The sequence below is a fragment of the Phyllobates terribilis genome, unplaced genomic scaffold (assembly GCF_046119375.1).
Source record: "Phyllobates terribilis strain yellow unplaced genomic scaffold, ASM4611937v1 Scaffold_13__5_contigs__length_258822181, whole genome shotgun sequence".
Classification (NCBI taxonomy): Eukaryota; Metazoa; Chordata; class Amphibia; order Anura; family Dendrobatidae; genus Phyllobates; species Phyllobates terribilis.
The window spans coordinates 27084584-27227336 of record NW_027362773.1 but is presented as its reverse complement, the minus strand read 5'-3'; the positions used below and the strand labels follow the sequence as shown (position 1 = coordinate 27227336).

General features: G+C 45.0%; 2 protein-coding genes across 5 annotated transcripts; one reads left to right on the top strand and one right to left on the bottom strand.

Annotated features, from left to right (window-relative positions):
• Positions 1-21070: 21070 nt before the first annotated feature.
• DAGLA (diacylglycerol lipase alpha) lies at positions 21071-66646 on the bottom strand. Of its 4 annotated transcripts, none has more exons than XM_073657976.1 (20): positions 66419-66646; positions 47826-47963; positions 46102-46313; positions 45919-46020; positions 45214-45352; positions 45037-45124; positions 42608-42742; positions 41453-41530; positions 41244-41368; positions 40770-40929; positions 39438-39521; positions 39269-39346; positions 38747-38827; positions 38225-38367; positions 38082-38150; positions 37326-37398; positions 37037-37233; positions 36814-36943; positions 35941-36131; positions 21071-30298 (listed from the first exon to the last, which is right to left on the bottom strand). In XM_073657976.1, the coding sequence occupies exons 2-20, from the start codon at positions 47918-47920 to the stop codon at positions 29377-29379; spliced, it is 3102 nt and encodes a 1033-aa protein (XP_073514077.1). In that variant the 5' UTR covers positions 47921-47963; positions 66419-66646; the 3' UTR covers positions 21071-29376. The 4 variants fall into 4 exon arrangements, with proteins under 4 accessions (XP_073514077.1, XP_073514080.1, XP_073514078.1 ...); XM_073657979.1 differs by lacking the exon at positions 66419-66646 and adding an exon at positions 59390-59618; XM_073657977.1 differs by lacking the exon at positions 66419-66646 and adding an exon at positions 55426-55574.
• A 56576-nt stretch (positions 66647-123222) lies between these two features.
• On the top strand, positions 123223-131136 carry LOC141174491 (interferon-induced transmembrane protein 5-like). The gene is made up of 2 exons (XM_073659418.1): positions 123223-123647; positions 130015-131136. The coding sequence occupies exons 1-2, from the start codon at positions 123462-123464 to the stop codon at positions 130231-130233; spliced, it is 405 nt and encodes a 134-aa protein (XP_073515519.1). The 5' UTR covers positions 123223-123461; the 3' UTR covers positions 130234-131136.
• The last annotated feature ends 11617 nt before the right edge of the window (positions 131137-142753 follow it).

The window sequence follows — 142753 nt, the reverse complement described above, 5'->3', positions numbered from 1 at the left end:
GAGCGAGCCCTTAGAGTCAAGGAATATTTACATGCAGATTATGATATTACTCTCCAAGTGCATATTTTTTTAGGCGAGTTCATAGTAAATGCTTTGCCTTTTTGACATGTGATCAACTAAAGAACAAGAAAGATTTAGGACCTCCCCTATAGAGAAACGGAAAATAGTTTGGAGGACTTGCATGTCCTTTTTTATTTATTATGAGAAAATCATAAAAGATCCCGTATTTTAACCATGCTGTGACTTTCTGCTGAGGAAGAGAGAGAGAGCTGCCCTATTCAGAGTCTGTAATAAGACCTGCTGACAAAAGTGTTGAAGATACAGTCTAATGTGAATTAACAATGAAAAAAAGTTAATTTCACAAATGGCTTGTATTTTTTTTAATACAAACTTTTTTGTGTTTACAGCTCCTTTAAAGGGAATCTGTCATCAGGTTTTTTGCCACCTAATCTGAGAGCAGCATAATGTAGGGTTAGAGGCACTGATTCCAGTAATGTGTCACTTACTGGGCTGCTTAGTGTTGTTTTGATAAAGTCATTGATTTGTCAGAAGGTAATTATCACTAGATGACTAGTAAGTTCTGTAGGACCCCACCCCCATCACTGATCAGTAGATTTCTGTGTACACTGAGCATGGGCAGAAAGCTGCCAATCAGTGATGTGGGTGGGGCTATACAGAGCGCAGCATTCAGAGAGCTGCTAGATCTGCAGCAGATAAAACGGTGATTTTCTCAAAATGACAACAAGCAGCTGAAAAAGTGACACATCGCTGGAATCAGGGTATCTGCCCCTATATTGTGCTGCTCTCAGATGGGGCAGCACAATTAATATTGTGCCAAATTAATTTCCCGTGAGCTATCACATGATCTATCACAGAGGATCATGTGACATGTCACGTGATAAATCAGGTGTGTGTAGGGGGGCCCCGCACCTTCTAAACTGCCCGGGGCCCTTGCTACTCTTAATCCACCCCTGCACAGGATCATGGGGTCCCCGCACCAGAATCTTAAATATGATTATGTATTACTAATATTACCCTGCGTGGAGGTAATCAAGATTTACTACAAGACCAATATTTGTAATAATACCGCTATGCAAGATTGAATAATAATACCACAATAATATAGCAATATATCAGACAAATACCAACAAACCATAACCAAATATTACCAGCATATACAACATTGATAACACCATTTCACCCCACAGCCCCTATATAGTATTATGGTCCACCCCACAGCCCCTATATAGTATGATGGTCCACACCACAGCCCCTATGTAGTATGATGGTCCACACCACAGCCCCTATGTAGTATGATGGTCCCACACAGCCCCTAAAATAAAAATATAATTCCTTATACTTACCTAATCCAGACTCCTCGTCCTCCACAGCCTCCATCTCTTCTTCTATCTGGTCTCAAAGTGGATGCGGTGGCATAATGCAGTGACGTCATTACGCCGCCGATATCGCCTCCGGCAGACTACAGTCAGAAAGGAGGCCTGCGGTCTGCTGTGGGAGGTGATAGAACACGAGCAAGTGGCTCTGTGCTCCGTCTCAACTGTTAACAGTATTGGCGTCCTGAGGACACTGAAATGGTTAACAGCATAGCAGACAATGTGGCCCATGGCCAAACCAGACTATCTGGTATTTGCCAGAAATGTCAGATGGCCAGTCAAGCCCTGCTAGGGGACTACTACACCTGCTGCAATGTAGTCCTCATTATTCCTGAATCCTGAGCTGTGTAACCCCGCCCCCTCCACTGATTGGCCGCTCATCCTATGCACAGTGTACACATAAAGCTGCCAATCAGTGGTGTGGGCGGGGTTATACAGAGCTCAGCATTTAGAGAACTGCTAGATCTGCACCCAGAAAACTGTGATTTTATCTAAACTGCAGCAAGCAGCCCAGTAATTGATATATCATTGGAATCAGCGTCCCTCCACTTACATTATGCTGCTCTCAGAAGGGATAGCAAAAAAACTATTGACAGATTTCACTTAATGGGTGTTTTAGTTAAAAATAGATTAAAGAAACCCTCTAATGATTGGCTGGAAAAATGGTCCCAAAAGGGGATTACCAGTGCAGTCATTGTAACGATAATTTAATAACTACATTTTGAGGAAACAGATATTACAAATGGGTGTAGCTGTAAGTGATTTCATTAACTGCGGAACAAATTGTGCAGTATGTCGGATACTGATCTTGTGGGTATTCATATTGGCTAGACAATACGCCAGATAAGAGTAAGACATAGGGAACATGTTGGGTCAACGGAGACCGGTTCGTGCTCACGTACATTCATTTAGCATGTGAGAGCAGTGATCAGAATGATGCGAGTGTCTTGCACTTTGGAGGTCTTGAAAATGTAGCAAGCGTGTAGATTAGAAATAGTCACAAAACGCTTTTCAGGAAAGAAACTGAATGGATATTTTGGTCATTGGTTGAAATGACAGGATTGACTTAAAGGGGTTGACTGGTCACAACATATTGATGATGTAACCTTACGATAGTTCCTCAATATCAGATCAGAGGGGCTTTCAATGCTGGACACTGATTAACCTATGATAAAAAAGCTGTCTTATTTGTAGTTGTATAATTCATAAAGCAGCTGCCTTTGCAAAATGAATATATGATTGTAGCATTTTTTTTGCTTTTATTTAATGTGCGTTATTTAATTGCATGCTATGTCACTGTATTACCACTAGGAGGTGCCAGCTGCGCAAGCATAAAACAGTGTAATGACGTCCCCTAGTGTCAGAGGTCAGACGAAGCTTCAATTCACCCGAAATGGTTGTTACCTCCAAGACGAATCAATACAAACTATAATGGAAACATGTGTACCTATTTTGGACCCGTTCCTTATTTTAGATTACTGCTGCATAAGTGTGAACAATCCCAATATTGCTGAGAAAATACTACAAACTGAACCCCCTAAAAAAGTGCATTTCTGGGTATTTGGTTGTAGTCATGGAGTGAAGACTAAATATCCTAATCTGGAGCATTAAAATATTGTAAGCATGTGGATAAAAAATACCAAAATATGCCCATGTGAAAGTAATTTTAATAGAAGGCAGTCAACAATGTCACACGGCTCTGACCTGGGATTGGCAATAAAAGTTTCATAAGTTTTACCAATGTTCTGAAGCAAATCAGACCCCATCCTCATGTGCTTCCCAGCTTCTTGCTTGCCGGGATCTGAATTGAGCGTCCTCCAATGCTGCAAACAGAGGCAGCTTTACCTCTGCTGCATGGGAGCAGCGCAGAGCAGTAGCATAGTTAGGCTATGTTCACACATCATGTTTATTTCAGCGTTTTTTTTCTGCAGCAAAACCTAATCTCTTGCCAGGAGGTTGTTCAGGATTTTTGTTGCTGCTTTCTTGCATTTTTTTATTCATTTTTGGTGCGTTTTTTCAGCGTCCTTTTGTCTGTTATGCATGTACATAAAGTTCAGTGAACAAAAAAAATACCATTCTGAATAAGGCACAAAAAGTGCTGAAAACTTGACACCTGCGTTTTTTCAGCGTTTTTTTTCACCACCCATTACTTCCAATGGATGAAAAACGCTGAAAGATGTGACCATGCTCTATTTTGCAAAACACCATGCAAAGCACAAAATCCTGAACAAATAAAAACCAAGCTGTGTGCATGAGATTTCTGGAATCTCACAGACTTTGCTGGTACTATAAAACGCAGCAGAAAATTTGCATAAAAAAACACTGAAAAAAACATGATGTGTGAACATAGCATTAAAGGGTTGACAGGATGGGGGTTGGGGCGGTTGTCCTAGGCTCACTCACGCATTCAGACTCATTTGCAGCGATCGCTACCCTTAGGCCATATTCATACGTTCAGTATTTGGTGAGTTTTTTACATCAATATTTGTAGCCAAAACCAGGAGTGGGTGATAAATACAGAAGTGGTGATGTGTTTCTATTATACTTTTCCTCTGATTGTTCCACTCCTGGTTTTGGCTACAAATACTCATGTAAAATACTGACCAAACACTGATGTGTGAATGAGGCCTTAACTGGATGAGCGTGCACAGCATACCAATACAATTAAACTCTGCAGTAGAGCGGAGAGTCATGGTCTCCATTCCCTACACCATTCTCCATTATATAGGCTGTAGGTCTCTTTAGACTTTCAGCCTACAAATAGCAGGGGCACATCCAGGACATCAGAGTCCTGGTGCAGGTGGTACGATGAGGTCCTCACGTCTCTCCGCCGGCACTAGCACGCTGACTGTGCAAGCAACTCGCCAGGATCCAGAAGTCTGGGTATACAGTATATCTCCCAACTTTAAAAGAAGACAAAGAGACAGGCTGTGTGTTGATGTTGCAAAATTTTAGGCCAAAGCCTAAACCAAACAGTCCTAGTCACACCCATTTACCATTTTAGGTCACATCTCCTCAGCCCTCTTCTTTGCGCTCAGGCAGTCTCCTCCGCTCTCTTCCCTGCCCTCAGGCCGTCTCCTCCGCTCTCTTCCCTGCCCTCAGGCCGTCTCCTCAGCTCTCTTCCCTGCCCCCTCAGGCAGTCTCCTCAGCTCTCTTCCCTGCCCTCAGGCCGTCTCCTCAGCTCTCTTCCCTGCCCTCAGGTCAACTCCTCAGCTCTCTTCCCTGCCCTCAGGCCGTCTCCTCAGCTCTCTTCCCTGCCCTCAGGTCGACTCCTCAGCTCTCTTCCCTGCCCTCAGGCCGTCTCCTCAGCTCTCTTCTCTGCCCTCAGGTCGTCTCCTCAGCTCTCTTCCCTGCCCTCAGGCCGCCTCCTCAGCTCTCTTCCCTGCCCTCAGGCCGCCTCCTCAGCTCTCTTCCCTGCCCTCAGGCCGCCTCCTCAGCTCTCTTCCCTGCCCTCAGGCCGCCTCCTCAGCTCTCTTCCCTGCCCTCAGGCCGCCTCCTCAGCTCTCTTCCCTGCCCTCAGGCCGCCTCCTCAGCTCTCTTCCCTGCCCTCAGGCCGCCTCCTCAGCTCTCTTCCCTGCCCTCAGGCCGCCTCCTCAGCTCTCTTCCCTGCCCTCAGGCCGCCTCCTCAGCTCTCTTCCCTGCCCTCAGGCCGCCTCCTCAGCTCTCTTCCCTGCCCTCAGGCCGCCTCCTCAGCTCTCTTCCCTGCCCTCAGGCCGCCTCCTCAGCTCTCTTCCCTGCCCTCAGGCCGTCTCCTCAGCTCTCTTCCCTGCCCTCAGGCCGCCTCCTCAGCTCTCTTCCCTGCCCTCAGGCCGCCTCCTCAGCTCTCTTCCCTGCCCTCAGGCCGCCTCCTCAGCTCTCTTCCCTGCCCTCAGGCCGTCTCCTCAGCACTCTTCCCTGCCCTCAGGCCGTCTCCTCAGCACTCTTCCCTGCCCTCAGGCCGTCTCCTCAGCACTCTTCCCTGCCCTCAGGCCGTCTCCTCAGCGGTCTTTTCTGCCCTCAGACTGTCTCCTCAGCAGATGTTAAAAATAATATAACCAATCTCCAGTCTTTGTTTATAGGTTGTATAGGTGACATCATGTCTGTAGCGCATATGACTGCAGCAGTCAGTCACTAAACTCAATGGCTCATGCTGACTAAATGGTGATTGTTTGCAGGGGTCATATGCGCTAGCATTATGACTTTATAACTAGTATGCGAGTGTAGGGTGCTCTTGAGACACTGTTTCTATGGATATCTGTATAGATCCTATACTCACACCAAGAACTTTATCAGATAGCTTAACTCAACTGCAGAGGCATGTATATAGATTCCAGAAGAAGGTTATTCTTAGGCTGAATTCTTGTATTATGCACAATAACAGCTACAACAGCTACAGTAGGCCAAAATACAATTCTGAAGCAGGGATGTACAGATGACCTTGAATGATGGCTGACAAACTTACTGAAGAAGAAGGGAGGAGTTACTTACATCAGAGCTGGACTACAAGGAGGGAGATGGGACAAACTTGTAAAAGGGGCAAACCTGATATCATTGTATTGTTGTTGTTATACTGCTATGCAAACACAATAATGTATGATTCCCATGTCGTGGGACATGACAGCTAGAGACATGACATAACGAGGACTGCATTTACACCAAGGGCTAGTACAACAAATACATTTTAATAACCCCCTTTTCTGCCATTAAAAATAAAGAAATTAAAAAATAGACATCTTTGATATCTTCTTGTCCATAAGATTCCAATTTATCAAAATATAAAAGTAATTCTAATTAAGTATTTGTTGAACGCTGTAAAGAGAAATAGACTCAAACCAGAATTGTGGTTTTTCGATCACCACACCTCCTTAAAATATGCAATAAAAAGCGATTACAATGTAAGTATCCCAAATTGCTATCAATAAACCCATCGGCTCACCATACAAAAAAAAAGCCCTCGCATTGCTCTATTGATGAAAAAATAAAAATATTATGGGCTTCAGAAAATGGCAACACAGACCAAAAATGTTTTCTTCTACAAGCTTCAGATTTTTTTTCCCCCATCTCTTAAATAAAAAGTAATCTATGCAAGATTGGTATCAACTCAGTGGTACTGACCTGGAGAATCATGCTGCCAAGTTATTTTTTACCATTCAATGAATACCACGAAAACAAATCCCAAAAATCAATGCAGGACTTGCATTTTTTTTTCACAATTTCATCCTAATTTTATTTTTTTTCCTCATTTGTCAGTACATTGTAGGGACAAATGAAATTCAAAACTTCAACTCGTTCTCCAAAAATCAATCCCTTATACAGCTATGGGGATGGAAAAATGAAAAAGTAAAGGCTTTTGTAGAGTGCCTACAAGTAGTATTCAACCCCCTGCAGATTTAGCTGGTTTGATAAGATGCAAATAAGTTAGAGCCTTCAAACTGCAAACGAGAGTAGGATTTATGAACAGAAGCATAAATCTTACAAACCAAAAAGTTATGTTGCTCAGTTGAATATTATTTCATTTTAAACATAAAAGTGTGGGTCAATTATTATACAACCCCTATGTTTAATATTTTGTGGAATAACCCTTGTTTGCAATTACAGCTAATAATCGTCTTTTATAAGACCTGATCAGGCCGGCACAGGTCTGTGGAGTTATCTTGGCCCACTCCTCCATGCAGATCTTCTCCAAGTTATCTAGGTTCTTTGGGTGTCTCATGTGGACTTTATTCTTGAGCTCCTTCCACAAGTTTTCAATTGGGTTAAGGTCAGGAGACTGACTAGGCCACTCCAACACCTTGACTTTTTCCCTCTTGAACCAGGCCTTGGTTTTCTTGGCTGTGTGCTTTGGGTCGTTGTCTTGTTGGAAGATGAAATTACGACCCATCTTAAGATCCTTGATGGAGGAGCGGAGGTTCTTGGCCAAAATCTCCAGGTAGGCCGTGCTATCCATCTTCCCATGGATGCGGACCAGATGGCCAGGCCACTTGGCTGAGAAACAGCCCCACAGCATGATGCTGCCACCACCATGCTTGACTGTAGGGATGGTATTCTTGGGGTCGTATGCAGTGCCATCCAGTCTCCAAACGTCACGTGTGTGGTTGGCACAAAAGATCTCGATCTTGGTCTCATCAGACCATAGAACCTTGAACCAGTCTGTCTCAGAGTCCTCCAAGTGATCATGAGCAAACTGTAGACGAGCCTTGACATGACGCTTTGATAGTAAAGGTACCTTACGGGCTCGTCTGGAACGGAGACCATTGCGGTAGAGTACATTACTTATGGTATTGACTGAAACCAATGTCCCCACTGCCATGAGATCTTCCCGGAGCTCCTTCCTTGTTGTTCTTGGGTTAGCCTTGACTCTTCGGACAAGCCTGGCCTCGGCACGGGAGGACACTTTCAAAGGCTGTCCTGGCCGTGGAAGGCTAACAGTAGTTCCATAAGCCTTCCACTTACGGATGATGCTCCCAACAGTGGAGACAGGTAGGCCCAACTCCTTGGAAAGGGTTTTGTACCCCTTGCCAGCCTTGTGACCCTCCACGATATTGTCTCTGATGGCCTTGGAATGCTCCTTTGTCTTTCCCATGTTGACCATGTCTGAGTGCTGTTCACAAGTTTGGGGAGGGTCTTAAATAGTCAGAAAAGGCTGGCAAAAGAGATCTTTAATCCACACATGTGAAGCTCATTATTCTCGGTGCCTGAACTACTTCTTAATACTTTAGGGGGACCAAACAGAATTCTTGTGGTTTGAGGGGTTGAATAATAAATGACACTCTGAATTAACTTTTAACGTTTTAAAAAAAAAACAAAAACAAAATTTGCTGCAGTGCATTTCCCACTTCCAGGCTGATCTACAGTACAAATGTCACAATGCCAAGTTAATTCCGCATGTGTCAACCAGCTAAATCTGCAGGGGGTTGAATACTACTTGTAGGCACTGTATATATACACACATAGTGTATATGTATCAATCTAAAAAAAATGTCAAAGTTTGGAAAAAGCTGGTATATGGAGATGCATCTCTATGTACCAGTGCAATGTGCCTATAAAGAAGAACATCATGTAAGCAGAGAAAATTATGCTAAAGCTGCTGCCTGCCATGCAAGAAGTTTTAAGCTCAAATTCTAGGAAAGACCAGACTTCTGAAAAAAGCAAAGAATTATTGTATATATGTAATGTTGTACAGAGCACAGAGATGCTGACCCCCCCCCCCCCCAAAAAAAAAAGATGAGACAACCCCCTTAACTGAAACGTCATGAGTTTTTCATGAAATAATCTTTGAACAAATGTAAATATAGCCAATGGGTGACCGATGCATTAAAGTGGTTGCCCAGGCTTTATGTGACTGCAGACTTGTGAATTATCACAGCACATGCTGTATGGATTCTCCACTGGCGATTCATTTGCTTTATAGTCCATGGTTTTGAACATTAAATGGGGGGATCATTTCCAGCTTTTAGCTTTAGCATAAGCTAAAATGGAAATTTCTTGACTTTTTTTTGCCATTTTAAATGTTTTTAAGGCGTTTTTTTCCTTTTTTCAATTTTTTTTTTATTGTATATTGAAAGTTTAATTTTTGGATGTGCCAGGATTTTTGTGCGTATATATTCTTTGCCTTTTTCTGCCAAGTATATATTTATCCAGCCTTTCCTGTGCACTCGGTCTAGATGCGTTATTTTTCATGTTGCCCACCTAAGTCTTTGTTGGTTCTCTGGTGTTGGAGCCGAGAGAGTTGTATACTTCTGGCCACATTCCGACTAGACGTGTCTGGCCTCATTCAATTCACTTGTATTGAGCGACGCCACACAGGTTCGGGCTTCTCCAAGACTTTTCATAGCAAAATACTATACTGCACTGTAAAGTATTGTATCTGCAACAGTATTAAAATCAGTGGCGCTACAAAAAGTCTCCCTGTAGCCGGAGCTAAATTTATAATTGTAGTTCCTGTCCATATTAGTTCAGTATTTCGTAGATTCTGCATACCGGATTGCTAGTAATATTGCAGCATCATCCATCACAGTACCATTCCGCTCCAGACTTCAGGTTTTGCCCACAGGTCATTATTTGATAACTTATTAAGTGAATTTGGTTGAGAACAGGAAGTTCATGGACAGGAAACGAGCAATAAAAATTATAGGATTTTTTCCATTTCCACAATATGCTTTAGCTCTACATGTGATTGCACACAAGCTTCTACTGCCACCTACTGGCCATTGTTAGAACAGAAATACTGTCTAAAGACTCGTGTACATGGCAGAGCCGTGGAGAAATTAATACAAAAACTCCAATATGAAATATAATCTAAAAAACTCTGGGTGATGAGGTATGAAATCAGGGGTATACCGAGGTCCAGCGGAGGGCGCATACATCTCTAGAGCCGGCCTATTACAGCTCTGTACAAAATAAAGCCTTGATATATGGACTTCAGCGTGAGCCCTACGTAGTCATTGCAGAAACTCTTCTCTCAGTTCAAGATAGGTTTGTAGCCGAAAAGCAAATACTTGCATCTAAAATATATGTAAATAGACAATTCCCCTGCATGATATCGTGGCATGGTCCATATTTATGAAGTATTTTACCTTAAGAGCATCTTAATACATAAGGCACTCAAGGGAATCTGTAAGACAGTATATGGAGGACAATCTGCTCCATACTAGGGAGTCACACCGCCTCTGTACCGCTGTATAGGCTCCATAGACTCGGCTCCACCGCCTCTGTGCCGCTGTATAGGATCCATAGACTCGGCTCCACCGCCTCTGTGCCGCTGTATAGGCTCCATAGACTCGGCTCCACCGCCTCTGTGCCGCTGTATAGGCTCCATAGACTCGGCTCCACCGCCTCTGTGCCGCTGTATAGGATCCATAGACTCGGCTCCACCGCCTCTGTGCCGCTGTATAGGCTCCATAGACTCGGCTCCACCGCCTCTGTACCGCTGTATAGGAGCCATAGACTCGGCTCCACCGCCTCTGTACCGCTGTATAGGAGCCATAGACCTGGCTCCACCGCCTCTGTACCGCTGTATAGGCTCCATAGACCTGGCTCCACCGCCCCTGTACCGCTGTATAGGCTCAATAGACTTGGCTCCACCGCCCCTGTACCGCTGTATAGGATCCATAGACTTGGCTCCACCGTCCCTGTACCGCTGTATAGGCTCCATAGACTTGGCTCCACCGCCCCTGTACCGCTGTATAGGCTCCATAGACTTGGCTCCACCGCCTCTGTACCGCTGTATAGGCTCCATAGACTTGGCTCCACCGCCTCTGTACCGCTGTATAGGCTCCATAGACTTGGCTCCACCGCCTCTGTACCGCTGTATAGGCTCCATAGACTTGACTCCACCGCCTCTGTACCGCTGTATAGGCTCCATAGACTTGGCTCCACCGCCTCTGTACCGCTGTATAGGAGCCATAGACTTGGCTCCACCGCCTCTGTACCGCTGTATAGGAGCCATAGACTTGGCTCCACCGCCTCTGTACCGCTGTATAGGAGCCATAGACTTGGCTCCACCGCCTCTGTACCGCTGTATAGGAGCCATAGTCTTGGCTCCACCGCCTCTGTACCGCTGTATAGGAGCCATAGACTTGGCTCCACCGCCTCTGTACCGCTGTATAGGAGCCATAGACTTGGCTCCACCGCCTCTGTACCGCTGTATAGGCTCCATAGACTTGACTCCACCGCCTCTGTACCGCTGTATAGGCTCCATAGACTTGGCTCCACCGCCTCTGTACCGCTGTATAGGAGCCATAGACTTGGCTCCACCGCCTCTGTACCGCTGTATAGGAGCCATAGACTTGGCTCCACCGCCTCTGTACCGCTGTATAGGAGCCATAGACTTGGCTCCACTGCCTCTGTACCGCTGTATAGGAGCCATAGTCTTGGCTCCACCACCTCTGTACCGCTGTATAGGAGCCATAGACTTGGCTCCACCGCCTCTGTACCGCTGTATAGGAGCCATAGACTTGGCTCCACCGCCTCTGTACCGCTGTATAGGAGCCATAGACTCTGCTCCACCGCCTCTGTACCGCTGTATAGGAGCCATAGAATTGGCTCCACCGCCTCTGTACCGCTGTATAGGAGCCATAGACTTGCCTCCACCGCCTCTGTACCGCTGTATAGGCTCCATAGCCTTGCCTCCACTGCCTCTGTACCGCTGTATAGGCTCCATAGACTTGGCTCCACCGCCTCTGTACCGCTGTATAGGCTCCATAGACTTGGCTCCACCGCCTCTGTACCGCTGGATAGGATCCATAGACTTGGCTCCACCGCCTCTGTATAGGATCCATAGACTTGGCTCCACCGCCTCTGTACCGCTGTATAGGATCCATAGACTTGGCTCCACCGCCTCTGTACCGCTGTATAGGATCCATAGACTTGGCTCCACCGCCTCTGTACCACTGTATAGGCTCCATAGACTTGGCTCCACCGCCCCTGTACCGCTGTATAGGCTCAATAGACTTGGCTCCACCGCCTCTGTACAGGATCCATAGACTTGGCTCCACCGCCTCTGTACCGCTGTATAGGCTCCATAGACTTGGCTCCACCGCCTCTGTACTGCTGTATAGGCTCCATAGACTTGGCTCCACCGCCTCTGTACTGCTGTATAGGATCCATAGACTTGGCTCCACCACCTCTGTACTGCTGTATAGGCTCCATAGACTTGGCTCCACCGCCTCTGTACTGCTGTATAGGCTCCATAGACTTGGCTCCACCGCCTCTGTACTGCTGTATAGGCTCCATAGACTTGGCTCCACCGCCTCTGTACTGCTGTATAGGCTCCATAGACTTGGCTCCACCGCCTCTCCATACTAGGGACATGCAGCCTCTGTGCACTCCTTTACAGGCTCCATAGACCCTGCCTAAGAGCGCCCGCAGACAAGCGGATGAACATTTTCATCATATTTCCATCCATGTTCCATCTGTGTGTCCGTTTCTAACGTCTGTGTGAGATCCATGTGCTATCCGTATGTGATCCATTTTCATACAAGTACATTAAAAAATGTACAAGGTTCCAAGGTTTATAATAGAAAATGTATCCGTAAAGAATGGATGCCGCTCTGATGGCCCGTGTGGGATGCTATATTTTTTTTTTGCACCCATAGACGTGAATGTGTGAGTCTGATCCGAGACTATAAGTGAAAGCAGTACATGCTGTGAATTTCTCATGGACAGTCGGACCGAGAAAAAAAATTGTTCATCTGAACAGCAGTATTGAATAACATGGATCAGTGCGCTGTCCGATTAAACATCAGATAGCACACATCTGATTTATACGCTTGTCGGTAGGCACCCTCACAGCGACCCCACACTAAGCTGTCACACTGCCTCTGTGCACTGTCATACAGTCTCTGCAGAATTGGCTCAATATCTGCTCCATACTTGCTAGTCGCAAAGCCTCTGTGCATAGCCATGCAGGTTCTGTAGCCCCTGCTCTGCATATGCTCAATACTAGGGAGTCACACAGGCTCCATGGACATGGCTTTGCAGTATGAATGAGCCCTTAAGGAGTTGTCCAAGTAGTGGACAACTTCTTTATCATCCCCCACGCTTGGCCTTGATAAAATAAAGCCTATACTCCCCTCCCGTGCTGGCGCCGTTCCAGTGGTGTCAGCACTCATGGTCACGGGGATCTCGTGCTGTTGTTGTGACACGTGACCTCGGCACCCAATCAGGGCTGGTGTCACTGTCTCTGCCGCCTATCAAATTGATCAAGAAGAGGAAGTCATAGATCAGCTGCAGCCCGGACTTCCTCTCCATGCTCGATTTTTGCAAGGCGAGGACAGGGACACCAGCGCTGATAGGGCGTTGGAATCACACGTCACAACAACCGCACGAGAGTTCCGGGACCATGACTGCCAACACCGCAGGAATGGCGGCAGTACGGGAGGGGAGTATAAGCTTATTTATTTTATTGGGGCCAAACATTTAAATCAAGAAGGGGTTGTCATAGTAGTGGAAAACTGCCAGTTTTATACATCAGTGTTTCACAGTTTGAGTAGGGACCACTATGTATGAACTGGTCATGGGTTTCCTTTCCCAAACTCAACAGCTTCATCAGCGTATACGAGGCTTTTGAGTTTGGATCAAAAAACCCCATGACCACGCTTGTGAGTTCCGTGCTCCTGAGCCCGCATCACAGATGGGGACCCAACATTGGACGTGCCAGTACGTCCAATGACGGGAAGGGGTTAACAGCTAAATTATAATATTCAATTTATTCATTTCATCTAGTTCTACTGATTTTTGCTCAATAATTGTGTGTACATTTTGTGTTAAAGGTGTTATTTTTATAACAAGAACCAACAAGTTAGACATTTGGATGTGTGAAAAAAAAATATTCCTGTGCCAAAATATTCCTGTGCTTACTGCATACGTAGCAGGGTCACATTGTGTACTATGTACATAGCAAAAGACCCCGGCTCTTACAGCCCCCCATCTGTGATCACATTGTGGCTGATGGGCTTATGACTTGACGTGCCCTGATGCTGGCGAGCTGTTATTGCCATGGCATTTAACAGGTTAACAGTTGGAGGCAGAGCTCTGCTTCACCAGCAGCAGTTAAGAGGCAGAACCTGGCTGTGACACACAGCCATTATGTGCCAGACATGATGCGGGCTCAGCCTGTGAGCCCGCTCCATACACCTGCTCCCGACTTGCAGATTTCGGCAATGAGTTCATATTGCCATTGATGTGATGTTCTCTTTTTTTTTTTTGGATATCAGACTGAATAGTAAAAATTTATCAGGTGCTTCCAACTTTTTTTTTTTTTTTCTTTTTAAAAGGCGTATACCATATGGGTTAATAATTTATATATTTTAGTAGATTGAAACTTTATAGACTCAGAGATAGAAAATATATATGTTATTTCTTCCTTTTTTGAACTGGGAATTTGGCAGGGGTTGATTCGATTTTTTTAAAAAACTTTTTTAGTCTTTTTAAATGAACTTATGAATGATTGATTGCTTGTTCGCTGTACCACTGTATATGGTCAAAATGATATTCTAATTTAGAGCCTGCAAAGGGGAAAACTGGTGAAAATGCAGAATACAAGACAAATAATGGACAAAGTGTCATTCCTCATGTACACACACAGGACAGCTTATTCTGAAAAGTTACTTGAACGTACAGTCTCCCTTTTAACAGCAGCAATCGGACTAAACTCTGGTCCCTTCCGTTCCAGACAGATTCCGGCTGGGTAACGCAGCCGCATTTGCTAGGTATGGTGCGAATGCAACTCCTGAGCCTGCTCCATACACGGAGACCCGATTAAGAACATACTATTTCACGCTACACTGGGAAGAGGTTAAAGGCCATGAACACTTTTTGACATGGGAAAAAATATATATTTTTTTCAAATAGATTGTTAGTTAAAAGAATATACACTGCTCCCCTTTGCAGTTTATTTCATTATACACTTTCAGACCCCCTGAAAAGCAGTTTGCAATGGGCTTCTAGACTTTCGAGATTTCTCGTGTGATTTTCTTTCCCAGCAATACAGGTAGAAGTGAGGACCGTGAGCACAGGGTTCAGCGGTCTTCACTAGCTCTCGTGTATCAGGATAGCTTTCTTCTTGGGAATGATTCTCTCTTTATGTACTTTTCTTTTGATCCAACAGCCCTGTTTCTCCGCTTTGCCTGCATACATTGGCTGCTTTCCCCCCTGTCCACTCACTGATCTGTGTTCAAGCCCCTCAGTGTTATCACTAAGGCCTCAATCAGCCATTTTTTCCTGCCTGTAACATACATGTATACCCATTATAGTCTATGGGTCTGTGTTTTTTCGCTGACTGCATGTCTGAACAAAATCATGCAGATCTGTCAGATTTTGATCCGATACATGAATTAAAATGGCACATTCAAGTATATGGCTCCATGAAGATCACGAACCTAGCACAGATGTCATGCATGGGCTGTCCATCTATAACATTGGAATGGGCAGGAGAAGCTTTGCTATTTTTTTTTTTTCTTGCATACAAGTAAATTACTGAAGGAACAATGATGGTAAAAACTAACACACTGAACAAATACTGATGAAAATGGGTCTATATTTTTTACCATATGTGAAAATCCCCCAGATATCTGAATGAGGTATAACACACAGAAGAGGGCGCGAGCAGAGCGCTGATAGATGTGTGTCATATTTTACAGACAAGCCAGCTAGGTTAAATACTTACACGTATGCCGCAGCAGCAAAATGATAATCTTTATTTAAAAAAAATAATCTTATTTATAAAGGTGCTTAATTTCAAAAGTAGACAGTCTTTAAAGGGAATCTGTCAGCAGGATTTCATCCCCAAACTAACTATATGCGCATGTAGCTCTGTCAAAGACAAGTTCAGCACGATCTTTACATGGCCAGTCCTTTCCTCCATTATTAAGAAATGAGCTGTTGAATAATTCATTTGCATATCAATTCAAAGAACTATTTGTAGACCTGAAACCTCCATCACTCCAGCTCTATTCCCCACCCAGCACTGCCTCCTTCTGCTTGACTGATAACTCCTATACCTGAAGTCACACAGCATAGAGGCTATCAGTCAAGCAGGAGGAGGCGGTGCTGGGTGGGGAATAGAGCTGGAGTGACGGAGGCTTCAGATCTATAAATACAATTATTTAGTCTCATTTGCATATCAATTCCTTCAACAGCTGATTTCTCAGTAATGGAGGAATGGACTGACCATGTCAAGGTATTACTGGATTTTTCTTTGGAAGAGCTACATGCGCATATAAATAGTTTGGGGGTGAAATCCTGCTGATAGATTCCTTTTAAGGCTGACATTTTTCAACAATTTGAGTCAATACAGGAGATTTATCAAAACTGGTAGTTAAAGTTGAGGAGTTTTGGAGTAGCTTTGAAAGGTAGATAAATCAGGATTCGGTAATGTATCCATCTTTTCAAAGTAGAAAAATCCCTTTATTTTACTCATCCTGTAGGACAAATCCATCACACATTTTTATTGTCTTCATATTCATAACATTCCTTCAGCTGGGCATTTTTTTCCATTTATATACAATCATTCTGTGCCAGATTGTGTTATACTCATCCTATAGTAAAAAGGGATAGATTTGTTATTGTTATATCCATACTGCAGTATTTTGTACGGTTCCAACAAGACCGTCACATACACAAGTTAGTAAACATTTAACTATGAGGTATAGCATTATTGTAAGATATGATTTCCCTGAATGCCTACAAGGAAATGCATCTTATTTCTTTAGTATCTTTGTGTCTTTTTTAAGTTCATTTCACTTTGTCCATGATTAATATCGTAATTCAAATTGCAATACCCTGGTTTGACCAGTAGGTCTCCTCACCCAAACTAGCTGCCTCATTTATGCCTACGAGGCAGTTTGTTCAGATCAGGAGACCTTCCTGGCAGCCAGGTATTGTATTCCAAGCACGGACCATACATCATGGACGTATGATTCCAGTCTAAAGGCTGAATCTGCAGTGAGGATTTTGACTACAAGATTCAGCGTAGTAGATCAGCTGATATGTTAGGTCGGAGGCAACTAACACTGCTGTCCATTCTATCTGATCTAATACTGGAGATATCAGGGGTGCTGAGGTAAGAAGAGGCTGCTCACACTGCTGTTCACTATGTCTAACTATCACTGGAGATATCAGTGGTGCTGATTTAAAAAGACGCTGTTCACACTGCTGCCCACCCTATCTAATGTAATACTCGAGATACCAGGGGTACTGAGGTAAGAAGAGGCTGCTCACACTGCTGTCCACCCTATCTGATCTAATACTGTAGATACCAGGTGTGCTGAGGTAAGAGGCTGCTCACACTGCTGTCCACCCTATCTGATCTAATACTGTAGATACCAGGTGTGCTGAGGTAAGAGGCTGGTTACACTGCTGTACACCCTGTCTATCTAATGTAATACTGGAGATACCAGGGGTGCTGAGGTAAGAAGAGGCTGTTCACACTGCTGTCCACCATATCTGATCTAACACTGGAGATACCCGGAGTGCTGAGGTAAGAAAAGGCTGCTTAAACTGCTGTACACACTGTCTTTCTGAACGAGGAGTACACAGTATAGGCATCTCCATGTCACGGCACTAAGGAGTCCTACCGCTTATGCTAACTGGTACCTGTCTTATTAACTTTCTTGAACAAGTTGCTGTCAGTATTACAAGGTAGGAGCCATTTTAATTGTATAGTGATTACCTCCCTAGACAACTCAATTATGATTTGTTAATTAAAAGTACTTTAATAGCCTCTTCAAAGAAACAGAGGACTGAAACTCTAATGCCACAATTTGGATGTAACAATCCTATATGACTTAAGAGAAGAAGCCCAGCCCTCCTGCTTTTCACTACTGAGGAGAAAAGACCCCCCCCCCCCCCTCCCGAAACACGTCTGCAATGGAGAGTTTGGTTTGGCTTCTTATCTTATGTTGTGTGGAAAGGCCCTTTAAAGGGTCAATACTGAGTTTTAGGATTGCTAGCTCTAATAGGTGGCACTAGAGTCCTGTCCTGCTCCTCTGCGAAGAGGCTATTTGCATATTTAAATTTCCAAAGAAGCATTTAAGTCTCCTTACACCAACATGGCACTTTCCAGAAGGAAAAAACTTTACCACTTACACCTTAAAATTATTTAGGAATTTGTTTACAAATTACATTTTCTATAGGTATTTATATTTTTCTATTCTCAGAGAACACCTTTAAAAAAGAGGGAACAAAACGGGAAACCCTTTCATGAATGTTCATAAGCAGTCATTTAGTGTCACAAAGTTGGCCACTTTCTAGGTAAATTTCCTGACAGAAGTTGAGGCACACGAGTCTTTGCATGTTACTCCAGCTCTGTAATCCAAGATCGCCAATGGCACATGTATGGCAAACATTAGCGACAATGTTCTCCACCTCCAAGGTATGCAATCATGGGACTCCTACTTTGGCTGTATCTGGCACCAGCCATGAACGGTAAGTGAACATGCATGAAGCTGCCAGTCTGATGGCCACGTTTTCTATGTTGATATGAATGAAAATGTAAAGAGGTAGTAAAGGATTTGGTGAAAGAGTTAAATCATGACTACAATATTGGATAAATGTATTTTCTGCATGTAATAATGTTTTGCCAGGAAAAACAGCAAGAATTTGACTACATACACAGCATAATTTACAAGCCAAGGATTAGGTTGTATGGACAATTACAAGGGGCCCTCCATTCAAGATCCCCTTTATTACTCGAGGAGCTTTCAGTCTTCGCTTCTCACCCTGATGGACTCAGGATATTCATGTATTATTACCTGACAGCTATTAATGTGTATGGCCACATCACACAGTTATTACCAGATTTTACCAAATCTGCACAGGAAATGAACATCAGACTGTAAATCACAGAAAAATCGGCTGTTCGGGAACATTGTTATCAGACAACCTATATATATGGTCACTGTCATTTTAGCAAACTTTGTACGAATCAGTAGTACAAGTGAATATAAGAACCTTTGTAATAGATCTCAAAGAGATCTGCTCTTTCTCCACTTAAGAGCCACTTCCCCCCCTCCCCTCAACCTCCTGAACTCACCACCCACTCTGACTAAAACAGAATTGAGCTGTTTTTTTTTTTCAGAGAAAGACCAATTGCCAGCACAGTTAGGTTGCAGAGCATATTGAAATATATGGAAAAGGGAGGATGGAGGAGGAGCACTCTGCACAGTGAGAAACCAGGAAAATCAAGCTGCAGCTTCTATCGAATTTTACTCCAGTGCTGGATTCACAGCCACACAGATCAGTACTTCTATATAATGTAACAATTATTTTGGAAGAATATTAGACTTGGGAAAGTAATTGATTCCAATGAATAAAAATAATTACTAAACGGGCATGAGACCCTCTAGTGCAGGGGTCTCAAACTCAGCTGGGCATATGGGTCGCACACGGAAAAATATTTAATTTGGGGGGCCGCATTATTTGCATGACAAAGTGACATTTTTAGTGATACCATTTTATTTTCTATACACCTTTTGAACTGGTCCTCATCTTGCAGACATGGTCTCCCATCCAGGTCCCCTATATTGCAGACATGGTCTCCCATCCAGGTCCCCCATATTGCAGACATGGTCCCCCATATTTCAGACATGGTCCCCCATCCAGGTCCCCCATATTGCAGACATGGTCCCCCATATTGCAGACATGGTCTCCCATCCAGGTCCCCCATATTGCAGACATGGTCCCCCATATTTCAGACATGGTCCCCCATCCCAGTCCTTATTTTGCTGACATGTCCCCCCCCATACTGCGCACCGTGTCCCCGTCCCCCCATACTGCGCACAGGGTCCCCATCCCCCCATACTGCGCACAGGGTCCCCATCCCCCCATACTGCGCACAGGGTCCCCATCCCCCCATACTGCGCACAGGGTCCCCATCCCCCTATACTGCGCTCAGGGTCCCCATCCCCCTATACTGCGCTCAGGGTCCCCGTACCCCATACTGCGCTCAGGGTCCCTGTCCTCCCATACAGCGCACAGATCCCCTGCACCTGTGGCCCGCAGGCACATAGACCCCATAACTATCGCGGCTCTCTCCAGCAGCCGCCAGCAGCTCTATAGTGCAGTGTATTGCCGCGCAGAGACCGTCTCTCTGCACACAGCAATACCAGTGCCAGCCACCGGCCTATCAGAGGCCAGCAGCTGACATTTGCGCAGTGACGTCATACGCCGCTTCGCTGGGTCGCAGATGTCAGCTGCTGGCCTTTGATAGGCCGGCGGCTGGCCTTGGTATTGCTGTGTGCAGAGAGACGGTCTCTGCACGGCAATACACTGCATTACAGCGCTGATGTCGGCGGTTGTTGGAGAGAGCCGCGATCGTTAGGGGTCTATGTGCCTGTGGGCCGCAAGAAGCAGCCGGAGGGGCATGCGGCCCGCGTGTTTGAGACCCCTGCACATTGCGAGGTGGTTTAAATTGTGGGTCTTATACCCTTTTAGTATACAGTATTATGTTTTCCATGCTGCTGCTTCTATCTTTGTGCTACAGAGAATGAAGAATAGGAATTCCTCATGATTCTCTGTACTTCGTATGGAAGACAAGGCAGAGAGTCTCCATGCACCAGCTCAGAGACAACTGAATATTCGAGTATCAGGATTCCGCTTTCCTGATGATAATCCCTAGTGGCTTCAGTTATACATTTTGAGAAATTGTGACATTTTGCCTTTAAAGGGCTTGGCTTGTCCACTACTTGGCAACCCTTTCTCAATTCCCATGTTTCCCCCAATTATATTTATATTCTTCAACTACCTCCAGTGCCGGCGCCATTCCAGCGGCATCGGCACCATCTCTCCTGTGGCTCGCATGACATTGTTAAGTCTCGCAATCTCTAGTTTAGTATTGTGTCTAGCCTTCTAATTTCAGTCTCCAGTTCCTGCAAACTTCCCCAGACTGTTCTTGCTCCTTACGCTTACAGGATTTACTTCTACCGTTTGAGGCTCCTACTCCCAAGGACATTATCTACTACTTTGCCGTGTCCCTCTCGTGCTCTTCTAGCCATTGGATTTCAGCTGTGCTTCACCAGTATTATAACAAAGAGGTTGAAAGGTTTGAAAAATGTAGTATACAAGTTATAGGATAGCGTTATTCTTCATGTACACTCGACAGCGCATTCTGAAAAGTTATCTGAAACAGGAGCGCTTTAGGAATAATTTAAATCTATCACTGTTCCACAACAGAAATAAAAACTCAACAAGCCAAATAGTAAGTTTCATTTTTTTTAATTAATCTTCAGTGCCATTCCAAAATGCAACTTTTTTTTTTTTCTTTAGTGTTGACAGTGAGTCAGGAATTGGGGGGGAAGACCCCATCCTATAACTTGGCAGGCTCACCATAGAGGTTATAAAAACAATGGTCCATATTACAGGGATCACACGCAGGCATAGTGTTAAAAGTATCGCAACGATAAAATGGCCTTGAATTAATATGCAGGCAGGAGGTCTGGTAACAAACAGATGAGGGAGATGTGAGTAAATACTACCACAAAACCTTCAGAATCCATTGTGTGGGAAAATATAGCATTAGTTTCATTGACAGACTAATCTTTTTTTTTGCAGTTATTAAAACATAAAAAGAATGATTCTGTGCAAATTACCATTTAAAGAGCGGTGTAAAACACGACTGTTATTCAAACCAACCTATTAGACATCAAACTAATCAAAGCTAATCCATGTCACAGGCTATTACAAGTCAGACGGCAACTTAAAGCGACTGTCCAGTTGGGCACTTAATAGGGATAAGTCTGGAGAATTCACGATACTCACTGCATACATCAATAGATCAATCCCTTACATCTGATATACTTAGTTTGAATATCCATATCAGAAAAGCGATATATTCCTTTTGTAAAGTGACAGCTCCTCAAGGTCCCTCCTCCCTGCGGCTGCTGCTGAAGTCTCACACTGCTCAGTACAAACTGCAGCTGTCAGACTGGGTGGGCAGAGACTGAATACACTTGAACTCTTCCACTCTTTAGCTCACCTGATTATAAGATTTATGCAGCCATTCCGATTTCAAAATAAGTACACCAGCCTCATTAGGCTTACAATCTAGTTATCGTAATAATTTATGCAGTTTATATTTTCGAATATGATGAATGCTCCGTTTTAAACATAATGAGGCATATTTATAAATAGTGTCTCATTCTTAGGTTTAAAATGTGCAGGATTTATCAAAGTGGTTCATATTAAGACTGTCTAGACCAAGTTTACATCACCTATTAATTTTCTTACTTTGTGGCAGAAATTTATGGCAAATATTTGGCACATTTTTTCGCACATGGGGTGGCACGGTAGGCTATGCCTATTATTTCCAGAGAAACTACTTCGCTTTGTTGGACAAAGTGCAAAAAGTGCCTAAAACACACAATACACACTCATCTGTCAGGTCTGATAACGCTATTAACATGACAAAGCCAGAAGCTCGCTGGAAAAATAAAGCTAGTTTTCTTCCAGTTGCCGAACTTTCAGTAGAGCGACCGGGCACCTTCATAACGCTATTAACCCTATATCTGTAGATAAACACTTATCAGAACTGACAGGTCTCCCTCAACTGTAAAATCCAAAAAGATAATTTTTATAATTTGTATAAAACACGGTCAGGAGAAGATACAACAGCAAGTGGTCAGCAGGTTGCCTAGGACAGTTTCGCGCACACTGCGCTCTCTCAAGTGTGTAATTCCCTCTCTTGGGAAAGCGCAGTGTGCGCGAAACGGCCATATTGTCTCCTGACTGTCTTATATAGATTAAATAAATATCATCAAGGATTTTAAAGTAACAGCGCGAGTGCCAACAGTGGATTAGATTGTTGCTTTTGAATCCTGAGCTCCACCAGTGAGTTAAGCCACCAATTCCCGTGACTGGAGCTTCATGAATTTGTGCGGTAGTGCCGACCACGTTTCTTTCTGAACAATTTTTATGGAAATTACTCCAGAATATTAGTCCATTTAGCTTGATAAATATGCCTCACCATGTTAGTCAGTACCTATAAATGATGTTAAATTGCTTATTGATCTCCAAATCTTGCCACTTGGCAACTTTTTACCTTAGTTTCTTTAGGCAGAGCTGTGACTACCACAGACTTCCTATAGACACTGTAGTTAAACTGTAGTCGAAGACGCACCTTCCGTCATTAATGGGTCAGACAGCTCTCTTTCCCCCACCGGCAGCTCCGCCTACCTTGGAGAAGCCGCCATGTATAAGCCAATTTTACAAACTCACCGGGAAGTCAGGTGAGACTGGAGAGTCGCTTTAAGAACTGCTATTGTTCCGTTCTTTATAGTATAAGAGGACAGGCATGTTATATATTCATCATATTCATCTCGAAGGGCCATACCAATAACCATGCTGTAAGTAGTGCAGGAACTATCAAGAAGGTACTTTTATTACGCAGAGATGAAGGGTTGTCCTGTAAGGAATCCTATCCACGGTGGCAAGACACTTCATAGGGTTTCCAATGATTAAAATAAATTAACCCATTACCTATAAACAGTTATATGTGAGAGTTACTATCAACTATAGAAATCAAACTGCCTCATGCTTTGGCAATGACAATATTAGATTGTGGATAAGAAAACCCACAAAGTGCCAGGTACTATGCTACTGGCCCCAATGGCACGGCATAGGACATGGACCATCAAACCAAAACGGGACATGCTGCGGCAAGAAGGACAACACGACACAAGCGTTAAGTTGTTCATCACTTCAGTCCTCGATGATGACGACTCTACGCTACCACTAGTTGTGAATTCATGCAGCAATATCTCCTGGTGGGCTGGAGGTTGGAGAAGCACAGTAGTAGAAGACGAGCCTATCTACTGTATCTAGGTTAATAGGTCCATTAATGAAAATAGATGGCACAGATTATTGTTTGGCACAGTCTGACATTCAAATGAAACAAAAGGTATATTACCACCAAATGTTTCACTGCCCGGGAGGCTTTCAAATTAAACCTCCCATCTCTGTATCTTTATTTGTGGTTGAATGATGCAATGAAATATATACAGCCTGAAAGACGGAGGGGGATTGTACACCCACCCAGGGCATGGAGCAGCCCGTCCCTTTTTTACAGTCTGTATAGAATATACAAGAACATATGTATATATTTATATATTTATAGGATATGCTATATCTTTTATATGCTTTCTTTACAATATTAAGTTTTGTATTTTTTTACATAAACTACAAATGATGCTGGGCAATGGCACAAAACACAGCAGCGGGTGGTGGGGGGACTAGAACATGCACAATAGCTTGCCTCTTAGCAAGATGTCAGTCCCTCTGTGCCCTGCAAGATGGCATCAGCCTATAAACAGTGACAAGAAGGCAAGGGCTTAGAGGAAGGAGCTGGGCTTCGAGGTCCTTGGAAATTAAGGCATTCTTATTTGCACGGAAAGAAATCAGCCAACTCTCCTGAAATCAATAGCCCATAAGGCACTCAGGTAGAGGGTTCAAAGAAAACCCCTCATATTGTAAGAGATGCCCTGAGTGCCCGCTGCCCTGACGGTGACATAATGCTAGGGCACCAGCTTTCCTATTAATATTACATACACAAGATGGCACAGTGAGATGGAATGACATCCAAAGGTGCAAGTAGAGCACGTGGGCCAAAGAGCCCTCAAGGTTTGTCAAGTCAATATCTTATTGTGAGCTTGGCAAAAACTGAGGCTAAATTGCTCAGGTCCCAAGGAGGCACAAGCTAACCAGAATTTGTACCCCTTCCGAAACAAAACAACAAAAAAAATCAGCAGGGTCACGATTCGTGGTTGGTGGCAAAAACGTGCATTTGGAAACACTGGATACAGAGTAAAACTAACACTTTCAAGAAGTCGTCCCAACTGTGCAAAGGACGTAAACTAACTCCAGTGTTACGATGTCCCTGCCGGGCCAGAGAGCGAGGCATGGAGAAGATAACTCATTGGAAAACCACAACAACAAGGCCGACAAACAGAAAACATGTATGTAACAAGGGATAATAAATAGACAAATAAAAAGGCATTAATGTTCGGAAACACCACAGGAAAAAAAACTGTAAAACCAGGTAGGGGGTTGGGACTTCAGTGCAACTTGTAGGCCATTGTAGCCTTCCTAGGACGCCTCAGCCCCAACAATTCAGACACATGAAGGCATCTTCCAAAAAGGATCTGTTATGTGAACGACGTACCATGCTATGAACGGTGTGACGAGAGGGACAACATGGCTCTTCTCTGCAAGGAGAGCGAGGAATTGGGAGTCACATCCTTCCCATACAAAAAGATATCAAGAAGACTTTGGATTTATAACCCATTGCTGCTAGAAAAGTCTCAATTACATAAAAGTGCCTACCACAATGGCTGCCAGGCTTACTACTTGCCAACCCCACTGCCTCTAAGCAAAGGAAATGATGCCATTCCAGATGGCACGACACATCTTGGCACTTTATATCCCCCCATTTACATTGCAGTAGAAAAACTTTGCCTCCAACGTCCTTGTTAAAACTTATACAACAGGTTAATAATATCTGGCGCGTACAGCTCCGTCCCATACAGATACACCCGGCACGCATAGCTCGTACAGCTCCGTCCCATACAGATACACCCGGCACGCATAGCTCGTACAGCTCCGTCCCATACAGATACACCCGGCACGCATAGCTCGTACAGCTCCGTCCCATACAGATACACTCGGCACGCATAGCTCGTACAGCTCCGTCCCATACAGATACACCCGGCACGCATAACTCGTACAGCTCCGTCCCATACAGATACACTAGGCACGTATAGCTCGTACAGCTAAGTCCCATACAGATACACCAGGCACGTATAGCTCATACAGCTCCGTCCCATACAGATACACCTGGCACGTATAGCTTGTACAGCTCCGTCCCATACAGATACACCTGGCAAGTATAGCTCGTACAGCTCTGTCCCAGATACACCTGGCACGTATAGCTCGTACTGCTCCGTCCCATACAGATACAACCGGCACGTATAGCTCGTACAGCTCTGTCCCATACAGATACAACCGGCACGTATAGCTCGTACAGTTCCATCCCATACAGATACACCTGGCAAGTATAGCTCATACAGCTCTGTCCCATACAGATACACCTGGCACGTATAGCTTGTACAGCTCCGTCCCATACAGATACACCTGGCACGTATAGCTCGTACTGCTCCGTCCCATACAGATACAACCGGCACATATAGCTCCGTCCCATACAGATAAACCCGGCACGTATAGCTCGTACAGCTAAGTCCCATACAGATACACCAGGCACATATAGCTCATACAGCTCCGTCCCATACAGATACACCTGGCACGTATAGCTCGTACAGCTCCGTCCCATACAGATACAACCGGCACGTATAGCTCGTACAGCTCCGTCCTATACAGATATACCTGGCACGCATAGCTCATACAGCTCCGTCCCATACAGATACACCTGGCACGTATAGCTCGTACAGCTCCGTCCCATACAGATACAACCGGCACGTATAGCTCGTACAGCTCAGTCCTATACAGATATACCTGGCACGTATAGCTCGTACAGCTCTGTCCCATACAGATACACCTGCCGCGTATAGCTCGTACAGCTCCATCCCATACAGATACACCTGGCACGTATATAGCTCGTACAGCTCCATCCCATACAGATACACCCGGCACGTATAGCTCGTACAGCTCGGTCCCATACAGATACACCCGGCATGTATAGCTCGTACAGCTCTGTCCCATACAGATAAACCCAGCACGTATAGCTAGTACAGCTCCGTCCCATACAGATACACCCGGCACGTATAGCTTGTACAGCTCCATCCCATACAGATACACCTGGCACTTATAGCTCGTACAGCTCCGTCCCATACAGATACATCCGGCACTTATAGCTCGTACAGCTCCGTCCCATACAGATACATCCGGCACTTATAGCTCGTATAGCTAAGTCCTATACAGATACACCTGGCACGTATAGCTCGTACAGCTCCGTCCCATACAGATATACCTGGCACGTATAGCTCATACTGCTCCGTCCCATACAGACACAAACGGCACGTATAGCTCGTACAGCTCCGTCCCATACAGATACAAACGGCACGTATAGCTCCGTCCCATACAGATACAAACGGCACGTATAGCTCGTATAGCTCCGTCCCATACAGATACAACCGGCACGTATAGCTCGTACAGCTCCATCCCATACAGATAAACCCAGCACGTATAGCTAGTACAGCTCAGTCACATAAATAAGCGGTTCAGTCACTCAACAGGTAAAATTTCCACATGAATCGCTCCTTTAGGACATCTACTGCCATGAACAACAAGATGGTGTCTGGTAATTGGCAAACTGTGAGTTGATCAAAGGGTAAACTTAATCATATGTCTTAAAAAAAAAAAAACTGGGTGTCACAGCGAGAATGATCTTTATATCTACCATTGCTTGCTGTGAACTTGTTGAATGTCAGTCAAAGCTGCAGATTTTTGACAGTATCAGCTGAGGATTGGGCATCTTGAATTTTAACATGCCCGATCTTTTATTCTTAAGGCAGATAAGGTGCCTCAAGAGGGTATCTGGCAGCAGCTTACTTCTCTCACCTTATTGGGAACACATGCACACTCGGCTGAGCCAGTTAAGCCGTCACTGAAGATATATTTGCACCTTTTAAATGTATTCCCATCACAGATCTAACCACAATGTACAATAGATGCAGATCCCACCTCTCGGACCCAAGATGTTGAAAACGGGGTTCTGTCTTGCGCTGCTGTGCATATGAGGGGGCACCACATGCGAGGCTATTGACTTGCACAGTACGTGGTGACACTGTGTATAGACAGTGGGTAAGCTGTAATAAGTGGAAAGCCACTCAACTTTGTGTGCTGTGCAAGACGATTGGCACAACACTACAGTAGGGCATTTCTGGGCTTCGAACACCTGCTGCGCCAATGCAGAATGGTCCTCCTGTCCCTGGCTAGTACTGGGGGCGGATAGACCAATAAAGCATCCAAATGGTCATGAGTATGTTCAGTCATCCGTCCAGTGCTACATAGGAAGGAGTATTATAAAGTGAGGACTGTCGTGACAAATTGAAGAACAACGCGTTTCACGCCTCCTTTAGATGAGTGCCGAATGCATCGTTCTCTATATTAAACAGTTTTTTTGCACAACCTGCACTTGACTATTCAGGTGCTGCCTAGGAAGGAGTATTCCAAGTGAACAGGATTGTGACCATTTGGATATTGACTTTTATAGGAGTTCTGGAAAAAGGCAAATAAGGATGGTCAGCAATTTTAGGAAATCCCAGAGAAGTGAATAAAAAGCAGTGCAAACACAGCCTCCTCTCCATTACAGCTGTGCATGGTGGAGCCCTATTTTGGAGATGGCTAAGATCCAATAGGTGGGACCTGCATGTATCAGTTTGCATACCCTATGGATATGCCATAAGTGCTTTAGATGAGTGGAGGACGTACAACCTGGCAGTGATGCCAATCAGACATGGACTTGTCTTGTAAACGGGATCAATTAGAAAATCTGGTTGCCCAAAAAAAATTGTTCTGATTGCATAAAAAGGGCTCTCGATCTATACATTATCATAAAATACGCAATCTACTCGGACAGCAGGGCAACTAGTGTTTCATCGGGACGCGTAGGCAAAGTAATTAAAGCCTGGTGATCACATACAGGTGATATAGGACAAGCAGAAATCCCTGGGTAATCTCACGTCTAGCGGGATCTACAGGATCTCCGTATTAATGTACACGGGATCTGAGGATGAGAAAAGTCTCGGTTACACATGTTTATGGCTGCCTTTAAAGGGAAACACTGATACAACTCAGGTTAGGAACTGTAACCATATATGTTCCTGCAATGGCACAATTACAAACAGATCTACACATTACTTCCCCACTACTTCAGGAATACTGGCGACCGATCCAGTTTACAGACTAGAAGGATAAATGATGTCTACCTTAGACCAAGCATGGTTTCCATTCTCCTCTCACACTATCATCTTTTTGCTTTAACATGGCAAAAAAAAATTCGGTAAGTAATGAAGGCAGAAGGGTGTCCTTGTTGGCCTCAGTTGGCACTGTAGCTACACCTCATATGCGTATTTTGTAACAGTAAGACCTAATATAAATACCTAAGGGCAAACAGAGGTAAAACAGCTCTGAAAGCCTCCGCAGTTCATCTGAACACTCATCAAGCAGGTTTGGCAAGTCATTTTGGCTGGTAAAAGACAAGCCATGCAAGACTGCCAATGTGGTGGCATCTTCTTAGTGCAATGTATCACTTTCCTTGGTTTGTGATCGTCACAAAAAAAGGTCTGAAAAATCCCTTTCAGCTGCCGCAAAGTCTGTAACACAGTGGTGCCACAGGCATAAAAATTGATGGCGGGAGGGCAGCTCTCCCTCCGACTCAATTACCACAGGTAACTAAGCTCTGGCTTATCTCTTCCTATTGTAAGCTTGCATTAATCTACTCCTAAAGCTGCATTTCCATCAAAGATCCTCTCCTCAATTGTCTATGTGCGATTAGCTAGAGAGCAGAGATGAGTAGTTCTTCCTGTTTGCCGTGAGTGGGTCCTGTCGGTGTGGCAGTCCGGGTGGGATCGGGGGTCAGGCACTCCTGGCTGCTCATACCTGTCGGTGTAAGGTCCATGAGCTCACCTGAGGAGCTAAGGGGAAAAGAGGCAGAAACAGATATGCCAGATGAGGGATCTGCCGAACCAGCAAAAAGACGAGGAGGCTTGGGCACTAGGTTTGGCTCGAATTGTGCTCTTAGTAGTATCTCTTGATCACTTACAGACTTGGGAATTTCACGGTCTGTTCCATCTGACACCATCATGTGATAAAGATCTTGCAGGGATCCACTTTTACTGTCTAAATTGAAAAGACTGTCTATAAATTCTGCAAATTCTAGCACCTGTGGGCTTGGGACTTCAGTGAGGCGTCCATTCTGCAAAGCCAGCTCTTCCTGTGCTGGGGTCTGCACCCTGGTGGTCTCTGCTCCTGCTGTCGCTTCTTCATCCCAGGGTGGTAAATCTCCTGGTGAGGAACGACCACTGTTATGGATAATCTCCGTGTGCTGGCTCTCTTGAGAGTGCTTAGAAAGGGCATCTGCCCCCAGTAGCTCAGTGCGGGAGCTCAGGGACGGATTCTCCTCTGGAATGGTGGGGTCAATGAAGAAGCAGTGCGACTCATCCCGCTCCAAAACAGCCCGCAAACTGGGTGAACCACGGATACTTCGGAAACCAGAAGAACGCCTGGAGTCAAAGCTGTAGACGGACTCGTTGTCAGAGAGGCTCTCCATTGTGGCTAATGGTGCTCTGCGGTCTTGCAGCGACACTGCCAGGCAATCCTTGGTGCTCATTAACAGAAGCTCAACCGGATCCTTCAGCACCGGCGATAGGAGACGGGAGTCATAAAATCCCTCAAGGCTGATTTCAGACTGCTTACTCCTACAGAGGTTTGGGCAACACAAGAAGAACATCAATACAAAGATGGACAGAAATAGAAATGGCAAAGAAAAAGATAAATGCAGATCCAAATTCAGACCTCGTCCTGGCTGACTAATGTGCAGCTCTAGCCAGGACCTCCACAAACCACTGGAAATTTTAGTTTTCTCTACAGTTATTTAAGGGGTTGTACAGCACCTCTCATTTCAGCATTAGGCTTTTAAAGACCATGCTGAGGCATGCTGGGGGGGACAGTAGGCAAAAAAAAAAACAGCTAGATGCCCGGCAGGCTTGGTGCATGTGTCCTATTCTAATTTGTAAGACACAAAATAGAAAACCCTTATTTATTATTTGGAAGAAATACATAAAAACAACTTTTAAATCATATTTGAAAGCAAAATTTTATTTTTCTATATGAATTGGACAAAAATTAACATTACAGTCCATTTATTCACTAAATTCAATGCAATCGTGTGTTATCAAGTATGAAGGAAGAGATATCTATCACAGTACTATGCAAAAGTTTTATGCAGGTGTGGAAAGAAATAGTGTAAAGTAAGAATGCTTACAAAAATAGAAATATTAAATTGTTAATTTTTATCAATTCAAAAATCAAAAAGCAACGTGAATGAACAAAAGAGAAATCCAAGGACGCAGTCAGACGGCCGTATAAAATCGGAGCGAGATTGGAACGCAGTCCAGGGACTGGCTAGCGGCTCTCCCGACCCGAGCGAGATAGCTGCACAGAAATGTATGAAGCTGTCAAGCTTTATTAGAGAAAGCCACCGGCCAGTCCGTGATCTGTGGTCCGATTTATATGGCTGTCTGACTGCGTCCCAAGGCAAATCAATATTTGGTGTGGCCGCCCTTTGCCTTCAAAACGGCATCAAAAGCATCAATTTATCAAAATACATTCTGTCACCTGCACGCCGTTTTGCAGGAACTTGGCAGGGCAGATTGTTTCAAGCATATTGGAGAACTAAGTACAGATCTGTGGCTGTTGCTCTCTTCATGTAATCCCAGACAGACTCGATGATGAGGAGATCAGGGCTCTGTTGAGGTCATATCATCACTTCCAGGACTCCTTGTTCTTTCTTTACACTGAAGATGGCATTAAAAACTATCGACTGTAGGTTTGGGGTCATTGTCCTGGTGCAGAATACATTTGAAGCCAATCAGATGCCTCCCTGATGGTATTGTATGATCTGCCTGTATTTCTCAACATTGAGGACACCAGGAAATGGGCAACACTGATGACCATAGACAGATGTTGGCAAAAAAGATATCCAACAGTGTGATCATTTCAGGACTGCGGGCTTCAGTTACACCTATCAACTGTTTATAGAAGTTTTCCCAAAAGTGGTCTTCATGGACGGATTGCGACCAAAAACCATACTTTCAAAATGGACACAAGGTCAAGTAACTCAACTATGCTCGAAATCAGAGGAACAGGGGTGCTGAAAAAATGGCACCAAGCGCTCTGGACTAATGAACCAAAATATGAAATATTTGGCTGTAACAGAAGCAACTTGTCCCTGAATGGCTGGAGAGCAGCACAATAATGAGTGTCTACAGGCAGCAGTGAGGCATGATGGAGGCTCATTACAAGTTTGTGGCTGCATTTCATCAATTGGACTTTGGGATTTGGTCAGGATTAATGGTGTCCTCAATGCTGAGAAATACAGGCAGATACTTATCCATCATGATCGGCTCCAAATTAATTCTGCAACAAGACAACGACTGCAAACATGCAGCCAATGTCATTAAGAACCATCTTTAGCGTGAAGAAGAACAAAGTCCTGGAAGTGATGATATGGCCCTCACCGATCCCTGATCTCAACATTATTGAGTCTTTCTGGGATTACATGAAGAGAGAGAAGGATCTGTGGTTAGTTCTCCAAGATGTATGGAACAATCTCCCTCCCGAACGCCTTCAAAACATGCGTGCAGGTGACAAGTACCTGAAGAACTGATGAGGTTTTGAATGCAAAAGATCAGTCACACTAAATATTAAATTTAGATTTCTCTTTGTTAATTAATAAAAATAAAAAACTATTTTTAAAGCTTTACTAATTTGCTACATTTTCTCCACATTTGCATAATATTATTGAACAGTATTGAGTGTGCAGGTGTATATTTATTTATTTTTAGGTGATTTTTAGTAACGGTGGCCAAGCTGATGTTGTCGAATAACCAACTAGCCATTACTTACCCACTGAATCCCCTCCCTTGGTGGAGCACAGAGTAGGGTGGGAATTCTATGACTAAGAAATGGTTAAATTTTTTTATTTTATAATATTTCAGAATTCGTCAAAGTTTCTAAGATTGCAGAAAAAAGGTTTTCATGTATTATAGCATTTATGCAAATACATTGTTGTAAACTAATTTTAGCTCACGGGCACGGTCTGCCGGGCATTGGTCAACTCTCCTATCCTGCGCGCATTAATGTCTGTCCACGCTGGAGTCAGAAATTAGGGACGCTGCACACTTGTTTCTCCAGCACCCGTCACTTCCGCATCAGAGTGGAATTAATGACATAGGCCATAAATACTTTATATCAAAACTTTGGAGACCTGAACAGTGCTGTGACTGCGTTGGGAGGTGTGAAGATTTTTTCAATATGAGGTGGATTATAATTTTTGGCAAGCAGAAAGCTTGTTATACAAAATAGACATTTGCCCCACTTTGCAATTGTAAAAAGTTATATAAATAAGTGTAATTGCTAAAAAGTTGCAGCCAACGAGGAAGTTTTTCATTGACGAAAGCCAAGTGTTTGACAGAATGATTAATGCTAATAAGTAAAAAGTACTTGAGTGACCAGTGGTCAAAAAGATTGTGAGGGGGAAAGAATCCTTAAATCTGGTATTATGGCATTATAATGGGGAGTTATTCACATCAGATAAGATCAGCAACTTGGATCTGCACAGATTTGCAAAACTATTGAAAGACCCATTTTTTGCGTCTACATAGATTCAGATGAATGTCGTTTTCTAGTAATAGTTCAAGTGGAAAGTTCCGACTTTCCGTAAACTATTAGTCACCTGCTTGTATTGGTCCAGGCCAATAGGTTCCCCACTGTGATCTGCCATGTACCTCTGATATGTCAGAAGATCAGCTTGGTCTATCTGCTCTTACATGCATTCTCATTTATACGCACTGGGTCAAAGTTTAAATACTGAATAAAGTTAGAAAATAATACATTAGTGCCAACCAAAGAAAATTACTCTTCTTGAGAATGTGTGGCCATGTGATAAGAGTCTGGTAACACTCTTCTTAAATAAAAAAATAAACAACTTGTGATTATATGCTGGTAAGAGCCGGATATCAAATATGCTCTTTCCTCCTCCCTGCACCAACATCTGCAGGACAGGGTATGGACAACCCCATAATCACTGTATAGTCAGCAAATGCCATCAAACGTGTACAAGTACCTGAATGTAGGATAACTCATCAATATTAGATTGTGGGTGTCAGACCCCTCCACCTCACCCACGATCAGCAGAGTCGAGATCACGGCTCCGTACACTATGTAGTGGCCATTGTCTGGTAGAAGTGAATGATCTGAGCAGGAGTTACCTACAAGCAGCCACTACACAGGGTCCAGAGTTGTGGGGGAATCTGCAGACAGTAGGTCTGGTCTTCAAAATCCTAGATAACCCCCTTTGAACACTGGGGAGGGGGAAATTTAAAAAATGTCAGGACTCTCTGTTACATTTTTGTGCACTTATGTTTTTGTCCCTGCAGGGGAACTCTATGTTCAATGTAGTTACTTCTTAGTAATTTCTCAATAGATTTTTTCTAACTAACCAATACATCTTAGACCCTTAGATAACACCTTAAAGGGCATCGGTCATTAGATTCATGCTGCCCAAACCACAGACAGCATGAGCCTGGTCTGTTTTATCCTGAAATGCTGCGGCGATTCAGAGAAATCAGTCTGAAAAGTCGACCCAGGACTAAAATAAGATGGAGAGGGGGCACCAATAGCACTGTTACCCAGACAAGTAGTGGTATGAGTAGTGGCGAGTTGTGAAATGCACAACTCATATGATGGTATAGTGGAGTGCTGCAGGAGACACCAAACCTCAAGGGTCCGAGTACCATAAGTTGTGGATGCAAGAAAGTGCCAATGATTCCGCGCTCCTCCGGGTCAAAGAAGAGATGCATTACCCAGTGCTTGGTTAAGAGTCCATTTATTTATAAGCTAAAATCAGACGCGTTTCGTGGACGTCCTGTCCACATCATCAGTGCATAGCTTGTGTCAGGTATAGCAAGGTGTGGACATATATATACAAAAAATGTGAAAAAAACTGGTGCCAAAACAAGGTGGCCGTTAAGGCAGAAAAGTACAATCAATAAAAAGGCATAAATTTGAGTATCCATCAATGTATATATGCTTCGGGAATAAAATATTGTTAGCATGATTAAAAAATAATTAAGAACTGATATACTTCAATGCAAAAAAAAAAAAAATAATAATTAAAAAAAATTATACATCTGATTTTAGCTTATAAATAAATGGACTCTTAACCAAGCACTGGGTATTGCATCCCTTCTTTGACCCAGAGGAGCGCGGAATCATTTGCACTTTCTTGCATCCACAACTTATGGGACCCAGGACTTAAGGCAGAAACATGCCTAGTCCGGCACTGCCTGAGGCCATCTTCTCCCCACATCTCTCCATTTGATTGACAAGTTTCTCCCCATGTACACACATGAGAGAGACATGTCAATTGCGCAGCCGAGCACTGACTTATGCTGCCCGTTGTTTGGCCAGCATGAATCTAAGGACCAGTTCACAAAAATTTTTGATAAGTCATAAGTTTTGATCTGTAGGAATCAAAGTACTGAGACCCCAAGTGATTGCTCAAGTGAAAAGAGCAGAGGTGGTCAAGTTGAGGCCGCTCTCCTCCGAGACTGAAGAGAAGCTCATAAATGGTCTACACGTCGGTCCTCAATCTCAGATTAGAGAACCTTAATCGCTATAGCGTTCACTCAGGTCCCAGCGGATACTGACTCAGTGCAATGGTCTTCAAATCATTGTATGGGGAAAAACTATGGAACTGAAGCCCACACGTTCAAAGGAAGAGCAATTCCACAGATTTCAGACACTAACCTGCAGTAAGGATTCACACCAGAGGAGTTATGAATTCACAAACCTGAGAGACTAAAACTAGGCACAGGGTGGGATTCTGGCGGACAAAACGGCATGACTAACAACTATGAAGAATAAAGATGGATGATAAAAACAGCAGCATCACAACTGTAATATGATAAAGACTGAAAAGACTCACAGATGAGAGATTACTAATCACGACAAACAGGCCATGGTAATGCAAGAAAAACGGACAGAACAGTGTCCATTACACAGGCGAACAAAGAGAAATTACACCAGACAGGACCCTGAATAATGAGGACAAGAAACATGCGTAAGGAAATTGGGGAGTGTATGGGGTACAATGGGAGAAACAAGCAAAAAAAATGGAGTCACAGAAAAAACAACAACACTATAATAGGAATGAACATTCAATGGATCATAGAAATGTCACAGCCCAAAAGACAGGGGATAAGTCATTTACTGAAGAACCCAGCTCATGGCTCCCGATAATGCTCAGCAAATATCACCACTAATTTTCCCAACTTACTTAGTGCTGCTGTTCCTCCTGTTGGTAATTGTGCCAGGCATGATTGCAGGGATCACCTCCAGAATAGGAGGTGACAGATGAGGCGGCTGGTGAAAGATCAGTTCTGGGTTCAGATCCACTTCTGTTGGACTCACCATCACTTTGGCAGCTGACAGAAGGGCAGTTTTGCCCTTGTTATAATTTTCCAACACCTACATAGGAGAGACAAGAAAGGTATAATACACCAGATAGATAAGTGTGCAATTCTCACACCACAATCAAAGGAGTTGTCTGGGGACAGAAAAATAGGTCTGCTCTTTCTCCCTCAGAAATGGCGCCACTTTTTGCCGTGGGCTTTGTCTGGTATTGCAGCTTATCTCCATTAAATTGTCTGGACCAGAGTTGAATTAACAAAGTGTCTTCGTTCTAGCCTCAGCCCCCTGATGAAGCCTGTCCAGGCGAAACATGACAGGGAGGCTATGAGCCCGTTTTAATATGCTTTTGTGGTTTTGAATCTAACAATTTCTACTACATAAATCCTATAAGGCTATACTAGTTAGTGGGCTGCAGCTATTAATCTGGTTAGGAATAATAGCTATTAGAACAATAATGTTAGATATGGGGAATTATTAGTATTGAATATATAGCAATACCATTTAAGTGCTTTTAACAATTTATACCATGTATATTAAATAAATTAAATGTCAAGTTTTATTACAAATCCTTTAAATTGGGTCAATTTTCCCTCTGGGTAATCTGTTAATATGGACCAGCGTTGAAACACCAGAAACAAAGCCATTCTAATAAAAAACAAACAAACCTATAAACATTAAAAAGATGAAAACTTCATAAAGAAATCTTTGCATTACAATCAAGTAGTAACATCTTCCTCACCTTGTTCAGTCCCTCCATTACCACATGAGGAAGGTGTTCGTGCAGCATGGCCGGGGAGATTATTACTTCTTCAAATGCTTTGTTGTCTCCCCAAATGGCAAAGTAGGTTGGTTCCTCTTGATCCCAGAAACTAAGAACAGAAGGGTTATGATGCAACATACAAGATAGATCTATACTGATCAATGCTAATAATAGATCTATAGAAAACGCCATTGCCTCTCACCAGCATTGCTCTGCCGGATGATTGTGCACAACATGAATGATCCGTCCAGGAGGGTAAAGCGGGGTGCTGGCTGACAGTGCTATGGTTAGGTCACTGGGGTGAGTCCAAAGCCGGTTACTAGGCACAGTTATCCCCTCACACTCGTCAGGCAGTTCTGATTTAGGTATACACCTAGTACCCCCGAGAATAATCCGCCACTAATAAACCAGGAAAGTACAAGGATGCATTTAGAGTAATGAGTGCCATAAAAACAAATGCACTATGGCATAGAAATCTATACACTACGAACCTTTGGCTTGTTGCTTCTTTGAAGAACATCTAGAAGATGCCTGCGAAAGCCTTCAAGCTGAGACAAGCCTATCCTACAGAAAACAACGGTTAGGGTTAGCTCAATGTATACTCTAGTGTAGTGGTCCTCAATCTTTTTAACCTTGAAAACTATATTCAACTGAGAGATGATCGCAAGCCACTTCTAGGGCTCTCCTCCATCCCACACAGTAACAACACTCAGAACCCACCATGACCGGTGTGATGGCAGCCAAAGGTTCCCCAAAGAAAGCAAACTGAGATCTTGTGCCCCTTTCCCATATAGGAGGGATACTTACCTTGTGCCCCCTTCCCATATAGGCAGGATATTTACCTTGTGCCCTCTTTCCATATAGGCAGGATACTTACTTCCATAGGATCCCACTTAAACCCCCATTCTTGAATCAGCCACTCTCACCACATTATTGCATCCAGCTTCAAGCACCCCTCTGACCATCAGTACCATCTTATCTCCAGCTTACAATATTTATTTCTCTCCCTCGTCACCCCTGCCCGAATTAGTCACATCCAGATCTGCTCTTCTGTGTGGGGCTACTCACAACGGTCACCATCTGGGACCTTTTTGCCTTGCTGGTTGCTAGATCTGGTACTAAACACCAAGCTGGTAGACAGCCACAAGCCACACATCATGGGCCAGCAGGCCACATGTAGCCCCGGAGCCACAGCTTGGGGACCCCTGCTCTAGTGTGTAGGCTTAAAATATTAAAAAAAAAATTACCTGGGTACCAAGTCTTTCCCAAGCACAACAGATGTAACAAACTCCTTGGAATACTCCATAGCATCCTCGCTGAAAGAAATTAGCATGGTGTTAGTGAGGCCTATAGATGGCAACCAAGCTCAAGACATTTACAGAATACGTACCTTAGGAGGCCGCCTGGTGGAGAGTAAGCAAAACACTTTAGGGAAGGGTACTGTGGTCGTAGAAGGAAGGAAAGAATAGCAGCAGTGCCAGCTCCCAGCGAGTGACCCACCACAATTAGGCCATAGTGTTTGGTTCCACGTCCCTGGGAACACAAGAAATAGTCCATGAGATGTCCTAGATTCAGCGACAGCCTAGTTTAATCTACAGGAGGTTTAACTAGAGCAAATATTGAGCTACATTGAATACACAGTCCTCTGTGATCACATGAGGACAATTCAGGCTCAATAGATCATATATTTATATATATTTATGGAATCAGTCACTGTAGACTTGACCTTCTCCAATATATACACTGCAGCTAATTTTATCAGCATTTTGCTATATTCAATATCAATATCACCTAGCAGTCTCCAAATGTCTCTTATAATAGCCAAGAAAGAGTCTACTATACAGTTATGGAAAAAAAAAAAGGGAAATATAAGATTGGCCCGAGCATGGAGCATTTTGGTCTTTATTCTTACCAGATCTCTGCCGAATGCCTGAGAAAGCACCATTTCTTGCTCCAATTTCTTTTTAATATACTCAGCAGAAAGAACCATTCCCTGCAAACATTAAATCACTGGAATGAGGTCACATATTCTGATTAACAAGGGCACTAGATGACATTGCTAAAAGGGCAAAGTTTATGTGCCGCTCGATTCATTTCAAAGGGTCACGGCACCTTAAGATACTGTGTGCATTATGGCACAAGAATGAGTAATGGTGCAAGACTGACTAGAGATTAAAAGATAAAAGGGGCGCTAAACTTGTAAAAACAATTGCATAAACAGAAGAACTATTCATAAGTATAGGAATCCAGAAACTACAGGCTGCGCTGACGACATCTGCAAACACCTGGATTTCAAAAAACAAGAAATTATACATTTCCATATAGAGGATTACAGCATATGGACATCATGGAATATACATCAGTGAGACAGGTCAGCCACTGATTCATGACGCTACACTGTGGATCACCCTGCAAAAAGCGGACCCATCCATACCTTGTGCCCCAGCCATGTGCCATGGTGTCCCTCCACTGGCAGGCGCTCCGCATCTCCGGTGAGGTCTGTCAGGGCGTCCTGGGAATAAATGGTCAGAGGTTTGGCATGACATATTACCTATATCAGTCATCCTTATATCTAGTGATGAAGCATGCATCAACTCCTCTACCTTTGGAGATAGTGTGCCACGTATACTAATCACAACTTTCTTGTTTTCATGATCGACAGCCACAAAGAATGGGGTTTCATAAACCTATAGTAAGAGAACACCCTATAAATGCCAAAAGACCACTTGGAAATGAAAAAAGACAAAAACAAAAAACCACCCAATAACGCACTTGGTTAATCCTGTATCCCCTACATTGTTATATGGAGGCGGGAGCTCACATGTATGAGATTCTGGGGGTACCAGCAGTAGGATCCCCACTTTTCTCATATTCATACCCTTAGGATACATGATTAATATTAAAAATTGTTGGAATACAAATAGTCTATTAAAATGTACATTTCCTACCATAGACTTCTTGGCCCTTGCCTTTACTTTGTTTAGTATATAATAATTGCAATTAAAACTTTATAGTTGTAGTTTATACAGGTGATCTAGAAGGGCTTGTCCAAGAATACGCTATTGATGACATATCCTTAGGATTCGTCATTAGTTGTCGTTACTAGATCAGCTCAATGCTTATTCACTTCAATAGGAGCCTGAGCTGCAGTACTAGATTGGCCACTACAGAGTATGTGGCGCTGTGGTGTTCTGGTCACTTCCCCCAGCCATAGGATCTGCTAATAGCCGATCAGTGGAGATGCCGGTTCTCAGACCCCACCAATCTAACATTTATACCCTATCTTAAGGACTGGTCATCAATACATTGTCCAGACAAACTCTTTAAAAGACATTTCCAGCTTTGGAATTAAACTAGAGCAGCATTTGTGAAGATATAATTTACATATAGATCATACAGCCTTTAAAGGTTTATCCAGGACTAAATTAGTTCTTTAGGCCCATTGTTAAAAACTAACAGGCAAGTAGTTGCTAAGTACCTGCCGGCACAGAATGGTCACAGACCGCGCCTGCCAGCAATTTAGCAGCTTCCGCTATGTAGACAGAGCAGCGGTTTCTCTTCCACTTTGCTCTGTTGATTGGTTGTGACCGCTGATGTCATGCTGATTGACAGCCGGCTCCCTGCTGCCTAACTGCAGGGAAGCACCAGGAAGGAGAAGAGTTGCTCTGTTGACGTGGAGCTGCAGAAATCGCTGGCAGGAGCGGTCAGTGACAGCTCTGAGCCAGTACCGGGTATAACAGATAGGTAATTTAAGGACGAGATGTCCTTAGAAACATAAAACTATGGAAAAATGTAAATAAAAAAAAAAATATTAGCAATGTAGCAGGGTAGGTTCCTATAGCTCCAGCTTTTGATGAGTCATCATAAATTTGTACCTGATGATCAGTGGACCCAACTGACTGTAGAAAGGGAAATGAGCAGGAAAGAAGACTAACCGCATCATGACATGACGTGTACACAATGTCCACCATGTTCATGTTCTCATCCAGGAAGTGACGCTTTATAGCAATGGCGTTACACCCGCAGCAGTTATCCTCCTCGATGGTAACTCCAGGGGCAAAGCGAGGACGGGTAGAGCAGAGACAACAGCAGCTCCTGAGGACGTGAAACCAAGGAGTGGGCGCATGTTAGACAGTGAAGGCCAAGGTGTGGAAGTAAAAGTACTGCAATATATACACCAACCAAGACCCCGTGTACATGCTCCTTATAGGAATCACAAGCATCATGCTCCATCGCGTGCCATGTATCAGGCTGAGCTCTCCTGTAAGGCCAAGTGTTCACAACACAGATCCATGGTGTGTGCAACAGTCAAAGTGTGCGCCCTTGTGTGCAGGGGACCAGGGTAGAGATAGCATGGACATAGGAAGGGAAAAAATACATGGGCTACATAAATTAAAAGGGGCACTTACGAGCAAGCCCCTGCCAACCGGCAGATGCCACAGGTTGGTTTCCGGATGAGGTACATGGGCCAGCCATATGCCGCCAGTGCAAACAGCATGTAATAACAGACCTCCTTGTACCGCTGCATCTCTTGCTGTAGTAAGGAGGACATAGTGAGAAAGGAGCAATCAGGACCGGCATTAGCTGTACAGAGAGGTGGGGATTCAACAATACTCACAGTATTTTTCAGGTCCAGATATTTTGTTTTTCTGGTGACGGGCATGCCAGACAAGAAAGCCAATATATCATTATTAGCCTGAAAGTAGAAAACAGAGAGAAAATTACAGCATATTTTATTTCACAGTACAAAATAACGACTTTCCTCTATATCACCTTAAGGCCGGGTTTATATCGCGTTTCACCCACACAGTGGCTCTGTCAAGGGCTTATGTCTGAAGCCCTGGAAAATGAGTATGTGCTGACGGAGCCACTGACTATTATGATGCAGGCGGAGTCCCTGTGTGCTTGGTCGGATAAAATTTACAACCATACTAGCCTATTTCAGGCGGCCATCAAGAGATGGTCAGCTGCATATTGGTGCCCACCTGAAATAGGAGGATACGGTTGAAAATAATGTCTGAGACAGAACACAGCGACTGTCTGCATCTTTACAGTCAATGGCCTCGACAGCCACTGGCATGAAAATGCAGTGTGAACCTGGCCCTACTCCTTTGCAGCAAGAAACTCATGTTTGCTGGTTTGCGATTTCTTTCACTTTAAAACATTTATGGGGACAATAAATAAAATAACCTAACTACTACAACTATGATCGGATCTTCAGGGGGTTCAAATACACATACATGGCCAATAAGATACCTGTGTAATCAGTAACTTGGATGAATATATTTTTTCACATATTTACTGATCGGATAACGATTATGTTACAGCAGATCTATGCATATAATTGGATAAGATTGCCAGCACTATACCAGGGAGAGGCTCTACCACATACATTCATTAGGAGCTATTCACATGTGGCAGAATTGTTGCAGAAATTTCATATAAGTTTAGTTGGATACATTCTATTCAGACTTGATGGAATTTGTTTTCATAAATTTCTGATCTGTCCTCTGAGGTCCGGATAGTCTTCCCCAAATAAACCTTTAGGAAAGTCATCCAATCCCATAGTTGCCTCTGAACATACAACTTCTGCAAGAGGCAGTAACACAAGAGATCAGGTTGTGTCAGGAGAGCGGCAGCCGGTCCGGACATCATGTCCTGTCCTTGGACCATGGATGTCGGAGGGGTGTAACTGGGTTAAAGCTGTATCTTTGTGCTCTCAGCCTGTATGATGGCTATACATGTCTGGGAATGAGGGATACAGGGCGCTTACCTCATCCAGCACGGCGTTACGCTTTGCTCTCTGTCTTTGGCGCAGCAAAACTAACCCAGCAATGATGTCAGAAGGAACAATATCCAGATCCCGGAAAAACTCAGCAAACAAATAGGCAATTTCGGAATAAGCGTCCTGAAAGAGAGGGTAGAATTTATGGCTTTGACCTGGGGTGATGGTAGTCTAACTGATCGTTCATAGCCCATTGTCGAAAGCCCCATAGACATATTGTGCAGCCACCAGCTGTCTCCCCCATACAGAGGAACGCTCGGCCGAGAATCCTGGAGTTATCTATGAGTGTATGGAAGCCCCCCAATAGGCACAACAATTGTGCTACATTATTAAATTAGCACCAACCCATCAATCAGAATTCATCACGTGCAATATACTGGTTACACATATCCTACACAACAATAGCATACGTCATGGGTGGGCTACCTGAGTAAGGGAGGGATCTACTTTAAAAGATCCAGGTAACAATTCATAACTTGCAATTTATTTTAAATCACCTTGCCCCGTGGTATTCACGGATGTTCACAAATTCATCAAAAAGGCGCATGCGCTCATGAACGTGGCGTAAAGTCACAAAAGGGCATCTTGCAGGTTTAGCCATTTATGCAACTTTGTCGCAAGATGCTGCAACTTTTGGAATTAAGTCCAAATGAGAAAAGAAAAAAAACACTCCGGGAGAGATGCGGCGGAAATGGAGTGAAGTTGCACCAAATTATGTGACTTTAAAAAAATACAGGCGAGCACATGTAAAAAAAAAAATAAACTTCAAATGAGGCACAAATATACAAAATAATGAATTTGGGAGCAAACAAAAAACAACTGGACAAAAAACCGGAAGCAAAGGCAGTGATGAATCAGGGCCCTGGTGTGAAGCATGTACTAGGACAGGGGTGAGACGCCATTTTTATAGACATTTCTGGCCTTTTTAACTGATCCCAAAGTGACAAAGGTGTCCACATGCAATCTCCATCCATAGACACTGCACTGCTTATATACAAACAGAGGACAGATTATACATTTACTGCATAGTAACATATTAAAGAAGGATTAATCAATGCTGTGGGGAGGAAGATGTCAGCCTGTATGGGACCAAAAACAGGGGGCCACAATAAGGTATCAACTGTGACCAATGCCTTACGCCAACACAAAGATGGGCTCTGCTATGGGGGACGCTGTACTCCATACAGAATGAATCTCAGATATATACAGCTTTCTGTACCCAAGCGTGTAGAGAGAAGAGGTGGGAGGACAGAGGAAGCTCCCCAGGGGGCTGTAGAAGGGTTAATTATGGCAGTAATGCTTTCTAAGCTTCTCTAATTGTATTAGAAATGAAGCTGTAACAGATTACAAGAAATAACGATGTCCAGCATTTCATTCACATCTCGGCCCCATCAGCAGCCCTAATGTCTGACATGAGCTACGACCAAGACAAACCACAGTCACTGGAAATAGCTCTACGCCGACTAATGATAATAATACCGCAGCTCCTGACAGATGACAGCAGTGTGCACACAGTCAGGACAGCAGGTACCTCCATGGGCATGAATAATAGCCACCCAAACATAAAGCCTAGGTCTCACTACATGAAGGTACAATGCAAAACAGTGAAAAAATGGACTGGATGCACCCAAATTTTATGTTTTAGTATATCACTATGTCATAAGAATCAGAAGGTGGGGGTTCAATACCTGGGACCCCCACTGATACAGAGGAAGAAAGGAAAAAGTCCTGTCTACATTCTACAGATGCATTTAAAAGGGGCTGAATCAAAATATGGCCGATCCACTGACGAGATGACAACTGGTAGTACCAACACCAATATACACTGTAGTTCCCTGTAAGGCTAGGGACACTCCGACCACACTCCGACCACACTCCGACCACACTCCGACCACACTCCGACCACACTCCGACCACACTCCGACCACACTCCGACCCAATTTTCTCAGATGTTGAGAGGATGGAATAAAAATGACTCCATTTCCATTCTGTTATTCTGTGAAAATCAGGACTGCACTCGGATATCATCCGAGTGCAGTCCGATGTTTTCCATGAAATCATTGACTAACATGGCCGAGTGCAATCCGATTATTGGATGTAAGTAAAGCATGCTGTGATTTTTTAAATCGGACACACACTGTGCGAGAGAGAGAAAAAAAAACCCAGACATATGCACGACCCCATAGAATAACATAGGTCTGGGTGCAATGTTTTGCTGGATGGCACTCGGACCGAAAATACGGTTGTCTGCACAAACCCGAAGTCCGGGAGCTGGGGGGCATAGCTGTGTAGAGAACGTTATTCAGGCAGTAAGATTCCCATAGATCTGTAGTCTATGAAATATCTTTTACAAGCAGATGAATTTATTAATGAGACGTTATACGAGGGAATTACAGAGAAGCATTGCATTTACTTACAGACTGAGAGTCCTTTGTGCGAGTGCAGCATAGAAAGACTTTCAGACGGCGGGTCCAGCTGCTGGCCTGACCTTCCTCCAGGCGGTGTCTAAAACCAGGAAAAAAATGAGAGGGTGAAGAGGCGAAATCTAAAACATCAGAAGGGTAGTAAAGGGGTAATAAGGAGAGTTCCTGTACCGCAAGTTGTAAGTGCGCAGATTTCTTTGTCTTCTCTTGGTTGCACGCAGCTTCACAAAGGTTCTTCCAGTCGGATCAAACACACAGAGAACCGTAATGCAGACGCTTAGTATGACCACCCAGTTACACACCACCATCCCTGCACAGGGGTCAGAGGACAGGAAAGGATCAGTACATCAGACATGCACAGGTGAGCACTAGGTCTCCAGGTGTACACACTTTTACATTCAGAAACTCTTCATGTTATACCCATGTGATCTGTCCAGTTGAAAAAAAAATTACCTTCATATGTTTATAATAGAAACGTGCTCCAAAACAGAAGACATTCCCACCCGCTCGACACAAGATAAACTTTCCAGTGTGACTAAGCCAGCCCCCTTCTCCATCAAGGGAAGCGAGTCTGCCAAGACCTGCTAGAAGATGGGATATCCTCAGACAAGTGAACCAGATCACTAATCTGTTTGCCATTTAAATTACATTTAAAGAGAACCTGTCACCAAGTCAAAATGACCAGTTTTTGAGGCTCAGAAAACGGTGAATCCCCGCAGTGCACCAAACAATACAACTCATTCTGCAACACCAAGCCCTAAATAAGGCCTTATCGACTGGAAATTAAAGTTCGTGTTACTGAATAAAAAATTTTGCAGACCTGAACACCAAGACAGGTTTACTACTTACGGGGTTAATGGCTTTGCCTCCACTTACCCAGTGTAACGTTCTTCGCGGTGACATCATTGCAGGACGTGTAATACTGAGCGAGCCAGACAATACCCACGATGGCATAAATAAACTCGATCACCAGAATCGCTACAGGGAACGGCAGACAGTGTAAGGAAAGAAGTTATTTGCACATTAAACAAAGAAGTCTTGCTGGTGACTCTTACTCACCAAGCCGGACGTACAGCACATACTGCATGGAGTCTCTGGGTTCTGTGTATAGGATTCCCCCTCTCATGCTCAACCAGATGATGGCCACCTCCGCAATCATGCAACTCAGCAAGATCCCCAGATATCCACGGCCGTGATCCACCAGATTCAGGGAACATGTCTCATGCGGGTTATAGGTCAGTCCAAAGAGAACCACAGATAGGATAACAAACCTGGGAGAAACAATTACGTTTGTAAGTATATTAAAATGCCTCAACTTATAACCTTTGCCTAAGGCCGCGTTCACACGTGCAGTATTGGGTGAGAATTTTACATCAGTATTTATAAGCCAAAACCAGGAGTGGGTGATAAATACAGAAGTGGTGACGTGTTTCTATTATACATTTCCTCTGATTCTTCCACTCCAGATGTAAAATATTGAACACGGCCTAAAGGGAACCTGTGACCCCGGAAAATGCTACTTACCAGCAACTATAGGGATAATCTACAGGTAAATAGTGTCACAATGCTGCCCGAGGACCCTGCTGAAAGTTCGGCTACCGCGGGAAAATGAACAGGAGCCACCGGATTTCAGTCACGCACAGAGACATTCTTAAAACAGCTTTGGTAAGTTTTAGGGGATTAGTAGTTTTGCTCAAATGAGATCCTTATCCCGAAACCCGCAACCACTGCTAACACGAAAAGGTATAAGTACTTGGCTAATCCTCGGAGAGCAGGCAGAGAGGTGTACGGACCCATAGACTTTCTATTGCTTACGGACACCTTTCTGCTTCCGCTGAGATACACTCAAAGCATCTGCCCCTCTTTTTTGATCGATTAGTGGGGGTACCAGAACCCAGACCAACCAAAAACTAAACAGTGGATAAAACATAGAAAAAAAGATAGTTTTAGAATCCCTTTAAAGGTTATGACCCTTTTTTATTTCCTTTCATTGAATCGTGTGAAAAAACATCTCTAATTGGTTTTCATTAACAACCTTTATAGTTTGGCTTTTGGGGTCACATGCAGAGTGGTCAATCATAGTGGCCGAGTGGTTTTGCAGGTGAAATAGCTGTTTCCCTGCAAGATTAAGTGATTGTGCAAGGAAACAGTAAAAAGACCTCAGAGACAAAAGGCTGCAATGTTTAAAAGCAGCAGCATGACCGCTACATGTGAATGCAGACTAAAGCTTGCATATGTTACAATACAATGCAGTGTCAATCCCAATAACTGACTACTTATAAGCTCTGTCTCCAGCCTATCCTCTTTTCTCCTGAATATGAATCTAAGCTCATTTGTAATTTAATATGAGTTTAGACCGAGCCATCAGAAAATCAAGCTGTTGGGATTGACACTCGACAGCTTTGAGCAGCTCATAATGTACTTTAATACATGCAAGCTGTAGAAGCTAAATTATTATTAAACATGAAAAAAAGTCTATTTAATTTAAACACTACAGTTATAGCCTTTAATAAAATTATTGTTCAGGAAACAAACATTTATGGCAATGCACAGTATTTCCCATTACACAACAGATTGATCATAAGAAATTTCTTTGTTCATCATATCGTGGTCAGATCTTTCTACCCGTGTCTAGCTTCAGTTTAGAGATCTTCTCTAGACTTATCTGCTTAGGAGAAAAGCTCTGTCACTTTACACAATCCGTTCTTCGGCCTAAAGATTAACAGGCTCGCCTTCCGAGCACTACAGATTATCAGGGTTATATGATAAACCTTCTTACTCACCACGTGCTGTGCAATACAAAGAGGAAGATTCCCGGCAATACCAAATCATCGCTGCCCACAGACCAGCGCCGGCGAAACACGACAATCCCCGGCATGGTGAGCAGCAAACACTATGTCACCGCGGCCTGCCTTTACTATCTGTAGGAAAGGGACAAAAAATCCTTATGGTAAATGGAAGCAATATGGTAATTATAACGTAATAGAATATACAAAAATATACAAGCTAGGTGGCAACCAATATGGCTGCCATGGGGAACCCTACAGGGGTGGCTGACAGGTGGTCCTAGAGCCCCGAATGGAAGTTCCTCCTCCTATAATATTGCACAACTCCACATATCAGAAGGATAAGAGCTGATGTAACCAATGAGACAGTTCACGTAGCATTAGAGGAGACATGTTTACCTTCCTTGGGAGCGTAGCCGATATGTTAGTAGTTAAATATTACAGGACAGTAATACTATCAGACATTACATCACCACGTATAACCATCTTCTCCGCAGAACTTACAATCCAGCCTTTCATAACCGTACGGGACTATACATTAAATGTCTAATGAAAGTATTGGGCTCTGGCTTCGTCTGCCGCCCCAGGCCATGCCTAGAACAATGGTGAATTTACAGTGAAGGCCTCTGGATAACAAGCTGCCTCTGTTCCTACTCACATCAGCGCCTACCACCATCCATTCCTATCCCCTCCTCGGCTGATTTCTGAAGCCGCAGCACCTGTGGCACAAGGGCCTGTGTCCCACATCCACCTGCCGGGGCTTCAGCCTCATGGATTATTCCTTTTTTTTCTCTACCATTTTTCTTAATGACTTCTGTGTCTCGATCTTGTCTGTTCACCACAGAGCTTATCTGAGGATCTCTGACCCCGATCAGAAGCCACTTCAGCACTGCGGTGTCCCACATCCTTCTACAGATAAGCAGCTCCATCCTACTAACAATTATCTTCTGATCACATTTTCTCACTTAATTTGGGGAAGGCTGCCACCAGTTTTACCACAACTCACTATGTAGGGTGAGGAGTGGAGAAACTACTTTTGGTTGGGCTGGTGATGCCTACAGGTAACCCACTATAAATATAGGGTATATTCACACAAGTGTTGGGCACGTCTGGTGTTCTGCACCTTGAAAGCCCTGGCATTTATGTCAAATGTAGAGATGGTGCAGATTGATAGTAGGACCCTGGTCCATCAGTAATCTGTGGCCATCAGACAGGTGCCCTGAGAAACACCACCAACATCCATGGGTTTTTTGGTTAGCCGTCCCGGCTGATCAATAGAAGTGCCACGGATGCCGGGATGTAGGAGGAGGTTCTCAGTGCTCCTGTCTGATGGGCACAGATTACCGATGTGGCCGATAGAACAAAGTACTGCATTTGCACCAACTCTAGTCAAGTAGATCTATAGATTCCCATTCACCAGGCGGAGGCCAAGAGAATGCTGGTTTGGTCCCCATCAGACTGGTAATGCTGGTTTATTCTATAGAGTATTCTATACACCGCCATCCATGCAGGTGGTCGATATCAGGGGCATACATTGGCAAATAATTCTCCATATGTGCATCTTTGGTGTATGCTGCAAATGCAGTATAGATACAGCCAGATATGGACGCAACCATCTACAGGTCATAGACATTGTCTAAAGACAGCCTTGGAGAGGACAAGATACTCAATACAAAGGCCAAGACCCGGGACACCGCAGCGATCAGCCGATATCTCTAGGGGAAGTTTTGTGCAGCCAAACACTTCTCCCTTCATATACAATGCTCAAAAAAATAAAGGGAACAATTGAACAACAGAATATAACTCTAAGTAAATCAAAGTTCTGTGAAATCAAACTGTCCACTTAGGAAGCAACACTGATTGACAATCAATTTCACATGCTGTTGTGCAAATGGAATAGACAATAGATGGAAATTATTGGCAATTATCAAGACACCCTCAATAAAGGAGTGGTTCTGCAGGTGGGGACCACAGACCACATCTCAGTACCAATGCTTTCTGGCTGATGTTTTGGTCACTTTTGAAAGTTGGTTGTGCTTTCACACTTGTGGTAGCATGAGACCGGCTCTACAACCCACAGAAGTTGCTCAGGTAGTGCAGCTCATCCAAGATGACACATCAATGCGAGCTGTGGCAAGAAGGTTTGCTGTCTCTGTCAGCTTAATGTCCAGAGGCTGGAGGCGCTACCAGGAGACTGGCCAGTACACCAGGAGAAGTGGAGGGGGCTGTAGGAGGGCAACAACCCAGCAGCAGGACCACTACCTCTGCCTTTGTGCAAGGAGGAACAGGAGGAGCACTGCCAGAGCCCTGCAAAATGACCTCCAGCAGGCCACAAATGTGCATGTGTCTGCACAAACGGTTAGAAACCGACTCCATGAGGGTGGTATGAGGGCCCGACGTCCACAGATGAGGGTTGTGCTCACAGCCCTACACCATGCAGGACGCTTGGCATTTGCCACAGAACACGAGGATTGGCAAAGTCACCACTGGTGCCCTGTGCTCTTCACAGATGAAAGCAGATTCACACTGAACACATGTGACAGACGTGACAGAATCTGGAGACGCCGTGGAGAGCGATCTGCTGCCTGCAACATCCTTCAGCATGACCGGTTTGGCAGTGGGTCAGTAATGGTGTGGGGGGACATTTCTTTGGAGGGCCGCACAGCCCTCCATGTGCTCGCCAGAGGTAGCCTGACTGCCATTAGGTACCGAGAGGAGATCCTCAGACCCCCTTGTGAGACCATATGCTGGTGCGGTTGGCCCTGGGTTCCTCCTAATGTAGGACAATGCCAGACCTCATGTGGCTGGAGTGTGTCAGCAGTTCCTGCAAGATGAAGGCATTGAAGCTATGGACTGGCCCGCCCGTTCCCCAGACCTGAATCCGATTGAGCACATCTGGGACATCATGTCTCGCTCCATCCACCAACGTCACGTTGCACCACAGACTGTCCAGGAGTTGGCGGATACTTTAGTCCAGGTCTGGGAGGAGATCCCACAGGAGACCATTCGCAACCTCATCAGGAGCATGCCCAGGCGTTGTAGGGAGGTCATACAGGCACGTGGAGGCCACACACTATATGACTTGTTTTAAGGACATTAGATCAAAGTTGGATCAGCCTGTAGTGTGTTTTTCCACTTTAATTTTGGGGGTGACTCCAAATCCAGGCCTCCATTGGTTAATAAATTTGATTTCCATTGATGATTTTTGTGTGATTTTGTTGTCAGCACATTCAACTTTGTACAGAACAAAGTATTCAATGAGAATATTTCATTCATTCAGATCTAGGATGTGTTATTTGAGTGTTCCCTTTATTTTTTTGAGCAGTGTAAATCCAATACAGGGGTGAGACGCTTTGCTGCGGACACATCACACAGGAAACCGCAAATATCTGCAAAACTGTGCGGAGATATTAACCTCTGCTGGTGATTCAGGGCTTACAGACGACAGAAAAGAACTCTTCCCAGTAAGGTTACAGATGGTCTAAAAGATGCGCTTCTCTACTCAAAATGTCACAAGATCCGGAATCAAAACTATGTCATAGGTTATCTGTATCACATCTCAATGGGAGACTGCAGTGTCAAAGCATAAAACACCAGGCACAACCGCAGATTAGTCCTACACCAATATTTTATTTATGTGCCGCGTAATATAACCATTAGGAACACGACTGCCCTCAATACTCCCCCAACCGATTTACTACCTTGCGGAGGGTAACGCCCTTATGATAGCAATATGGTGCCCCCACTCACTGATGAGTTTCTCTGAGGTCCCATAATAAAGCCATGGTAAAACAGTTAAACAATCCATGAAATCATATCAATCATGTTTAGAATATCCCTTCCGATGATAGACTGCCATAACCCATCAGTCTGATGACAGGAGTAAGTGGGACACTGGTCAGTCCCTCCGGACGCACGTCTGAGCTCTTCAGTTATATAGGGCCTTGTCTTACGGATTGTTCTTTACCTGTATTACCAGGAGACCTCAGGGAGAGTGATCGGTGAGCGAATATCATTACCAAAGGGAGCTGACCTCTGCGATAGGTAGGGAAGCAATTAGGAAACATTAGGGGCAGTCATTTGTTCCTGATGGATATAGTACTAGGAGACACAATGTATGCAGAGATGTTATATGTCTGGTGTATTATCAATTGACACTTATGCTTAGTAACCAATTCACCACTATTTTCTGGAGTGTTTTTAACCTCAGATACTTTAACCTTTTTATATTTGAGACATGGATCTTTTATACTGACTGGATACACATTAATAACTGAAGGTAGTAAGTGTCTATCGCAAACCTTAGGATATTATTAATTAAAAGGGAATCCGTCAGTAGCATCAACCCTCCTATGTCACCTATATAGGCACGCAAGTCATAAAGCTCAACAAAATGATACATGGATAGCTAATGTCTTAATCCAGAGAAATCCATGTTTTTCTTAATATGTAAATGAGCTGTTAAGATCTATGGGCTGGACATAGATCTCCCTAAGGATCCGCCTCCAGGGATCATTTTACATGAAAGGGGATGTTACCAGTGTGAGACATGTAATGACTGACAGTCTGCTCTCCTGATCTACATGTCTCACACTGGTAATGTCCCCTTTTGTTTAAAATAATCTCTGGAGGCAGATTCCCAGGGAGATCTATGTCCGGCCCATAGATCTTAGCAGCTCATTTACATATTGAGAAAACATGTATTTCTATGGAATAAGATATCTGATCGCAGATATCAAATGATCATTTGTCTTTGGATAGTAAAGCATGGTTTTTAATATAGATTTTCTTAACATGGTATTTAATAAAGATTAGTAATTCTCACAAGGGAAAGTCCTTTTCTGTCATCTGTGAAGTTTTCTTATTGGAGAACCCGTAAATCTATCTATTAATTTAATGCCTCTTGAGAAAGCCAAGGTATTCTACCAGCGAAACGCGCTTCGAGGCTCCATCTGGCCACCACTCCTGTGCTGTCCCACTCTTGATTAGGCCCCTCTTTACCTGGTGAGCAATGTGCTAATATCTCTATGACAGAGTTGATCTAATGAACCTCACTATACTGGCATTTGAGCTCTATGATCACCTGATCTTCCCCTTGCTCCTCTATCATTGCTTGCTGAGATTTTTGGGCCCTGTTCAGAGTTTAGCAATTGATTATGGCTTACCAGTCCACATGTTTCAGTTCTGTAATATTATGTATATTTGGTGCGATGTATTAATTCTAATGATTTTTCTACTAATAAAGTTTTTTATGCAATTATACTCATGTATTCTCCAGTTGGTATTTTGTTTTGAGTAGGCATGTCCGTGTGGGGATGGGGGATGAGTTTTTTCAACCAGACCCCTAACCCGCACCCTATATAATGTTGGCCGCAGTTTGTTCATTAATTTAATGTATGTTAGTCTGTAAGCTTCTGATTTCAGAGCTTCCATACAAGTCTCCACACATCTCAGTCCCCGTGGTGATATTTCACTCCATGTGATCACAATAGCCTCCAATTAACTGTAGTGTTCACATGGAATGGTACGTCGCCACAAGACAGGATTTTTCAACAGACTTATAATGTAATTGTCATTTCAGGTGACTTTTTAGAATAAGATGTCCTGTATGTACATCAGGAACGACACAAATTTTGGTCATTACGCAACTTGTGTCCTGAATTTAAAGGGCATCTGTCACTCCCCTGTTAAAAAACAGGATGATGTAGGGGCAATTACCATTAAAAAAAGAATTGATTACAGCACTTTTCTCTGCAATAAGACCTCTGCTATGGGCCATACATGTATGTATAGATTTACTTTTCTATACCCTGTATGGCCATGGTAGAGGTCTGATATCGCCCAGGGGGTGACAGATTCCCTTTAGATTTTCCACTTGTCAAGAAGTCTCAGCAGCTTCTTCTTGTACCTTCCTTCTTTTGCTCTCCTACAGCTTCTCACATTCCTCTTTCCAAAGACTTCTATTAGCAGCAGTGTTATTTGACCGCTCACTGCAGACAGATTTGTAGACATATTTGAGCAGTTTGTGTTTTTTTTTTTTTTTACAGCAAATGATCAATGCAGGAGGCAAAAAAAAGTGACTATAAAGCAGGGGAAAAGAAGAATTATTAGTTTTCTAGATTCACTTTTATATTTGATTATTATAAGTCAACAGTACAAGTGTAGCTACTATTTAATCCATCCCATACATATCCATGATCAAAATCTACAAAAATTATAAAAAAAAAAATCACAATAAATGAACACGCAAAATTGACATTTGGTTTGCAAAAATATGCACAGAAGGTCAATTTCTGACCCAAAATTAAAAGTAGGATTTTCATTTTTCCGGTACTGAATCCAGCGAAAAAACAGGCAGAAATTTCACAATACATCTGTCATGTTTGAACAAGCCTTTATACTATACTTGACAAAGTTCCAGATTTCTCAATGTATCTTATGAACAAATAGTAGAAGTGTCCTTCAGCTCCATGCATCATCCATAGGCCACCCCTATAATAAAAAAACAAAGAAAAGCCCAGTAGACCTGACCCCTTGGTATATGTGTCAGGGGCATTACCCAGTGCATTTACCAAACATACACCCTGAACAGTCTGAACAAAGCCTTAATTAGTAGCATTTGCTCTGGCTCGAGGCGCGATGTTCGTATGAGGGCACACAGATCGTGGTTTTATGAGTCACCGCTTTCAGGCAGGATCTGACTCACATGGATTTCCCATAATTTTTTTGACTACTGATCCAAGTTTGCAATTTACACTAAAAGGGATGGACTTTAATAGACATCCCACTATTGCATTAATCAGGGCTCGCCAGATACAGAAGTCTACAATCTGACATTAGTGGTAACAATCCAGCCCAAATGTAATCATTTCTTAAAAATTAACCCTTTACTGCTGGAGGCAGTAAAATAAATCCCACAAAAATCACTTTATTCCAGGACATGCAGCATCTGTCCTGTTTACTGTTCCCGTTACATAACCTGCTCGCTGGAACTTTGTACTCGGCTCATGAGCCACATATTTAAAGACGTCTGAAGAAGGAGCTGGCTTTTCTTACATTACACACTGTAATCTACAAGTCAAAATAGAATAAACAGAATCAATAGGAGGCTGCTGCCCAGATAGCAGAGATACGGGGCGCTTGTGGGGGATCCTCACATTACAGAGGAAGCCTGTGGCATGGCGGCAGCACAGTAGTCACCTGATTTTCTTTCTTACAATAGGGGCTTTGGTTAATGAGTCCAAAATAGATTTTTTTTTTCTGATGCGGCAGAGGCATTACTTTGTTTGTCACGAAGAGAAATTCCCTACTGACCCCCGTCTTTCCTCTTTTTCCAAGAGAAAGAAGCTCTGTAGCATGAAGACCCCTTCCAAACAAAAAAAACCCCTAAATCTGCGAAACACATGGGGGTAGTATAAGGGTTAGTTACTGTCAATCGTTAATATTCCGGATTTTAACCGCAGGCATGAATACTCATAATAATCTGCTCAATACCTGCAATATCCTGTCAAAACGTATTTCCAGCCAGGAAACCCCTGATAAATGATGGGATCTGTGTCTCTGCTGCCCCCCTCCCTGCATAGTATCAGTGCAGTACCTGCTCCGGTCTCATGTGCTGGCGCTGTGCTCTCCGTCTCCTCTGTCTGGACTATTGACTTTTAAATCAATATTGACAGTTTGATCTTTGCCTGGTGTAGCAGGTGGAAATCGGCAAAATGCCCTGTGCCGGCATTTTCTACAGCTGTTTAACCATTTCCTGGCTCCACCTTCTCTAATAGTCCCCTATAGCCAGCCCTGTGCTTCCTCTCTATATTTAGTCTGATCTGGACACCATGATTACATCCGTCTCATAAATGCACTTTATTAGCTGCCATAATACCGGGTTTTCAATATGGGAGATAAGCAGCTGCCACTTATCTCCCAAAATACAAGGGATCAATCGGAGTTCTCTCAAAATATTTAACCCTCTTCAGAAACAACTTCTGCCCCCTCCGCTGTCTCACTTACCCATCAAAGACATAAATATCTCCATCCAGAGATTTACTACCAGGATTACCTCTGTCAGTTAATTTTAATGACAATCCGTTTTATTAGACCCCACTAGTTCTTTAATTTGCACCTTTTTAGCTAGATCTAAAGGTAAAGGTCATATGAGAGTATGAAAAACTATACATATTATAAAATTATAATGTACAATAAAATAAACAATTTTCAATCTGCGTTATGATGTGTAAGGAATCCGCTTTTATACATCAATAATTAAAAAGCTATATATACAAAAAGCCAAAACACTGTTTTCTATGTTAGTAATTGTAATGAATCAGTTTTGTTTTATTTTATTTTGCACACCCTTTAAAATATATAGAGATCATCCGAAAAAGACAAACAGATAAGACTAGAGCATGCCGCAATATTTTTCACGGAGACTGTTGGTTCATGTGGAAAAACATTCATGTGAACTACCCTATTGATAGTGATGAGCGAGCATGCTCGTTAGTAGAGATTTACGAGCATGCACGGGCGTTTTCCCGAGTATCTTCAGCGTACTCTGTGATATGTTTGAGTCACGCCCATGTGCATGATTTGCAACTGTTTGACAGCTTTAATACATTTGAGGAATGCCTGTTTCTTAAATCATGCACACGGAGTGACTCAAACATAACACATGAGCACGCTGAAGACACTCGGCGAGCACCCGAGCATGCTCGCCGAAAGGGTTAACAGAACATACTCGCTCATCACTACCTATTGATTAAGAATGCGTTTGTGTGAGCGTACACATACATTCATGTTATTTTAAGACGGGAGATAAGCCATGCTGGAAATTCCTAACAGCCCTTTATCTCTCTTTTTAGACTCCCTGCATTTGAAGTCTATGTAGGTTATGGGGGGAAAAAAAAAATCCCACATTGTTCCAATATGGGAAAGAAGTGATAGGAAAACTCAGCCGCTACTTAAAAGGAGTTGTCCACTACTTATTTCCCACCCCCCCAATGTATCCCCACGGGGCCCATAAGTGTCTTTGTAATTACCATCTGTTGCAGTTACTGCCATCGGTGGCCGCTCACAGGCTGGGTGTGACGCGGGGGGTAACCCCGCCTACAACCCAGCAGCCACCGCGGGGACCACGTCACTGATGTCACGCCTCACTTGTCGTGACGTCAGTTACGGGTCACGTGATGCCTGTGAGCGGCCACCGATAGCGCCTCTCACAGGCAGAAACTGCAACAGAAGGTAATTACAAAGACACTTATGGGCCCCGGGGGGATACATTGGGGGTATAATAAAAAGTTGTGGCCAACTTCTTTAAATCTCTCAGGAAAATAAAAGCGCAAAAGTGTTAAAATAGCACTTGTTGCATCTTTGTCTAGGCTGGCGAGCCTCTGATAGTTCCTATACCCAGATCCATATTTGTAATGCAGTGAGAAATGTCAATATGCTGTAGGGATATTTAATCAGGGCGGCTTTTATGATGGCCGAGGGCTGAAACAAAGAAGTGTGAGACGGATAGTGCTCAGTGGTTGATACCTTTTAATGGCTAACTGAAAAGATGGTAACAAATTGAAAGCTTTCGAGACAACGCAGGTCTCTTCATCAGGCTAGTGTACCACAAAATCTGAAGAGTCACATATTTATACACAATAAGACAAAAAATGCAATAGGTAAAACAGGTGATGGAAAGCAGAGTTATTATGGAAGAGAAAGAATATCAGAATATAAACTGATGGTGACCTTTAACACTTTCAGAGCAGGAATAAATGTGTCGCATGGATTTATGTCATTCTACATCAACTAAGGAATGTGCTCCTCAGACTTGTGAGGCCATCATAACACTGGACCTAGTCACAGGACAATAAAACCTTCACACTCTTTATCTATTAACTGCTAAAATATTTATAGCCAGAACTGTTTCTCTCTCCCATAATAACTCTGCTTTCCATCACCTGTCTCACCGATTGCATTTTTTGTGTGTCTTATTGTTTATAAATATGTGACTCTTCAGATTTTGTGGTATACTATGCCTGATGAAGAGACCTGCGTAGTCTCAAAATCTTGCAATTTGTTACCATCTTTTCAGTTAGCCATTAAAAGGTATCAACCACTGAGGACTCGCAAATCTAAATATTTTTCTATCTACTGGCTAACACGGTACAAGAATATATATATTTTCCCTATATCAAGACGGATAGTGAACACTCAAACACAGAGCCATAAAAGGTTTAAAAAATAAAATAAAAAAAATTCTATAGATAGATAGCACTCTCCCTGCACCCATCTTACCTCTTGACAAGCAGGGTCAGATACGCTTTTGGATAATAATGCAGATCTCCGTGCTCTATTTATTAGTACAATGTTTATTTTACAGGCCAGGAGCTTTAAGGGATTGTCCAAAAGTAGGAAAACATGTCCGCTTTATTCTAGAAACAGCATCGTACCTGGGTGCAGTACCACAAACAAGCAGTAGTCAGGTGAGGCACTGCTTTTTGGGAAAAAAGTACCCATATTTTAGTGAAGTCATCCATTTCAAGAACTCTAAAAGTTTACTATAGCTTTTTTTCCTCAACATTTGAATGTAGTTGAAACACATTTGTAAGATCAGAAAAACCTTTTAAAGTACAGTACTTTGCAGAAGTTTAGGGTTTAGGCAGGTGTAGAGAAAACGCTGCATAATTAGAGTGCTTTCAAATATAAAATAGATTACATTTTGTTAATTAATAAAAAAGTTCTGAACTAAAAAGAAACCTAAATCAAAATAATTTGGTGTGATTATTCTTTGCCTTCACAACAGCAGCAATTCTTCTAGGAACTAGTCACTTGACCAGTTTTTGAAGGATCTTGGCAGGGAGGTTGTTCCAAACATCTTGAAGAACTAACCACAGATCTTCTGTGGATGTCACTTGTGCAAATCCTTCTGTCTCTTCATGTAATCCCAGAAAGACTGGATGATGTTGAGATCAGGACTCTGAGGTCGTATCATCACTTCCAGGACTCCTTGCTCTTTCTTTAAGCTGAAGACAGTTCTTAATGACATTTGCTGTATGTTTGGGGTTGTTGTCCTGCTGCAGATTAAATTTGGAGCCAATCGGACACCTCCCTGATGGTATTACAGGATGGATAAGTATCTGCCTGAAGGTCTAATCATTTCGAGCCAATACCCCACATTGGCGACACAAGCTGTCATTTATAAGCCTTCTCATGAAAAATTAAAAGAGCAATTATGAGGCATGGGCAGTCTTAAAGAATTGGATTAGCAGCAGATCATAGGAGGCGCAGGTGAAATAAATCAGATACTATGGAGGCAAAATGACAAGTCAATCTGTACAAGGACAGGGTCAAAAATCACATTTAGGTTTTTTATTCTTTGGAATGGATCTCAGGGAGGAATCAGTGTACAGCCCCCCGTTATCCTCTACCTTCTGTGACATTCCCACTTAGTCTATAAAAAAAGATGTCACAGCTTTACAATGTCATGAGGAGTCCTAACAGGATGTCCATGTAGTCATTAGTCATTTCCTATTTATTCTCCTCAAGAGCGCACATCTTTACCGACATTTACTAACCTTCTCCGTACCCTTAAGATACGCGAGGACAGTCCGCACGACTCTGCCTCCTGATCTCAGACATTTAAGCCCGCTGATTAGGTTGAGGCTGTAATACAGGAATAATCTCCAGGCGTACTAATTTGATTGTAATAAAATCTCAGCTAATCTGTTTACGCAACTGTAATTAAAGAAAAGAGGATCTACTGAGCTTCAGCCGCACAAGAGCAGAGCCAGGAGGCTTGGAAATAATTGGTGACGTGTCAACTAGAAACTTTATGAAAGTGAAGCTCCACCTTAAGTGACACTTTAAATATTATATGAGGCCATTACATACACAGGACTGGAGGATCTGAATTTGCCTGCAATTAAAACGTCAACTTAATAATTTAAGGGAACCCGTCAGCAGGTATGGAAGTAGTGGCACGGCTACCCAGGAGCTCGTCCACCAATAAAAGTCATACCTACATTGTAGAGATTTGATGTGCCAGTCATGAGAAATCTAGTGCAAAAGCTGGAAGTGTCCTAGGGGTGTGTAAGTGCACATGATCGGCAGCTTCCGCTTCCAGCCAGCCCATGCGCGCCGACAAGTCCCCACCCCGGGCCGCTTCCAGCCAGCCCATGCGCGCCGACAAGTCCCCACCCCGGGCCGCTTCCAGCCAGCCCATGCGCGCCGGCAAGTCCCCACCCCGGGCCGCTTCCAGCCAGCCCATGCGCGCCAGCAAGGCCCCACCCCGGGCAGCTTCCAGCCAGCCCATGCGCGCCGGCAAGGCCCCACCCCGGGCAGCTTCCAGCCAGCCCATGCGCGCCGGCAAGTCCCCACCCCGGGCCGCTTCCAGCCAGCCCATGCGCGCCGACAAGTCCCCACCCCGGGCCGCTTCCAGCCAGCCCATGCGCGCCGACAAGTCCCCACCCCGGGCCGCTTCCAGCCAGCCCATGCGCGCCGACAAGTCCCCACCCCGGGCCGCTTCCAGCCAGCCCATGCGCGCCGACAAGTCCCCACCCCGGGCCGCTTCCAGCCAGCCCATGCTCGCCGACAAGTCCCCACCCCGGGCCGCTTCCAGTCAGCCCATGCGCACCGACAAGTCCCCTCCCCGGGCCGCTTCCAGTCAGCCCATGCGCACCGACAAGTCCCCTCCCCGGGCCGCTTCCAGCCAGCCCATGCGCACCGACAAGTCCCCACCCCGGGCCGCTTCCAGCCAGCCCATGCGCACCGACAAGTCCCCTCCCCGGGCCGCTTCCAGTCAGCCCATGCGCACCGACAAGTCCCCTCCCCGGGCCGCTTCCAGCCAGCCCATGCGCACCGACAAGTCCCCACCCCGGGCCGCTTCCAGTCAGCCCATGCGCACCGACAAGTCCCCTCCCCGGGCCGCTTCCAGCCAGCCCATGCGCGACGACAAGTCCCCACCCCGGGCCGCTTCCAGCCAGCTCATGCGCACCGACAAGTCCCCTCCCCGGGCCGCTTCCAGTCACAACTCCCCCCCCAGGACGCTTCTTCCAGTCCATGCGCGCCGACACGCCCCCCAGGACGCTTCTTCCAGTCCATGCGCGCCGACACGCCCCCCAGGACGCTTCTTCCAGTCCATGCGCGCCGACACGCCCCCCAGGACGCTTCTTCCAGTCCATGCGTGCCGACACGCCCCCCAGGACGCTTCTTCCAGTCCATGCGCGCCGACACGCCCCCCAGGACGCTTCTTCCAGTCCATGCGCGCCGACACACCCCCCAGGACGCTTCTTCCAGCCCATGCGCGCTGACACAATCCCCAGGACGCTTCCAGCTTCTACACCAGATTTCTTATGATTGGTACATCAAATCTCTACAACAGAGGTATACTTTTCATTTGGGGACTGGTGCCTATACAGCCATACCACTACTTCCATATGTAGAAACATGCTGACAGGTTGCCTTTAAAAAGGCTAACCTTCAGATAACTTCCTCTGATTCTGCCTATTAGGGTATATACAGATAAGGCTGCATTCATACATCCATGTCAAGTGCTGGGGTCCTGTCCGATTTTTTTTAATGGCAGCACACAGACCCATCAAGCAGATCCTATTCTGAGCTTCAAAATTGGATTAGAATAGGACATGCTCAGAGTTTCATGGATCTTATTCTCGGATCCGTCATTTTAACGAATATTTGAATAAATCAATTTATCAAACAATCAAAAAAAGGGACAGCACACGAATATTTCATGCAGATGTGTGAATGCAGCTTAATGGGGAAAGGTTCCTTTGTCTACTGGGCTGGCACTCAAAAATATGACCTACAGTGGTGCTCATTATACACGATTGGCATGTCAGCTTTGAACAGATTCCCACTATTTTATATGGATTATATTGTAAGGGCAAAAATAAGCCACCGACTGCTGATCCCAGGAATCCCATTGGCCACATGTGGAACGTCAGTTACACTGGCAATACACTTCAGATATCTGTGGACCAATGGTTCACTCAGCGGGCAGCTCTCTCTTCTGACACCCCATATACTGGAGCCCTTGTCTTGTCTGTGCACTCGCATTGTCTATTATCGCCCTGCAGAACAAAAGAATTGCACGTTGAAATTCAACAGGGCAGATCTTTCTCAGCTGCAACATCATCTGTCGAGAGTCAGGAGGAGCCCATACAAATTAGATGGTCAGCCAATCGGTGGGTTTGACAGACTTATGTCGTGTGTGGGGGCCTTTAGCCCGTAGGGGACCTGACTAATGTAGACAATTACCAGGAAACACATCTATGAAGCCTATTAATGCAAAGGGATACGTTCTCAGAGATCTACTCCATCTGTATAACATGCACCACTGATTGTTAGCACCTGCTGACTGTTTCCAAAGATCTGCTCCATCTGTATAACATATCAGACAATCACTCGCTCAGCTATCAGCCATCTCTAACACTCCCCCCTATATATGAGTATGTTCGGCTGATCATGTGTTTTCAATAGGGAGAGGGGAGTAAGCCGCTGACAGAAACCTTTTCTACTCTGGAAATAAAGTATAAGGCATTGAAATTGAACATGCCTAACCCTTCTTTCCTCCCCCAACTCCAGGTGAGAGCCATGCGACCCCGAAAAACATCAGTCATCCACCCAGCAAAAATTGGATGTGTACTCTTACCTTCAGCACTAGCAGTGATCAGATGACCTGCAGGGACAGAGCTGAGAACCTATCAGCAGAAATATCTGCTTTATGGCAGCCAGTAGTCTGCAGATAATCTACCCAAGTCTGCTGACAGGTAACCAACACTAATGGGGAAATTTGAAAAGCGACAGGAAATCAGCGAAACAGCCCCCAGGTGACAGGTTCTGGTGATACCTTACCAGATTATGGAAAAAGAGATTTGTGCAGCTCTCCCAACAAAGTGATGGCAATGGCATCTGCCATTCGGACGCGACCGGGTATTGCGGCAGTCCAGAAGGAACGTGGTCTTACAAGATCCGGCTAAGTGCACGAGAAGAAAGAATGTCATCTCGTACGTAGAAAAACATTTGATGCCAGAAGCAGGATATCTGACAGAGGACAAGAAGGGCTATCCCGAAACAATACAAGCACATGCAACCTGGACGTCTTCCAAGAAACACATGCCAGTGCCTGTGCCGAACACATCTTCATCACGCCCCCATCCAGAGGAACTTCTATTCCAGCACAGGTAAGATAGCCACCACCGCCCCACTACAAACACACCTCAGAAATGAATTATTTACTTATGTAACTGGGAAATTTCATCAGAAGCCTCGGAGGCACAAGGATTTCAACCAGGAAATAAAGTTAACAACAAATGGATTCCCGGCCATTCTTGCCACGAGCTCTCTGCGGTGAACCAAAGCCGCACTCATGTTGTGGCTGTATGTGGAGCGAGACGGCTGCTGGGACTGAATACAACATTGCAGCATACAGCTGCTGTGTGACCCAGCTTTCCCAGGCTCCTGAAAGTCAAACCTGCACTGATGCATAACCCTGCTACTGTATCACTATGGCAAGAAGTGTGAAAACCAGGGCAGAAGCTGTAATAGAAGTCATAGTGGCTGTCACTCAGCTCTCCCAGAAACAATCGTTTTAAGAGAACCTGTCACCTCCCCAGACTGTCGATTAGTAAAAAAAAAAATCCCTATGAAGTAATTCTAGAGCCCAGAGCTGAGAACCTATCAGCAGAAATATCTGCTTTATGGCAGCCAGTAGTCTGCAGATAATCTACCCAAGTCTGCTGACAGGTAACCAACACTAATGGGGAAATTTGAAAAGCGACAGGAAATCAGCGAAACAGCCCCCAGGTGACAGGTTCTGGTGATACCTTACCAGATTATGGAAAAAGAGATTTGTGCAACTCTCCCAACAAAGTGATGGCAATGGCATCTGCCATTCGGACGCGACCGGGTATTGCAGCAGTCCAGAAGGAACGTGGTCTTACAAGATCCGGCTAAGTGCGCGAGAAGAAAGAATGTCATCTCGTACGTAGAAAAACATTTGATGCCAGAAGCAGGATATCTGACAGAGGACAAGAAGGATGTCTCTCTGTTATCCCTCCAAGAAATGGATAAATAAACTGATAACGTGGTGTGGGTTACAAATCCCCACCCTTATAAAAGGAGGGCTCTGACTGGATAGTGCCAGATGTAGAGACATGCCCCCAGTTGTCATCTTATTCATACATTTCCAGGAGGAATAACAGAGGAAAAGCACAGCAGAGTGCTAAGGAAATATGGTCCAGAAGTGTCATTTCATGGGGAATACAAATATGTACACAAACTGACACAAAATTCTATTTAAGGAAAATAGTGTAAATAGTTATAAAATAGCTGAATAAAAAGCTACAGTAAAACAGTCAATATAGGTGAAGAATAGAGGAGATGTATTCTCTGAGACCCCTTTACATTTTAAAGGGGCTGCGTCCAAGATTAAAAAATGCACCTGCCATAGTTTTGTCTTGTATATCACTGCATGGGGATAAGGAGCTGCAATATCAAACACAGACAACACACAAGTGTTGCGCTCTAAGAAAAAAGAAAATGATTTTTTTTATGTTGTGAAAACAGATCCCTACAGTGTTAATGGTGCTGCAGTCCAACTGTACAGCAGATAGTGGACTATTCAAGGTTCTCATCAGCTCATCCTTCACACGGCCCATTAAAGCTGAACTCATGTGGTTTTAGCTCAGTATGGGCAATGGTGTCTAATGTGCACATCTGCATAAACATGCACTGATCCCTTGTGTGTGTGTGTGTATATTATACTGTATATACATAGAATAGTCACATACACGGCCAGTGCGCAGATGGTTTCAATCAGATATTACATTTCCTCTGATCACTTAATTTAAAAAAAAAAAATGAATACAAGAATATATATTTTTTATCCAATCCGTAAATTCACAAAATACTATTTCAGAGCCGGACAGATTATTAGCACCTGCTGACTGTTTCCAGTGGTCTGCTCCATCTGTAGTAACATGCACCACTGATGGTTAGCACCTGCTGACTGTTTCCAGTGGTCTGCTCCATCTGTAGTAACATGCACCACTGATGGTTAGCACTGCTGACTGTATCCAGAGGTCTGCTCCATCTGTAGTAACATGCACCACTGATGGTTAACACTGCTGATCGCATCCAGAGGTCTGCTCCATCTGTAGTAACATGCACCACTGATGGTTAGCACTGCTGACTGTTTCCAGAGGTCTGCTCCATCTGCATAACATGCACCACTGATGGTTAGCACTGCTGACTGTAGCCAGAGGTCTGCTCCATCTGCATAACATGCACCACTGATGGTTAGCACTGCTGACTGTAGCCAGAGGTCTGCTCCATCTGTAGTAACATGCACCACTGATGGTTAGCACTGCTGACTGTTTCCAGAGGTCTGCTCCATCTGCATAACATGCACCACTGATGGTTAGCACTGCTGACTGTTTCCAGAGGTCTGCTCCATCTGCATAACATGCACCACTGATGGTTAGCACCTGCTGACTGTTTCCAGAGGTCTGCTCCATCTGTAGTAACATGCACCACTGATGGTTAACACTGCTGATCGCATCCAGAGGTCTGCTCCATCTGTAGTAACATGCACCACTGATGGTTAGCACCTGCTGACTGTATCCAGAGGTCTGCTCCATCTGTAGCAACATGCACCACTGATGGTTAGCACTGCTGACTGTATCCAGAGGTCTGCTCCATCTGTAGTAACATGCACCACTGATGGTTAGCACCTGCTGACTGTATCCAGAGGTCTGCTCCATCTGTAGCAACATGCACCACTGATGGTTAGCACTGCTGACTGTATCCAGAGGTCTGCTCCATCTGTAGTAACATGCACCACTGATGGTTAGCACCTGCTGACTGTATCCAGAGGTCTGCTCCATCTGTAGTAACATGCACCACTGATGGTTAGCACTGCTGACTGTATCCAGAGGTCTGCTCCATCTGTAGTAACATGCACCACTGATGGTTAGCACTGCTGACTGTATCCAGAGGTCTGCTCCATCTGTATAACATGCACCACTGATGGTTAACACTGCTGATCGCATCCAGAGGTCTGCTCCATCTGCATAACATGCACCACTGATGGTTAGCACTGCTGACTGTAACCAGAGGTCTGCTCCATCTGTAGTAACATGCACCACTGATGGTTAGCACTGCTGACTGTATCCAGAGGTCTGCTCCATCTGTAGTAACATGCACCACTGATGGTTAGCACTGCTGACTGTATCCAGAGGTCTGCTCCATCTGTAGTAACATGCACCACTGATGGTTAGCACTGCTGACTGTATCCAGAGGTCTGCTCCATCTGTAGTAAGATCTATCAGACACGCACGGATGTCCTAGCAGATGGCAGCGATGTGCAGAGCTCCTGTGCTCCTGGCTGCTGCACTCGGATGCAGGGCTCAGGTGTCAGGAGGACGGTGACAGCGGCGCACACAGCTGCGGGCTGGCTCTGACATGCAGCGCCCAGTGACATCATGCACAGCTGTCCCCCAGGCCCTGCTCCTCCTCCCCATGCTCTGCCACCTCAGGGGTCCCACATTTCCCAGCCGCCCCTGCAGCTCCATCACTGCTCTCACCTCCCGGAGGCTCCATGCCGCCTACTCTCCCGCTCCTTCTTTCCGTGATCCCGGCGCAGGGGCACGTCCGCACCGGGGCGGGACCTTACGTCATTTCCGGAACCTCCCCACCCTCTCTGCACCGGCGGTATTCATGGCAACTGCGCCACCACCGTGACGGAGTGCTGGGGTTGTCATGACGTCATGGTGTAGAGGGGAAAGCCCGGATGGAGGACACAACCTCGCCTGCGCTCAGTGTGAGGAGAATAGGCTGATGCAGAACAGCTGCTGCAGTTGCCAATAGCAACCTATCAAATCACTGCTTTCATTTTCTAATCTGCACTTGATGCATGATTGGTTGCCATGGGTAACGCCGTCATTTTCTGCACCATAGCCAGGGGCCAACAGGGAGTTTTTTGTTTTCTAGGCAGCGTATTATAAAACCATTGGCACTGCTTCCTGACAAGCTGCAACATCACACTGGATAATAGAAAGTATAAGTAATAAGTCTGTAAGCCATTACTAGTGGTGAGCGGAGACGGGAAGCACTCCCCCTCTCTCTCTTTCTCTCTCCCGCTCTCCATCTCTCTCTCCTCTCCAGCTCTCTGTGTCTCTCTCTTTCTCTCTACCTCTCACTCTGTGTCTTTCTCTGTCTCTCTCACTCTTTCTTTCTCTCCTCTCTGTCTCTCTCTACCTCTCCGTCACTGTGTCTCTGTCTGTCTCTCCCCATCTCTCTCTCTCTGTCTCTCTCTCTCCGTCTCTCTCTCTCTCCCCCACTCTCTGTCTCTCTCTTGCTCTCTGTCTCTCTCCCACTCTGTCTCTCCCCGTCTCTCTCTCCGTCTCTCTCTGTCTCCCCCACTCTCTTTCTCTCTCCTCTCTGTCTCTCTCCCCCTGTCTCTCTCTACCTCTCCGTCACTCTGTGTCTCTCCCCAGCTCTCTCTGTCTCTCTTACTCTTTCTTTCTCTCCGCCTCTCCCTCTCTCTGTCTCTCCTCTCTGTCTCTCTCTTTCTCTCTCCTCTCTGTCTCTCTCCCCCTGTCTCTCTCTACCTCTCCATCACTCTGTGTCTCTCCCCAGCTCTCTCTGTCTCTCTTACTCTTTCTTTCTCTCCGCCTCTCCCTCTCTCTGTCTCTCCTCTCTGTCTCTCTCTTTCTCTCTCCTCTCTGTCTCTCTCCCCCTGTCTCTCTCTACCTCTCCGTCACTCTGTGTCTCTCCCCAGCTCTCTCTGTCTCTCTTACTCTTTCTTTCTCTCCGCCTCTCCCTCTCTCTGTCTCTCCTCTCTGTCTCTCTCTTTCTCTCTCCTCTCTGTCTCTCTCCCCCTGTCTCTCTCTACCTCTCCATCACTCTGTGTCTCTCCCCAGCTCTCTCTGTCTCTCTTACTCTTTCTTTCTCTCCATCTCTCTCCCTCTCTCTGTCTCTCCTCTCTGTCTCTCTCTTTCTCTCTCCTCTGTCTCTCCCGCTCTCTCTCCCACTCTCTGTCTCTCCCCCTGTCTCTCTCTGTCACTCTGTGTCTCTCTCTCTGTCTCTCTGCATCTCTGTCTCTTTCTCTCTCCTCTCTGTCTCTCCCTTTCTCTCTCCTCTCTGTCTCTCCCGCTCTCTCTCCCACTCTCTGTCTCTCCCCCTGTCTCTCTCTGTAACTCTGTCTCTCCGCATCTCTCTCTCTCTCTCTCTGTCTCTTTCTCTCTCTGTGTCTCTCTCACTCAATACAATACAGTGCAATACAAATAGGCTTTATTGGCAGGACCAAAATACAATTAGTGTTGCCAAAGCAAGAAAAAATAAGTGTGACAGGGGAGGGGGCTTGTGGTGATGGAATGTTGGGGGGCACAATTTGGACAGTAATAGACCATTTGGGAGTCTTACGTTCCTCTCAGCTTATGACACTCTCTCTCCGTCTCTCTTTCTCTCTCTGTGTCTCTCTCCCTCTTTCTCTCCCCGTCTCTCTCCCTCTCTCTCTTCCTCTGTCTCTCTCCCTCTTTCTCTCTCTCCCCCTCTCCTTCTCTCTCCCCCTCTCCTTCTCTCTCCCTCTCTCTGTCTCTTCCTCTCTCTCTGTCTCCCACTCTCTCTCACTCTCTGTCTCTCTCTCTCCCTCTTTCTCTCTCTCTCCCACTCTCTCTTCCCCTCTCTGTCTCTCTCCCTCTTTCTCTCTCTCCCTCTTTCTCTCTCTCCCTCTCTCTCTCTGTCTCCCACTCTTTCTCTCTCCCTCTCTCTTTCTCTCTCTCTGTCTCCCACTCTCTCACTCTTTCTCTCTCTCCCTCTCTCTCTGTGTCCCACTCTTTCTTTCACTCTCTTTCTCTCTCTCCCTCTCTCTTTCTCTCTCTCTCTCCCTCTCTCTTTCTCTCTCTCTGTCTCTCACTCTTTCTCTCTCTCCCTCTCTCTCTGTCTCCCACTCTTTCTCTCTCCCTCTCTCTTTCTCTCTCTCTGTCTCCCACTCTCTCACTCTTTCTGTCTCTCCCTCCCAACTCCTGAATTGTAATACATACTTCCAGGAGAAGTCCGTGTTCGGAGTTCAGCACCTTTACAGTTCAGCGTCGCTCATCTCTACTCATTACTGATAGCAACATGAAGGAGTGAGAGCAGCACACATGTCTGAGGAGCCGAGGAGATTTTGGAATGAACATAATTTCTGATTGGGGAAGTGGTGAATATTTACGAAGAAGTAGGCGAACGCTATGGTCAGAAAAGGAAACCGGTGTCTTGGAGATGCTGGAAATGGGAAAGTGGCGCAACACACAGGCGATGTACACACAAAGTCTTTTCACTGTTTGTTTCTTAGCAGAAAATGAGCAGAACCTCAACGTTTTTAAGGAGTTTTGCATTTTTAAAAGGATTTGGAGAGTTTCCGCTTGGTTGCTGCCCCCAAAAATCCTCAAAATGCTCTGTGTGAGTGTTTGAAGCAGAAACTCAAAATTTTTAAGGAGCTTTGAATTTTTGAGGAGGATATTGGAGAATTTCTGCTCATTTTCTGATCCAAAAACTCCTCAATATATTCAGTTTGCGCATAACGTCTTTTTTTTTTTAAGCGTATTTGCCTGAAACCCATCTGAAAAAACATAAAAAAATACCGAACGTATCCACAATAATGTAAAACTGGCTTTCTGTGCATATATTTTCCATTTTTTCTCATTTCTATTAACCAATCCAAGCTTCGAAAGCCGTGAAATGGCTAAAAGAAGTGAGTCGTCCATTCTTCTGGCAGCTTTCGCTTGGATGCAGCCACAATTTTATATACACAATAAAAAAAATGATGCTTGTGGCGAAGCCAATGCATAAATGGACAAATAAATTGCCAAAGAAGACGCTTCAGATTTTACAAAAACGCTGCAGGGCTCAAATTAAGTTAGAAAAAAAAAGCTGCATGTGAATGAGATTTCTGAAAGTTCAACACAGCTTCTTTTCCATCCAGAAAAAAAAGAACCAAAAAACGTAAAATCACCACATGTGAGCATCCACTAGGGTTTTGTGCACACAATGTTTTTTTTTCAGGCGGAAACCGCCTGAAAAACCTTTCAGAAAACACTCAAAAGAGTGAACATAGGCATTTCTGTGAAAGAACGACTGGCTGGGCTATGTCCAGGATTTGGAACATCTTTAAAATAATTTCAGGTTTCTAAATTTGCCAAGTGGTTAAAAGAAGTGACCCGTCCATTCTTCTGTTTTTTTTTCCACTCAAAAGACTCTCTACTTTAGATACAAGTCAATGGGAACGCTCAAAAGACGCCTGGAAGATGACCAGTGGAACATTTTGCCATAACTTTTTGCTTAAAAAATACTAGCTTAAAGGGGTATTCCCATCTCCAAGATCCTATCCCTATATGTAGTAGGTGTAATAATAATGACATTAGCAAATTCCTCCAATTAGAAATGTAGTATAGTTCTTCTGATTCACTGTATCTCATTCCTCATGTGCAGGCATGGCAGGACCTTAGGTATCCATGGTTACGGCCACTTATATAGTGTCAGCTAGTTGCTAGTGGTTGTAACCATGGATACCTAGGCTACTGCAGTGCCTGCACATAAGGAATGAGACATAGCAAATCAGAAAAACTATACTAGATTTCTAATTAGAGGTATTTGCTAATATTACTACATATTGGGGTAGGATCTTGGAGATGGGAATGCCTCTTTAAGCTATTTTTGAGGATGGTTTTAGAGAGGATCCACGTCAAAAAAACTCTGTGTGAAAACAGACAACCCTTTTAGGATCAGGTGATTTTTGCTTTTGCACTTTAGTTTTTTCTTCCCTTGTTCCAGGAGCTATTATCTTTCCGTTGACATATCTGTATGGGGGCCTTTTTGTTGTTGTTGGAAGAGTTGTAGATTTGAATAATAACATTCTGTTTCCCATATAATGTACCGAAAAATGGGGAAAAAATCCAAGTGGGATGAAATGGAGAAAAAATACACAAGTTCACCATTTTTTTTGGGGGGGGGGGGTGTTAGTTTTTACGCCATTGATTGAATGGTAAAAATTATGTGCAAATATGATTCTTCAGGTCAATATGAATATGGTGATATCAAACTTGTACCTTTTTATATTTTATTGGTTAAAAAAATTAAACATTTTGTAAAAAAAAAAATATTTTGACATTTTATGAGACTAGCAACTTTTTTATTTTTCTGGGAGTGGAGTTGTGTAAGGCTATGTGCACACTGTGCGTTTTTGGTGCTTTTTTCCCTCGTGGAAATGGGCCAAAAACACTAGGTAATCCGTGTGCCAGCTAATGCAATGACAATCCTGAAGATTGCGTTTAAATCTGCAGTATGTCAATTGTGAGTTTCTGCAGCGTTTTTCACCCATTGACTTGAATTCAGTCAGTCAAATCCGCAGCAAAAACGCAGGTATAATAACATTTGTGGATTTGCTGCGGATGTTTGCTGCGTATTTGACTGACTCAATTCAAGTCAATGAGTCAAAAATGCACAAAGAATTGCCCACGGGAGGCTACTCCTCCCATCATCCGACGGCCGCTGCCGCTGACAATAGCGGGAGCAGGCGCGGCTGAGGGGAGTAGTCTTCTCAGCCCGTGTCTGTGTGAAAAAAAAGTTAAAATAAAATAAAAAACACCTTATATTCACCTGTCCGCCGTACCCCTAGTGTCCCAAGGCGATCCGATCACCCGGCAGCCAGCAATACACTGATGGGAGCGCCACTGTAAAAACGCATCAAAAAATGCATCATAAAAACGCATCAAAAAACGCATTAAAATTGCGGCAAAACGCGCGTTTGTGCCACAGCATTTTTGCTGCGCAGAGATGCAGAAATTTCTGCAATCAAATCCTGAACGTGCGCACATACCCTTAAGGGTATGTGCACACGATGCAGAAATGAAGCAGAAAATTTCTGCATCATTTCTGCATCTCCCTGGCAGAAAAAACGCATGCAGATTGTGCATGCGTTTTTCCTGCAGAATACATGCGGATCCACATGCAGATTCACATGCGTTTCCGCATGCAGATTGACAAGCGCTTTCCAGGCGATGTTAGCATCACCTGGAAAGTGCTTGATAACTAGGTCACACTATATAAATCCATGCAAACAGCATGGATTTATACAGTGTGAACCGAGAGAGTGTATATACTTACTTCCGATGGCCCGCGCTGTCCTGCTCAATCTGTTCTCCCTCGCCGGCAACTTTGAATTGAAAGACCTGCCGACGTCAGCGTCACGTGACCCGTCACATGACTCTGACGTCACCGCAGGTCCTACAACTCACTGCAAGTGCCGGGAACCAAGCGGGAGCGGTGCGCGGGCCGACAGAAGGTAAGAATACATTTATTTTTTATTTTATTCTTCTTTTTACAGCTTTTTTAATGATACCTGGGTGTGGATGAGACTCTCCTCTCCTCCACACCCGGGTACCATCCGCACATTAGAACGCACCAATTACGCAAGTACAAATGCTGTCTTGCGGAATTGGCGCGTTCTAATGCAAGTCAATGGCGGCGAAATCGCCGCGTTTCCGCAAAATTAAGGCTGTGTTCACACGATGCGTATTTCATGCGTTTCCGCGGCGTTTTTGCAGTTGCGTAAACGCCGCGGAAACGCATGAAAAACGCATGGTAGAAGGGAAGCAATGTTCCCCAATGGAAATCCGCATGTGCTGTGCCCATGATGCGGATTTTTCCGCAGCGTTAACGCTGCGGTCAAAAATCCGCAGCATGTCAATTAATTTTGCGGAAACGCGGCGATTTCGCCGCCATTGACTTGCATTAGAACGCGCCAATTCCGCAAGACAGCATTTGTACTTGCGTAATTGGTGCGTTCTAATGTGCGGATGGTACCCGGGTGTGGAGGAGAGGAGAGTCTCATCCACACCCAGGTACCATTAAAAAAGCTGTAAAAAGAAGAATAAAATAAAAAATAAATGCTTGTTTTTTTGTGTGGTGACCTGGCATTTTCACTGATACCATTTTGGTGGATATACAATGTTTTGATAGCTGTTTATTGCATTTTATGTGAGACTTGCAGCAATAGAATGATGGCAATTCTAGTCAAATTTTTTAACCTTTTTTTTACATTTGTAAATACGTTTTTTAAATTATTTAATTGAATTCTTTAGTCCCCTTAGGGCACTTGCAGTCATTTGATCGCTTGTTCTGTATACTGCAATATCACAGAGCATTAGAGAAGATAGTAGTTTTGTAGGCTGCTACAAGATGTTACCCCATTAGGGCTCGTTCCACGTCAGTGATTTTTCTCGTACGCAAAAACGGTTCGAGTTTCATCAGCGTTTGTGATCAGAGGGTCATCATCAGAGTTTGCTCAGTGTCAGTTTTTACCATCAGAGTTTCATCATAGTTTAACGGATGGAAAAAAAGAACTGATGGAGGTTTCTCACGTTTCTCTTACCAAACAGTCTGTGAAAAACAGATGTCATCCAAGTGCGGTCCGATTTTTTCACGGATCCATAGACTTGTATTGGCGAGTTTTATCCGACACTCTGATAAATATAGGACTAGTCTTGGTGTGTTTGTGAGGACCACTCGGTCCGAGGAAAGTATTGGACATGTGAACAGCCCCATAGACTAGAGGTACGAGTGCTGTCCGTGAAAAGCACTGTAGGGCTCCGTCACACTTCTGTATTTCTCATATAGGAATCCGAATGTGTAATAAATGCTGTTGGAGAATTAGTGAGCTCTTAAATCTCAGTAAGGAGGACATAGTATCAAGGTTATTGTTTAGTAGATCATTATAATGATAAAACGAGTTATATTACCAACCCAAGGACCTCACACCTCCACCATTCCTACGTGCAGTCATTCTGCACTGGACACATTTTATGTCTATAGACGTGGGGATGGACTCTATTACCTGTGTATTCATTGGCACCATGTACTTTAGATAGACATAAAAGTGTGAGACTATTATTGAAAGATTATAATGATAAAACCATTTATATTACCGTGTGGAGGTGTGAGGTCCTTAGGTCGGTAATATAACTGATTTTATCATTGCAATGATCTACTAAATAATAACTTTGATACTATGTACTCCTTCCTGAGATTTATGGCTTCACTAATTCTCCAATAGAATTTATTACACTTATGGATTACTACATGCAGTCATTTTGCACTGGGCACATTTTATGTCTATAGACTTCGGGGATGGACACTATTACCTGTGTATTTCTTAGCACAATGTACTTTAGATAGATATTAAAGTGTGAGACTTTTATTGGGAGACTTAAATATCATCCAATTTGTTTTGGAATTATACAATATGGACTGATGCACTTGGAATACTTTTGTTCATTTGTTTGCTATATTTAAACATTATCCCAATCTCATATGATCAGTGCAGGGGTGTACATAGAAAGGTCACCACATAGTCTTCCATACAGAATAATTGCCCCACATAGTCCTCCATACAAAATAATGGGCCCACATAGTCCTCCATACAGAATACTGGGCCCCACATAGGTCTATATACAGTATAATGGCCCCACATACTCCTCCATACAGAATAATTGCCCCACATAGTCCTCCATACAGAATAATGGGGCCCACATAGTCCTCCATACAGAATAATTGGCCTCACATAGTCCTCCATACAGTATATTGGGCCCCACATAGTCCTCCATACAGTATAATGGGCCCCACATAGTCCTCCATACAGTATAATGGGCCCCACATAGTCCTCCATACAGTATAATGGGCCCCACATAGTCCTCCATACAGAATAATGGGCCCCACATAGTCATCCATACAGTATAATGGGCCTAACATAGTCCTTCATACAGTATAATGGACCCCACATAGTCCTCCATACAGTAAAATGGGCCCCACATAGTCCTCCATACAGAATAATGGGCCCCACATAGTCCTCCATACAGTATAATGGGCCCCATATAGTCTTCCATACAGTATAATGGGCCCCACATAGTCCTCCATACAGTATAATGGGCCACACATAGTCATCCATACAGAATAATGGGCCCCACATAGTCCTCCATACATTATAATGGTCCCCACATAGTCCTCCATACAGTATAATGGGCCCCACTTAGTCTTCCAGACAGAATAATGGGCCGCACATAGTCCTCCATGCAGTATTATGGGCACCACATAGCTTCCATACAGTATAATGGGCCCCACATAGTCCTCCATACAGAATAATAGACCCCACATAGTGCTCCATACAGTATAATGGTTCCACAAAGTCCTCCATACATTATAATGGGCCCCACATAGTCCTCCATACAGAATAATGGGCGCCACATAGTCCTCCATACATTATAATGGGCCCCGCATAGTCCTCCATGCAGTATAATGGGCCCCACATAGGCCTACATACAGTATAATGGCCCCACATAGTCCTCCATACAGAATGATTGCCCCACATAGTCCTCCATACAGAATAATGGGGCCCACATAGTCCTCCATACAGAATAATTGGCCTCACATAGTCCTTCATACAGTATATTGGGCCCCACATAGTCCTCCATACAGTATAATGGGCCCCACATAGTCCTCCATACAGTATAATGGGCCCCACATAGTCCTCCATACAGTATAATGGGCCCCACATAGTCCTCCATACAGAATAATGGGCCCCACATAGTCCTCCATACAGTATAATGGGCCCCACATAGTCCTTCATACAGTATAATGGGCCCCACATAGTGCTCCATACAGTAAAATAGGCCCCACATAGTCCTCCATACAGAATAATGGGCCCCACATAGTCCTCCATACAGTATAATGGGCCCCATATAGTCTTCTATACAGTATAATGGGCCCCACATAGGCCTCCATACAGTATAATGGGCCCCACATAGTCCTCCATACAGAATAATGGGCCCCACATAGTCCTCCATACAGTATAATGGTCCCCACATAATCCTCCATACAGTATAATGGTCCCCACATAGTCTTACATACAGAATAATGGGCCCCACATAGTCTTCCATACAGAATAATGGGCCCCACATAGTCCTCCATACAGTATTATGGGCACCACATAGCTTTCCATACAGTATAATGGGCCCCACATAGTCCTCCATACAGAATAATGGGCCCCACATAGTGCTCCATACAGTATAATGGCTCCACAAAGTCCTCCATACATTATAATGAGCCCCACATAGTCCTCCATACAGAATAATGGGCCACACATAGTCCTCCATACAGTATAATGAGCCCCTCATAGTCCTCCATGCAGTATAATGGGCCCCACATAGGCCTACATACAGTATAATGGCCCCACATAGTCCTCCATACAGTATAATGGGCCTCACATAGTCCTCCATACAGTATAATGGGCCCCACATAGTCCTCCATGCAGTCTAATGGGCCCCATATAGGCCTACATACAGTATAATGGCCCCACATAGTCCTCCATACAGAATAATTGCCCCACATAGTCCTCCATACAGAATAATGGGCCCCCACATAGTCCTCCATACAGAATAATGGGCCCCACATACAGTATAATGGCCCCACATAGTCCTCCATACAGAATAATTGCCCCACATAGCCCTCCATACAGAATAATGGGCCCCACATAGTCCTCCATACAGAATAATGGACCCCACATAGTCCTCCATACAGAATAATGGGCCTCACATAGTCCTCCATACAGTATATTGGGTCCCACATAGTCCTCCATACAGTATAATGGGCCCCACATAGTCCTCAATGCAGAATAATGGGCCTCACATAGTCCTCCATACAGTTTATTGGGCCCCACATAGTCCTCCATACAGTATAATGGGCCCCACATAGTCCTCCATACAGTATAATTGGCCCCACATAGTCCTCCATTCAGAATAATTGCCCCACATAGCCCTCCATACAGAATAATGGGCCCCACATAGTCCTCCATACAATATATTGGGCCTCACATAGTCCTCCATACAGTATAATGGGCCCCACATAGTCCTCCATACAGTATAATGGGCCACACATAGTCCTCCATGCAGAATAATGGGCCTCACATAGTCCTCCATACAGTATATTGGGCCCCACATAGTCCTCCATACAGTATAATGGGCCCCACATAGTCCTCCATACAGTATAATGGGCCCCACCTAGTCCTCCATACAGTATAATGGGCCCCACATAGCTTTCCATACAGTATAATGGGCCCCACATAGTCCTCCATGCAGTATAATGGGCCCCATATAGTCCTCCATACAGTATAATGGCCCACATAGTCCTCCATACAGGATAATGGGGCCCCACATAGTCCTCCATACAGAATAATGGGCCTCACATAGTCCTCCATACAGTATATTGGGCCCCACATAGTCCTCCATACAGTATAATGGGCCCCACATAGTCCACCATACAGTATAATGGGTCCCACATAGTCCTCCATACAGAATAATGGGCCTCACATAGTCCTCCATACAGTATATTGGGCCCCACATAGTCCTCCATACAGTATAATGGGCCCCACATGGTCCTCCATACAGTATAATGGGGCCCACATAGCTTTCCATACAGTATAATGGACCCCACATAGTTCTCCATACAGTATAATGGGCCCCATATAGTCCTCCATGCAGTATAATGGCCCCACATAGTCCTCCATACAGTATAATGGGCCCCACATAGTCCTCCATGCAGTATAATGGCCCCACATAGTCCTCCATACAGTATAATGGGCCCCACATAGCTTTCCATACAGTATAATGGGCCCCACATAGTCCTCCATACAGTATAATGGGCCCCACATAGTCTCCATACAGTATAATGGGCCCCACATAGTCCTCCATACAGTATAATGGGCCCCACATAGTCCTCCATACAGTATAATGGGCCCCACATAGTCCTCCATACAGTATAATGGGCCCCACATAGTCTCCATACAGTATAATGGGCCCCACAAAGTCCTCCATACAGTTTAATGGGCCCCATATAGTCCTCCATGCAGTATAATGGCCCCACATAGTCCTCCATACAGAATAATTGGTCCCACATAGTCCTCCATACAGTATAATGGGCCCTATATAGTCCTCCATACAGTATAATGGGCCGTAAATAATGCTCCATACATAAAAAATAAACACTCACCTCTCCCCGTTCCATGCTACTCTGGTCTCTGCAGTCTCCGGTCTTCTGATCCTCTGCACTGCTCGGCACAGAGGGCTCACGCTAGTGATGTCATTGCACTCTCTGCGCAGAGATGTCACAGAGCTCAGACGCAGAGGGGTAATGATGGGGGAGGGAGCGTCAGCTGACGGCTCCCTCTCCCATCATTGTTTTCAACTGTATCGGCATCCAGAATGCCAAAACAGTTGAAAGTACAATGCGGGGGCTGGGGATGGCGCTGGCACCGGTCCCCCCCCCCCCGACTCACGGGCCCCATAGCAGCCCCATAGTCTACCAACGTCAGTACGCCACTGGTCCAGTGGTTCACCTAGTTTGCAATCATAGGGCTAAAAGTTTCTGTACATAGTGTATTCATCATTGTTGTAGTATTCCTTATACCATGACCAATCACCCTCACATCCTTTATGCCATTTTTGATGAAATCTCCATTTTTAATTGTCTTTTAATTTGATCATCGTGTCCTTTAATAAAGATAATTGCTATTTACATGTGTAGATTGTGGTCATTACTATAGGTTTATATATTGCATTTATGACTACAATTCAATAAATTCCCAGCGGCTTGATGTCTTCCTAAGTCCTCATTCACATGTCCCTTTTTCACGTACATGATCTATCCATGGTTTTCACAGATCTTTGCCTTTTTGCTATTTTATGAATATGATTATTCAAATTAGACAGATTTGTCAAATACTATCAGCCACTTAGATAAATCTGGCGCAATTTAAGACTATCTAGTCCAACTTTGCACTGTCTAAGAATTAAGGCCCCCATACACATTAAACTAATGTTGGCCAAACCTGTCAATATCGACAAGTTAATGTGTATGGGGGCGCCGGCTGCCTGATTTTTGGGGAAAATGTTGATCGGGCATGTCCGATCAAGAAATGTCGATCACTTTGTTCTCCCAGAAACAGAGAACATGGGAGCGCTTGACTGAACGAGTGCTCCTGTGTATGGGAGAGTGGACTGAGATAGCTGTCAAGCAATTGACCGGCCAAAGCATTGATCGACTGACAGCCATCTAATGTGTATGGCCGGCTTTAGACAGTATTGATAAATCTGCCCCAGCAGTCTCAATGGTTGTGTCATTCAGTATTGTGTTTGCTTCTAATGATTCAGTCTCCATTATTCTGATATTATATTAGATGTTGTTCTTCAAAGAAGAGGTGAATTTGATCTATTGTCTGTTCTGTGTTAACATGTGTTAATTGATTTTTCACACTAGATCCCTGTTCACATTCCAAGAAATTACATTTAATGGTCAAATTCCTTGCAAAGTTATTGACATCTAGGATCATTTTAAACTCGTCAAATTTATTTGGAGGAGAAAAACAGAGTTCTTTGGAAAGGAGTGAAATCTGTGATTCCATAGAATATGACTAGTTAGGTTACATACCGGAAATTCTATTCTTTGCCTTTCTTGGTGTGCTCGGGGTATCTTTTGGTGTTTGTGTGTTCCATCTGCATTCCTTCAATTTTTTAGTGATTGATTAACTTGTTGTTTGGGATTTTACTTACCATGTGACCATCTCACGTAATTTATAACAGGGCCCAGCATTTAATAGTTTATACTATGGGTAAGGCTTGAACGCCAAAATGCATAGGACAACTGTGTATTTCTCTTGTGTGAGCTGTATGCACATGATGTTTGAGAAAATGTGAAGTTTTAAAGAACAGAAAGTTTTTTTTTGCTGTTCCACATACCTAAAGTGCCATATTTTAACTATATAGGGTCATACATTGCCCATATAGAGCCACTGCCTAGATTGTGCCATGTTTTGCCTACATGAAGCTTTATGAAACAGTGTTGACCTATTATCCACATACAGTTCTGCAAAAGAGTACCTTAGTATACCCATATACTGAAATGGTGCACCTGTATACGTGAAGACAATAAAAGGTCATAGGGTGCCATACTGTGCATTTAGTGTCTATACCACAATGCCAACTTCACTCACTTTCAGCTTGCTGTTTGGAAGTATTCTGCAAAGTTCAGGAGAGTTATGCTGCCCTCTGCTGATAGTACCCAGTAAAGCTTCAGGACAAAATTGGGACGTAAGAGGCTCAACTGGGACTGTGGCACTTTCTGAGAACTGTATTTTATTTTGAAGTATTATATAAACATTTTGGATAAAAAAACTTTAATACATTTGCATAATACAGTAAAGATGGAACAGTTTTCATCTTAAATAGTTTTCAGAACAAAACAAAGTTTTCTTATTCCTTTTTAAAATAGGAATCTGTTTTTGTCATAGATGGAAAAACTTATTGAAGAATAATTATTTTTAAATAGTTTGCACCGCACCTCAACATTACCTTTACATGTATTGTGACTTCCTTTGTAATTGTTACTCTCCTTTCAGTAATTGTTCTGTGAAGAACCACATGGGAAAACAAGCTATAGTAAGTGTAGGGAACAAAGGAAATGATCTAAAAGCCAGAAAACAATGTAGATGAAAGGGATGTATATTGTCAACCAGTGTGTTTTTCATTGCTACAATGTATCCGAAAATAAATAAATAAAGCATCATGGCAACTTTTTCTTCTGAGTATTCATCCCCTTTGCTGACCTATGTATCACTACTAGACCTGTGGTCCCCAACCTGTGGCTCGGGTGCCGCATGTGACTCGCAAATCCATGATGTGTGGCTCGCCATGTGTGCAGGTATCTAGATGGTGACTTTTGTGAATAGCCTCACACAGAAGGGCAGATCTGGATGTACATGTACATGGTCTCTGAATGTGGCTCGTGACCATCTCTCAGAGCTGAATGTGTGTACACTGGTAACTCGCACGCCGTCTCAGCGCCATCCTGCTCACTGTGTTCACCGCTCTGCTCCTCCCTGTGTCAGCCCATCGCACTGACCTGCTTCTTGCAGCATTCCCAGCACTCCTGCATCCTCATGTGGCTGGAGAATCTCCACCTGGCTATAGGAAGGCACGGACAGACTCTGCAGGAATTTAACCCATTGTGTCCTGCAGAGCTTTGCTATCCTGGCCTATACCTAGTCAGTCTCTAGTTACCTGTTTTGATGCATTATTTTTTAATCTTTCCTGTTACCGACCTGGCTTGTCTAGTCTGATCTCTCTGTTCCTGAAGCCGGCTTCGTATTCTGAACCTGTGCTGCCCGCCCGACCTCAGACTGTCTGACCACGTCTCTGCCTGTGCCTTCTGTGCTTCGTATTTGTGCCTCTGACCCGTTGGTCAGCTGCTGCAGGTCCGGGCACTGCCCTGTAGTGGCACCTGGTGACTACCCTAATGGCCCAAGCCTATCCTTACCATCAGAGGCTCTAGTGAAGACCAGGTAGTTACTTAGTTACGCCCCTCCAGGGTAAACCCAGCCAATGGCCCAGTGGGTCCACACCCACCGCCGTCACAATGTGGTTCTCAAGGTAACAAAGTTTGGAGACCACTGCACTAGACTAATAACAAACCCTGTGTGTAGTTTGATCCTGTGGTCATGTGTTTCTTTCCCCATTGTACCTCCTATTTTTACTAACCTATCCAATAGGATAAGAGGCAGATGAAATGGGATTACAAATGACTGCAGATCCAGACTACAAAGAATTTGCTTGTAGGGTTTATAAGGAGTGCGCCAATTTTGGCTAGTCACTGAAAGAAATACAGATGAATTATGTCATAGTTCTGACATTGCAGTCATAGCAGCCAATTGACATCCTACAATCCAGGGACTGACACTGACAGTGAAGGACCCCTGTGCAGGTCTTGTAATTCTTCCCACCCACACCACCTTTGTCAGGTGTTATGCACACGCCCGGACTGACTGGCGTGTGCGGGAGAAGTGGTTCCACTGGACCATGAACCGGAGAGTGCCTGGAGGGGCGTGACTAAGTATCTGGCCGATCCGACCAAGATGGCATGACGGCATACGACGCCAGTGCACCAGGGAGAAACCGGGCAGAGGGACCAGGTCAAACTCCAGGTCAAACTCCGGACACGGGGGTTGACCCACACAGGGATTACTGGAACAGGCAGGTTAGGCTGGCACAGACTGGTGGATATAAGCGAACACGGCAGGTATGCAGACGGGTGGATACAGGCGAATATGCAGGCAGGGAGGTACTGGCCGAAAGGACGGGCTGGAGCACAGAGAGGACAAGACCCAGTACAGACTGGGTCACAGAAACAGAACCGCAGATGCGGTAGCCAAACACAGCAGAGAGGGAACGCCCGAAGCGGTGGGCAAGAGCAGAGCAGGACGGGACTGCCGGAGCAGCGAGCACAAGCAGAGCAGGACGGGACTGCCGGAGCAGCGAGCAGATGCAGAGCAGGACGGGGCTGCCGGAGCAGCGAGCAGATGCAGAGCAGGACGGGGCTGCCGGAGCAGCGAGCAGATGCAGAGCAGGACGGGGCTGCCGGAGCAGCGAGCAGATGCAGAGCAGGACGGGGCTGCCGGAGCAGCGAGCAGAAGCAAAGCAGGACAGGACTGCCGGAGCAGCGAGCAGATGCAGAGCAGAAACCGCAGGAGCGGCAAGCAAGGCAAGAGCAGAGTGGAAACCGCAAGAGCGGTAAACAAGGCAGGAGCAGAGCGGAAACCGCAGAGCGTCTAAGAAGGCCGCAGCAGAGCGGAAACCGCAGAGCGGCAAACAAGGCAGGAGCAGAGCGGAAACCGCAGAGCGGTAAACAAGGCAGGAGCAGAGCGGAAACCGCAGAGCGGTAAACAAGGCAGGAGCAGAGCGGAAACCGCAGAGCGGTAAACAAGGCAGGAGCAGAGCGGAAACCGCAGAGCGGTAAACAAGGCAGGAGCAGAGCGGAAACCGCAGAGCGGTAAACAAGGCAGGAGCAGAGCGGAAACCGCAGAGCGGTAAACAAGGCAGGAGCAGAGCGGAAACCGCAGAGCGGTAAACAAGGCAGGAGCAGAGCGGAAACCACAGAGCGGTAAACAAGGCAGGAGCAGAGCGGAAACCGCAGGAGCGGCAAGCAAGGCAAGAGCAGAGCAGAAACCGCAAGAGCGGCAAGCTAAGCAGGAGCGGAGCGGAAACCGCAGAGCGGCTAAGAAGGCAGGAGCAGAGCGGAAACAGCAGAGCGGCAAACAAGGCAGGAGCAGAGCGGAAACCGCAGAGCGGCGAACAAGGCAGGAGCAGAGCGGAAACCGCAGAGCAGCAGACAAGGCAGGAGCAGAGCGGAAACCGCAGAGCGGCAGACAAGGCAGGGGGATAGGACTCTGTTCACAAAGAACAGACGGAGAAGGAAAGGCAGAACCAGAAGCACACACAGTACTTACAAAGAAGTAGCGAGCGTACACTAAATTCACAACAGAGGTACAGAGACGACGAGAAGGAATTTAGGAGCAAGTTCAGACTCTGCAGAAAGACGCAGAAAACAGACAAAGAGGGAAAAGGGAGAAAAGGCAAAAGTAGAAACGAGGCACAGACAACTAGGAACCGAGGAACGGGAACAAATTCAGCAAGGCTGGGACACAAACAGGACTCTGTTCAGACGGGAACAGATACCGCAAGGCACAGACAACTGGAAACAGAGAAACGGGAACAAATACGGCAAGGCTGGGACACAAACAGGAGTCTGTTCAGACGGGAACAGATACCGCAAGGCACAGACAGGCAGATCTAGGAATACAGCCCCTAGAAGGCGAAAGAACAGGCTAGAAGCGTGTTCACAAGAACAGACCACAGTTCAGACACAGAACTGGAGAACAGGCAGGAAAACAGGATTGGACCTGGCACGTCAGAGACAAAAAGCCGACTGACAGGACACAATGCTCAGGCGCCATCTTGAGGAAGAAGGTGGTATAAATACCCAAAGATGGACAGCAATAGGCTGAAGGTGCAACAGGGGCGTGTCCGCAGCAGGTACAAGAAACAGGAAGTTCAGCGGGCGTCGCCCTATGCAGCCAAAACAGACAAACAGACAGCAAGGAGGGAAGCCAGAGAGACATTCTGGACTGGAGATCAAGTGCGCGCTCTTGCACAGTGGGAGATGGACCACCATGCAAGGACGCCGCCAGGTATGTTACATCAGGCCACTCCACATGTACACACTTGCACATTTACATGCTTATTCACATTCACATTAAGAACAAAATAATAAAAAGTGCACTTGCTAATACATAATACACATGCACTTACACATTACACACTTGTATACAGTTTAAAACAGAAGTTTACATACACTATACAAAAAGACACATATGCATGTTTTTCTCAATATCTGACATGAAATCGGAATAAACCTTTCCCATTTTAGGTCAATTAGGATTACCATCATTTTTAATATTTGCCAAATGCCAGAATAATGAGAGAGAGAGAATGTTTTAAGGCATTTTTATTCCTTACTGCAAAGTCAAAAGTTTACATACACTAAGATTACTATGCCCTTAAACAATTCTGGACTGCCCATATGATGTCATGTGTTTGGAAGCTTCTGATAGGTTTTTTTGGCACACCTGTGGATGTATTATAATGCACACCTGAAACACACTGCTTCTTTGTGTGGCATCATGGGAAAGTCTAAAGAAATCAGCCAAGATATCAGGAAGAGAATTGTGTACTTGCAAAAGTCTGGCTCATCCTTGGGTACAATTTCAAAATACCTGAAGGTGCCTCGTTCATCTGTACAAACAATTATACGTAAGTACAAACAAGATGGGAATGTCCAGCCATCATACCGCTCAAGAAAGAGACGGGTTCAGTGTCCCAGAGATGAACGTGTTTTGGTCCGACCTGTGTATATCAACCCAAGGACAAAAGCAAAAGACTCTGTGAAGATGATGGATCATCCAAATGAGGTCTACCTATGATGTCAATTACAGGCCTCTCTTATCTTTTTAAGTGGGAGAACTTACACAATTGGTGGCTGACTAAATACTTTTTTCCGCACTGTATGTAAGCTTCTGGTTTCAACTGTACATAGTACACACATGCATACAAGCATAACTAAGTCGTACATATGAACGCATAACACAATGACATGTTTGTGATGCACTTGTGCAGATCACCAGACTATTTTCTTTGTTAGTCACTCACAGTTGTAAGTTGTAACAGCCATAACTGTTATTTTTATGTGTCACTATGTCAAGTTTTCTTTTGAGTGACAAGTAGTGATGGGCAAGCACTAAAATGCTCGGGTGCTCGTTGTACGGATCGAGCACATTGGAATACTCGAGTGCTCGGTCCAAATAACGAGCCCAATGTAAGTCTATGGGAAACATGAGCATTTTTCAGGCTGCTCCCCCCGGCGGTCTGCGGAGGGCCTAAAAATTACCCAAATCGATGGGAACAGTGCTCAAATGACATGGGAGCATCATGGGAAGATCCCTGGACGCATTTCTGACTCCCAGGTCACTGCTGTCAACAATGTTGTTAGAGGTATTACGCCACTTTTATGGACTCACAATAAAACATACAAAAACAAAACCAAAATGGATTTTCCTGGGAAAAATGTTAAGGATGTACATTTTTCCTAGGAAAATCTATTTTGGTTTTGTTTTTGTATGTTTTATTGTGAGTCCGTAAAAGTGGCGTAATTCCAGGGTAATGATTTGTATATAAGGCAAAATAAATAACCAAAAACAAAAATGCTCCTCCACACCTTGGGCTATGTTAACACATAGCATTTTTGATGCGTTTTTGCACTTTTGCATTGCTTTCTACGGTGAAAAATACATTCACCGGTAAATGTCACTTTAACATTTTACTACCTTATCTTGCCATGTGGTGTGTGAGACATGATCAGACACATCCTGTTTCATTTATGAAGGAGGGACTCTAAAAGTCACAAAGATCATCAGACGGCCCTTACTATTGTTAGAGGGCCAGCAGTCGGCTATGCTTTGCTGTTCCCATTATTAAAGAGTGGGTTTCCTATACTGTTATTGCGCATGCAGTGACTGCAAGGGCTGCCAAAAATTTGGACGCACCTCAATACCCCTTTGAAGAGACATAGAGGAGGGCCTCAGTAAAAAAAATGTTCCCATTATAAAGGAGCGGGTCTCCTATAGTGGTAATGCCCATGCAGTGACTGCAAGGGCTGGCTAAATTTGGGAAAAACCCAATAACAATTTAACCCCTTAAGCCCCGGAGCATTTTCCGTTTTTGCATTTTCGTTTTTGCTCCCCTTGTTCCCAGAGCCATAGCGTTTTTATTTTTTGGTCAATATGGCCATGTGAGGGCTTATTTTTTGCGGGACGAGTTGTACTTTTCAACACCATTACTAGTTTTACCATATCCTGTACGGGAAAACGGGAAAAAAATTCCAAGTGCGGTAAAATTGCAAAAAAAGTGCAATACCACAGTTGTTTTTTATTTATTTTTTTTACCACGTTCACTGAATGCTAAAACTGACCTGCCCTTCTTATTCTACAGGTCATTACGAGTTCATAGACACCAAACATGTATAGGTTCTTTTATATTTAAGTGGTGAAAAAAAATTCCAAAATTTGGTAAAAAAAAAAATAAAAAAATAGCGCCATTTTCTAAGACCCGTAGCGTCTCCATTTTTCGTGATCTGGGGCTGGTTGATGGCTTATTTTTTGCGCACCGGGCTGACATTTTTATTGATAACATTTGGGGTAGATCCAATGTTTTGATCGCCCGTTATTGCATTTTATTGCAATTTTGCGGCAACCAAAAAACGTAATTCTGGCGTTTAGAATTTTTTTCTCGTTACGCCGTTTACCGATCAGATTAATTCTTTTTTTATATTGATAGATCTGGCGATTCTGAACGCGGCGATACCAAATATGTGTATGTGGGGTTTATTTTTTATTATTTTATTTTGAATGGGGCAAAAGGGGGGTGATTTAAACTTTTATATTTTCTTATTTTTTTTATATTTTTAAAAACTTTTTTTTTTTACTTTTTGCATGCTTCTATAGTCTCCATAGGAGACTAGAAGCAGCAACTATCCGATCGCCTCTGCTACATACAGGGGACGAGCAGGTCCCCTGCATGCAGCAGAAATGGTCCTGTGCTATGAGCGCCGACCACTAGGTGGCGCTCATAGCAACAAGATCATGACAACCACAGGCGTCTGCTGCAGACCCTGGGTTGTCATGCCCACCCATCGGCGACCCGCGATCACGTGACGGGGTTGCCGGTGGGCGGGGCTTATGACGCGCTACCCGGAAGCGCGCGTTAAATGCTGCTGTCAGAGATTGACAGCGGCATTTAACATGTTAACAGCCGCGGGTGGATCGCGATTCCACCCGCGGCTGTTGCGGGCACATGTCAGCTGTAAGAATCAGCTGACATGTGCTCCGTTCAGTGAGGGCTCAGCGCAGCAGCCCTCACTGAACGGGCGGTACGCAAATATGCGTACTAATACGTCCCCGGTAATTAAGGGGTTAAAGACACATAGAGCTGGGCCACAGTAACGATATGTTCTCATTAGAAAGGATCGGGTCTGCTATACAGTTATAGGGTATGCAGTGAGTACAACGGCTGGCAAAATTTGGGAAAAAACCCAATACCAATTTAAAGATACATAGAGGTTGGCCACAGTAACGACATGTTCCCATTAGAAAGGAGCAGGTCGGCTATACAGTTATAGGGTATGCAGTGAGTCCAGTGGCTGCCAAAATTTGGGAAAAACCCCAATACCAATTTAAAGACACATAGAGGTGGGCCTCAGTAACGACATGTTCCCATTATTAGGAAGTGGGTGTCCCATACTGTTTGCCTATGCAGTGACTGCAACGGCTGCCAAAAATATGGAGGAACTCCAATGCCCCTTGCAAGAGATGTAGAGGTCGGAGGGCCTCCTGACAACAATGTTCCCATTATTAGGAAGTGGGTGTCCCATACCGTTTGCCTATGCAGTGACTGCAACGGCTGCCAAAAATATGGAGGAACTCCAATGCCCCTTGCAAGAGATGTAGAGGTCGGAGGGCCTCCTGACAACAATGTTCCCATTATTAGGAAGTGGGTCTCCCATACTGTTTGCCTATGCAGTCAATGCAATGGCTGCCAAAAATTTGGAGGAACTCCAATGCCCCTTGCAAGAGACGTAGAGGTCGGAGGGCCTCCTGAAAACAATGTTCCTATTAGGAAGTGGGTCTCCCATACTTTTTGCCTATGCAGTGAGTGCAACGGCTGCCAAAAATTTGGAGAAATTCCAATGCCCTTTGCAAGAGACATAGAGGTCGGAGGGCCTCCTGAAAACATTGTTCCCATTATTAGGAAGTGGGTCTCCCATACTGTTTGCCTATGCAGTGAATGCAACGGCTGCCAAAAATTTGGAGGAACTCAAATGCCCCTTGCAAGAGACGTAGAGGTCAGAGGGCCTCCTGAAAACAATGTTCCCATTAATAGGAAGTGGGTCTCCTATACTGTTTGCCTATGCAGTGAATGCAACGGCTGCCAAAAATTTGGAGAAATTCCAATGCCCTTTGCAAGAGACATAGAGGTCGGAGGGCCTCCTGAAAACATTGTTCCCATTATTAGGAAGTGGGTCTCCCATACTGTTTGCCTATGCAGTGAATGCAACGGCTGCCAAAAATTTGGAGGAACTCAAATGCCCCTTGCAAGAGACGTAGAGGTCAGAGGGCCTCCTGAAAACAATGTTCCCATTAATAGGAAGTGGGTCTCCTATACTGTTTGCCTATGCAGTGAATGCAACGGCTGCCAAAAATTTGGAGGAACTCCAATGCCCCTTGCAAGAGACGTAGAGGTCGGAGGTCCTCCTGAAAACAATGTTCCCATTATTAGGAAGTGGGTCTCCCATACTGTTTGCCTATGCAGTCAATGCAACGGCTGTCAAAAATTTGGAGAAACTCCAATGCACTTTGCAAGAGACGTAGACGTCGGAGGGCCTCCTGAAAACAATGCTCCCATTATTAGGAAGTCGGTCTCCCATACTGTTTGCCTATGCAGTGACTGCAACGGCTGCCAAAAATTTGAAGGAACTCCAATGCCCCTTGCAAGAGACATAGAGGTCGAAGGGCCTCCTGAAAACAATGTTCCCATTATTAGGAAGTTTGTCTCCCATACTGTTTGCCTATGCAGTGGATTCAACGGCTGCCAAAAATTTGAAGAAACTCCAATGCCCTTTGCAAGAGACGTAGAGGTCGGAGGGCGTCCTGAAAACAATGTTCCCATTATTAGGAAGTCGGTCTCCCATACTGTTTGCCTATGCAGTCAATGCAACGGCTGCCAAAAATTTGGAGGAACTCCAATGCCCCTTGCAAGAGACGTAGAGGTCGGAGGGCCTCCTGAAAACAATGTTCCCATTATTAGGAAGTGGGTCTCCCATACTGTTTGCCTATGCAGTGAATGCAACGGCTGCCAAGAATTTGGAGAAACTCCAATGCCCCTTGCAAGAGACGTAGAGGTCGGAGGTCCTCCTGAAAACAATGTTCCTATTAGGAAGTGGGTCTCCCATACTGTTTGCCTATGCAGTGAGTGCAACGGCTGCCAAAAATTTGGAGAAATTCCAATGCCCTTTGCAAGAGACATAGAGGTCGGAGGGCCTCCTGAAAACATTGTTCCCATTATTAGGAAGTGGGTCTCCCATACTGTTTGCCTATGCAGTGAATGCAACGGCTGCCAAAAATTTGGAGGAACTCAAATGCCCCTTGCAAGAGACGTAGAGGTCAGAGGGCCTCCTGAAAACAATGTTCCCATTAATAGGAAGTGGGTCTCCTATACTGTTTGCCTATGCAGTGAATGCAACGGCTGCCAAAAATTTGGAGGAACTCCAATGCCCCTTGCAAGAGACATAGAGGTCGGAGGTCCTCCTGAAAACAATGTTCCCATTATTAGGAAGTGGGTCTCCCATACTGTTTGCCTATGCAGTCAATGCAACGGCTGTCAAAAATTTGGAGAAACTCCAATGCACTTTGCAAGAGACGTAGACGTCGGAGGGCCTCCTGAAAACAATGTTCCCATTATTAGGAAGTCGGTCTCCCATACTGTTTGCCTATGCAGTGACTGCAACGGCTGCCAAAAATTTGAAGGAACTCCAATGCCCCTTGCAAGAGACGTAGAGGTCGAAGGGCCTCCTGAAAACAATGTTCCCATTATTAGGAAGTGGGTCTCCCATACTGTTTGCCTATGCAGTGGATTCAACGGCTGCCAAAAATTTGGAGAAACTCCAATGCCCTTTGCAAGAGACGTAGAGGTCGGAGGGCGTCCTGAAAACAATGTTCCCATTATTAGGAAGTCGGTCTCCCATACTGTTTGCCTATGCAGTGAATGCAACGGCTGCCAAAAATTTGAAGGAACTCCAAGGCCCCTTGCAAGAGACGTAGATATGGTGATATGGTAGATTTGGTGGTGATATGGTGGTGGAGGATGAGGAGAAGGAGGAGGAAAAGAGCAAATAAACAAAATCAGGAAGCGTACACCCATGTCTGGGTGTGAAGACAGAGGTGCATGGGAATAGTTAGACTTTCCAAAAAAAAACCAACTGCATTTGAGTTTATGTTACGCTGCTATTATTCGGTGGTGTTGAGAAGTCTGGCCCAATCCAGCCCTTGTTCATTTTTATAAGGGTCAGCCTGTCAGCATTTTCAGCTGACAGGCGGATGCATCTATTGGTTATAATTCCACCAGCGACACTAAAAACCCGCTCTGACAAAACGCTAGCGGCAGGGCAGACCAGGACCTCCAAGGCGTAGAGAGCCAGTTCAAGCCACGTGTCCAGCTTGGATACCCAATAATTATAAGGCACAGAGGAATCACGGAAGACGTTGGTACGGTCGGCAAGGTACTCCCTCATCATCTTCCGAAACTTTTCCCTCCTTATGAGAGTACCCCACGCCTCAGGGCCTGTGCGATGGAAGGGTCTGAGAAAACTGTCGAGGAACTTTGACAGTGTTCCCCTACCTCTGCTGAATTGGATTTGTGTCTCTCTCGCCTGTACTCCTTGGTTATCCAACGAACTGTGACCTCTGCTGCCAGCGTTTTCAGATGGGAATTTTTTTAATAATTCCTCAACAAGGACCTTCTGGTACTGCCCCTTTTTATTAGGCCTGGGAATAAGAGACAGAAAGTTCTCCTTGTAACGTGGGTCTACAAGTGTCACCAACCAATAATGACTGTCACCCAAAATTTGGACAATGCAAGGGTGATGGGAAAGGCAGCGTAACATAAACTCAGCCATGTGTGCCAGACTGCAAAGAGGAAAGACTTCCATGTCCTCACCAAGAGGACAACTGACCATGCTCTCCTCCTCACCCTCCTCCTCCTCCCTGTCCTCAGGCCATCCATGCTGAACAGACGGTATGACAGTTGTGCAGGTACAGTCATATGAAAAAGTTTGGGCACCCCTATTAATCTTAAGCTTAATGTTTTATAAAAATTGGTGTTTTTGCAACAGCTATTTCAGTTTGATATATGTAATAACTGTTGGACACAGTAATGTTTCTGCCTTGAAATGAGGTTTATTGTACTAACAGAAAATGTGCAATCTGCATTCAAACAAAATTTGAAAGGTGCATAAGTATGGGCACCCTTATCATTTTCTTGTTTTAAATACTCCTACCTACTTTTTACTGACTTACTAAAGCACTTTTTTTGGTTTTGTAACCTCATGGAGCTTTGAACTTTATAGCCAGGTGTATGCAATCATGAGAAAAGCTACTTAAAGTGGCCACTTGCAAGTTGTTCTCCTGTTTGAATCTCCTCTGAAGAGTGGCATCATGTGCTCCTCAAAACAACTGTCAAATGATCTGAAAACAAAGATTATTCAACATAGTTGTTCAGGGGAAGCATACAAAAATCTGTCTCAGAGATTTAACCTGTCAGTTTCCACTGTGAGGAACATAGTAAGGAAATGGAAGAACACAGGGACAGTTCTTGTTAAGGCCAGAAGTGGCAGGCCAAGAAAAACATCAGAAAGGCAGAGAAGAAGAATGGTGAGATCAGTCAAGGACAATCCTCAGACCACCTCCAGAGAGCTGCAGCATTAACTTGCTGCAGATGGTGTCACTGTGCATCGGTCAACTATACAAGGCACTTTGCACAAGGAGAAGCTGTATGGGAGAGTGATGCGAAAGAAGCCGTTTCTGCAAGCATGCCACAAACAGAGTTGGCTGAGGTATGCAAAAGCACATTTGGAGAAGCCAATTTCTTTTTGGAAGAAGGTCCTGTGGACTGATGAAATCAAGATTGAGTTATTTGGTCATACAAAAAGGCGTTATGCATGGTGGCAAAAAAACACAGCATTCCAAGAAAAACACTTGCTACCCACAATAAAATTTGGTGGAGGTTCCATCATGCTTTGGGGCTGTGTGGTCAATGCTGGCACCGGGAATCTTGTTAAAGTTGAGGGACGCATGGATTCCACTCAGTATCAGCAGATTCTTGACAATAGTGTTCAAGAATCAGTGATAAATATGAAGTTACAAAGTGGATGGATCTTTCAGCAAGACAATGATCCAAAACACCGCTCCAAATCTACTCAGGCATTCATGCAGAGGAACAACTACAATGTTCTGGAATGGCCATCCCAGTCCCCAGACCTGAATATCATTGAACATCTGTGGGATCATTTGAAGAGGGCTGTCCATGCTCGGCGACCATCAAACTTAACTGAACTGGAATTGTTTTGTAAAGAGGAATGGTCAAAAATACCTTCATCCAGGATCCAGGAACTCATTAAAAGCTACAGGAAGCGACTAGAGGCTGTTATTTTTGCAAAAGGAGGATCTACTTACTATTAATGTCACTTTTCTGGTGAGGTGCCCATACTTATGCACCTGTCAAATTTTGTTTGAATGCAGATTGCACATTTTCTGTTAGTACAATGAACCTCATTTCAAGGCAGAAACATTACTGTATCCAACAGTTATTACATATATCAAACTGAAATAGCTGTTGCAAAAACACCAATTTTTATAGAACATTAAGCTTAAGATTAATAGGGGTGCCCAAACTTTTTCATATGACTGTAGTACCGTCTATAGCGCAGGAAACTATCTTCCTCCTCCTCTTCCTCATTGTCACCCAATCCACATTGGGATGAGATGAGGCTGGGCTGTGTGTAATCACCCTGTATGGTTCCTTGCTCCTTCTCACCGTGCTCCACTTGCAATGCATCCTCTTTAATTGTGAGCAGAGAGCGTTTCAGAAGACAGAGAAGTGGGATGGTGACGTTAATTATGGCGTCATTGCCGCTCACCATCTTGGTGGACGCCTCAAAGTTTTGGAGGATGGTACAGATGTCTGACATCCATGTCCACTCCTGAGATCTTATGTGTCGAGTCTGACCTGAATACCGACGGTCTTGTTGATGCTGGTAGTCAACAACTGCCCTCTTCTGCTCACAAATCCTTCCCAACATCTGCAATGTAGAGTTGCAACGCATGGGGACATCACACACCAGTCGGTGAGCAGGAAGCTGCAAACACTGCTGAAGCACAGCAAAGGGTGGTGGTAGCTGTAGCTGACTTTCTAAAATGGGTACACAGACGGTGTACTTTGACAAACAGATCCGGGTAGGTTTTGAGAAACCGCTGAACCACGAGGTTAAGCACATGGGCCAGTCATGGTACATGTGTGAGCTCGCCTTGCCTCAGAGCCGCCACTAGGTTCCGGCCATTGTCACACACAACCATGCCTGGCTGTGGGGTCAGCAGTGTCAGCCACTGATCTGCCTGCTCTTTCAGAACTGTCCACAACTCTTCAGTGTTGTGTGGTTTGTCACCTAAGCATATTAGCTGTAGCACAGCCTGTTGCCGCTTGACCGAGGCAGTGCTGCAGTGCTTCCAGCTTGTGACTGATGTGGTCATTTCGGAGATGGAGGCTGAAGAGGAGGAGGAGGTGGTGCAGGAGCTGTAGAATAGGGGGGCAACCCTGATTGACCCAGGGCCCGCAATCCTTGGTGTTGGGAGGACGTGTTCCATCCCAAGGTCCGACTGGGTCTTGGCATCCACTATATTCACCCAGTGTGCTGTCAGCAAGATGTACCGTCCCAGCCCACAAGCACTTGTCCATGTGTCCGTGGTTAGGTGGACTTTCCCAGTAACTGCGTTGTTGAGGGCACGGCTAATGTTGTGGGACACGTGCTCGTGTAATGCGGAGACGGCACACCGGGAGAAATAGTGGCGGCTGTGGACCGAGTACCGAGGGACAGCCGCCGCCATGAGGATGCGGAAAGCTTCCGTCTCCACGAGCCTAAAAGGCAACATTTCAAGGGCAAGCATTAGCGAAATTAGTGTGAATTTAGTGGTGTGGTCTGTGGTGGGGCGTTGGCTGCGTATTTGCGCTTGCGTTCCAAGGACTGGGGTAGGGACAACTGAATGCTGTGCTGGAACAAGGACGTGGACGTGCTTGCTGATGGTGCTAGTTGAGAGTGTGCAATGACAGGTGCAGGGCGGTAGGCATCTTCGCATGCGCCTAGGACGGGAGACTGGCGTGCACGCACAACAGTGGAAGAAGCAGTGGTGTCACCCGCAGACACTGTTTCTGGACCCTGGGGTTCAGCCAACTTAGTTGGGTGCTTTGCTGCCATTTGCCTGGTCATGCAAGTGGTGGTCAGACTGCTAGTTTTGCTGCCCCTGCTGATGCTGGCCTGACAGGTGGTGCAAATGGCCTTTTTGGGGTTATCTGCAGAATCTTTAAAAAACAACCAGACTCGGGAAAATCTAACAGTTGTACTGGCAACTTCTGTCGTGTTGGCATTACGGGGAACACTTTCCCGCTTTGTGTCTGCGGGCACCACGCTGCTTCTTCCTGCCTGTTGTGGTGCTACGTCTCCCTCCTGTGACATGCAGAAGTAGTGCTGTTGCTTCAAAAGCATCCAACAACTATTAGAAGTAACACCAGCACAGGAGACAGGGAGTGTTTTTAGCAGAGCCCCAGGGGGATTGTGGGGAAGTTGTTTACTGTCTGTCTGGAGCCGAAGAGAAAGGTGGTGTGTGATTTGTATATCACTGAAGGTAACGGAACAGAATTCAGGTCAGGAGGGAAGATAAACACAGGTTAGATAGACTCCCTGAGTTAGCGTGGAGTATTATCGGGCAGAAAAATAAGGACTGGAATGAATAGTGTAATAGGGATCTACTCCCTCAGCAAACCCTCCCCCCCTTCATCTCCATGCAGGATAAAGAATGCTGTGCACTATTGAGTCCTTGTGAAGGAAAAGCCTGTGGTTGTGTCTGCATAGAAGTGTGCTGCTAAGAGATCTAATCTGTGCTGAATTATGCTACTGAAGAGACTGACGTTACTGTGCCTGCTTTATTAAACTGTACTGTAATGAAAATTGTTGCTGTAATATCCCTAATTTTCACTGGCCGTGCTTCAGATTAAATTCCACTGTTAAACTGTTGAAAAAGACTCTTGTCAGATGTGTCTGGTCAGCAACTGAATCTATCATGTGCCTGAGAGAAGCTGCAGCCTATGGTTGCCCTGAGTAATGGTTCCCCCAGGATTCCAACGAATTCATGAAACCCGTCTCGCCCTATCTGAACCTAGTGGCGTGCGCGTAACACTCCCCCTGTGTACTGCTGTCCTCACTCTGCATGTCCCCCTACCAGGTTGGGTCAAGTTACTATTAAGAGAATGCCAAGAATGTGCAAAGCAGTCATCAAAGCAAAAGGTGGCTACTTTGAAGAACCTAGAATATAAGACATATTTTCAGTTGTTTCACACTTTTTTGTTAAGTATATAATTCCACATGTGTTAATTCATAGTTTTGATGCCTTCAGTGTGAATGTACAATTTTCAAAGTCATGAAAATACAGAAAAATCTTTAAATGAGAAGGTGTGTCCAAACTTTTGGTCTGTACTGTACATTAATGTTACCTTTTTTTATGGATATGTGGCACACCAGGGGTCCGGTTGCCACAGTGGCATTGCCTCCCTCACAAGAAGTGATGCCATGCCTGGAAGCAAGCAGGAGTCCCCTAGTCAGGTTTACTAGCATGCAACACTTTCCTGGCTCCAGATCAGCAAGGGGAGCTCCTCTCCTTAGCAACTGAAATCTGGGGGCGGGGTTAGTTAGAATTAGTGAGAGGAGTTGAAGTCAGACAGCTCACCCCAGAGAGGAGCATAGAAGTACCGGACATCGGAGTCCGTGATTGTGGGGCACTGAAGGCCCAGCAGCAGAAACTGGAGGGCAGGAGACTGCAGGTCTCCTGGCCCCATCAGACGCCCGGAGGCTCAGCAGCACATAGGGCCCAGCACCACCACGTGGGAGTGACACTCCAGGAAGGCCCGAGCTGCCTGCCATATGGGTGAGCACAAAGACGTTTTACTCAGGGACGAGGGCCACAGCACAGCTATAAGCAGCAGGGCCCAAGAGATTAGCGCAAAGGGAAGGCCTCCAACTTCACCTGGAGAGGTGGATTCCCAACTTGCTTCCAGGCCGCCCGGACCTCTACTACCAGCTAGTACCCGTGCCCCAGCCTGCCTAACCACCGCAAGTAAAGATAAGAGGAAACAGCCATTAAGTTGTGGACTGGTCATTATCTGCGCCATCACCAGCATTACACCTCACCAACCACATCTACCCTATAGTATCACTACATCCTGCCTTCGAGCTAAGCTCTGTCTGTGGAGAGCTGAACCAACTCTGCTGCGTCATCATCAGCTCCAGAGGGTCTGCACCGCAGTGGCGGCTCCTTATAGCCGCATACCACAGGTGGCGTCACAAAGATTTATATAAAAACTATAATCCCCTTTCAATAATCACCCTTTTATTGACCGCCCTGGGTCACGGACCGGGTCACCGCCACTGTGACATCCCCTGCAACGAGTACCCCACGGACCAGGGGGCACGTCAACTTGGCGTCACGAACAGGATTCAAGAAGCCCGGTATAATGGGGTCCTGTGTGCCATAGACTTTACTGAACTGTGTCATCACATCATTTGCCGTCCGCTGAGGGGAAGCAAAAGGCCCCGATCCGGAACCGCCGGGTAAGCGATCCCTCCCACCTGCAGAGAAGCATACTGGTACGTCAGCAGAAACCCAGGACCTGGCTGAGGTTCACTAGGGGGGAGGAAGATGCCCAACCTGGGAGAGGATTCAGCCGCGGGAGCGGCCGCCGCCACTGTAATGCCATTATCAATGCCGTATATATCGAGGGCGGCGTGGTTGCCCCAGTACTCAGGGGAGTCGCACACCCTGAGCAACTTTGAGGAGAGACTGCACAATTTGTTTAAAGTGTACCCCCTGTCTGAGGAGCAAAAAGTCAGCATCCTCATAGGCCAGCTAATCGGTGCAGCCCAGAGAGAGGTGAAGTCCTGGCCGGGCAGGGATAAAGGCACTGTAAAGGAAATACTGGCCCGGTTGAAGGATACCTTTGACACCCGCACAGCAGCAGAGATTAAAATGAAGTTTTACGGGTGCAAACAAAGGGTTCAGGACAGTGTACGGGACTATGCTCGAAACCTGCATGAGGCGCTGCGGGCCATTAACCCCTTTACCCCCGAGGGTGGTTTGCACGTTAATGACCAGGCCAATTTTTACAATTCTGACCACTGTCACTTTATGAGGTAATTACTCTGGAGCGCTTCAACGGATCCCCCTGATTCTGAGATTGTTTTTTCATGACATATTGTACTTCATGACTGTGGTAAAATTTCTTCGATATCATTTGCGTTTATATGTGAAAAAAATGGAAATTTGGCAAAAATTTTGAAAATTTTGCAATTTTCAAAATTTGAATTTTTATGCCCTTAAATCAGAGAGATATGTCACACAAAATACTTAATAAATAACATTTCCCACATGTTTACTTTACATCAGCACAATTTTGGAACCAAATTTTTTTTGTTACGGAGCTATAAGGGTTAAAAGTTGACCAGCGATTTCTCATTTTTCCAACAAAATTTACAAAACCATTTTTTTAGGGACCACATCACATTTGAAGTCACTTTGAGAGGTCTTTATGACAGAAAATACCCAAAAGTGACACCATTCTAAAAACTGCACCCCTCAAGGTGGTCAAAACCACATTCAAGAACTTTATTAACCCTTCAGGTGCTTCACAGGAATTTTTGGAATGTGGAAGAAAAAAATGAACATTTAACTTTTTTCACAAAAATGTTACTTTAGACCCAATTTTTTTATTTTTGCAGGGGTAACAAGAAAACATGGACCCCAAAATTTGTTGTGCAATTTCCCCTGGGCACGGAGATACCCCATATGTGGGGAAAAACCACTGTTTGGGCTCACGGCAGGGCTCGGAAGGGAAGGAGCGCCATTTGACTTTTTGATTGTAAAATTTGCTTGAATAATTAGCGGACGCCATGTTGCGTTTGGAGAGCCCCTGATGTGCCTAAACAGTGGAAACCCCCCACAAGTGACCCCATTTTGGAAACTAGACCCCCCCAAGGTACCTATCTAGATGCATAGTGAGAACTTGGAACCCCTAGGTGCTTCACAAATTGATTCGTAAAAATGAAAAGGTGGAAAAAAAAAACACTTTTTCATTTTTACGAATCAATTTGTGAAGCACCTAGGGGATCCAAGTGCTCACTACGCATCTAGATAGGTGCCTTGGGTGGTCTAGTTTCCAAAATGGGGTCACTTGTGGGGGAGCTCCAATGTTTAGGCACACAGGGGATCTCCAAACGCGACATGGTTCCAATTTGTTAGCGGACACCATGTCGCGTTTGGAGAGCCCCTGTGTGCCTAAACATTGGAGCTCCCCCACAAGTGACTCCATTTTGGAAGCTAGACCACCCAAGGCACCTATCTAGATGCATAGTGAGCACTTGGAACCCCCAGGTGCTTCACAAATTGATTCATAAAAATGAAAAAGTGGAAAAAAATACACTTTTTCATTTTTACGAATCAATTTGTGAAGCACCTGGAGGTTCCAAGTGCTCACTATGCATCTAGATAGGTGCCTTGGGTGGTCTAGTTTCCAAAATGGGGTCACTTGTGGGGGAGCTCCAATGTTTAGGCACACAGGGGCTCTCCAAACGCAACATGGTGTCCGCTAACAATTTGAGACGATTTTCCATTCAATTTGTTAGCGGACACCATGTCGTGTTTGGAGAGCCCCTGGTGTGCCTAAACAGTGGAGCTCCCCCACAAGTGACCCCATTTTGGAAACTATACCCCTCAAGGATTTTATTAAGGGGTATAGTGAACATTTTGAACCCAGAGGTACGACTCAGAATTTGATAACATTAGGTCATCATATTGAATAAGTTGTCATTACTCTTGAGCGCAAGTGCTCGCTACTTGAGTTTGCATCGGGTACTCAGGTATGCACTAGAGATGAGCGTTGTTCTACTCGAACTGTTCGCCAATCTCAAATTCGAGCTGTTTTGGGCGGTGTTCGAGCCGTTCGGCGAACACGAACGATTTGAGAAAAATTCGGCTGTTCGAGGTTATGTTCGATAACTGCTCGTGCACCAAAATCATAACTGGATTTTTTCTCAGTAATGATGAAAATTAATGTTAATACGCAGTTTGAGTGTACAGCGGGGTGGGGGGAGGGGCAGGGGATGGATCTCTGCAGGAATAATGAAGAACTCCATTTTTTTTTCTCTTTCCCGCATTTACAGTGGAGAGGTGCAATCTGTCAGCCTATCAGCAGCGCACACACGAAGCGAAGTGCTTTTTTTCACACAAGCAAGGGCATGTGTCATTGGCAGTGTATGTCACATGTCCTTGCCCTATAAGACCCAGCCATTTTCCCTGTCGCCACCATTTTCTCACTGCTGCAGCTGCGTGTTAGACGGCACCGCTGTTGCTGTGTGCGCTATACCTTGTTAATTTCAAGCCAATTTTCGCACAAATCTACAGATAGCTTGGGAGTAGGGAATAGTTGTGATTGCAGTCCTTTTAAGGACTAGGTTACAGCATTTCCTACGACTTTTATCAGGCAGGTCTGTGCTCTTAAATAGATAGATTGTGGGAGTAAAGACTAATTGTAATTGCAGTTCCTATCAGTTTTTGCCAGGCAGGTCTGTGCCAGTGCTGTGCAAGTTTTTTTCACAGCATTTGGCTGAATCTAGCAAAGCTAATCCTTTTTGGCCTATTGCAGAGTGTGTTAGTCAGTGGAGTAGCCTATCTGTGTTGCAAGACATACCACCTGTGTATAGAATACCAATTTTTTACTGCACCTAGTGAAGTAAAATCTTTTGGGCATAGCATCATTCTATTAGTCCATCTATACTGACCTCCATCAGGTTGCAAATTGAATATAATTTTTTTCTGCATCTAGCTCTGAAAAAATATTTGGGCTTCTAGCAGTGTGTGGGACTTGTTCTATTAGTCCATCTATACTGACCTCCATCAGGTTGCAAACTGAATATAATTTTTTTCTGCATCTAGCTCTGAAAAAATATTTGGCCTTCTAGCAGTGTGTGGGACTTGTTCTATTAGTCCATATATACTGACCTCCATCACGTTGCAAATTCAAAATAATTTTTTGTCTGCATCTAGCTCTGAAAAAATATTTGGCCTTCTAGCAGTGTGTGGGACTTTCTCTATTAGTCCATCTATACTGACCTCCATCAGGCTGCAAATTAAAAATAATTTTTATCTGCATCTACCTCTGAAAAAATATTTGGCCTTCTAGCTGTGTGTGGGACTTGTTCTATTAGTCCATCTATACTGACCTCCATCAGGTTGCAAACTGAATATAATTTTTTTATGCATCTAGCTCTGAAAAAATATTTGGCCTTCTAGCAGTGTGTGGGACTTTCTCTATTAGTCCATCTATACTGACCTCCATCAGGTTGCAAATTAAAAATAATTTTTGTCTGCATCTAGCTCTGAAAAAATATTTGGCCTTCTAGCAGTGTGTGGGACTTTCTCTATTAGTCCATCTATACTGACCTCCATCAGGCTGCAAATTAAAAATAATTTTTATCTGCATCTACCTCTGAAAAAATATTTGGCCTTCTAGCAGTGTGTGGGACTTGTTCTATTAGTCCATCTATACTGACCTCCATCAGGTTGCAAATTGAATATCATTTTTTTCTGCATCTACTTCTGAAAAAATGTTTGGGCTTCTAGCAGTGTGTGGGACTTGGTCTATTAGTCCATCTATACTGATCTCCATCAGGTTGCAAATTAAAAATAATTTCTATCTGCATCTAGCTCTGAAAAAATATTTGGGCTTCTAGCTGTGTGTGGGACTTGTTCTATTAGTCCATCTATACTGACCTCCATCAGGTTGCAAACTGAATATAATTTTTTTCTGCATCTAGCTCTGAAAAAATATTTGGCCTTCTAGCAGTGTGTGGGACTTTCTCTATTAGTCCATCTATACTGACCTCCATCAGGTTGCAAATTAAAAATACTTTTTTGTCTGCATCTAGCTCTGAAAAAATATTTGGCCTTCTAGCAGTGTGTGGGACTTTCTCTATTAGTCCATCTATACAGACCTCCATCAGGCTGCAAATTAAAAATAATTTTTATCTGCATCTACCTCTGAAAAAATATTTGGCCTTCTAGCAGTGTGTGGGACTTGTTCTATTAGTCCATCTATACTGACCTCCATCAGCTTGCAAATTGAATATCATTTTTTTCTGCATCTACTTCTGAAAAAATGTTTGGGCTTCTAGCAGTGTGTGGGACTTGGTCTATTAGTCCATCTATACTGATCTCCATCAGGTTGCAAATTAAAAATAATTTTTATCTGCATCTAGCTCTGAAAAAATATTTGGGCTTCTAGCAGTGTGTGGGACTTGTTCTATTAGTCCATCTATACTGACCTCCATCAGGTTGCAAATTGAATATCATTTTTTTCTGCATCTACTTCTGAAAAAATATTTGGGCTTCTAGCAGTGTGTGGGACTTGGTCTATTAGTCCATCTACACTGACCTCCATCAGGTTGCAAATTAAAAATAATTTTTATCTGCATCTAGCTCTGAAAAACTATTTGGGCTTCTAGCAGTGTGTGGGACTTGGTCTATTAGTCCATCTATACTGATCTCCATCAGGTTGCAAATTAAAAATAATTTTTATCTGCATCTAGCTCTGAAAAAGTATTTGGGCTTCTAGCAGTGTGTGGGACTTGGTCTATTAGTCCATCTATACTGACCTCCATCAGGTTGCAAATTGAATATCATTTTTTTCTGCATCTAGCTCTGAAAAAATATTTGGGCTTCTAGCAGTGTGTGGGACTTGTTCTATTAGTCCATCTATACTAACCTACACCAGGTTGCAAATTCAATATAATTTTATTCTGCATCTAGCTCTGAAAAAATATTTGGGCTTCTAGCAGTGTGTGGGACTTGTTCTATTAGTCCATCTATACTGACCTCCATCAGGTTGCAAATTGAATATAATTTTTTTCTGCATCTACTTCTGAAAAAATGTTTGGGCTTCTAGCAGTGTGTGGGACTTGGTATATTAGTCCATCTATACTGATCTCCATCAGGTTGCAAATTAAAAATAATTTTTATCTGCATCTAGCTCTGAATTAATATTTGGGCTTCTAGCTGTGTGTGGGACTTGTTCTATTAGTCCATCTATACTGACCTCCATCAGGTTGCAAACTGAATATCATTTTTTTCTGCATCTACCTCAGAAAAAAAATTTGGGCTTCTAGCAGTGTGTGGGACTTGTTCTATTAGTCCATCTATACTGACCTCCATCAGGTTGCAAATTGAATATAATTTTTTTCTGCATCTACTTCTGAAAAAATATTTGGGCTTCTAGCAGTGTGTGGGACTTGGTCTATTAGTCCATCTACACTGACCTCCATCAGGTTGCAAATTAAAAATAATTTTTAACTGCATCTAGCTCTGAAAAAATATTTGGGCTTCTAGCAGTGTGTGGGACTTGGTCTATTAGTCCATCTATACTGATCTCCATCAGGTTGCAAATTAAATATAATTTTTATCTGCATCTAGCTCTGAAAAAGTATTTGGGCTTCTAGCAGTGTGTGGGACTTGGTCTATTAGTCCATCTATACTGACCTCCATCAGGTTGCAAATTGAATATCATTTTTTTCTGCATCTAGCTCTGAAAAAATATTTGGGCTTCTAGCAGTGAGTGGGACTTGTTCTATTAGTCCATCTATACTGACCTCCATCAGGCTGCAAATTGAATATAATTTTTTTCTGCATCTAGCTCTGAAAAAATATTTGGGCTTCTAGCAGTGTGTGGGACTCATTGTATTAGGCCATCTATACCAAGCTCCACCAGCTTTGAAATTAATAATAATTTTTAGCTGCATCTAGCCCTGAAAATAATTTTTCCCAATAGTGGTAGCAATAGAAATATGGGGCGCGCGCCTGGCTAACAAAAATATACGCTTCATAACACAAAACACCAGCCTAGCGCACTGCATTAATAAGATGGCATCATCGTCTCTCCCAGTGCTAGGCCTATTACACAGGCTAGCATTCCTGTGCCTAAAACACAATGTATAGGTCCGTGCTAGCCACTATGCTGAGGGGTATAAAGCTGCTGCTAACGCTTTATAACAATTCAATTGGCAGATTTTCACAGAGCTCTTCCACAACGCCCACCCATCGGGCAACAGTTGCCCACCCTCCCTATGGGATCTAGTGGCGAATAGTTGATGCCATTAATCAGAGCGTCAGTTGCCCCGTCAACGTGGCAAGCATACGGTAAGGCATGGGAAGAGTGGACACGACTAGTAGCAGGCAGACGGGTTGACCAATGTGAACAAGCCAGATCACAAGTCACCATAGAAATTCTCCACCAGCTAATGATGAGGGGCATATCAGGAGCGTCAGCGCAGCGGTGTCTGACCGGAGTAGCATTTCACTTCCAACTACTGAATTGGGGAGATGTGACAAAGATTCATCATCAGACAATCCATAAAAGGGTGGAAAAGGGGTCAACCAAGTCAGGAATGTAGACGTCCCGTCCTGTGTCACTAAAACTGATTTCTCACATCATATCCCTAACACCATTAACATGACACTCACAATTTGAAGCAACACTAATGTCTACTGCATTTGTGATCGCCTTCTTCGGGGCGCTATGTATAAGCGAATTAGTCCCTCAATCCAAAATTACCACCAGTGGAGGCTTATTACACCAGGACGTAGTCATAGCCAATAATGCAATACGTCTACGCATACACCAATCGAAAACGGTTCCAGCGGGCAGGGGTACTTGGGTACTTCTACAACCCACAAACGGTACACTGAGTCGGGTAACAATAGTAAAAACATATCTAACCATCAGATCACAAAGTAATTTCTTCCTATCACACATTGATGGAACGCCATTATCAAGATACCTGTTCCAAGCTATATTTAATAAATGCATAACATCGGCAGGGAACCACCCCAAAGATTACGGGACACACTCATTCCGCATAGGTGCGGCCACGGAAGCAGCAAGAGCAGGACTGTCAGAAACGGAAGTTCAGAGGATAGGGAGATGGCGATCCACGTGTTTGGCGAGATACATAAGACCGGACTTGTTATCCTAACGTGGTTTGTTTCTTTTACAGGTGACGCTAAGCCAATAGTGTGAGTGATAGGCCACTCGTATATATATTGGGCACAAAAAAGGGCGAAAGTCCGCCCAGGCGGGAGGAAATTAGAGTTTCATAACACATATTTCAACTGGAGAGGTATTAGAGGCCTGCTATGGCCACAGGTACTAATGGAGGTAATCAAGGTAGGGAGAGAGGCAAGAGGTCTGGTCATCTTAGTTATACAGGCCGGGGGAAACAACCTAGGTCATCACAAGAGCGCATAACTAATGGCAATAATGAAACTAGACACTGAGCGCTTCAGAGAATTTTTCACAAAATTAGCTATGGTATGGTCAGAGATTGTGCCGATAGCGGTATGGCAAGGTGCGCGAGACATCACGGCCATCGAATGGACAAGGCGGGTAATAAATATTCGGATGGCAAAATTTAGAAGAGACAGAGGCGGTGTAGTGATACGACACAGACAACTGGAAGGAGATAAAGCAGGCCTCATACGGCCCGACGGTGTTCACTTAATAGATATTGGACTGGACATATTCCTGTCAGGACTCCAGGATGGAGTGGAACAAGCGTTAAGAGTGATGGGTGGGGGTCAGAGTCCTGCATACGAGTACGCTGGATCCTCCGTGGCCTGGAAATAGAAAGGACATGTTGGAGAGTTACACTTGTTGGCCAACTTGCCGGAGTGGGGACCCAGGGCATGCTGCAACAAGCTGAATTATTTTAGAAATAAAATGCCTTTCTAATGGAATGAGTATAAAGAGTTAATAAAGCTGTGACCGATCCTCACCCATCCAGTTGTAAGAGTTACATTATTGTATTGTCCATGAAAGGGAGGCGGTAGGGGGGCTGAGCGTCTGGGTTTGGTTGGGGGTCCCCACAGTCTGCCTAGGCTAGATTCATTTAAAAATTCTTATTAGATACACAGGCGGTGCAGCTTGCTTCGCAGCTGGGCTACTACGCCCAAAGTATTGCCTAGGCTAGATGCAGTTAAAAATTCTACGCTGACTAGCAGACACTGAAGATTTGGAGCAGACCTCTGAGTAAACAGCTCTTCAGACTCAACCATCTGTGTTACCCCAAGCCATAGTGTATGTAGTTTCTTACAGTTAAAAGGGGGGGGTGCGACCCAACAAACCTGGAATTGACGATGACAACGTCACGTAAGACACAGCAAGTTGACTCCCAAAATTGTGGCACAGACACCACTTAACCCTAGAACGCATACCTGTGGCCTTGCAGGCCCGCCCAGTTAATTGTTTTCTATTTTCTGCAAGATTACTTTAGTTAGAATTTTGAAACTCTAGGTATTCTTCATGTATATAGTTGTTTGTCATTTGAGTTTGAGTTATTCCATGTTATTTGCACACGGGCCTAAAGGGCCCCAGGTATGTGAAAGTGTAGATTTTTATGGTCATGCGTTCTAGGGTTAAGTGGCATCAATTGCCCCACTGTTCCTTAAAACGGTTGGTGAGGTGATTTTACCAAATCCCCAAGCTTTTAGTCTCCCAAGGATGACACAGGGGTAGAAATGTCCTTGCGAATCCATGATTTGTTCATTTTTATGAACGTGAGTCTGTCTACATTCTCAGTGGACAGCCGCGTGCGCTTATCTGTCAGCACACCACCAGCAGCGCTGAACACACGTTCAGAGAGAACGCTGGCTGCATGGCATGACAAGATCTCCAAGGCGTGAGTGGCGAGCTCCGGCGATTATTCCAGATTGGAATACCAAAATGAGCAAGGGTCCAGTGACACAGTCATGGCTTCGATGTTCACTTGGAGATTCTCCTGTACCATCCTCTCTAGGCATTGACTATGTGTCAGACTTCTTGTCTCCTGTGGCCTTGCAAAGGATGGTCTAAAAAAGTGGTGAAACGATTCCACAAAATTGCTGTTACCAGCAGATACTGTGTTACTGTTACTGTTTGAGTGATGAAGACTCGACAGTCCCACCGTTGGCAAGTTAGAACTGTGAGATTCACTACGTGCACCACTGGTGTTTTGTGGAAAAGCACATGTAAGATTCTGCAACAGCGTCTGCAGATACTCCTGCATTCGTCAATACCTTTTTATGGCAGGAATTATTTCGGCAAATATACTTTTGTACCGGGGATCTAAGAGTGTGGCAACCCAGTAGTCGGGATTACTTCGAATTCTGACAATCCGGGGGTCATGTTGCAGGTAGTGCAGCAAGAAGGCACTCATGTGTCTTGCGCATCCAGAAGTACCAAGTCCTTGTTGTGTTGGTAGCGAGGTAAGAATCATGCTTCCTTCCTCTGCCCTCTCCCTCCAACCTCGCACAACAGAAATGTGATCAAGGTCTCCCTCATCTGATGAGTCTTCAATGCCCATCGCCAGTTCGTCCTCCACTTCTTCCTCGGCTCCTGCACCTTCCTCAACAGTTTGGCTGCTACCATGTGCCCTGGTTAATCCCTCTCCCCCACCCTCCCATGCCTGCCGCCTTGGTGCTGCCAACCGTCTGGACCTTGGAGATGTTATCCCTTCCGCATACGACTCCTCCTCTACTTCCTCCACCTCCTCTTGTCCCACCACCTGACTCTGAATTCTGTTTAATGTGTGCTCCAGCATGTAAATCACCGGAATAGTCATGCTGATAATGGCATCGTCGTCAGCACTAAACATCTTCGTCGCCATTTCAAAACTGTACAGAAGGGTGTGTGGCGCCCCTGAGGGTTCAGTTGCCACAGAGTTACTGCATCTCACCCAGAGGTGTGGTATCTCACCCTCAGGTAAGGAAGGCGTATGGCTCGGGACCCTGACTCCTGCATCCAACACATACCCGCAGTGGGGGTAGGGCGAGATTGCTCCTAAGGGAGAGCACAGTCCCAGGTCCCTAGCTGGTTTGAGGGTCCTATGTAGTGGGTGCTTAGGGGAGCAGCTTAGGGGAGCACATGACAAGGAGAGTATAAATAGGAAGCCATCTTAGAAAGAGCAAGCCAGACAGAGGAGGAAAAGTGACAGGAGCAGAGACTAGGCATGAGCTCTGCTCCGGAGGCGGGCCTAGCCTGGGAGGCCCAGGACTGAAGGAGAGAAGAGAGGAGTGGGAGCTGGAAGGCTCCAGGAACCGAAGGGACCCTACGGCTACGGGCCGTGCAGAAGGCCACCCGTACTCCCGCTGCTACCAGGAGGTAGAGGGGTCAGGCCAGATAAGGGGAACCGGTCCCTCAACTAGCGGAGAAACAGCAAGGCTCAACTAGAAACCGGAGGCTGCTGCATTTCATGTACTGCAGGCCAAAGTCCACACCAGTCTCACTAAGAAGGTAGCCACATTGGACCCAGGGGACGGAACACACGTCACCCGCCAAGGCCCGAGGATACCGGATAGAAGTGTCACTGGGTGTGAGGTGCAGGGAGAAGGCCAGAGAAAGGACACACAGAAGGGGGTCCTGCTAAGTACTCCGGAGCTATCTGGGGGTGGACTGAGCCCCTCACTGAGTATGCACAGCACGACGGGGGAGATTGCTCTGGTACCTGTAATCTGGACTACAACAACTGTGAGTAATATCTTGAGACGGCATCACACGGACTCTGTGTTCATTACTGACTCCCTGCACTACAACCACCATCATCCACCCACACTGCCCTGAAGCTACACTCTTCCTGTGGTGAGTAATAATACCGTTGCTGCAAAACCACCAGCTTCAGAGGACTGTTCCGCAGCGACGGCCCCTTTGGCCGCACTCCACAGGTGGCGTAGTCAGACATTATAAAATCCATATATACAAATTACCCTTGGATTGACCGCCCTGGGTCACGGACTGGGTCACCGCCACAGTGACTACAACCCCCAGCGTCTACCGGCCCGGCTCAGGGTACCCCATGGCCCAGGGGGCGCGTCAACTTCATAGGTCCCTGATCTGAGACCACTCCTGCAGCGTGATTTGCCCCACCTCTGGATCTCGTTGGCCCAGGCTATACGTCAGAACGTATTGCACCAGGGCTTGTCGGTGCTGCCACAGTCGCTGCAACATGTGCAGAGTTGAATTCCACCGTGTCGGCACATCGCATTTCAGCCGGTGAACTGGCAGGCCCAACGACTTCTGTAGAGATGTAAGTCGTTGAACTGCGGGATGCGAACGGCGGAAGTGAGCACACAGCGACCGTGCCCTCTGCAGAAGGCCATCTAGTCCGGGATAGTGGGCTAAAAATTGCTGGACAACCAGGTTCAGCACGTGAGCCATACAAGGCACGTGTGTGACATTGCCCCGGCGAAGTGCCGCACCCAGGTTTGCAGCATTGTCGCACATGGCCTTCCCTGGTTGCAGGTCCAGTGGAGACAACCTTTCATGAAACTGGGTCTCCAGAGCTGACCACAACTCCTCAGCTGTGTGACTCACATTTCCCAGACATTTCAAAGTAAACACTGATGCCGTTGAGCCCTGCTGCCAGCATAGTAAGGAGGTGTGCAGGATTCCTTCTGCGCAGTTAGAAAGCAGGTGGCATTACCAGACAGGCTTTGGGTGCAGGTGGAGGACCGAGAGGAGGTTGAGGAGGCAGAAGCAGTGGAGGAACTTCGAGATAAAGAGGATTGACGCACAACTCGTGGGGACGGTAAGACTTGGACAGCAGCCCCTTGTCCTGCTGTCACCATAGTTACCCAGTGCCCAGTCAGCGACATGTAACGCCCCTGTCCATGCCTTCTCGTCCAAGTGTCTGTGGTGAAGTGCACCCTGTCACACACAGAGTTTCTCAAAGAAGCGGTGATGTTGTGTGCGACATGCTAGTGGAGCGCAGGCACACCTTTCTTTGAGAAGTAGTGCCGACTGGGCATCTGGTACTGGGGCACTGTGACGGACATAAGGTCTTGAAAATCCTCTGTGTCCTCCAGGTGGAAAGGCAGCATTTCTGTAGCCAACAGCTTGCAGATGGTGAAATTCAACCTCTTAGCTTTCTCATGGCTAGGAGGAAATGGTCTTTTACTTTTCCACATCTGAGGGACCGAGGGCTGGCTGTTGTGCTTAGACGGTGTTGAGTAGGGTGTCCCTGGCAAACTGCCGGTCTGTGAGGAAGATGCAGGCGGACATGTTAGGTTGCCTTGATCCAAAGGTGGTGCTCTCGATGTCGGAGAGCGCTCAACACTAGCAGGTGTTTCCACTTCCCAATGAACTGACGACCTGCCAATCACATTGGCTGTTGCGGGTAAAGAGGTGGCAGGTCTGCGTCCAAAAACATGTGTGACTGCTGTCCCCCCAGTCACAGAGGATGAAGAGGCTGCGGATGCACAAGATGGGGCAGACGGTGGTTGGCCCAGCCGGCTAGGCCGCATTGTAGCACAGTGACCTTCCCACTGCAACTTATGCTTCATATCCATGTGACGGTACATGCATGAAGTACTCAAACTATGGATTTTTTGGCCTCTACTTAGCTTTTGCTGACAAATATTACAGATAACACGAGTTGGGTCATCCTTATCGATCTGAATAAATGCCCAGGCTATGCAAGGCTTAGAGCCCATGTGACCTGAAGAGCCACTACGACTTGTGGTCAGAGGCAGAGTTGTGGTTGAGGATGCAGTTGTTGACGTGCTTCCAGTACTCCGTCTCTGTTCAGGAAGGCGCAACCTAACCTCGTCGTCAATAGCATCTGTGATGCCCCGCTGCGCTTGGTATCACAGATCCTAGAAGAGTGCATTGATGGAATCCTCCACAAGAGGCCCCCATAAACATTCACACATCTCCACCTTCCACCTCAGACCAGCAGAGGGAGCCCGTTAGGGATATAAATAGGGAAGGTGTAGCTAGGCAGTTCAGTTCCTCTGAAGAGTTCCTGCAGTAGAGAAGCCTAAGAGAGGTCAGTCTGCAGTGGAGCTCAGTCTAGTCTAGAGAACGCAGTTAATAGTTCAGCAGTGGAGCACGAGGCTCCTGCTTGCTAGATTCAGGGAGCCCAGATAGAGCTTAAGGTGTGCCGGTGCCGTTTAGATCAGTGAAGCGCGGCAAGCTGCCGTTAGTGTGTATAGCCTAGTGAGGGCCCGAGTAGGCCGAAGGCGAGTGGCGAGTTAGTACATAAGGGGCAGAGGAGCTTAACCAGCTCACCCCGAAGCATTTACCGGACACAGGATCCGAGCTTACCGGTATCTCTATGACCCAGTAAGGCATAACCGGAATCCCTGGAGAACTACAAGTCCCAGGATCGCTAAGGTGCTGATATGTAACAGAGCCAGGAGACGCTTAGGCCCCGCATACTGGGAGCGTGAACTCCAAGAGAAGGCCCTACCACAAGGTCAGCCAGCGCAGGACAGAGACAAAGTTAGGCCTAGCTCCAGGCAGGTCAGAAACTTACTACGCAGAGGCAAGAAACAGGAGGCCCTACACCCACTCATTGGGGAGGATCCTGATATGCACCCTTCACCCTACAGTGCTCCGGGATGTGCCTGAATTTCCACCAGTAAAAGGTACTGAAGTGACTACTGTGTCCGTTCCCGTTCTTGCTCTGACCCAGCTGGGTCTCGCCTGTCCTGCATTCCCCCTGCATACGCTGCCCTGAGACTTAGGTCCACCTGTGGGGAGCTATACCATCGAGCTGCCTTATCACCGGCCTCAGTGGACTGCTGCAGCGCTGGTGCTTGTCACCAGATACCACAGGTGGCGTCATGAACTCTTATAAAATTAACAATTATCCACCCTTTTAAAGAGAGACCCCAGGGTACGGGCCAGGGAGCCGACCACCGCGACATCCCCAAGGCCAGGCAAATGCCCGGGTACCGAGTCATCCCCATCCCCAGGGCTAGTCACATCCTCCTCCACCTCCTCTGCTGACCTCATCGACTGGCTGACTGTGGGTTGACAGTAAGTGGGATCTCCAACCTCGTCATCATCACCCTGTGTGTTATCACACCCGTCGTCCTCAGAGCCAACCTCTTCCTGCCCTGACCGAAAAGTCAAGTTGTCGCTCCAATCAGGTATTTGAGTCTCATCATCGTCTTCATCATTGTCTCCACCAACAGGAGTTACAGTTTGGGAACAAGGGTCTACATTATACTCAGAACCTTCTTCATCTGGTCCTGGATCCGACTTATAAAGATTCTGGGCATCAGATCACATCATTTCCTCATCTGGATTAACAGAAGCTCTGGAGCAGACCTCCGTTTCCCAGGCTATAGTATGAGTAAACAGCTGTGCAGACTCAACCATCTGTGCTACCCCATACTCAGACGGGCAGCTGGAGACTTGGGAGCTGTGAGGAAGCAAATGCGATTGGGGTGACACCTCTGAGGACTGGAGTATTTGTGATGTTGAAATTGAGGTGATGGAGAGCCCACTTGAAGGAGCACTTGATATCCGTTGAAGCACCTGCTGTTTTTGTGCCTCATTTAGAATTTGTAGCGATGGGCGTGTCCGTAAGAATGGGATCGTATCACATTGTCCACGAAAAGAAGTCGACATCTTAGTTTGGCTGGAAGATGGTCTTTCTTCTGCAGATGTTACTCCCCCCCATCGTGGGGGGCCTCGACCCACCGGCGGACAGGCACCAGTATTGGGATAGGGGGGCTGGCCGTCAGGGTCCACCGCGGCTCTGGCACAAACCCGGCGACACAGAGGTGGCACGGGCAGGAACGGACTGGCCGTGTCGGCTTCTCACTTTTTGGATTTTAGAAGGGCATGACATGCCTATATCTGTGTCTCCCCCTCCTTTTACTCCTCCACCTCTTTTCTTTTCGCATGACTATATGTACTTGTCACTTTTCCATGTGTTAGTTGTGTCTTCTGAGCAGTTTGTCAGCTTTTGGACACCTTTGAAGGTGTTTTCTATGTGTTTCTATGTGTTTTTGTTTGCCTGCCATTGGTTTTAACGGTGTTCGAAGGTGTTCGACGAACAGTTCGACAAACAGTTCGGCGAACACACGGGTGTTCGACGAATCGAACCGAACTCGAACACTACGGGGGTGGCTCAACACTAGACTATGCACCATGTATCACGGGTGCTCAAGTGACATGCTCGAGTCCCCGCCCGCATGTTTCACGGTTATTAGACACCCCAAAAAAACCATGCGGGGATCGCTCGTGCATGGCAGGCAATCCCCGCGAGTTCTTTTTGGCCGCGAAGCATATGGGGCGGAGACTTGAGCACCCGCGATACTCAGTGCATACCCGAGCACCCGATGCAAACTCAAGTAGCGAGCACTTGCGTTCAACACTAGTTGCCATATCGTCATCTTTTTTTTTTTTTTTTTTTTACTTTTGAAAAAAAAAACTATCCCAACCCTAACATTAGCACAACCCCAACCCCAGCTCTAGCGTTTATTTTTTACGCCGTTCCTAGTGCGGTATAAGTGATTAGACGACTTTATACTTCGGGTCGGTGCGATTACAGCGATACCAGAATCATATCGGGTTTTTATGACTGACAGCTGTTACACACTAAAAGACACATATTTTATAAATTCTAGTTTTTGCATCGCCATATTTTGAGAGCTATAATTTTTCCATATTTTGGCCTACAGAGTAATGTGACGGCTTGTTTTTTGCGGGATGGGTTGACGTTTTTATTGGTGCCATTTTCAGGCATGTGACATTTTTTGATCGCTTTCTATTCAGCTTTTGGGAGGCAGAATAAACAAAAACCAACAATTCAGGAATTGTGTTTTTTTAAATTTTTTTATTATGCTCCGCGCGTGGTAAAATTAATAAGGTAGCTTTATTCTTTGGGTCAGTACGTTTACAGCGGTACCACATTTATATCGTTTTTCTATGTTTTGGTGCTTTTACACAATAAAAGCTATTTTATAGAAAAAATTATTTTTTTGCATAGCTTTATTCTGAGAGCTATAACTTTTTGATTTTTCGGATGATGGAGCTGTATGGCAGCTTGTTTTTTGCGGGACAAGATGACATTTTCAGTGGTACCATTTTTATTTATATTCGTCTTTTTGATCGCGTGTTATTCCATTTTTTGTTTGCCAGTATGATGATAAAGCATTGTTTTTTGCTTTGTTTTTTTTTTTTTTTTTACAGTGTTCACTGAAGGGGTTAACTAGTGGAACAGTTTTATAGGTCAGGTCGTTACGGACGCGGCGATACAAAATATGTGTACTTTTATTGTTTGTTTTTGTTTTTTTCATAATAATATTTATTGATGGGTACATTATATTTTTATTTTTAGTGGATTATTTTATTTTATTTTTTTTTTATATTTTTACAATTTTTTTTTTATTTTTATTTTTTCACTTTCTGGGAGTTTTTTAACTTTTTTACTTTGTCCCACTGTGGGACTTTCACTTTTTTCATTCTGATCGCCTGCACAGCATAGGGATGGAGCACCATCCCTGTGCTATGCAGGCAGTCAGCGCTGCACAGTGATAAGATTGTTTGGTCGTGCACTGCGCATGACCAAACAATCTTCCTGCTATCTGGTGACCCGGATGTTGTCATGACGATATCGGGTCGTCATGGCAACACCCAGGAAGCCGCGGCAGACAGCGCTGGAGGCCGGAAGAGGAGCTGAGTATACCGATCACCTCTCCTAAGCCACCGCAATGCTACGATCGACTTCGATCGCAGCATTGCAGGGTTTAATGTGCCGGGAGCGGTGCGGGACTGCTCCCTGCACATAGTACCGGGTGTCAGCTGTGACAATCAGCTGACACCCGGCGGCGATCGTGCCCGCACAGCCTGTGTGCACGCGCGATCGCGATGACGTACTAATATGGGTCAGGCTCTTAAAGCCCAGGGCACAGACGAGTATTAGTATGTCATGGGCTTTAAAGGGGTTAAACAGGTAGACCCCGACAGTGTGCGAGACGAGGACAGATTGTTAACTGAGCAGTTTATTGAGGGGCTCCTGTCTAACGCTCACTGGACACAGCTGCGCATTATGGCTCTGCAAAACCCTGATCTGGACTTTGCACAATTTAAAGACCGAGCCATCCGGGTGCTGCGAGAATCAACCCCAAGTGGCACTGCAACCCTTTGGCGCCCAGCTATCATATACCACCAGGAGGTGGCGTCCTTTTCCCCGGCACCTGTGGAGGCTGACACGCAGACCCTAGATAATGACCCCTCTGCAGACCTACATCTTCAGGTCCAGGAGCTGACCAAAAGTGTGGCTACGCTAACCAAAACCGTGCAGGCCATGCAAGTGTCTCCAAAGGAAAGAATCCAGCTGGCTCCCAGTCCAGATGACGTCCCGTGGCGACGACAGAGAAGAATTCCACCGACCAGTGGGAGGAACAGCGATCGCTACGACCAAGACGGACAACCCATCTGCCGCCGCTGTCAAAAGGCGGGGCACTTTGCAAGATTCTGTAATTTAAACGAGCAACCCCTGGGGCAGAGGGCCAACCCCCAGGAGTAAGACGACCAGGCCCACAAAGCTGGCGAGACAAGTACATGGGAGGACGACCGGTCCTACCTGTCGTGCTTGATGGCATCCCAATGAAAGCGTTGCTGGACACGGATTCCCAGGTGACAACGATGCCATATATCCTTTATAAACGATACTGGACTGACTCAGACATTACCCGCAGTCCAGATGAACATCTTAACATCTATGCCAGCAATGGTCAGCCCTTACCTCAGGTGGAGTATAAAGAGGTGACCATAAAAAGTGGCCGAGTAGAATTGCCATCACAAGGAATGATTATTGTTGATATTGATCGCCGAGAAAGCCATCCTATGATAACTATAGGCACCAATGTGATAGAGAATTGTCTTGGGGAAATTATTCTTTTGTTGCAACAGGTCGCAGAGACTGCCAGTTCCGGTCAGCAACGAGTTCTGCAGAAGGAAATCAAAGCCCTGATGCAGAGACAACAGGTACAGCTGTTTGGTGGAGAAGTCGGCAGTGTCAGAATGAGTGATCCATTCCCCATTGCAATGCCCCCTAGGAGTGAAATGTTAATATGGTGTCGGGTAGCAATCGGTCTCAGGGCTCAAGATTATCAGGCCCTGGTAGAGCCTGTGTACTCTGATAGTAGGCCCACCATCTTGACTGCCAGGGGGGTAGTTGATGTCCGCAAGGGGAGAGTACCGATACGCATCCTGAATTGTGGGGAGAAAGAGGTCCATTTACCCCTTTTTGCTACCCTTGCTAAGCTATTTACTGTCAGTAACAATGCAATAAAGACAGTGGAACCCTTGCCTCCATCTAAACCGGCGGAGGATAATGGCTCCAAGGGGCAGATGGAGGATTGGTGTCAGAAGTTACAAGTGGGCACTGACTCCACCTCTTTGCACCAAAAGCATGGAATATACCGGGTGGTCCAAGAATATGAGCGAGTCTTCAGCAAACACCCACTAGACTTTGGGCAGGTAAAAGGGGTGCAACATCATATCCCCACAGGAGATCATCTGCCCATTAAAGAGAGGTACCGGCCTGTACCCACAGCTCACTATCAATGTGCCAAAGGAATGTTACGGGAGATGAAGGAGGCAAGGGTGATCAGAGATAGTTGTAGCCCCTGGGCAGCTCCATTAATTCTCGTTAGAAAGAAGGATGGTACAATGAGGATGTGTGTTGATTCCAGGCAGATTAACCGCATTACACGTAAGGAAGCCTACCAATTACCCAGAATTGAGGAATCATTAGCAGCATTGAGATCAGCTAACTATTTCTCCACTTTGGATCTCACCAGTGGGTACTGGCAGGTTCCTGTGGCAGAGGCGGACAGAGAAAAGACCGCGTTTAGAACACCAATGGGCCTCAGCGAGTTCAACTGCATGCCATTCGGGTTCTGCAACGCCCTAAGAACCTTCCAGCGGTTAATGGAGTGTTGCCTAGGACACAAAAACTTTGAAGCCGTCCTGCTATACCTAGACGACGTAATCGTCTACTCAAAGACATATGAAGACCACCTGAAGCCCCTGGCCAAGGTGTTCGAAGCCCTATCTGGTTATGGCCTGAAAGTAAAGCCGTCCAAGTGCCACCTGTTAAAGCCCAAGGTGCTGTACCTAGGTCATGTGGTAAGCCCCGAAGGTGTAGCACCAGACCCTGAAAAAGTCACTGTGATCAAGGACTGTCCAAGACCCTCCACTATCAAGGAAGTGCGGCAGTTCCTCGGGCTGGTAGGCTACTACAGGAGATTCATCAAGGGTTTCACCAAGATAGCGGCACCCATGCAGGACCTCTTAGTGGGCCAGTCCAAGAAGGCCAAGAACCCGAAACCTCCGTTCAAATGGGGTAAACCAGAAGACAAATCTTTCACTCGACTGAAAATGGCTCTTACTGGAGACGAGGTCCTGGCCTACCCCGACTATGGCCAACCCTTTATACTCCATACGGATGCCAGCAACGTGGGATTGGGAGCAGTGCTGTCCCAGGTACAGCAAGGCAGAGAGACAGTGATTGCCTACGCCAGCAGGAAGCTCCGTCCTACGGAAAGGAACCCCGACAACTATATTTACTTTAAGTTGGAGTTTTTAGCCATAGTCTGGGCTGTAACAGAGCACTTCAAACACTACCTTGCCTCCTCCAGATTTACAGTCTTCACAGACAACAACCCACTGATGCACCTGGAGACTGCGAAGCTTGGTGCCCTAGAGCAACGATGAATGGCCCGACTGTCTAACTACGAGTTTACCATCAAGTATCGGACGGGGCATAAAAACACTAATGCTGATGCGCTGTCCAGGATGCCCAACTTGCCAGATGGGGGAAAAGACCCGGAAGAGCTGGAGGAGATAGAGCTACCCGCTTTCCATCGTCAGGGGGTGACCCAGTGCTGCCACTGTGTGAGGGACAAGCGCTCCGCCAACAGAGAGGCCACGTTCAACCCATTGCCCCACCATGGATGGGCAGAGACGCAGGAAGGCAACCCGGCTGTCCGCCTGGTAAAGGAGTTGCTGACACAAGCTGACTCACACCCTGATCCAGATGCTCCACAGGAGACCCAACAGTTGTGGAAGTAGGAGGGCCAACTGTTCATCTACGAGGGAAAACTGTGTCGAAGAAGTATCAACTCCCGGACACACAAACTAGTCTGGCAGGTGGTAGTCCCGATGTGGGATGCGCCAATGGTCTTAAAAGCGTACCACGATGGAGCAAGACACTTTGGGTGGAAGAAGTTGGAAGTCCTGCTACTTGAGCGATTCTACTGGGTTGGCATGAGGAATGCAATCGAGAGATGGGGTCGAGAATGTGGTCCATGCAACCTGAGACGGAAAGACCGTGACAGCCAGAGGGCTCCCCTGCAGCCCATAATCACCAAGCAACCACTTGAACTGGTAGCCTTGGATCACGTGAAGCTAGCCCCAAGCCGGTCAGGCTATGTCTACGCTCTCACCATAGTAGACCACTACTCCCGGTTCTTGGTAGTAGTGCCAGTGAAAGATCAGACGGCTCAGACGGCAGCCAAAGCATTTCAACAACACTTTTGTTGCAAGCACGGTTACCCTGAACGAGTGCTAACCGACCAAGGTCCAGCCTTTGAAGCAGAAGTGTTCCAAGAATTTTGTAACTTGTACGGCTGCAAGAAAATAAGGACGACGCTGTATCATCCCCAGACCAACGGGTTGTGTGAGAAGATGAACCAGGTGGTGATAGACCTGTTGAAGACGTTGCCCCTTGAAGAACGTAGCCTGTGGCCAGAGAAGTTACCAGATTTGGTGGACCTATATAACCACATCCCGGTGAACTCCACCAACTGTACACCCGTTTACCTGATGAGAGCAAGACCTGGCAAGTTACCCATTGACTTAGACATGGGAGTCTTAACCCCAGAGACGACGTCACCAGATGCAGATTGGGATACGGAGCGGCAGCAATAATACCGCAAGGTGCAAGAATGTATGGAGAGAAGTTTGTCCCAGGTGAGACAGAAGCAGGAGAAAACTTACAATCAGCACGCACCTGCAGAACAGGTACTCAAGAGGAAGAGACCAGTCCATAAATTAGATGACCAGTGGGAGGTTGAGCAATATACCGTCCTACCCTCGAATTACGATAACACCAAAGTGTGCCTCATCAGTAAAGATGAAGGGGAAACTTCAGCGGCAGTCTCAAGAGACCACCTGAAGATATGCCCTGAACAGTTGAAACACAAAGTAGAAGACCAAGACAGCCCTCAGCCCACAGAAAAAGTGGAGGAAACGGTCCAGACAGTCCTTGGAGCATTTCCCCGGTCTTGGACGCAGGTGAACAGAGCAGTTGTGTTACCGGTCCTGATCTTTCTCCAAGCGACCTCACCGGAAGCTGCAGAGGCTCCAGAACATCTGGAAGACCATTCGGCCCCCGAGACAGATGCTTCATCAGCAGCAGATCAGGAGAATCTACCCTCTGCTAGCAGTGAACCTGTCGTACCCAGGGTGAGTCCAAGAATTCGTAGGAGATTACCCAGCCTACGGTTGTTACCTCAGACTACCCGTAGTGTAGTTTACACTGAACCCACCACACCAGAGGTAGACACTAGGGACCAGGGTAGGTCAGTGACAACAAATGTACTATGTAGATTAACCCGGAGTACTAAAGGTCAGCTCCCTGCCCGCTGGAGGAACTAAAGTGTATGTTATATATAGTTGTAACCGTTAAATAATCTTGTATATATATAGTTGTTAAATTTATGGACAATCGGACCACAGAACTAGGTGTGGTCAGGACAATATTGAAAATAGTTGGTGAGTGGCCTTGAAAATAAACCGTAGGCATGGCCGAAGACCAGGCCCAACGACAGTGTGCCCTGAAGCCACGCCCAAGGACGATACACAAAGTTGGTTGATGCGGTTCCCACCAGCCAAATTTCAATTATCCAGATTGTGGCGTAAAGACTAAGCGCCGCAGTGACTGCTATAAATTTTTGGTTGACTTTGTAAACTATTTGTAATGTGTATTGTTATTGTTAATTGTTAATTCTAAAAGGTATCCTTAGTCCGGGAGTACTGAATTTAACTAGGGGAATGTGGCACCCCAGGGGTCCGGTTGCCACAGTGGCATTGCCTCCCTCACAAGAGGTGATGCCATGCCTGGAAGCAAGCAGGGGTCCCCTAGTCAGGTATACTAGTATGCAACACTTTCCTGGCTCCAGACCAGCAAGGGGAGCTCCTCCCCTTAGCAACTGGAATCTGGAAGCGGGGTTAGTTAGAGTTAGTGAGAGGAGTTGAAGTCCGGACAGCGAAGAGGAAAGACCTGGGGAGTGGAGCTGCACGGCAGTTCACCCCAGAGAGGAGCGTAGAAGAACCGGACACCGGAGTCCGAGGTTGTGGGGCACTGAAGGCCCAGCAGCAAAAACCGGAGGGCAGGAGACTGCAGGTCTTCTGGCCCCATCAGACGCCCAGAGGCTCAGCAGCACATAGGGCCCAGCACCGCCATGTGGGAGCGACACTCCAGGAAGGCCCGAGTTGCCTGCCATACGGGTGAGCACAAAGACGTTTTACTCAGGGACGAGGGCCACAGCACAGCTATAAGCAGAAGGGCCAAAGAGATTAACGTAAAGGAAAGGCCTACAACTTCACCTGGAGAGGTGGATTCCCAACTTGCTTCCAGGCCGCCCAGACCTCTACTACCAGCTAGTAACTGTGCCCCGGTCTGCCTAACCACCGCAAGTAAAGATAAGAGGAAACCGCCATTAAGTTGTGGACTGGTTATTATCTGCGCCATCTCCTACACTACACTGCACAGCAACATCTATAACATCACCATTTCTTGCCCTGGAGCTGAGTTCTGCCTGTGGAGAGCTGAACCAACTCTGCTGCGTCATCATCAGCTCCAGAGGATCTGCACCGCAGTGGCGGCTCCATATAGCCGCATACCACAGGTGGTGTCACGAATATTTATATAAAAATTATAATCCCATTTCAATAATCCCCCCTTTATTAACCGCCCTGGGTCACGAACCTGGTCACCGCCACTGTGACATCCCCTGCACCGACCGGCCCGGCACCGAGTACCCTACGGCCCAGGGGGCGCGTCAGATATAATACAGAAAAAAACAATCACTCAATTTTTGTACGTCATTTTTTGATCAACATAAATAATCTGCTCACTGTGTTATATGTGCAGTGATATATGCTTGCAGGGATACTAAGTATGTCCATGTTATTTACTAGTTTGTGATGTTTGTTTTTAAAACGTTGTAATGCAGCGCCTTGCTGCATTGCTAAAATGTCCAGGGGGGTCTGTTCTGGCTGACCATGTACCTCCCCTCAGGTGACTGATCACATGACTGTGACATCATCACAGGTCCTGTGTGCACAGAAAGATATATAAATCTGGGTGGTTTGGAAACAGTTAGAGAGAGGCCGGGTGAGGCAAGAGACCTGATCCCTGTGTACGGGACGCCAGTAGTCCTGGAAGGCACGTGGCTTGGAGACCACGGCTGGGGAGCCTTAAAGCCACAGCTGTGGCAGAACAGAGCTGAGAGAAGCAGCTAAGACCCGGCAAAGGTAAAAATGGTTCTTTATATGGACATTGATGCTGTACCTTGCTGAAGTCTGTATCTGAAGCCAAGCGGTCATAGCTGCTACTGAAAGGCTCTAGGACATTACATGTGTAACATTCCTGCGAGCCACTGAGATGGACTATGTTATAAGCAGTTTATGACGTGTAATAAACTGCTGGACTTTAGTTTTCTGGAAACCTGGCTTGTGTGCTTTAATTGACCCGGTGAAGTGAGTGCCCCCCCAACATGATCAATACCGCTACCTTACAAGGTGTATTAAAAAGTGTGATTATTCTAATTGTTTTTTAGTAATTTCTAATAATTTTATAACTCACAGCTAAAGCTCCTGACTGCAAAACAAGAGGTTGTGAGTTAGAATCCTGGGACAGATCTCATTTTAGAAGATAATTAATTATAAATGAAAGAAAAAAGACACACAGGGGGCTTTCCCCCAATATACTGAGAAGGAAAATCTACATGGGGAGAAAGTGGAAAGTTCACAGCAGCAACTAAGCAACCTGCAGCATGACTGGTTCCCTGTGCGGATCAACCGGCCAGGTATGTGGTAGCCTGCTCCTGCCACTATCATATAGCGCACACCCAATGAAGTGGCAGAAGAAGGGAGATGCCTCTGTCTTACTACTTATACCACTCGGTTGACATTGACCACTTTGAAATTTTCTCTGATCTTGGCCATATCCCTTGGCCGTACAGGGTGTCGGCTGTATAATAATCATGATGACATAAGCACAACTCTTGTTCCTGCTCCATCACTGCACTATAATAGTTTGGTGACTTGTAGAAACCTCATCATTCCCACGACATACTGCTACAGTGCAGAGTAGGAGGGTGTTAAAATCAAGATTCTAAGCAAAATTAATATGAGGATTTTCTGGCAGTTGATCATTGAAGTGTCTCCCATATTGAAGAGAACAGCTTGCATATGCTGTGCAATCTCTAGGCAGCTACATTGATATCCCTGCTCATTCTGGTGGTTCTAATAATGTTTGTTCCCTGTGAAACTGTGCATACAGAGATAGCGGTATCTCTGAGGAGGACCACCCACTGGACGCCTAAGCCCAGAATGAGCAGAAATTCAAGTAAATATAAATTGAAGCGAATCTTCTCCCACAAACCTCTATATTAATCTGCTCAGCCCCTTCTGCTGTATAACTTCTCTCCATAGGTTAGATAACATTTCCAACATTACAGCTTTTATATAAATGGGTCTTTCTGTGGAAAAACAAATTGAAACTAACTATAATAAGTTTAGCTGTATTACTCAATAATTATTGGGTTGTGGCTCTTTCTCAGAACATAACAAAAATGAGGATTAATACAGATGGTACATGGAGGACTGGTCAGTGTGAACACCACAAAGAATGTAAGGGTCTGACAAGCTATAGTTTTTGTTGGTATCATTTTGTGGTTCATCAAAATTTTTGGTCACTTTTTATATTTTGGTTAACTTTTGGTCATTGCTTTGTTAAAGGGGTTGTCCACTACTAGGACAATCCCCTCCCAATCTGAGTGTTTTTCCCCTTTAAAATAAAAACACCTATACTCATCTCTGGTGCCATGCCTACGTCTGAAGGTGGGGACAGTGAGGCCAGCACTGATTGGGCGCATGGCTCCTGTGACATAACAACCTCACGTGAGCCCCAGGAACGAGAGTGCAGACACCTCTGGAATGGCACCGGCACCGGAGGTGAGCATATTTTCTCCCATTCCAGAAAATCGGTCTGATTATGCTAACCACACTATGATTAGAGTTTGATCAGAGTATGATCGGATTTTCTTGGATGTGGAGAAGATAGAAAAAAATATTTCTCCACCTTCTCCATTCTTTCAGTCTGTGATGATGACGTCCGATTTTTTTACTCATTGACTTGCGTGGCCGAGTGCAATCCGATTTACGAATATAAATTGTGCATGCTGTGATTTTTTTCCTTTGGACAGACTCTGTCTGAGGAATAACATTGTTCCAAGTGCGATCTAATGTTATGTCAGATTGCATTTGGACCGAAAATACGGTGGTCTGCACGAGCCCTCCGTCTTATAGAGGCAGCCTATTAAGTCCTTTGGCTGTGTCTAAGAGGCTTCCATACATCGCAGACCTGGAAGACTTTGCAATTTATCTAGTTTTTTTTTTTTCATACATAAAAATCACTGTTGAAACTTGGATCGTTTTTTCTTGCTTACATGAAAAATCATTGATGTTCTAAAAGTTTATAAATAAATTGGTAACTAGATAACATATGGGGTGTGTCCCTGAAAATTGTGATATTGACCATTCATCTGACAGTGACCTAAGGAAGTATAACACCCCGTTATCAATTTAGTTGTAAATTTGGAGAACGAGTAACAGAAGAACAGCACAATGCAGAGAAAAAAAGGTGCTTCAGAATTTCAGAATTGATATTTTCTAGGGAATAAAATGAATTAACAAACCAGACATGTCAGGGGAGTTGACAGTTCCTCTTTAAAATGAGTTGCATCAGAATAAGAGAAACAAATATAAGCCCGGGCGGGCTCCGCAAACAGAGAAGGCAAAAACAGCAACAGGGTGACCAAAATGAGTATGTAGTGAAAGGGACCCTATAATAGAGGCAGGGAGGGGACAGACGTAGCCTGTGTAGAGATGTTTATAAAGGAGACATGTAGGACTAGCATTCTCTTCCCAGACGGCAGCTCTTCCTACTTCGTCTTCTGTCTCTGTACCAGTTACCTTTACCATTTCTACTTCTGTCTTCCCTACATTTCTCAGGCATCTAATACCTGCACAGTCCTGTCTCTTCCTTCTAATCCATCCTTTCACACGATCTTTTCTTGGTCCCCGATAACTCATCTCTTTGCCAGATATGGACACCTCCTATCCCCGTGAAGATATTTTTATGAGCCACCCCAACAAGCCAGATAATGCCCATACTGTTGTCGAGGTTGGAGCCCCTCCAGCTACTAGAGATCATCTCCTCTGGTCTTTGTGTAATACCGTCTACCTGAACCTCTTCTGTCTCGGATTCATGGCATTGGTCTACTCTGTCAAGGTGAGAGAAAATAGAGCAACTGGTTCATTAGAGGGTGGTCACTGTCATAACCCAGAAACGGGAAACTCTGCCTGGTGCAAATGTGGTTTACTATGGCTACTGACTCTGTAACCCAACGTTTTTAATGGAGTACTAAGCAGAAGTGCCAGTATTGTGTCCAAATATTGGACTTATTTTGCATTTTAGACATTTTTTAAACCTACCTTGACAATTATAAAAGTAATATTGAGACTAATTTTTTGGCCAAACATTGAGCCATTTTTTGACCAATAAGAAGACATAATAAACCACATTTATAATGTTACATATCCTTTTGATAATGTAGGCAAATTAATGTACATAAGTAATGAATTTTACCCAAAGTGTCTGGAGAACAGCCTCGTTGGACATGGATGTGTGAAAACAAAACACTATGGAGACCCCAATGTCAGCAGTCAGGGGTAAATGCTTATGAACCTAAGGACGAGGTGCAGATACTGTATTATCATCTGACGGGGAAGTGACTACAGTTAGGAGATCATTACTTACATTCATAATTTTGATTTTGCTTCTATTCTTGCCATCATCTGGTAGATTACAAGCAGTCATTGACTGGAAAGGAGCAGGTTGCTTCCGTGCCGTAGTCACTCAATATTATCCAACATGACCTGAAACACTACCAATTATTGGTTTATGCTGGTGATTTTGAGTAATTGGTAATCAGTATTGAGGAGGCCAGTTGTAAGGCACGGATAGATGGGCTAACTTTTTTTTTCTATTGTCTGCTTATGATTTTTGTTCATAAATGATGGGCACATACTGGTAAGGTTGGGCAGTAATATTGGGCAACATAGGGGACATGGTCGTCATTTGAGAGATTTTTCATATGTTGTGATCACCTGAGCCCCTTTGTTTTTGATTGTCGCTGATTAGTGTCAAAAGTTTTATAAACTTACAGTTAGACTTCTATTTTTCCAATGATAGCACTGCAGGGATTCCAGGGCTGCACAATGTCTTCCCCAGTCGTGTAAAGCCCCCGTCACACTAAGTGAGATCGCTAGCGAGATCGCTGCTGAGTCACAAGTTTTGTGACGCAACAGCGACCTCAGCAGCGATCTCGCTACGTTTGACACGTAGCAGCGACCAGGCCCCTGCTGTGAGATCGCTGGTCGTGTCAAAATGGCCTGGACCATTTTTTGATTGTTGAGGTCCCGCTGGGTAGCATGTATCGGTGTGTTTGACACCTTACCAACGACTTCGTTGGCGACTCAGAACTGAGACACACAGGCGTGCATTTGCGTTGCATCGTTATACAGGGCGTTACGGGTCGCCGTATCGTTGCTGCGTCGTTGGGAAGATCTGACTGTTTGACATCTCACCAGCGACCACATAGCGACGCAGCAACGATCCCTGCCAGGTGGTATCGTTGTCGGGATCGCTGTAGCGTCGCTAAGTGTGACGAGGCCTTAAGTGTTCTGGCAACTTTGGCCTCAAGAGTTTTTGTCTGATAGTTACAGTGCCGGCAAAAAAAATCTTTACATTTGTGCGGTAAAAAAAACCTTTACTTTATCAGTAGCAGACGGGACTGGTGGGAAAAAAATTACATACTCAGAGTCTATAAAAAACAAGACTTTTTAAGTGCCCTTAAATCCATTAATGGTAAAATTGACAAAGATCAGTAACTGAGATGTATGTAAATACACCGCCCAAAAAAATAAAGGGAACACTCAAATAACACATCCTAGATCTGAATGAATGAAATATTCTCATTGAATACTTTGTTCTGTACAAAGTTGAATGTGCTGACAACAAAATCACACAAAAATCATCAATGGAAATCAAATTTATTAACCAATGGAGGCCTGGATTTAGAGTCACCCCCAAAATTAAAGTGGAAAAACACACTACAGGCTGATCCAACTTTGATGTAATGTCCTTAAAACAAGTCAAAATGAGGCTCAGTATTGTGTGTGGCCTCCACGTGCCTGTATGACCTCCCTGCAACGCCTGGGCATGCTCCTGATGAGGTTGCGGATGGTCTCCTGTGGGATCTCCTCCCAGACCTGGACTAAAGCATCTGCCAACTCCTGGACAGTCTGTGGTGCAACGTGATGTCCCAGATGTGCTCAATCGGATTCAGGTCTGGGGAATGGGCGGGCCAGTCCATAACTTCAACACCTTCATCTTGCAGGAACTGCTGACAAACTCCAGCCACATGAGGTCTGGCATTGTCCTGCATTAGGAGGAACCCAGGGCCAACCGCACCAGCATATGGTCTCACGAGGGGTCTGAGGATCTCATCTCGGTACCTAATGGCAGTCAGGCTACCTCTGGCGAGTACATGGAGGGCCCTCCAAAGAAATGCCACCCCACACCATTACTGACCCACTGCCAAACCGGTCATGCTGAAGGATGTTGCAGGCAGCAAATTGCTCTCCACGGCATCTCCAGACTCTGTCACGTCTGTCACATGTGCTCAGTGTGAACCTGCTTTCATCTGTGAAGAGCTCAGGGCGCCAGTGGCGACTTTGCCAATCCTGGTGTTCTGTGGCAAATGCAAAGCATCCTGCATGATGTTGGACTATGAGCACAACCCCCATCTGTGGATGTTGGGCCCTCATACCACCCTCATGGAGTCGGTTTCTAACCGTTTGTGCAGACACATGCACATTTGTGGCCAGCTGGAGGTCATTTTGTAGGGCTCTGGCAGTGCTCCTCCTGTTCCTCCTTGCACAAAGGCGGAGGTAGCGGTCCTGCTGCTCGGTTGTTGCCCTCCTACGGCCCCCTCCACGTCTCCTGGTGTACTGGCCAGTCTCCTGGTAGCGCCTCCAGCCTCTGGACACTACACTGACAGACACAGCAAACCTTCTTGCCACAGCTCTCATTGATGTGCCATCCTGGATGAGCTGCACTATCTGAGCAACTTCTGTGGGTTGTAGAGTCCGTCTCATGCTACCACGAGTGTGAAAGCACAACCAACATTCAAAAGTGACCACATCTCAGAAAGCATTGGTACTGAGATGTGGTTTGGGGTCCCCATCTGGAGAACCACTCCTTTATTGAGGGTGTCTTGATAATTAATTGCCAATAATTTCCATCTATTGTCTATTCCATTTGCACAACAGCATGAGAAATTGATTGTCAATCAGTGTTGCTTCCTAAGTGGACAGTTTGATTTCACAGAAGTTTGATTTACTTGGAGTTATATTCTGTTGTTTAAGTGTTCCCTTTATTTTTTTGAGCAGTGTATATTTTCTTTTTTAAATATACACAATTCATATGCACCATAGATGAAAGATGCAATCTAATGCTAGGGTCACCCGACAGTATAAAGAATCGTTCAGAGTTTCATCCAGAAAAGTGGGACGATATTTTTCTCACTTGTCATCCGCATACAATCCGTTTTTTTACAGCAGCCGCTATTAATCATTTACATTTTCCTATGTTACAGAATTTCACTCTCTGGTTGCTAGAAAAAAGTTACAAAATCTCTAGAAGATCACTTTTCACAAAAAAAGCTAGGATGAATCCCATTTTATGACTCACATTTACCAAATAGGAACACTTTATTTTTTGGACATCATTTCATCAGAGTGATAGGCTGATACGATATGACTTGCTTTCTCCTTCGTTACTCCAACATGTAGAGTTGTCCATGGTCTTCCCTCCACATCAGGGCAGTAATATCCTTTACTCACCATTTCCTTCATCCGCATTTTCTGCTCGTTTGGTTAAGTTATACTATTCCAAAAAAAACCATTTTGGGATCTTGAGACGGGTATTCTAGCCTCCTTTCCAGTGGCTGCTGTAATTTCATTTCTTGCGTACAAACCAAAGAAAACACTTCTGCTCGTTAACTTGGTCGCTATTTCTAAGATTTCAGTTTTGCTTTTCTCACGTTCATTTATCATTTGTGCGTTTTTCTATATTATTATTATTACTATTATTAAACCTAATGCACTTGTAAATTGATGAAAAAAGAATCCCAAGGAACAATAAAAAAGGATCATTTTTAGCAACTTCGGTGGCATGTCAGTAATTTGTTCCACTGGATCAGAACAACTTTTAATTACATCAGTGGGTTGTCCTCTGGTTTTGCTTCTCTGTCATTTTGTGACTATATACTTTCACAACCTAGCAATCTTCTATAATTCAGGAGGAGAATGCTCTGTATTTTGCAGTGTGACCCAACTAGAAGGCACAAGGTGCATCCCCCCTCTTGTAATTGCCATGGAGGGCAGAAGACTCAGATCGCTGGTTCACCAGAAAACAATGGTGCCAAATAAGAAAACCTATTTCAAGCATGAGTTGTAAATTTTAGGACAAAGCAATGCCGACACAAAAGAACCTAGTAATCATTGACTTCAAAGTAAGCTCCAAACCATTGAGGTCCCTAAATTGTCAGGATCCAAGTGTGCGCGAGGATCCACTGGCACCAATAAAAAACAGCTTAAGCCGAGCTTGCCTATGTAGCTGGCCATTCATTTGTCTTCCCGGCATGTAATACTATACTACACCTGTAATGACTGCTACCTGAGAGAACTTTGCCTGGCCACAATTTTTCCAATGATATCAGTTGTTTCTCAAGAGGTTTCAGAAACCAAACTTATGACAATCAGCTGATCATTGGGCCAAATAAATATAAAAAAAGGGTTTGTGTTAATGGGACAACCTCTTTAACCCCTTCCTGACATCCAATGTATATGTACAGGGCCTGTTGAGTTCTTTTTCTCGTGGTCATGGAAAAAAAGGTGAGAAAAAAGGAACTAAGTCCATAAACAAATATTGTCTGGAGCGGGAATGCGTTGGGTGACTCTTTTGATGCATTTTAGTGATATTCTGCTATTTTATCTTTTGAGTAAACCATTAAAAAACTAAAGGGTTATTATCAGAATTGCAAATTATTCCCTATCCATAGTATAGGGGTAACTTATAGTTTGCTGGGGTTCTGACTGCTAGAATCCCTAGTGATTCGGAGAACAGGGTTCCTGAACCGTGAGTTTGAGAGCCTCGTCTTGAATGAAGTGGAAGCACGTATGCTCAGCCTATATTCCATTCATTGTCTATGGGACTGTCAGAAATAGCTGAGTACTGTACTTTGCTTTCTTCGTTCTCCTATAGACATTGAATGGTGCAGAGGCCAAGCATGCGCACCTCCCTTCAATTCAAGATGGCTCTACCAAGCCCCCTTGGCATGGCTGTGGAGCCTTGTGCTAAGAAAGTTATTCCCTATTCAATGGACAGGGGATAACATGGGTAACTTACAATTTTTGGAATAACACTTTAAGTGAGGCAAATATTATTTTTTATTAGTTCCCTACAGTGGAATACTATCCATAATCTGAGCAATTATTATTTTTGCTGTGCCTTGCATATTTTCCACCATACTTTGCTCACCATTTACTGCATATTGCTGTATATTGCACTAAAGAGCCATAATAATACTCACTGTACAATGGGCTAGTCATCATGTGCTGATGTTTTCAACGTGAAACCTTTGATTTATTTTTGGCACCTTGAACGAAGTGTTCATTCTTGTGTGGCTTGCCTGCAGCAGCAACTAGTGATTTTTAGAGTAAAAGTAGACTACACAAGATGATCGGAATATGATTTAAATACCAGGTTAATTCATAGCTATTTTAGATCTTACTAGGGCATGCCTCTTAAAAAATGAAGCACCTTTTCCAATATTATCACAATATGAAACTCTGGGGGATGCTTATACGTACTGGCTGTTATTAATAAAACATAACTTATAAAGGGGCTATTCAGGACTATTTTATTTTTTTACTATGGGCCTAAGAACTAACAGTCCGGTAGTTGCTAGCTACCTGCCCGTCCTGCCCGCCGCTGGTCTTTGAAGGCTCAGAGCAGTCACAGACCGCTCCTGCCGGTGATTCTGTGGCTTCCATTGGTGTCATGTCGACAGAGCGGCTGCTTGCCTTCCGCTCTGCTCTATTGACGGGGCGTGAATGCCGGTGCCATTCTGATTGACAGCGGACTCCCCACTGCCTAACTGCAGGAAACCGGCTGTCAATCAGTAAGGCATCCACAGTCACATCCTGTCGACAGAGCAGCCCAGAAGAGGAAGAGTTGCTCTGCTGATGTGAAGCAGTGGAGCTGCCGGCCGGCTGGCGCAGTCCAGGACTGCTCTGACCCTGCACCAGGTAGAACAGGCAGATAGTTACCAACTACCTGGCTGTTAGTTCTTGGGCCCATAGTAAAAAAAAGATGTGTGACTCCTTCCCATCAGTTTCTTCTTTCCAAACTAAAGTCAGCAGAAGGAAGCACAGATGGAAGTGATGACTACAGGGTCTGCAGGGAGGTACAGAGGGATCCTTGCATCTTAATATTTCATGATGATGATCTATGTCTTGTTTTCTCCTAGGCACGAGACCAGAAGGTGCAAGGGAATGAAGTGGCCGCTCGGCGCTATGGTCAGAAGGCACGTTGTTACAATATCCTGGCTTCAGTCTGGAACATTGCCCTGCCCGCTTTGATACTGGCTCTGGTGATCACGGGCATTGTGCACTTGTCACAGGTGGTAAATGCATCCCTTGACTTCTTCAGCCTTCGAAGTTACTTGGGCAATACAGATGATGACTGAACAAGCGAAAAACAAGAGTTACACGCTGATCAAATAACATATTGGAAGGTCAAGAGATTATTGATATTTATGGCATTGACTGTTGGAACAACTCAAAAAAAAAACAAATAATTTGTTCTATGCGAGAACAATTAATCATAATAAGACAGAACTTTGATTTGGCAGTTCCTTCATAAATTAAGTCCAAGGCTGAACTCCTTATGTTATATTGGACTATTTCTTCCTCTTCTTGCCTCTTCAGTACAGGATAAAGCTCCTACTAAGTCTTGTTAGATTACAAGTTAATGTCGCAACCAACAAGGTCAAGGGAATCCACAAAGAATACTGATTAAGTCAAGTTCATAAGATATTTAGTATATGACAACGCAAGACAGTGGACAATGAGAAGAACATGGACAATTCTTCCATCTGAGAAGATGGTTATTACATAAGAAGACATAACGTCACATTACAGATAACTTCAACAAATCACCACTGGTGGTGTTATTAAGACTATTGCTTTCATACATCATACCTCTCTTCTAATAAAATGTAACGTTTGGAGTTTTGGGAGTTATTGCTGTTGGTTATGATGTTTTTGACAGTGTTGCATAACTATTTTATAATCATGTTTTTAGAGGTCAGTATATCATAAACAGGCATTACAATCTGTTAAAGTTTAGTTTAAACTTTAAGTAAACCATAGGGTAGAAGCAATGGTTATTATTTGATATCAACGTGATGCCAGCACCTTCAGACAATAACAGACACCGGGAGCAGCGGTGGAGTTTCAGTACTGTTTTCTTTTTTTTTAAACTACAGCAGGGAAACTTTTTTATTTTTCTAAACCAGAAAACCCCTTTAACATTATAATAAATATAAAGGATACAATGAAAAAAAAAAAAATATATATATATGTATATATATATATTATATATATACACTGCTCAAAAAAATAAAGGGAACACTTAAACAACAGAGTGTAACTCCAAGTCGATAACACTTCTGTGAAATCTACCTGTCCAGTTATGAAGCAACACTGATTGTGAATCAGTTTCTCCTGCTGTTGTGCAAATGGAACAGACAACTGGTAGAAATGATAGGCAATTAGCAAGATACCCCCTATAAAGGAGTGGTTCTGCAGGTGGGGACCACAGACCATTTCTCTGTTCTCATCCTTTTTGGCTGTTGTTTTAGTCACTTTTTCATTTTGCCATTGCTCTCACCCCTAGAGGTACAGTAGCATGAGGCGGTGTCTACAGTACAACCCACAGAAGTTGCTCAGGTAGTGCAGTTCATCCAGGATGGCACATCAGTGTGAGCTGTGGCAAGAAGGTTTGTTGTGTCTGTCAGCGTAGTGTCCAGAGCATTGAGCAGATACCAGGAGATGTGGAGGGAGCCATAGGAGGGCAACAAGACAGCAGCGGTTGGCCCTGGGTTCCTCCTAATGCAGGACAATGCCAGACCTCATGTTGCTGGAGTGTGTCAACCGTTCCTGAAAGATGAAGGCATTGAAGTTATGGACTGGCCCGCCCGTTCCCCAGACCTGAATCCAATTGAGCACATCTGGGACATCATGTCTCGCTCCATCCACCAACGTCACGTTGCACCACAGACTGTCCAGGAGTTGGCGGATGCTTTAGTCCAGGTCTGGGAGGAGATCCCACAGGAGACCATCCGCACCCTCATCAGGAGCATGCCCAGGCATTGTAGGGAGGTCATACAGGCACGTGGAGGCCACACACAATACTGAGTCTCATTTTGACTTGTTTTAAGGACATTACATCAAAGTTGGGTCAGCCTGTAGTGTGTTTTTCCACTTTAATTTTGGGGGTGAATCCAAATCCAGGCCTCCATTGGTTAATAAATTTGATTTCCATTGATGATTTTTGTGTGATTTTGTTGTCAGCACATTCAACATTGTACAGAACAAAGTATTCAATGAGAATATTTCATTCATTTAGATCTAGGATGTGTTATTTGAGTGTTCACTTTATTTTTTGAGCAGTGTGTGTGTATATATATATATATATATATATATATATATATATATATATATATATATATATATATATATATATACAGTACAGACCAAAAGTTTGGACACACCTTCTCATTTAAAGATTTTTCTGTATTTTCATGACTTTGAAAATTGTACATTCACACTGAAGGCATCAAAACTATGAATTAACACATGTGGAATTATATACTTAACAAAAAAGTGTGAAACAACTGAAAATATGTCTTATATTCTAGGTTCTTCAAAGTAGCCACCTTTTGCTTTGATGACTGCTTTGCACACTCTTGGCATTCTCTTGATGAGCTTCCAGAGGTAGTCACCGGAAATGATCTTCCAGCAATCTTGAAGGAGTTCCCAGAGATGCTTAGCACTTGTTGGCCCTTTTGCCTTCACTCTGCGGCCCAGCTCACCCCAAACCATCTCGATTGGGTTCAGGTCTGGTGACTGTGGAGGCCAGATCATCTGGCTTAGCACCCCATCACTCTCCCTCTTGGTCAAATAGCCCTTCCACAGCCTGGAGGTGTGTTTGGGGTCATTGTCCTGTTGAAAAATAAATGATGGTCCAACTAAACGCAAACCGGATGGAATAGCATGCTGCTGCAAGATGCTGTGGTAGCCTTGCTGGTTCAGTATGCCTTCAATTTTGAATAAATCGCCAACAGTGTCACCAGCAAAGCACACCCACCCCATCACACCTCCTCCTCCATGCTTCACGGTGGGAACCAGGCATGTAGAGTCCATTTGTTCACCTTTTCTGCGTCGCACAAAGACACGGTGGTTGGAACCAAAGATCTCAAATTTGGACTCATCAGACCAAAGCACAGATTTCCATTGGTCTAATGTCCATTCCTTGTGTTCTTTAGCCCAAACAAGTCTCTTCTGCTTGTTGCCTGTCCTTAGCAGTGGTTTCCTAGCAGCTATTTTACCATGAAGGCCTGCTGCACAAAGTCTCCTCTTATCAGTTATTGTAGAGATGTGTCTGCTGCTAGAACTCTGTGTGGCATTGACCTGGTCTCTAATCTGAGCTGCTGTTAACCTGCGATTTCTGAGCCTCGTGACTCGGATAAACTTATCCTCAGAAGCAGAGGTGACTCTTGGTCTTCCTTTCCTGGGGCAGTCCTCATGTGAGCCAGTTTCTTTGTAGCTCTTGATGGTTTTTGCAACTGCACTTGGGGACCCTTTCAAAGTTTTCCCAATTTTTCGGACTGACTGACCTTCATTTCTTAAAGTAATGATGGCCACTCGTTTTTCTTTACTTAGCTGCTTTTTTCTTGCCATAATACAAATTCTAACAGACTATTCAGTAGGACTATCAGCTGTGGGTCCACTTGACTTCTGCACAACACAATTGATGGTCCTAACCCCATTTATAAGGCAAGAAATCCCACTTATTAAACCTGACAGGGCACACCTGTGAAGTGAAAACCATTTCCGGTGACTACCTCTTGAAGCTCATCAAGAGAATGCCAAGAGTGTGCAAAGCAGTCATCAAAGCAAAAGGTGGCTACTTTGAAGAACCTAGAATATAAGACATATTTTCAGTTGTTTCACACTTTTTTGTTAAGTATATAATTCCACATGTGTTAATTCATAGCTTTGATGCCTTCAGTGTGAATGTACAATTTTCAAAGTCCTGAAAATACAGAAAAATCTTTAAATGAGATGGTATGTCCGAACTTTTGGTCTGTACTGTATATATATATATAAAAATCTGCCTATATAACAAGGGGGTCAGCTCATATTTAACATTTGGTTTTGAGCTCTGTTTTTTTTCTGATGTATTTTAGGATTTTCCAAATGATGTCTCATATGCCAAACCTTTCTTTGGCACTAACACACTTAAGAGTTATTGCTTGTAAATCCTGCTGGTTTTGATGAGATGCTGCCTATATGACACATATGGGGGCTATAAAGCTCCCTGGGGCACCTGAGAAGGTCAGGGGTAATTAATCACCTATGCTGCCATTACTTTAGCAGATCTTAGACTTGAAATTACTGTAATTACTTTCTTTGTGCCTTATAACATATTTCTGCCAATGAGGTTGTCTTGATTCTAGATTATATGTATGTTTTACCTTATTTTTCCCTCTATACTCCCTTGTATGGGGTTCACAACAATGATATATATTTTCACCCTTTTTGTTAACAGTACAATAAATATATGTATCAAACTAAAATGGATGTTATGTTACACTATTAAGGATGTGACGCGCCCCCTGGGCCGTGTGTGCACGCGTGTGGGATACCCGGAGCCGGGTCTCTGGGGGTTGTAGTCTCCGTGGCGGCGACCCGGTCCCGTGTCTCAGGGTGGTCAAACCAGTGGCAGTCTTTTATAGGTTTTAGGTTAATTGTCCGACTATGCCACCCGTGGATTGCGGTCAGGGTGTACCGCCGCTGCGAGGCAGACCGCTGAGGCTGGTGTTGTATGCGCAGCAGAGAATGGGGTGACTCCCCACGGGAGGAGTATAGCCTCAGGGCAGTGAATGTGGATGATGGGAGTGATGGTGCACGAGCGCAGCAGGAACGACTCAGAGTCTTTACAGTGCAGTTCAGGGTCTTTACTGGTGATGATAAGGCAGACCCTCCCGGGAGTACAGGCTAGCATAAGAGGCCTGGTCAGTCTGTGAGCAAGCAGGAGCTCCCCTGGCCAGGTGGAGTTGTAGGCCTCCCCGTCTGTCTGCACTCTTCCTGGCTACCTTGCTATAAGCGGGTGATAGTAGCCCACGTCCCTGAGTGTACTGTGTAGTGCTCACCCGTATGGCTGGTGACTTGGGGCCTTCTGTTAGCCTCCGCTCCTCGATGGCGGTGCTGGTCCCTTGCTTGTGACTGAGCCTCCGGGCTTCTATGGCCAGAGGACCTGAAATCCCCTGCCGGCTTGTTTCTGCTGTTGGACTTAGAGATCCTTACAGCCTCGGACTCCGGTGTCCGGTACTTAGATTCTTCTGCCAGGGCGAGCTCTGCTTAGCTCCAGCCCCTGGCACTCAGCTCCTGCTCCTACAGAGCTCCTGCTGTTTCTTTCCCTGTGTCTGCTTGTTCTCTTCTAACCCCGCCCCAGACCCAGTTTATAAGGGCAGATTCCTCCCCTCCCAGGACTGGGCAGGAGGTGTTGCATGTTTAAGGGCTCCTGACCAGGAAACCTCCCACTTGCTCTCAGACGTAATATTTCTATCACTGTGGCAACCAGACCCCTGGGGTGCCACAGATGCATAACCTTTCCTGGCCTGGTGGCCCCACTTTGAGATTAAATAAGTCTCAATGCCACAATAGAATTTTAAGGTCTTTTGCCAACTAAGACATTTGCGGCATATTTATTTATTTATTTATTTATTTATTTTACTCACTTCTATAGCGCCATTAATTCCACAGTGCTTTACAGACATTATGGGCATTGTCCCCATTTGGGCTCACAATCTAAATTCCCTATCAGTATGTCTTTGTAGGAAACCGGAGAACCCGGAGGAAACCCACGCAAACACGGGGAGAACATACAAACTCCTTGCAGATGTTGTCATTGGGGAGATTTGGACCCAGGACTCCAGCGCTGCAAGGCTGCAGTGCTAACCACTGAGCCACCGTGCTGCGCTATATTGAAAGTACATGTTTAAATGTATGAAAAGTTCCAGTTTCATTTTTAGATCTAGAACAGACCATGGGTTGCCGAAATGTCTAATTTTTTGACTACTACCATACACATGCATGTCCACTAGTGATGAGCAAGCATGCTCGCCACTGCTCGGTACTCGCCCGAGCATCTCAGTACTCGAGATGCTCGGAGCTCGCCGAGTACTTTCGAGATGCTCGGGCGGGAGCTCGGATCCCCGTCCTGCATGTCTGGCGCTATTTAGAGCACCAATCATGCAGGAATTGTCTGCCACTCACTGTAATGCCGCAGCCATGGTGGTTGTGGCATTACAGTGATTGCCCAAATCGATGGGAACAGTGCTCACAGTGAAACATGAAAAGCCGGCAATTCAGCAGCGGCATACACCGGTACCCAACAATTTAGAACAGAAAGAATAGAGCATCACACATAGATTAGATAGATATTATATATGTGACTGACATGTTTCTAAGTACAGTGACAGTGTTGGTTACTGTACTTGTCATTTAGTGTTAAAATAAAGGATTTATTTAAAAAAAAATTGGCGGGGGGTTCCCCGTAATTTTAGTCTCTAGCCGAGGTTAAGCAGATGGCTGGGGCAGATGTTTGAAGCCTGGAAAGGGGGTAATACCCACGGAGCTTCCCAGGCTACTAATATCAGCCCCCAGCAGAATACCTAGCCTTTACTAGCTATTAAAATGGGGGACTCAAAAAAATGACATGCCGCAGACACTGAGAAGCTCCTCAGTGAAGCTCCTCAGTGTCTGGCTGTGATGGCATCCAGATGAGCCGAGTTCATGTCCAATGAACTCAGCTCACCTCATGCACGTCACTGACAGCGTGGGAGAATTCTCCTGCGCTCACCGCTTGAGCAGGAGAATTCTCCCACGCTGGGATGGCATTGAGATGACAGGCTGGATCACAGCATAGCGCTGCCATCCAGCTTTTCATCCATCAGAGACACTGCAGAGCGCAGGCATGCTTGCGCTCTGCAGTGTCTCTGAAGGATGACAAGCTGGATGGCAGCGCTCTGCTGCGCTCCAGCCTGTCATGTCAATGTAGCAGAGCTGAAGCTGTCCTGGGAACCATGGAAAGGTAAGGATGAGGTTGGGTTATTATTTTATTTTTATTGCAGGAGATCGTTGGCTTCAGCTGGAATGGGCGATACAGTAAGTAGGGTTTAATTTAGAACGTTAAAGGAATGTGTCTTTATTTCAATTAAAGGACTTTATTCTGGGTGTTTGTGTTTTTTTTAACTTTGACTATGGGGTTAGTAATGGGGGTGTCTTATAGACGCCTCTCCATTACTAACCTGGGCTTGATGTCAGCTGGCATTATAAGCTGACATCAACCCCAGCCCTATTATCCCACTGCCACCTCTACAGGGCAGTGGGAAGAGCAAGGTTAAGTGCCAGAATTGGCGCATCCTATGGATGCACCATTTCTGGTGCGGCTGACGGCTGGTGTTTCTAGCCTGGAAGGGGGCCAATATTCATGGCACCCTTCCTGGGCTATTAATATCAGCCCCCAGCTGTCTGCCTAGCCTTTGCTAGCTATTAAAATAAGGGGGGACCCCACGTCATTTTTTTTGGGGTCCCCCATTTTAATAGCTAGTAAAGGCTAGGTATTCAGCTGGGGGCTGATATTAGTAGCCTGGGAAGCTCCGTGGGATTTACCCCCTTCCCAGGCTTCAAACATCAGCCCCAGCCATCTGCTTAACGTCCACTAGAGACTAAAATTACGGGGAACCCCACGCCAATTTTTTTTTTTTTAATAAATCCATTATTTTAACGATAAATGACAAGTACAGTAACCAACACTGTCACTCTACTTATTATATATGTGACTGACATGTTTCTATCTATCTAATCTATGTGTGATGCTCTATTCTTTCTGTTCTAAATTGTCGGGTACCGGTGTATGCCGCTGCTGAATTGCCGGCTTTTTTAAAGAGAAGGGTGCATGAAAATCGGAGGGCACTAGAGTGTTCCAAGTGCCCTGCTATGTTTTCATGCACCCTTCTATATACCCTGCCTGCCTGTCTGCCTATATATTCTGCCTGCCTGATGTTTAATTGAGCACTGTTCCATCGATTTGGGCTATTTTTGACCTTCTGCAGACCGCCGGGGGGGACCGCCAGAAAAATGCTCGAGTTTCCCATAGACTTACATTGCGCTCGTTGCTCGGGTCGAGCACCCGAGTATTCCAATGTGCTCGACCCGAGCTTTGAGCACCCGAGCATTTTAGTGCTCACTCATCACTAATGTCCACCTCTCCAATGTGTGAGACAGGTGGCAGAAGACCTCCATTCTGTGTGGATATATGCAATCCCAGAGATGCCCACAGAGGGCGCTATTAGTATTTAACTAGAGATGGTGTAAATCGATTCACAGGACCCGGTCAATCGGCCATGTCAGTAATCTGTGGGTGCTGGATGGGAGCCCTGAGAACCGTCTCCTACTTTCTGGCATCTATGGCTCTTCTTTTGAGGAGTCGACCTGGTGCAACATAATTATTGAGGTGTGATGCATAATCCACCTAGTCCGAAGAAAAGCCACAGATGGCAGGACCCCATCCGGTGGCCACAGATTACCGACGTGTCCTTTCGACTGGGTACTACGAATCATTTTACACCATCTCTATATTTAACCACATCTTTTGTCTGACATGGAAAATACACATAATCAGTAGTGTTTAGCGAGTATGTTCTGTTAACCCTTTCGGCGAGTATGCTCGGGCGAGCACCGAGTAGTTACAGCTGCTTGGTGTTATGTTTGAATCACTCCCGTGTGCATGATTTGCAACTGTTTGACAGCTTTATTACATGTGAGGAATGATGGTTTCTTTTGCATTCCTCACATGTAATAAAGCTGTCAGTCGCAAATTATGCACACGGTAGTGATTTAAACATAACATCGAGCAGCTGTAACTACTCGGTGCTCGCCCGAGCATACTCGGCGAAAGGGTTAACAGAACATAGTCGCTCAACAGTAATAATCAGCTACCAAACACTAAAAATCAGAGAAGCATGTCTATAACTAAATGGTTGGAAGCCGATATGATGGCATTTTGAGCCACATGTGACCCCTGGGCAGTAACCACAAACATACTGTCTGACCAACATCCAGTCCAGTTGTTTCTTCCATTGGCTCCTTGCTTGCCATCTACCTTCTTATACGTCATCTACCTGAGCAAAAAAGCAAGACATCTAGAGACTGAATCATCACTAAACAATTTTAACTTCTGTTTAGATCATGTAGATCTTAAAAGTGGATATTATCTTGCTGAATAAAGTTATTATTTATTATTATAGCGCCATTTATTCCATGGCACTTTACATGTGATAGGGATATACGTACATAGCAAAAACATTTACATAATTGACTCGCCCAGGGGAATGGGGATGACTCGGTACCCGGGCCCTTAGCCTGGCCTTGTAGGGATGTCGCGGTGGTCGGCTCCCGGGCCCGTACCCTGGGGTTGCTCCTTTAAAAGGGTTGGATAATTGGTTGATTTTATAAAAGAAAGAGTTTGTGACGCCACCTGTGGCTTCTGGTGAGGATCACCAGCACTGCGCAGTCCACTGAGGCTGATGATAAGGCAGCTCGATGGTATAGCGCCCCACAGGTGGAGCTAGGCCTCAGGGCAGTGTATGAAAATGGATGCAGGACAGGCGAGACCCAGCCGGGTCTGAGCAAGAACAGGGACAGACACGAAAGTCACTTCAGTACCTTTTACTGGTGGAAATTCAGGAACATCCCGGAGCACTGTAGGGTGAAGGGTGCATGTCAGGATCCTCCCCAATGAGCAGGCTTTGGGCCTCCTGCTTCTTGCCTCTGCGTAGTAAGTTTCTGACCTGCCTGGACCTAGGCCTAACTTTGTCTCTGTCCTGCGCTGGCTGATCTTGTGGTAGGGCCTTTCCTTGGAGTTCACGCTCCCGACTTACGGGGCCTATGTATCTCCTGGCTCAGTTACGTATCAGCACTTTAGCGATCCTGGGACTTGTAGTTCTCCTGGGATTCCGGTTTATCTTACTGGGTCATAGAGATCCCGGTAAGCTTCGGACCCGGTGTCCGGTAACCGCTTCGGGGTGAGCCAATTAAGCTCCTCTGCCCCCTATGTACTAACTCTCCTCTTGCCTTCGGCCTACTCGGGCCCTCACTAGGCTACTCACACTAACGGCAGCTTACCGCGCTTCACCGATCTTATGGCGCCGGCACACCTGAAGCTCACCTCTCTGAGCTACCCGGAGTCTTGATCTGGATAAGCTCCACTGCAGGATAGCAATTGCAGGAGCTGGAACAGGCTTTTGTCCTATGAGGTAACTCCTCTCAGACTGCACTGGACTCACTGCTAAACAAGACTGAACTCGACTCTGACTCCAGAATAAACTAACTGCTGCCTGGCTCCACCTTCCCTATTTATCTATTCGTAACGGGCTCCCTCTGGTGGTCTGAGGTGGAAGGTGGAGATGTGTGAATGATTATGGGGGCCTCTTGTGGAGGAATCCTTCAATACACCCTTCTAGGATCTGTGATACCAAGCGCAGCTGGGCGTCACATAATCTTAACAAAACGAGTCAGTGCCTGGTGCAGGAGGAGCGAGGACCCTGCCCGCGAGGGCTCACAGTCTACAAGGGATGGGTGAGGATACAGTAGGTGGGGGTAGAGGAGGTCATGCAGTAATGTGGTGGGGCGGTGGTTACTGCAGGTTGTAGGCTTGTTGGAAGAGGTAGGTCTTCAGGTTTCTTTTGAAGGCTTCCATGGTAGGCGAGAGTCTGATGTGTTGGGGTAGAGAGTTCCAGAGTAGGGGGGAATCACGGGAGAAATCTTGTATGCGATTGTGGAGAAGGAGATCTTATGAGGATCGGAGGTTGTGTGCAGGTAAGTACCGGGAGACTAGATCACAGATGTATGGAGGAGACAGGTTGTGGATGGCTTTGTATGCCATGGTTAGGGTTTTGAACTTGAGTCTCTGGGTTCTCACAGATCTGTCCACCAAAATAAAAGAAATAATAATAATTTGAAAAAAAAAAAACCCGGAAGCAATTGCCCCAAACACAATCTTAGTATACTGAGAAACGTTGTCCTGTTTGTGAATACAACTTTAGTTTTTCCACTATGTCTGAATCACAAAATATATATATACTTTTTAGAGCCGGACTCTAACTATGTCCCAATTTATTTGAGGCCAGGTATGAACATTAAGAAGCAGATTAAAAGATCTTGGGTCCTTCCTTGAGGTACACCTTGTCGTGGCTGGATGGATTATATGCTTTTTGATCCAAAAATGTTAACTAAGACGTACCTTTAGTTTAGTTTAATTTTTTGCATGTATAGCAATAGTGGAAACCATGTAATCAGTAATCATTAATGTGCTGATGCATAGTGTATATGTATAGGGAATCTCAATACATCTGAACCAGTCCTTACTTGATCAATAGAAAAATATAACATGAAAATCCAACCACGTGTCACAGTCAATACAAATTCACACAAAAAAACAAAGTATACATAGAAGAAATGGATCACCTATAAATCATTTTATTACATTAAATACTTAAGTAAGCCACAAACATTTACAAACTGTTAAAAAGTCCACAATAAGGCTGTCTGCAGCCCCACCGATCCAATATAAGAAAACCACAATCAAAATAATACGTGGTGGTGTACTATAATATATTGTGATGAATACAGTAAGAAGAAGTTGGTATAGCACACATAGAGCAATATACAATGACATGTCTAGATAAAACAAAAAATAATAGAGTCCATGATAGCAGAAGATAAAACAACATGACACAGGTATGTAGCCACTGACTAGATCAATAAATACCAGATGTAAATTATTACCGGCACAACCCAGGAGCTAATCCCTAAATAAGAAAAACATGAACCATGGAATAATCAAGGAAAACCTGTATGTGTGGTTAAATTGAAGATAGGGCGAAGAACCTCACGCGTTTCGCCACCAAAAATGAGGCTTCCTCAGGGGTTAAGATACAGTAGAACATCAATATAAATATACATAGAAATTATCATAAATAATTGCCAGCTGTTGTGAAGCAGGAGAGAGAAGCGTGTCCACATATGGACGTTTTCTGGTAGATAGTGCGCATGCGCGAACTAATGAGTAAATAAAGTTGAATTAAACTATAGAAAGCGCATGGTCGGACGACTGATAGTGATAACGTTTATTGATAAGACCATATGTGCATGTGCAGATTATTTAGTGTGAAGTGTTGGCACAGAACGCGAAGACGCAAACCACATAATAGTAACGAGTGGTTGCGCAGATATGAGAACTGTGAAACAATGGCAAACTCTGAGTTTTGTTTCCACATGCGCAGATCTATAATGTCAAGAGCAACTTAGATCACACTTCAGAACGCATTCATATATAAACGAACAGTGTGCAAACACACCGCACACGCGCAGGCACAGTGATGATGGGCTGTAAAAAATAGGTTCGTACATGTATATACTTAATCATGAGCATCATTAAAATTGTAAACTTTGTTTTGCATGGGGCAAAAGGGGGTGATTTGAACTTTTGTGTTTTTTTTTAAATTTTTTCATATTTTTAAAAACTTTTTTTCACCCTTCAAATGCTTGAAGTTGCAATCGTTCTATCGCCTGTTCTATAAATAGCAGTGCTTTAGCACTGCTACGTATAGCAGAAATCACGATCGCCTATAAACTCCCGCCACAGGCCAGCGTTTACTGGAGATTTACAATGACAGGCATGGGGGTCATCAGCAGACCCCTGGCTGTCATGACAAAGGAGTGATGGGCACGATTAATGACGTGCTTCCGACCAGGGCGTGTTAAAACCTGTTGTCAGTGATTGGCAGTGGGATTTAACAGGTTAATAGCCGTGGGCGGAGCACTGTTCTACCAGTGACCTTTATGCAAAATTTG

Excerpts from the sequence above, each read along its gene's own strand:
- DAGLA (XM_073657976.1), bottom strand. The coding sequence starts at position 47,920 with ATGCCGGGGATTGTCGTGTTTCGCCGGCGCTGGTCTGTGGGCAGCGAT. Across the intron at positions 36,132-36,813 it reads TAATGGAGGGACTGAACAAG|GTGTTGGAAAATTATAACAA; the intron begins GTGAGGAAGATG and ends TCTCCTATGTAG. Across the intron at positions 30,299-35,940 it reads AGGAGGAACAGCAGCACTAA|GAGTAAGCAGTCTGAAATCA; the intron begins GTAAGTTGGGAA and ends AAACCTCTGTAG.
- LOC141174491 (XM_073659418.1), top strand. The coding sequence starts at position 123,462 with ATGGACACCTCCTATCCCCGTGAAGATATTTTTATGAGCCACCCCAAC. Across the intron at positions 123,648-130,014 it reads CATTGGTCTACTCTGTCAAG|GCACGAGACCAGAAGGTGCA; the intron begins GTGAGAGAAAAT and ends GTTTTCTCCTAG.